We start from the raw sequence: 144,179 nt of genomic DNA on the forward strand, positions 1-144,179 counted from the left end.
GTTTGTGCGTAAGCAGTACCTAATCCGTTATAGCACTGTTATGGAGCCTTGTTTCCAAACTCACTTCGTGCACTGATTATTGGTCTTGCTGGATCTGAAAAAATACAATTACTTTCAATATGATTTTAAGATGGTTAAAGTGGGGTCAGTTGTATGTGATTGCACCGTTGGCTGATGATCATCCATGTTATGAACTTCTGATGTTTTAAAAGATTTTCAAAAAGCGTTGAAGATCATTCAGAAGAGAAGCTTCTACCGTCGATATTTTTACAACTGTGGACGAAGCACCGATAATGGATGATTTAGATGCAAACAAAAAACAACCTGGTAATGTACGACGAAGTGATGCTTGATCACTAAATCAATCCCGCGTAAATATTTTCACAAAGTCGACACGAAAACACCGACGTGATCTATTTGACACAATGATACGCACATGTGCCTAAAGTGATTCGTGACAACTGTAACATGTTGATGATATTTCGTGGCATTGGTACGCATCTTCTTGAACTGGACTTTGTGTTCCGCCAACAATTCGTGAGGTGAATTTTGTGGCATGTCTGCGTGGATCACTAAGGATTCGTATAGTTTTTTCATCTTTGATTTGACCAGAACTTTCAGTCACGGGATTAAATATCGTGCGGATCTGGACACGAACATGTCTCACAATACAATTTAACAATAATAACAATTATATAAAATATCTGCCATTGATGTCGAAGAAGAGTATGAAAGCGACGCGGTAAAACAGCCCGTGAACTCCAGAAATTAATTCGCAATGTTATTGCAGGTCGTAAACATGTCAAAGATATGTAACAGTAGCGACATACTGCACCAGAAGATCTCACAGCGGGGTTAGTACAAACATTTGTACCGATGATCAAACCAACAAAGAAAATTGTGGCAAGTGCTGAGGATAGTAAACTAGCAACAGACGCAACTATACAGCAAGTGTCAGCGCTAAGGAGTACAGAAGAAAAATCGGATTCAATTGACAAAATGGCTAACGCACCAAGGATGTTGACAAAGCAAAAAGAACAACTGCAGAAACTAGTACATGCTTGCTTGCGACGATTGCTGAAGTTAGAGAAGACTTTTGAATACTTGATGAAGACCTTACAGACGCAGTTGCCAAGATAAAAGACATACCACCCACGTAAAAATCACAGTTGCCAAAGCAACCTCAATACTTTAAGGAAAAGCTTGTGGGGCGATTTTCGATAATCCAATACTTGTCGCTCTTAACATACCCGGCATGTGGAAAAAAAAACTCATGATAAGATTACCATCAAGACACATGATAAAGCCATGGACGTTGAAGGGAATAAAATGGTATTCATATAGTTTACTGGAAAGAAACAATGTATCGGTGGTCAGTGGGCTCATTGTATAAAAACGTTTAATGAATTTATGGTCGGAAGAACTGTAGACGGTGACACTTTATAGGGTGAACTTATAAAACTGCACTTAACTCATTAAAACTGTCTCAGAAACCTTGACAACCCGTCCTTGAAAATATTACAAGGGAAGAACTGCAACAGCAACAACGTGAATATGAAAAACAACAACGTGAATATGAGAAACAGCAAAGACGTACAGCCCGTGCATCGCCTACGAAAACACCAGAAGAAGAGCAACGTGAATATGAAAACAACAACAACTACTACTACTACTATTAGAAGATTTTAAAAGTAATCTAAAATTCTTGGCCACGTCAATTTTGTCAGTGATTGATCACGAATGGCATCATGGATAGAAAAACAGAATGCGTGTTGATGCGTGAACTTACTGAAGACATCAATGACATACATTACGACACCGATGATGACGTCTGAAATGATTGCGACGCTGCTTGTGCTACGCGAAATCTATGCTGCATTGCAACTGGTTGTTGTAAATACAACCCAAAGCGTTGCCTCTGTGATCACAATCTCATCAATGAAACCAGAACTGGGTATGAATTTTGCTTGGGCCACCTCACTTTCATGGACTAATAATGCTAATTCACGGGTTGCACAAAGTCTATGGCTTGCTTGCTACAGTGGGAAAACGTCAAAGGGGATAGAGGTTGTTATGTATATAGAAATAAAAATGCAAAACTGCTGTAATTACTATCAAGAAGTAAATGAAATAATTAGAAAGACTTAAAAGAAAGTAAAAAAATATATATACACATATGTTGAATTCTGAACAAAATTTGTCATGTATGTACAAAAAATGGAACAAAAATGAAGAAAGAAAAAAAAAGGAAAAAAATAAGAAATACATAAAAAAATTGAATTAAAAAGGGTAATAGAAAGAAAGCGTCATGGTGTGTTTCCTGGTAGCTATGAATAAATTAACAAAAAAGTTGTATTCCATTACTTTATCCATATGTAACAGAATGCTAGCATTAAGTACTTAGAATCAGATGCATTAAAGAGAACTCCTCCGTCCATGTGCAGCGAAAGGTAATCAGAATAAAAACATTTTTGGGATCTCGAATTTAAAAATTTTGGTATTTAAGATTAAATCCAATGGTTTCTGCTCATTTTGATAAAATATTTTGACTATATAATAACCTTGTTTTGTTTTTTTTTCGAAGAGAGGTTGGGACGATTAGTCGCTCCCGGGTGCATAGAAACACTGGAAAGCACCGAAACACTGGAACGCAATGAAAATACCGAAACGCACTTCATTTATACCATAGTGTATTATTGGTTGTATATATATAATTCATATGTGTGACATTTAATATTAACTACATAATAAATTAATATGTACTTTCTTTACTGCAAGTGATCAAATTAACAAGAAGCTAAACTGCGCATGTTGGCGACAGTTTTGAAAATAAATAAATTCAATATTAACTGCGTGTATTGCAAGGTTGACATTGCCGGGGTGGGAATGGGAGACAAGCGCCCAAGTATCCAGAAATGTCCCATACGGTTTGCGTCTCTGATCGCCTCTTTCAACTAAAATCCAGATCCTGGCCTTCGCGAGTGGCTTAGCTTTTAAGTTAGGCGGACCATGCTTGCACTGACTGGGGAAGGGGTGAAAGCGGGCCACAGGTGCCTTAAAACCAGTCACTTCAAGTATATGTGACTCATAAACGTTGGATGGTAGCTCATCTAGGAGAAGGAAAGCTCCGATTCCAAACTTCCCCTGACTTGTGAATATACCCACTCACGGGAAAGGCTAAGGAAGTAAACCCCGACAGGAAATCAGGAGACGTGGTCCCTAAGGCGGTCTGACATTGTCTTCAACGTCATTCCGGCAACTTCTGCGACGCTGTTAGTGCCAAGCTGTTTTGACATTCGTCGTTCCCTTGGGTTCACAAGCTGTGTGGAGAGGGGAGATCTGCTGAATGGGCAACATTTGATTCTCCATACCATCCTGTCCAGGCTTCGTAGCTCCAATGGAGAGGACACTGTAGCGTAGTCGTACGATGTCGGCACAACACGGGAAATAGCAGTTTACCGGTTCTTAGTCAAAGATCGATTGGTGTAGAGGTCTGCGCCAGGGGTTGCTTCCGACGGTGTGAGAGATCACCTTGTCTCGCTGGTCAGCTACCGCTCGCCTCAAGCTGACACTTCCCAGTCAGTAAGGTGCTACCCGCCATGGCCTGCCCGCTTCACTGGGTGCGTGGAGCTTAACCATCTCGACAAGTGGGCTACAAACTCCGCACCAGGCAAGACACAAAGACGAAATAAGAAGACTCCAGCTCTTCGTTTCGCGAGCTTGAACATCAGGACCATGTGTCCTGTATTCACCGCTGACCTCCAGCAGATCGACGACGCACGAAGACTGCTGTCATTGACAGAAAACTCTCCCGACTGAACGTCGAAATTGCCTGCCTCCAGGACCCCGACTGGCCGACAGCGACACCATCAGAGAAGCCAACTAGACATTCTTTGGCAAGGAAAGCCCTCAGTTGAACCTAGGCAGCACGGTGTCGGCTTCGATATAAAGAACACGACAGTAGCCTTCATTGAACCTGCGTCATCAGGTACTGAGAAAATACTTGCTGTCACCATCCTCAGGCCCAAACAACATCTTCAGCATGTACACCCTGACCCTCTGCTCAAAGGAGAAAGATAAGTTCTATGAGGCTCTGGATCAGGCAATACCCAGTATCCCCAACACTGAAGGCTTGGTCCACCTGTCTCGGCTCTCACGGAAGGGGAATGATCAACGAGAACGGGCAGCGACTGCTGAAGATGTGCTGCTTCCACAGCCTATGTGTCACCAACACCTTCTTCAAATGCAAGAATATCCACCATGTGTCATGGAGACACATACGTTCCCGCCACTGGCGCCAGCTAGACCTCGTCATTACCAGACTTGCGGGACTGTCCAGTTTCCCTCCTCACCCGCGTCTACCACAGTGACACGGACCATTATCTCCGCACCACTATACAAACAATTGCCAACACCAGGTATGCAAGAGGCATGTACGAGGGTAACAAGAAGGCGACAGCCCCCCAACCTCCAAGACCGCCCCCCCCCCCAAGTTCAAGTCGGGCGAAGTCATCACAATCCAGGGAAAACAGCGGCAGCACTATCTCGAGCTTTATGCAACCAAAAATGTCGTCTCGGACACCACCCTGGACACCATCCCAGACATGCCAGTCATAGGGGAACTAGACATACCGCCCACCCACCCTAAAAGATCTCGGAAAAGCCATCGACTGCCTCGCCTAGGGGAAGGCTCTTGGAACCGACGACATTCCTTCCGCCTGAAGTCCTCAAGAGCGGGAAATCAGCATTGCTACAGCCCCTGCACGTACTCCTCTGTCTCTGCTGAGAACAGGGACACATCACTCAGGACATACGTGACGCGAACATCGTCACTTTGTTCAAGAACAAAGGAGACCGTATCTGCTGAAACAACTACCGGGTCATCCCCCTCCTCAGCATCGTCGGAAAGGCTTTCGCCCGTCTCGCTTTGGCGCGCTTTTAGACCCTAGCCTCCCGCGTCTACCCAGAGTCTCAGGGTGGCTTCGGAGCCAGCCGGTCAACTGTAGACATGATCTTGTCACCACGCAAGTTACCGGAGAAATGTCGCGAGCAGTAGATGCTCCTCTACATTGCCTTCATAGACCTAAAAAGGCGTTTGACCTAGGCAGTCAGAGAGGATTCTTTAGGCTCGTGCAGAAGATCGGCTGCCTCCCCCCCCCCCCCCGACTGCTTGCTGTCGTCACGTCGTTCCACGAGAACATGCGCAGCACATTGTGCTTCAATTGCTCGACATCGGAGGCCTTCCCAGTTATCAGCAGGGTGAAGCAAGGATGAGTCCTTGCGCCGACGCTCTTTGCTATCTTCTTCTCCATGCTTCTCCAACACAGCTTCAGGGACTTCAGCAAGGGAGTGTACATCCATACCAGGGTTGATGGCAAGCTGTTCAACATCGCCCGTTCCATGCTAAGACTAAAGTCACATAGGTCCTTATCCGTGAATTGCTCTTCGCCGACGATGCAGCCATGACATCACACACGGAAGATGGACATCAGCAGCTGGTATGCCGCCTTTCCCACGCCTGTAGGGAGTTTGGACTGACCATCAGTTTGAAGAAAACGAACGTCATGGCGCAGGACGCAGACTCCCCTCCCTCCGTCACCATCGATGAGTACGACTCGGAAGTTGTTGACAACTTCACATACCTCGGATCCACCATCTCCAGCTCACTCTCCTTTAATTCTGAGGTAAACGGCAGGATTGCCAAGGCATCAGCAGTGATGACCAAACTTAACCAGAGGGTCTGGAACGACCCCAACCTCACTGAGAAGACCAAGCTTCGCGTCTACCAGGCCTTCGTGCTTAGCACACTCCTCTACATCAGCGACACATGGACCACCAATGCGAGACAAGAGAGGAAACTCAAAAGCTTCCACCTGAGATGCCTGCGGCGCATTCTGCGCATCCAGTGGCAGTACAAAGTACCCACACAGAGGTTCTGGAACGCGCCAACATGAACAACATATTCTCCATTCTCAGCGAGGGGCGCCTTCGCTGTTTTGGCCACGTCAAGAGAATGTACCCAGGCCACATTCCCAATAATCTGCTCTGCGGGGAGCTAGCAGAAGGCACACGCTGACTGGACGGCCACGTGTGCGTTACAGAGATGTCTGCAAGAAGGACATGAAGACGGCCAACATCAACGTCAACGACTGGGAGAGCTGTGCTATCGACCGCTCCATCGCTCCACCTGGCGCCTAGCTGTCAGACAGAGCGTTCAAAAAGCCGAGGAAGACAGGAAGACAGGAACATAAAACACGCTGTAAAAGAGAGCCAGGAAGAAGGCGAAACAACAACTTACTTTGACGCTACACCGTCGTCTCCAGTAGACGTACGGATGACAAGACTCTAGGGTATACATGAGTTTATTGCTTCAGCTATTAATAATAAACACACATTAATAATGATTTGCTAAGTTGATTATTATATTGTGGTTTACTAATAATTACATTTTTTTTATATCTTAAGTTCCGGCTTGTGTAAGATTTGCGCAAACCAGCAAGTGAAACAGCTTTATCGTTTAAGTGTAACTATGATGAATTAGGCGCGATAATGGTCCAAAATGCAAAGAAACGTGCGAAATGGCGTGTCAAATCATTTCCGTACTTATATCAGTATGTATCTCACAGCAAAAGTTGTGTCCGCACGATTCAGAGTGGTTACATTTTCCATATTGATTACCGTTACTAGTATATACAGCAAATGTATTAGCTAGGAGTACATAGTTTGTACACCACTGGTTGGCTAAGCTATGCTTTCGAGCATATCGTCAGTCTCGTTAACCGTATTTTAAACCTGTTCTGCTGTTGGAGGAAGAGTGAGTATAGTTGCAGAAATGGGTTCAATACACAAAGACAATTTTTGGAACATATTTCAAAATGTATTTGTTTCATGTTGCACGTAAATATTTAAAAATTATTATGCAAATAAGGCAAGTCTAACTCGGAGTGAGAATAAGATTAAATATAGCAACAACAGGAATTAACGCATCCCAAGTTATATCAATTAAATCATCAGACTGGCCTCAGAATACAAACTCATCTACATTTATATATATATATATATATATATATATATATATATATATATATATATATATATATATATATATATATATATATATCGTTCCTTAAAATATACTAAGTTATTAACACGTTGCTTTTCTATATATTCCAAAGGACCATTTTCCATTACAGGGTGGTCCTATTGCAGTCACAATGTGGTCCGCGGAAATCTTTTGTGTGGCTCGCGATCGTGCAAAATTAGTTCTATAATTATAATGTGAATCAGCATGCGTGACCCACGAAGTTTACATTTTTGGTTCAGGTGGCCCACGGGGATGAAGAAAATGGACCAACCTATTCTAGTGTATACATGTTTATACCCACTGCATCAAATAATCAATAATAAAACTATGATATAATATTTTTTAACATGAATTTTGAACATGATCATGCCCAGTCACATTATCCTGACACCACGTCAACCAGTCCTAAACTAACCTCTTAATGCTGAGCGCCAAGCGAAGCAGCTTTTAGTACCATTTTTATAAGTCTTTGGTATGACTCGGCCGGTGAAAGACCCTACGACCTCCCGCATCCGAGACGCACGCTCTAACCACTAGGCCACCGGATCGGTCTGTAAGAATGCAGCTTTTGAATTTTTTGTACAGCTTTTGTCTTAGTTAGGTAGTTTGTGCCACCTATACCGTCTCTGAAATTCGAAATTTGACTGTTTCAGCTAATCGGTATTCGCCCGTCCCTTTAAGGCACTTCTCAAGTCCTTAAACTGTTCGTCCACCATGTCATTCATATAACTCCTGTCAGATTCTTCGATTTCCACTCTACAATCTGCTTTAACGCGTGGTTAACGGACTCGCAAGTGTTGTTAGTCCATTCGCCGTCTATTAAATCCAGTCGTGTTGGTCCGTTTACAGTTTGAAAAAAAACTTCCCGACAGAAAGATTCCAAGTTATCGCATTTCTCTTCAAAACAAATTGTGTCATCAGCGTCCAAAATTCCTTCAAATCCAAATATTTTGTCCAAAAAAGATTTTGATCCTTTTTGTCAACAGAATCGTCTTTAAGTCTGTTCGTAGTGTTTTCGCGAAGGTGTTGCTGCATAAGACGTTAGTCGAATCTGGAAATGCGGTCGTTATGACTTTGACCATTGCTGTTTTGTCTTCGGTCCCAATCACAAGTTTAGTCAATTCTGTGTCGACTAACTTCAACTTCTTAGGACCCACAGTGAAAAGAAGTTCGATTGCTTTCATGTCATTTTCTTACAGAAGTTCAATTGCACCATACATTTCTGTAACAGTTGTCAATACAATATGACAGTAAACTGAAATCAACGAATTTGGCCGGCTGTATATGTAGTATCAAATCAAAATCTTTGAACTTTGCGTCACACGTACAGTTCCATAACTGGACTTGTATTTAAGCCCGAATTTAATAGTTGTATGTGATTGTTTTCTTTTTTAAATGTCCACTAAAATCGTCTGTTCTTATGAGACTTATGAGACTTTCTGAAAGCTACATGTGTAATCACGTGTTTGGAACATTGTGTTTCAACATTGTGTTTCAACATTGTGTTTCAACATTGTTTTCTACATTGTGTTTCAACATTGTGTTTCAACATTGTGTTTCAACATTGTGTTTCAACACTGTGTTTCAACATTGTGTTTCAACATTGTGTTTCAACATTGTTTTCTACATAGCTTTTTCATGTCTTGTGATCTACACTAGGAAAACAGAAATGAAAATTATGAATAAATGTGTGCTGTTATTCTAAGAATGCATCATAAATTGTAAAGTTAACTTTGACAGCCATTTTATGCAATTTTGTTGTTACATAAGGTTATTTGCTAAAAAGTGAATATTTATGTATGCATGTTCTTATAGTATGCATGTTTTTAAAGTTCGGTGTTTATCTGTTGCTGCTATTTTAGGATTGCATCCAATATCGTACTATAAACGATGACATCATTTGTGTGTAATTTTGTTGTGGTGTAACGTTCCTTATTGAAAAGTGAAGATATATTTATGCATGTTTGTATAGTTCAGTGTGTATTTGCGGCTGTTTTCTAGAATTGCATTCTTTATTGTACTGTTAACTTTATTTTACAGTCATGATGTGCAATATTGTTGTAGCGTAAAGTATATGTGTAGAATTTTATATTAGAATTTAATCACAAATTGTTGTTATTATTAATAGATTTATAAATCTGGAATTGCGTTAGCGTTTTTTCCATTTTGTTGCTATGCTGGTTAGACATTTTACCTATTCTTCTTGTCTGTCTATACCACTGAAACAATTTTGTTTTTAAATAACCTCTTGCTATTCTTCCAGTTTTGACTTGACTTTAATTGCAACTACAATTCAATAACTACAATACACACAATAGAGCACACGTCTATTTAAAGCTTAAATTATATCAACAGATTTAAACTACGCATACACATGTATTAACGATATTATGAAACAGGAAAATAGTCAATAGTCTTCGGTAATGAAAATAGTTATCCATCATTAATGGAATCGTCGTTACTTAATTAAGGCATTACATGAAAAAGTTGGCATGCACAATTAACAAGTGGGTTACACTAACTCGTGTTCGATCTTTATATGTTATAACAAAGATATTACTGATTCGCTTAGCAGCAGGGACGGCGAACAGACCAATGGTCGAAAAACGTCCAAATGTCAAAAAATAAGCCTTCCTACAAATGATCGAAAAATAAAAAGCGTCGACAAAATTTAAAAAAGCGTCGACACTTTACTGTGAGAATCTTTTTGGAATTTCTAATTAATATTACTTTATTGTCGTTGGTGATTTTTTCTAGTTTATTATGCACGCGCTTTACGCAATTACGTCAACTTGAGGTCGCGCCCTCCCTGCTGCTATTAATTAAAAAAATTATTGTTATAATAAAATGGTTCACTCTGAATCTCATACTGCAAGAATAGCACGAAAACGATTAGAAGCAATTAAGAAATTTCTTCCTGTTAGAGACTTATTTAGAGAAAACTTATGAGCGCAGCAGGAAGCACAAGTTGAGTGCGAGGAAGACACTAAAAAGTTATTTAAACCCGTCACTGCAGCTACTGAGAAAGTTACAACTGTCATCAAAGAAGATCTTCTTCCGGTATCAAAACAAACAGCAGAACAAACTGAAAAAAAAAAATAGCAAGAAGAACTAAACAGACAAAAAAAGATTCTACGAGATCTTCCAACTGATATAGCTGCGGCTCAACCTCCACCCGTCGATGAAGAAATAAATACTTGAAGATATTGGAAAACTTCGTACTGAAGTCGCCGACGTGAAAAAAAAAAAAAAAAAAAAAAAAAAAAAACTTGCACCTAAACCCAAACCAGTAAAAGAAAACTAAAAGTGAAGAACTACCTGAAAAAATATTAATTAGTATATTAAATAAATCTGATATTTTAAAACCCCGTCATGAAAAAGTAAGTGATGATAATCTTATTAAGTGGATATATCGCGTATATAGAAACAAAAAACAAGCCAGAGATCTAAAATACAAAAATCTTGATAAAGAAGTAAAAAGACTTTATAGAGAGAAAATAAAACAACAACAACTCTCCCAGCAAGAACCTTCATATCAGCTTCCTCGACCTCTGCAACAAATAGAACAACAACAATCTTTTTCACCGCAGCATAAGTTGATGTCGGAAATTAAAGGGTCTGAATAGCTACTTAAAAAAACAAAAGAAGAAAGATCACCCCCTTAAGACTATTTAAGAAAACAACAGAAGAAGGAGCAGCGGGGAGTGGTCTGGGAAATAATTTTGTTTGTCCCGATAATATTCTAAATGATGTATCACGGTTAGAAGTTCTTATTGGAGGAAAACGCGCCGGAAATAATTCACCAGAAATAATCAATGAAGCAGCTGATATTTACCAGCGATTATTTTGCGGCGGCATCATGGATATCGGCGTTTACCGGGAACTTATTGATGAGCTTGTTGATGATTAATCACCGCGATTAGATAAACGATAAATAAGATAAGATGATCATACATAATAATTATCGTAGACCTGTACCGGTCAGAGTAGTAAACTCACGACTACCAGTCTACGGAGCAATTTACGGAGAAGGACTTGGTGATGTTATTCAGGGATTATTTAGAAGATTGGCCCCAAAAATAGCGCCTGTTGCAAAACAATTATCGATCAAAGCTATCGATGTTGTTCGTGAAAAAGATTCTGATGCAATTATCAATGTTGCTGGTAAGGCGTTCTCGGCGATCAAAGATAGACTAGCACAATTAATAAGACGAAAACGACAACCAGTAAAATTACCGAGTACTGAAGTGATGCCCGCAGATGTCAGTAAAATAATAAATCAAGCTGCAAATAAAAAAACTAGCAGAACTAGCAGATCAGGGATTAGGTGAACCAGAGAATAATATCTCAAGTTTAATATCCCGAAGTGGAATTTCCCGAAGTGGAATTTCCCGAACGCCACCGTGTTAGACGAAAATTATTACAATAATATGTTCAAGTGCATGTCCGACACAGCATTTGACATGGAAGCACCTGTCCTTAAAGATGAGTCTGTACGCGATTATCAGTTTTATTCTTATGACGCACGATTACCAGATCAACGTGGAAGAATTGAACTACAAGTTCATGATACAAGTAGATACTTTTTACCCGCTGCGGCTTTTATTGAGGTAGAAGGTACAATTGTAAAAACGGATGATACTGATTACGAAGATGTAGTAAAAGTTGGTTTTGTCAACAATGGTATTATAGCACTGTTTGATAGCGCCACTTATATGATTGATGGAAAAAATATCGAATCCATTCAGAAGGATGTCGACGTTGCTACAACAATACTAGGATTAGCAAGATATTCTGATGATTATACAAGATCAGTAGGTCCCACGATGATGTTTGTAAAAGATAATTCTAATTACTCTGAAAGCGATCCGTATAATATAAGACGACCAAGAAACAATGCCGATAACGCTGATGCTGATGTGTGGCCAGTGGTTCATGGTGCTAATCCAAATTTCAACTTGGGATTTGCAGCGCGTAAAAATATGTTGCTAGGAGTCAAGAGAAGTTTTTCATGTACAATTCCACTATCGCATATTTTGGGATTTTGTAGGAATGTTAGAAAAGTTATTTTTGGAGCTAGACGCACGGTTGTTTTTGTAAGAAAGGGTGATGATAACGATGCTCTGTGGAGACCTGCTAGTGATGCTGGTAAACTAGTATTAACTAAATTTTCCTTGTGGATACCGGTGATGACTCCAACGATCGCAGAAGAACAAAAATTGCTTTCTTTCATGGACACAGGTGGTAAATCCCTGTTGTCATGGTTAATAACAAGCACGGATAGTATACAAAGTAACGCTAACGGTCAGTTTACATGGGATATAGCATCACAACAAGGTGTTTCTGCACCACGGCATATTTTTACTGCGTTTCAGGAATATGGTCGATTAAACTCACAAACTCGCTCTCATATGATATTTGACCAACTAGGTATCATAGATATTTCTTTACGGATAAATGGACAACAAGAACCAACGGAGAATATACAACTTAATTATGGACAAAATCATATAGGACGTGTATATCATCGTTTGATGTCATTCATGGGATTTGATCAAAATGTAGATACTGGGTTGCAAATATCACAACATGATTTCAGAACTTTGTATCCTATCTATTATTTTTCGCTGGAGCATCTTGATCTATCAAAACAATCTGTCGCTGATATACATCTTAAAGCAACATTAACTACAGGTGGTGTTAATTATAGAGCAATCGCGGTCATACTCAGTGATACAGCCATGTTACTTGAAGGTGGTAGCGGTCGAATGAGAGTCATTGATGTACCAGTGGAAAATCTTTAATCGTGTTATTTAGAAAAAGATATTTATATAAAAAATGTCATACAATCACGTTAATGTCACTCTGACTCTCGGTCAGGTGAAAAAATTACAATAAAAAAAACGCCAAGAAATGCGGAACAAAAATATCACTAAAGCGAGATCAGATTTCTAGTGGCGGTCCAAGCAAATTATCGTTGACCAATAATCAGATTAAACATCTCAATAAAGCCCTAGAATCAAAAACCGGAGTTCAATTTCATCTTTCTCCGAGTGCCATCAAGGACATGGTTAAAACAGGTGGTATTTTTCCACTTCTCGCGGCCATTCCGGCATTAATAGCTGCTGCTGCTCCAGCCGTAGCAAAAGCGGCTGCGTTAGGTGCTGTTGGAACCGCTGATGGAATGGTGCTGAAGAAAGCAACAGGAAAGGGATACAAAAAAGGGACGCGGCCTAAGATTACCAGGATCTCGTTGGGGAAAAGGTCTGAGGCTTCCAGGATCACTTCGTTAGACGCTCCAGCTTCAAATTTTGATTTACTTAATGCTGCTAAACAACTAAAAATATCTGCCTTTAGAGGTGTTTTTTATGCGAGATCAATTACCGAAACAACCGAATGAACTTGAAACGGGTATTATTAATCTTGACTCAAATTCAGAACCTGGTACTCACTGGGTATCATACGCAATTGATCCACGTGGAATCGTTTATTTTGATTCGTACGGCTTAGCTCCACCTGTTGAATTTATCAAGTATGTCGAGCCACTTCATAAAAACGTTTTGGTATTCAATGCTACCAACACAAACAATGACAGATCCCCCAATATGCGGCCCTGAAGCAATTAATGTATTTAATGCCATATCAAAATCATCCAAACCGCCACATGAAGTTGTGCATGATTATACAAGTAACCGCTTCGCTGCAAGGTGTTTTAAACAGATCAAGGATCTTATATAATGGTTGATATTTACGGAAGATCTTCCTCTACAAGTAAGAAAAAGTCCGATGACATTGATCTGTCAAAGTACGCGACTAAAGATGAACTTGCCGATATTATGAACCTAGCTGGAGTTGACCGAGATGAAGTTGTTGTTTTTCAGGTCCGATATGGTGTTTTAAAAACGACTAACATCAAATGGAATGACATAGTTCGACGAGTACTCGGTGCGGTCACGGATAACATCCCTGTGTTTACTGACAGCGGAAAAATCAGAGACTCAAAGATATCATTTACAACCATCAGAGATGAAATTGCATGAAGCGTTGCTAATCGCGTGAAAAATACCGGTGACACAATGACGGGAGAACTCAGCATGAATGGGAATAAGATAGTAGTGTTGAGGGATCCAACATCCGACGAAGACGCAGCAACGAAAAAATACGTCGACGTCAACTATAACACCGTAGATGGTAAATTATCCACGTTGCGGGCCGAGTATGATGTTTTTGGCACTCCGCCCACCGCTGATATAAAACTCTCTGATATCAAAACTAACATCGACACTCGAAGACATCGTAGCGGGGATTCCTGAATCGTTAACAAAATTAGTTTGCTTAAAATTCCACCTGGAATAACTCCCGGGCATATTACCAACATCGTATACACGGTATCATTGGGATTTGCAACATAGTCAACGCAGAATAAAACTATTAAATATACCGCAATAGTCCCTGGCGTGTACAGGCTATCTGTGTTCAGTGCTGCAAAATTCGAGATCTTTACAACGTATCCATGGCGTCATCCAGCTGATAAGTTTTCTGGAGTTGTCATTATCATATTAAACAAGGGAACCGAAGAAATATTTATTCTGGAAGCAGCTGATAAGAAATTATCTGCAACATCTTACTGATGGTGTTTGGAATTTGTAGCTGAAACACCTCAGTTGGTTACTGCATAAAATATAATGAGTACCTCAATCGACGATGCATCTCAATACAGGTACAATCAAGCGCGTGAATGACAAGTAAAATTAAAAGATATCATCGAACAATATATGGTAAAAGTAAAACAATATCGTCGACGACTAGTTATCGTAGACGTGATTGTTTATTCACTATCATCGTAGACGTGATTGTTTATTCAGTATCCGCTGTTGCATTATATTGTCAACAATGACGATGATGGCACCAGTAGCCGTAACAATCTGTATTTCAGCCACAACAAGTGCAGGTGTTCTTAATATCGTATCAAAAAAAATATGCACCTGCATGAATGAAAAATTATCCGATTACATAATAAAATTACACACAGCGACGGTAGCATACTCGAAGTTATCTTCGTTGTTATCAGCGAGTCTCAGTGATGGAATTATCTCTGATTTTGAGTTTTCAGAAATGATTAAAATATATAACAGTGCTGTTAACGGTACGAGTATTAATAATGACATCACAGGAGCTACTCCAGCAGATCGTGACAAACACAACCCCGCACAAGACCACGATGATCTCGGTGAGCTCGAGTAATCCCGAATTTAGTGTTAATTTTCCAACTGCGATTCGTGCAAATGAAATCGCGTTAGCACAATTACGAGTATATTACAGCTGGCCCAATATCAGATCAAAATCATTTAATGGAACACCAGCAAATAATTCGCTTGTATTTGCCAACAAGAACAAACCAGATGGAACACCTGATTGGGTCGTTGTTGGAATACCAACTGGCAGTTATGAGATTGAAGAGATCAATGAAGAATTTCAACGTAGAATAAAATCAATAACCGGAAAAGAATAAAAAATATCAATTAACTTTCATGAGCCAACTTTATCAGCAACGATTGAAATACATTCACCTGATTACGCCGTTGATATTTATCAATCATCGATAAGATCCGTACGAGGTTGGCCTGAAATTCCTCCACCTGAAAAACCGATACCACCAGAACCGAAAAAGTCATTATGTCACGGATAGGCAATCTTATCATGAAATTACCCCATCATACAAGGACCATCTAGTTGATATAAAAAAATGCAGCGTTGGGTGATAATTTTGAAGTCCGTGGTAATAACGATATTTTTTGGTCATTTATATCTGAAATAAACCCTGGATATAAATTAGTTCCTGGTATTCGCGCATCTGACCTTAATAAATATTTTGAAGAAATTAATCAATATCATGAACAACAACGAATGCAGGTACGGCAGTCCTTCCAAGAATATCTTCTTGATGTAATAATTTCACGTCGTAGGATCATTACACGTGTAGAAATATTAAATAAATTTGTATCGGACATGGAATATTATAATCAACGATTAATTCAGGCAGTAATCAGTGCTAAATCAGATTATGCCGATAAACAAAAATTTTAAAATAAATATTCGATAAAAGAAGCTGATCTACCGAATTATAAATTCCCCGGATATAACGTGGATGAACGAAAAAAATCTCTCAATGATCTTATCAATGAGAACTTTCCTAAAATACTCGATGCGTGGAAAAAAAATAGCTCCACCCGAGCCTATCCTTAGATATAATAACGACCCACAAGGAGGCGGTAGACATGTTTCACCAGGAATCGTTAATATAACATCAACGATCCCAGTCAATCTTGTTTGTGACGTAATCGATGGTAGCTATCAAATAGATCTTGGAAAGTCAAATCAGGCTTAGCAAGGATACATTTTATACACGTTCACACCACAAGTATCTCCTGGGAGTTTGATTGTGCAAGAGCCAACCAATCCTGTTTATCTACATACACATAATCAGTATTTGTCACGAATCAATTTCAAACTCACCGACCACATAGGACGATTAACTGACCTGCGTGGGAAGAAATTAATAGTGAACCTACATGTAAAGTCTTAAAGACTTTTATGGTAATGATTTCTGTCTTAAAGACTTGTATCGTAATGATTTTTGATCATAGATCTTTGATCAGAAAAAAATTATCTTATCAGAAATATTTTATTTTTTCTGAAATATTTTATTTTATCAGAAATATTTTATTTTATCAGAAATTTTTTTTTTAAATTGATGGGGTAGTTGGTACTCAGAATCATGCAAACCAATCAATTTCGTAATTTTGGTGGGGTAGTTGGTACTCAAAATTATGTAAAATGATCAATTTCGTAATTTTAATGGGGTAGTTGATACTCAGAATTAAGTAAAATGATCAAATTTTATGATAAAAAATATTTCAAAAAAATATTTCTGATAATATAAATATTTCTGATAAAAATAAAATAAAATATTTCAGAAAAAATATTTCTGATAAAATAAAAAATTTATTTCTGAATAATATAAAATATTTGAGAAAAAATATTTCTGATAAAATAAAATAACGTTTCTGAAAAATATATTTCTGATAAAATAAAATATTACACGTGCTCGGTCGTTTCATGATCTGACATAATAATTCTTATTTGTCTTATACGAGTACTAATTTTTTTTTGTCTCGTATTCGTGGGAAAACTCCGATCTAATTTTTTCTACTGCAGCAGAAAGAGGAAAGAATTCCTTCACTTGATTATCTTCTATAGCAGCTAGCGACTGAAACATCGCCGCCTGAATTCGTTTTATGAACCTGTATTCGGATGATAGTGTGTGTATTCCTTGGTTCTTACGTTCTTGTAAAATTTCAAAATCAGAAATTATTTTTTCAGGATTTAGTTCATCAGATATATTAATACCATCTTTTTCCAATTTTATAATAGCAGAAATAATATCATTAATATTTTCGTAGTTCATTATTATAAGTATATATATTTAAATCAAAAAAAATATATCCCCATGTGAAACCCTAATCGAGTGTTTTAGCGAGTTCAGGAGGATGTTTCAAGGACAGCACAATCCCCATAAACTCCTAGTAAATTTAGAGGACACACGAAACACAATCCCCTATGAGAACCCCTAACCCGTCAAACAACGGTCATGAGGCTCAAGAGGGTGTGTTTGGTGAAGACAGCACAACATATAATCCCCATAAACTCCTAGCTTACCACCGTATTCTAGCAAGTTTAGAGGATACACGAAACACAACACGTAGTAATATTTACATATTTACAAGGACAGCACAATCCCCATAAACTCCTAGCTTACCACCGTATTCTAGCAAGTTTAGAGGACACACATAAGGACAACACAACTTATAAATCTTAATTAAGGACAGCACAACATATAAATCTTAATTAAGGACAGCACAATATATAGATCTTAATTAATGACAGCACAACATATAAATCTTAATTAAGGACAGCACAATCCCCATAAACTCCAAGCTAACCACCGTATTCTAGCAAGTTTAATTAAGGACGGCACAACACGTAGTATTTATAATATTTACATATTTACAAGGACAACACAACACGTAGTATTTATAATATTTACATATTTACAAGGACAGCACAAGATGTAGTATTTATAATATTTGCATATTTACAAGGACAACACAACACGTAGTAATATTTACATATTTACAAGGACGGCACAACATGTACGGGGCCATTCTCTACGCTCAACAGAAAATCCCCCACCCCAATAATCAGCCCGTGGGTGATACAAAACATGTATCCACCACCAGTGACGTGGTGGGAGGGGTTCTGTTGAGTTTTGAGGGCTGGCGGTGCCCAATTTAATTATAAAAATCGCTAATAAGCGTAACCACCGACAGTTGTCAGTCATGGGTTCGATCCTGGGACCTCAAGTATCACGGTCCGATACGTTATCAACTCAGCTATCGAATCATCTAAAAATTATACGTTTCGAAAATTATTATATAGCTACGGTTTTTCAGTAGATTGTAAGTTATACATATTTCTGCACTAAAACAGCGGTTTCTGAATAGATTGTAAATATTTCTGTATTAAAACAGTGGTTTCTGAATAGATTGTAAATATATAAATGTAACAACGTGTTATGCCTCGATTTCTCATAACAGATTCTAAATATCTGCACTAACAGCGTGTTCTTCCTTCATAAAATCGAGTCTGAAAAATATATGTACATCTCCTACCGCTGCACAATCAAACGTTTTATTACCTACAGATCGGTTTAAATATTTCTGTATTATAACAGCGGTTTCTGAACAGATTGTAACTATCTGCACTAACAGCGTGTTCTGCCTTGATTTCTTGTAATAGATTTAAAAATAACTCGCTATATTGTACGATGTAAAATGCGTTCATTCTTCTTCTTTTTTGTAAGCTAAAAACCATAAATATCTTTCTACGAGTATAATTATTGATATTAATTACGACGTAGATGGTTAATTGACTAATTACGACCATAAAAATCAGAAATCTACGGAGAAATATATATTTACAGAATTATCTCCCTTTCGCTCAAGTCGAAAAAGTAAGTAGTATAAGAGTGAGGATTTCTGACAAAAAGATAAATAATTAAATAAATAGTTAATAAATATAATTCTACGTAATTACTTGATAGTGATGATAATTTATCTCATTAACAACATTGGAAGGTGATTTTCTTTTTATATTTTTTTGAGGAAGTGGATTTGGTTATATTTTCTGCGACTTTTCGTACTGAAGACCGGCAGATGCCAAAATATTTTGCAGCTGAATTCATTGATTGAAATATTATTTCCTCGCCAGTTTCTATATTTGTGGATACTCTGGCACTCTTATCATTACAGCCTGTGTTTCCAAATCTGCAATTCTGACTTTGTGACAACTCTCAGATTGGATAAGGAATTGTTCTGAGGGTTTGAGTCAATATGATCGATCACAAGACCATCTTTGATCAACCCCTTGTGACACTCATATACGAAGCGGTGACAGAAATAATGTTTCTTCCCAACAGCAAACACGAGATAGCCAATATTATTAACAGCACCGACTGGTCTTTTCAACCTACAATTTCTGATCACACCATCAAGATTTGATTCGTAGTTTGTTATTATATGCTTCACAAATTCTTGGCTCATTTATATAATAATATCTTTTGTTTAAATCATAATTTGTCAAAATTTGTCTGAAAACTTAGTTAAATAAACCTCCAACAATTTATAGATCTGTCACTGACATTATTTTTTTTATCATAATATCTCTAAAGTTCGCGATATTTTTTACCAAAGCAATTTGCACATAATTCTGTTTTACCTCGTACTCCAACACCACATCGCAAACATGGTATTGGTCCTAAACAACCTCAACGAACGGACTGCAAGTGAATCCCGCAGAATTCCTTCCTGCAGGGTTTATTGCAGGGAGTTAATGATCCGATCATCAACCATTTGCACTTGTTCTGCTGAGACATTGTATATATGATATTTTTTATTTAAATACTTGTCTGAAATATAATATGGATTAGTTTGAGAGATTATCCAGAATCAAGCCTTGGAAAACAAGTAAATTCAACCTCGACAGCTTATCTTCTGATTTACCAATAAAACATCTAGTTGATAAGAAAAATAAAAGTTTGATGAATAAAATTCACGACGCCAAGAAAGAATTTCATGCAGATGGTGCATCTCATGTCTGGTCAACGTTCAAGATTATACGCGACAAAGATATCATTGACGCTACGATGAATGACAAACGAGCGGCAGCTATTATTGAGCAGCTCGATGATAGAAGTTATCTTTTCAGAATAAAATTTGTCGTGTTAACAGAAACAGATAATTGGATTATCCGTGACAAATATGATCCTGTCATTGGTAATAAAAAAAATCGTTATATTAAGTAAAAATTCCAAACCAGGAGTGCTGACTAGTATTGACAAACCGTATTATGAGCGAGCGTATCCTGTAACAGCAGTTATTTATGGAATCTATGTGATAAATGAAAAACCCAGTATTAATAAACTGGTGCCGATGAAATTTTCAAAAATAAACTGTGTGACTGAACGAGTAACGGAACATTTTACCATTTTACGGTCTAACGGATAAAAGACGTAAAATAATAAACGAGTGGGGAGAAATGGTTAAAGATACCGGAGCGTCTATCAAAGATGTCGCTGAGTTAGGAAAAAAAAAATTCCCAATAACCGTAAAAACAATAACGGGGAGATTTTGTATGAATCAAAATATAAATCAAAAGGAGCTTCAATGGAAGTTATTGATCATAACGCGCACGCATGGACTAGTGCAGTAACAATTTCCACGAGATCGGATTGTTAAATTTATCAAGAAAATATTTTTGATTTTATTAACGAAATAAGTAAAAACGATCCTGTGTCAGTATGGCTGTTTCAGAGTTTTGAAAACGACGATCTGATTATTAGATCAGATGGAAGTATTTGTACCTAAGAAAAAATTAAGTTCGATCAGTTTGTACGACCAAATGGTGTTATTTATCGTACAGATCTTCTCCACGAAAAAATGAAAAAACTTGCGCTGCAATATACTGATGACACTGACGAACTATTGAGCAACTGTTTCGCTGCTCCGTCAGTTGCGTCTCATTTTGCTAGAAAGAAAAATTCGTGGAAACCAACTAGATTTGATTTTCTTGATGATATAATACTGAGTTGTGTCGAATACGGACACGGTGGATTGTGGACTACTAAATACGATCATAAAGATGTTATTTCAGTTGATATGGTCGCGTGTTATCCTGGAAGTTTTCTTGGATACGGAGATTGTTCTGTGTGCTTTGAGCGATTCGGTCATCCGACGCACGAGATGACACGAGTATCGATAAATGGACCATTACCGGATTTTGACCTGACTGGATTTGCTTGTATCGAGTTATTAGAAATGTCTAAAGATCTCCATGCGATTTGTTATACCTGGTTTGGAAAACATTTTTCAGAAAAAATATTGGCACCAATAGTACTCTTACAGTATATGCTCGATTGTGCGATATTAACACTATTGATTGTAAGTGAAGCAATTATATCATACCGGAAACAAACCGAAGTTTGGTTACCACAACAAAAGAAATATTCTGATGATGAAAACCCCGATATAACCGATTACGAGAATACAATTACTAAAGATCTCGGCAGAAAAATAATCAGTAAGTTCACTCAAGGAGGGGTATATGATCACAGACGACATTGTACAAGATGGATCATGGACAATGCCGAGTTAGATTTTATAATCGCTGATACAACGAATAGAAATACGTTTATAAGTCGAGAAATAGCTTTCTTGTCAAATGGAACTAAATTAGGTACAATTGTAAATTATATGGACGGTGAGTCACCGCAGTATACTCATTTAAGATCATCGATGCTCGCGTACGTTTCGATAAATCTATTATTGATGATAAATAAAGTTTCTACACTCGCTGTCAGAGTCGCTACGGATTCGTTTTATATCAATAAAAAATATTCAGGATTACTAGAACAACTACATATCGGTACTTGTGCATCATGGGGTTCGTGGAGAATAAAAAAGGAAAATATACTTGATTATTCCGAATCAGCCGATGTTGCGGTTAAAGATATTTATTGTGAAAAACATCAAAAACTACAATTATCATCTGCACCATCGGTGTACGATCCAATAACTAGAAATAAAACGGTTTATTTAAACGGACCTGGAAGTTCTGGTAAAACTCGAGCGATCGAACTGTTTCAGAACTCAGATATGATCGTGCTGACACCCACACACAGACTCGCGCGAGAGATGAAACAACGAGGAGTACAATCATGTACTTATCATAGCTTTTTAGATACAGCGGCGATGCATGGACATCTTTAAGGATGGGCGAGAAATACATTCCAAGGATCCTCATTTGGGATGCAATATGCACGGTGCCGTTAGAAACATTAAAAACATTTCTAGATTGGTTGTTAACAAGAAATACTGCTGTGATAATGTGCGGCGATCATGGTCAACCACCACCGCTTGTTGGACCATCTCCACATGATTGGTTGAAAAATTTCGTTGATTACTATGAAGAAATAACTGATGATCATAGAGCGCTTGATGCAGAATTAAAACAGTTTAAAAAATATTAATCAGACTACAGCCGAATAAAATTCAATGTGAAGCAATGCGTGGGATAATTTCAGAAACCTCTATGAACAACTTTCTGCAGACTTGGAAACCGAATGATCTGATAGTTGCAAGTAGAAAAATAGTTCGTGATACACTTCAACGGGAATTGTTTCAGTTACATAAAGAAAAATTTCCAACATTACCAGTTTCGTTATGTTATCGACCAGCTGATACACGGCGGCAGAATATTGATGTTGATATACCAGGACAGACCGAGAAACAGAATTTAGTATTAAATGATATTGTCACACTTGATGTTGATGTTGTTGAAGATGCATTATCGTTGAACAAATCTCCGTGGACACTAGGATATGCAATGACGATTCACTCATCTCAGGGATTAACTATTTCTGATACAGTTGTTTGGATTATAGATGATCGTACTGAGTGGTCAAGCTTAGTTTATCTCGCAGTGTCTCGAGTCAGAAGAATATCTCAGCTGCGGAGAATTGTCTTGGAAGAGTCAGTGATTAGTGATGATATTGACAATGATATAATAAGAAAAAAATTAGCTGGTTATAAACAAAGCGATAAAAAAAATAATCGAGAATTTGATCTCGACGTTGAATTTATCAGCACGTTGAAACAACAGCAGAATAATCATTGTACAAGTTGTAATTGTGTGATGTTATGGAGATATTCAAATAATAATCCAAGACAATTTACCGTAGATAGAAAAGATAACAGTCGCGGTCATACACGAGAAAATGTAATGTTGACCTGTCTTGAGTGTAATCGACGTAGGGATGCTAGTTAAGTGATCTGGGTGGTTTTTGCGTATCCTCAGGAATTACTTGTAATTGTTCACGTGTAAATCCACGTTGAGGAGCAGTTGAATCCAGTCTGTAGATTGCAGGTCTACCTGAGGATCTTGTTATGTTAGATATCGTATGTGTGGTAACACTCCAAATAGGATCAGTCGCTCTTTTTTTACCACCTTTGAGTTCACCGGGTTCATATAAATACCTTACAGTAACATTACCTAATACTGGTTGCGTTGAAAAATCACGTTGTTGTATTGGTATATTTTTTTTGTAATTGCATTAATAGGTTTCATGTTGGTCGTTCGAGTTACTTCATTATTTAACGCGGCTATCACACTTGGTAATCTTGCAACCCATTCACGAGATCTCTTGTCCTGAATAAATTCCTTCGCGTATTGATATCCAAATAACCATTCAGCAAGTCTTCACGTTCAACGATTGCCTGATCACGATGAATTGCAGTGTGTCCTCGTCGTATTTTGACATTATATCGCTCCATCAACGATGATACTGGACCAAGAAATTTCTTGCCAGGATCAACCTGTAGCAGCTGTGGCCATTGCAAGGGTCCACGTTGATAAATTCGTTTAAACGCAGAAGCTACTTCAGCAGCTGTCTTTGTCAATAATGGTTCTGCTTCTTTATATATAATTGCAACATCAACAACGGTTAGCGCGTATTTGGACGTTTTTCTACGTACAGTATCATGTGGTAAAAATAGAATATGAGCTTGATGAACTTCATTAGGGACGCTAACATCGAAATACGCGCACTGAATTTGTTTCGGTGGTGGTAGGTAAATTTGCCATATTGTCTGTTTAGATAACCATTTTTTAGCAGTAACACGTGTAACTTTTGCTGCCTCGACGAGTTTACTAATTGCTGCGTTACCTTTCCAGTATCCTCTTGGGGAATAATAAATCGATTCCATTTATACATTACCAGCACCTAGCGCTAATTTACCTTTCATCGCGGATCTTATTAACCAATTAGCTAGTGATTCTCTTATATTTTTATTTTTTATAGAATTTAACGCATGAATTAATTTCACACCTGCATTATGTCTGTCTTGTAGATTTTTTACTTTTATACGCTACATCATGAACATGACACGCTTTATCAGTAGCATTTATTGGTTCCTCGCCTGGGTTTGGTTGATCCTGATTGTCAAGTCTGATATCAAGTCGAGTACCAGGACCGCAATAATTATATCCTGGTAGATGTTTTTCTCCTTGGTATTTAGCCCACGGAGTTCCTGGGAACTTTGACAATAATTTAGCAATATCACCAGCATCTTTTATAGGTAAAAAAGAAAACTTTTTTCTGTTACATACTGCACATCATCCTCCATATGCTATTCTCGCATTTTTTGTTGTAACCGTGGATAGATCATTAGCTGGGGTTTTAGTTCTACAGCGTAAACAATATAGATTCATATGTTTATATAATATGGATATAATTGATTTCTCAGCGACTCGAAAACAAGAGCCAGTTAAACACCATCCTGCGTTGCCAAATTCGATCAGAATGATAATAATAGGACCAACTGGATCGGGCAAGAAACAATTGTTACTTAATTTAATAATTAGATGGTTGAAATGGGAGAAGTTATATTTGGTGGCGCCATCAGTTGATGATCAGAGATGCTACGATGTACTTAAAGATTTTAATGAAAACGCGCGATTACTGGATGACGATGTCATTAAATTTATAGCCGATATTGATGAAGCACCATCTGTAGATGATCTAGATGGATTTATTAATAATTTAGTTGTATACGATGATGTGATGCTGGACAAACAATCAAATCCAGCTAGAATATTTTCTCGAGGAAGACATAAAAACACTGATGTGATATATGTTACTCAGCGATACGTACAGATTCCGAAAGTAATCAGTGATAACTGTAATGTTTTAGATGTTTAATGGCGTAGACACACATACGTTACGCAATATTCATCAAACTTGGTGTAGCGGAGATATGGATATAAATAAGTTTAGAAATTTCTTTTCACGAGCGCAGGCTACTCCACACGGATTTATAACGATACATTTACATGATCCTAGAACAAGATATCGTTTGGGTCTCGATAAAATATTTGGATGAATAGCAGCACGGAGGGCGCGACCTCAAGTTGACGTAATTGCGTAAAGCGCGTGCATAATAAACTAGAAAAAATCACCAACGACAATAAAGTAATATTAATTAGAAATTCCATAGAGACTCTCTCAGTAAAGTGTCGACGCTTTTTAAAATTTTGTCGACGCTTTTTATTATTCGATCATTTGTAGGAAGGCTTATTTTCGAAATTTGGACGTTTTTCGACCATTGGTCTGTTCGCCCTCCCTGCTACTCGCTTTGCTTTGAATGTTTTCTTTCACAAGTAGTATTTGCCTCAATTTGAACTTTCTCACATTCAGTAACTTGGATTATTTTCTTCTTTGTTAATTTTACATAGAAAGAGTAGTAGGGTGCCGCAAATAATTTCACGATCACTCAAGTACGATTGTGATAGACTGTTACTTAACTGCACAGTGTTTATATATATTTCACAATAAACATAAGGATTTTATAGTTATGTAATAGTTACTTTTATCATACATAATATTAGTAATTAGTAATTGATACAAACATGGGCTTTTTGGGGTCAGGCCTTTTTTGACTGGGCCTTTTCCACACTAGTCCATTTTGGCCATGTACTCTTTTGGTACTGGTCCGTTTTTACCCTGATCCATACATACGATATGGACAAAAACACATTTAATTTTACTATATGTTCTCTACCTTTGTTTCTCAGTACTGACCTTTCCACTGTGTGACCATCAATCCCAATCATATGTTAATCTAAAATACCTTCAAAGATGACTTCACGGTGAAGTTCTTGTCAAAGGTTGACCTACTCTTTTTTGAGATGCTGGACTGTCAACATAGCAGCATGTAAACAGAACACAGATTTCACTTCCGGATCATCACCAAGGCCTTATTACTCACTGTGCTCTGTCGCCAAAATACACACAAACAACAACACCCTGAGCTCATATTATCAAGAATAAACAGTTATCTTTAAATCCCTACCAAAAATTCGTAAATAAAACTCTTCCATCACCACCAAAATGAGAGAGGAAAAAATGTTCTGAAAATAGACTAGAACTACATTCGTGGGTACTGAACTGGAAGTATTAATTGTGACGTGATTCCATATTGCGTTTCGTTGTTTTCAATGCGTTCCGGTGTTTCGGTGTGTTTCGATGTTTCTATGCACTTGTCGCTCCCAGTTGTCGGCATTAGTCGCTTCAAGTTTTCTGCGTTTGTACGCAAAATATACGCACCGGACGGGGAAAAAATATTCTCAAAAATTACAACCGAGAAACTCGAAGCTCAAAGGCCTACATAATGACAAATATTAGTCAGGTACCTATGTACTGTGACAAATTGTTTTTCGTTTACTCGCATACTTCGTTATACCATCCTGTCATTATTGTCAGAGATTTCCATCGAAACACAACGGCTTGCATTGTTGCTTACGTTTAAAATTTTTAGCTATCGTACATACAGTATAAAATAATACAACTGTATATGTATGACAGACATATTCTTTGTAAGGAAGTATACGAGCCCTTGTGCATCGACACCCAAACCTTTAAAACACCCCTAATCCTACGCACAGGTGCTCGACGCGAGCTTGACGTTGAGAAAGAAAGAAAATAAAAAAAACAATAATCTGAAGGAAAAAAAATGATACAGAGTGAAAAAAATACTTTAGATTACCCCCATGACCCGTTCTGGCATAGGATCCTGTCAATCATAATATATAAGAGAGAAGGTACGTAACTTCCAAATACTTCGTTCCACCCATGACCCTCGATTTCCTTCTGCTATTTCCATCTTTAAAGGCACACGTCCATACTATATGGCTTGTTTTACTCCTGATGTATTTTTCTATTCATCAAACCATATTGACTTTCCTATGTTGTACCAAACTGAAGTTATGAGCTCCGAAACAAGCGATTTTCGCGAATTTTGTCTTTTGGGACGAGTGTGTGAAAATGTGAAAAACAGTGAAAAGCGCTACATGTACATGTACCATGTTTGCGAAACTACGATGCATCCCTTCGTGAATTACAGAACATAGGTAGATGCAAAAGTAAGTTTTTACTGACCATTAACTCGATTCAACTTTAGGAATCCTGTTCCATGCAAGAATTAGACATTGCGGCTCACATGTCGGTGCCAAAATATGATTGGCTCAAAAGGTTATACATATTATCACATGAGCTCGGACTTGTCTCTGTAGTAAAAATTCTAGAAAATCTCACGTTTCGGAGCCGGTAACTTCAGAATGGTACAATCAAAAAAGTTAATGATGGCTTGATGAATAGAAAAATAGTCTCTTGGTATGATGAATACTCATCACTCTTCAATTGAAATAAAGTCTTAAATGTGTAGTTTATAAGGTAAATGACTTTTATAAATGGATATTATTTCAAACCAAGTACATTTCATAGAAACCAACACACATCAGGTAATGCATACAAGGTTTTCATCCTGGGCATACATTCATCGGCATTATTAAATTCCAAGTACTGAGGTTTGGACAATTGATAATAACTATCAGGACTTTTCAGGACCTACTCCTCATTTGTATGTCTTCAGCCCATGTATAATGTGAATGCAGTTGCTGATACATGTAATGTTCCTGAACTCAAATGTTGCTTACCTAGCATGACGAATCACAAATATTTGTCTACAGTGTGAAACACTGGTATCCAAGTACTACAATTCTGATTTTATTGAGAAAAATAAAAATTTAAGTTATGGTAATAAAAACTGCATTTTATACAAATTCATAGAAAAGTTCACTGGTAACATATCTATGGTGATGCACAAAATGTTAAATATGTAATTGTTCAGACTACAATAAACAATATGTGGGTGAAACCAAATGAAACATAAGCAGCAGACAGGATTAAAGGACATTTATCTGATATACATTTAAAAACAAAACTAAAATGTTTATCAAAACATTTGTCTGCATCATTTAGAAAGGACCAAGGGGAAATACTGGATAGATAATTTAAGAGCATAAATTATGAAGTTTTACCTATATTGTCACCTCTTTCATGGTCTTGTATAATGTTCATGTTCATGATGATGATGATGATGAAATTTTGATGATTATGATGATTAAAGTCAGTGAGAATTTATGTGTATATATTTTTTTACTACATGTTGTGCAGGATAATTTTAGATATATCAATTTCATTTGCACGTATGAATCAATCTATGCATTATTTGCCCATTTAGATATTTATGGAGCGGTATAGTTGTTTCTCTTCTTCTTTCCTGATCTGTTTTTAGCTGTTTACCTAATTAATCCAATACATTCATATTCATCATTGCCATCGGTCCATCACTCTTATTTTTTCAGCTAGCCTGTTCACATACTAGTCTACACACATACTTCCCTCCTTTGGTGTCTGTCTCAAGGAATATTTACCCCTCTGTTTTTCAGTGTAGGGACTACACAGTTGAATGGTGGGGTTTGGTGACATTGCAATTAAGTAATTACTACAATAACATCATTATGCACATGTCCTCTTATTTAAATTAGTTTACTATTGCTACCTTTTGTAAAATCAATTAGAAATTTTTATATTATTTTCTCTTTGCTCATTGATGTGTTGCTTGCAAATGTTCTTTCCATTTCTTGAGTCCATGAAACAATAGAAGATATCTGAGCTGTAATCAGATTTTGATTTGGCCATGGCTGGCGGACTCCATCTGGTCACTCTTGTTAAGCCATACATTGAACAGTTATTTGCAACACAGGTGTTAGAGATTACTAATTAAAGGTATGTCCTTTTGGTCATAAGAGTTGTTAGTTTGAGGATTATAGCTTAACATTTCAACCCGATGTTAATACCTTTGAGTTTGACAGGGTTTCTGATTTTCAGTGTACCAACTCATGATATGACCATTATGGGGACTTCTACAGCTGTTAATACATACTGTATATTGCATCTCACTGATTCTTAAATGGAAGCACACACAAAAAGGAAATAATGCTTTCACTTTCTGCATGCATGAAAAACTAGTCACTCTAGAAGGGTTTTCCTTAATGTAATTATTTCTGTCCAGATATAGTGATTTTTGGTTAAGAAATAAAATTAAGATTTAGGACTTTGTTATCTCCACCGACAATTAGAATAAAGTTTTATATTTTTTTCTCAATTGTTGTGATTTCTTTTGAAAATAGAAAATTTATAGTTGATAAATGCATCTATTAAACCAAAATGCATATATTGACATCAAATTTCTCTCCAACAGTTGGCATCCAGTTTGCGAGAAACTTTCCAAACAGGAAGGACAATCAGCTTACAATGGCGGAGTGGACAGTTGAAAATGTTACTTAAGCTGCTAGATGAGAATAGAGACCAACTTTGCACTGCACTCAAACAGGATCTTAACAAGGTTTGGCATTGCTTCATGAAAAATCAATTTTTAAACTTGCTGATGATAGTCGACACTGGAAAAATCTTTTCTGCTTCCATAATCTGAATATTTTAATGTCATATCGATTACACCTTCGTAATCCAAAGATTTTGATGTCATTTAGATTGTATCTTTGTAATCTGAATGTTTTCATGTCATTTAGATTGTATCTTTGTAATCTGGATATTTTCATGTCATTTAGATTGTACCTTTGTAATCTGGATATTTTCATGTCATTTAGGTAATCTGGATATTTTCATGTCATTTAGATTGTACCTTTTTAATTTGGATATTTTAATTTGGATATTTTCATGTCATTTAGATTGTACCTTTGTAATCTAGATAATTTCATGTCATTTGGATTGTACCTTTTTAATCTGGATATTTTCATGTCATTTCGATTGTACCATTTTAATTTGGATATTTTTTATTTGGATATTTTCATGTCAATTAGAGTGTACCTTTTTAATCTGAATATTTTCGTGTCATTTAAATTGTCACTTCATAATCCAGAGATTTTCATGTCATTTAGATTGTACCTTCATAACCTCTATACAGTTGTTTAGACAAAGTATACAAAATCATATTGGTCTAGCAGAATTTACAATTTATCCCAGGCTGGCAAAGGTTGTTGAGTGAAATTTAACTTGGACAGAAAATTAACTTCTATGAAGTTTTTTTCATACTATTATTTTAAGTGGTAAAAATGACACTGATTGCCAGTTGCACTGTAATAGAATCAAACAGATGATTGTCAACTGCATGAAAGATTTAAAGAGTGATTTTTGTTTAAATTGACCCAACTATTGCACTTTATTATAATAATATTTAATGTAAAGTAGACAATTACCATTTGTGCTTATTTGTAAGATAACTCCAAATACTAACTGTACAGACCCATTGGTGCTGTCACATAATGTACTGGCAGATTTGGGTCCATGCAGATTGTTTGTAGTGATCAGTAGAACAAACAACATAGATCCTGATCTGTCGGCATATTATGCAATGGTAAACCAGTGTCTTTGTTGATTGCAGTTGCATTTGACTTATAAGTGAATACATACAGTAGATAAATTTGACTGTAGGTATCCACCATAATTATGATACATTATCTGTGAAAGAGACAGTGGAATGGAAGTCTACATTATATCAGTGCCAGGTAAGTGAATGGAATCCAATCCTCTCATTGATCAAGAGAATGCAACAGTTTCATTAGTTACTTTTGTTATATCAGGCTCCCATGGTTTAGGTGAAGCAGACTATAGTGCTCAGTTTTTTTTGTCGTGTTACATGTGGTTTAGGTGAAGCAGACTATAGTGCTCAGTTTCTTTTGTTGTGTTACGTGTGGTTTAGGTGAAGCAGACTATAGTGGTCGTTTTTTTTTTTGTCGTGTTACATGTGGTTTAGGTGAAGCAGACCATAGTGGTCAGTTTTTTTTGTCGTGTTACATGTGGTTTAGGTGAAGCAGACTATAGTGGTCGTTTTTTTTTTGTCGTGTTACATGTGGTTTAGGTGAAGCAGACCATAGTGGTCAGTTTTTTTTGTCGTGTTACATGTGGTTTAGGTGAAGCAGACTATAGTGGTCAGTTTTGTTTGTCATGTTACATGTGGTTTAGGTGAAGCAGACTATAGTGGTCAGTTTTTTTGTCGTGTTACATTTGGTTTAGGTGAAGCAGACTATAGTGGTCAGTTTTGTTTGTCGTGTTACATGTGGTTTAGGTGAAGCAGACTATAGTGGTCAGTTTTGTTTGTCGTGTTACATGTGGTTTAGGTGAAGCAGACTATAGTGGTCAGTTTTTTTTGTCGTGTTACATTTGGTTTAGGTGAAGCAGACTATAGTGGTCAGTTTTTTTTGTCGTGTTACATGTGGTTTAGGTGAAGCAGACTATAGTGGTCAGTTTCTTTTGTCGTGTTACATGGGGTTTAGGTGAAGCAAACCATAGTGGTCAGTTTCTTTTGTCATGTTACATGTGGTTTAGGTGAAGCAGACGATAGTGGTCAGTTTCTTTTTTCGTGTTACATGTGATTGATATAAAGCAAACTACAGTGTTAAATTCAGTTTGTAAAAGTAATATACATTGAACTAAATGCCTTCTTAAAACATCAAATACCTAATTTTTGTATCATTAAACTTGTTTTACATGTATATTGATCAATTAGCAAATTTTTTAATTACTCCACCAGTACTACTTTTTATCTCTGAATTAACATTTAACAGCTATGTATGAATGATTTAAGACTCTAAAGGTAACTGAAATGTTCTGTATGTAATTGATTATAAGACTGCAAGTTGCACAAACCCAGATCTGCCATTGCATAATGCACTGGGAGATCTGGTTCTGTGCAGTTTGTTAGGAGTTATCAGTAGAACAAACAGCATAGACCCTGATCTGCTGGCACATTATGCTACTGCAGATCAGGATCTTTATTCTTTGCAGTTTGACTCAACTTATACATCTCTGTTGATGTCAGCTCTGGATACAGTTCAGATTAGTGCTCACTTGAAATTTGTGAAATAATTTTGAGAATTTCATTATTTTGGTGTGACTTGTCAAGCATCATGAGTGAGAGTCTAGGTGTCTTATGATTAAATGCACAAATGTTTTATTCATTTAACTGCCAAAATTGTTCATTGTTTCGACTTGAGTTTTGCACATTATGCTATATCTTGAGTACACCTTGTTTGATGTAAAGTTTTGATATATAACTTGGTGTGTAATGTTCAGAATGTTAGATTTAGACAATGTCACACTTGTGAAATTAATATTTCATACCATATATTACTTTCATGAAATAATGTCCAGCTGTTTGACTGGTAAATCCTTTATTTACTGTCCAAAACTGAGAACCAATTCAAACCTAGATTTAAGGAGGCTTTTAGTAAGAATTCTGATGTAGATCACAGAGTTTTGTGTTAAAATAAGTTTCAAGGAAACGAAAAAGCATATTCTTTGACCAAATATTGTTTTCTTTCAACAGCATAAATTTGAGGCTTGTGTTCTGGAAGTAGACTACTGCCGAAATGATTTAGTTCATTGCCTGAATAACCTGTCAGAGTGGGCTGCACCTGAAAAGGTATTGATAAGTTACAAACATTGGTCTCTGTCTGACACTTATTTTATATGGTATTCTAAATCCATCTAATGGGCTACCAATTGTTATTTTGGGTGAAATAGATCCATCTAATGGGCTACCTGTTGTTATTTTGGGTGAAATAAATCCATCTAATGGGCTGCCTGGTGTTATTTTGGGTGAAATAAATCCATCTAAGGGGCTACCTAGTGTTATTTTGGGTGAAATAAATGCATCAAATGGCTACCCAGTGTTATTTTGGACAAAATGAATCCACCAAATGGGCTACCCATGTTATTGTCCAAAATGTGTTTTATTTTGTGTGGCTGCACATGTACCATTAGTTTTCTCAGAAATTGTGACTGCTTAACCCTTTACATCATGCAAGCGCCTTTGGAAACCTCTACTCCATTCTCATGGAAGCGCCTTTTGATGTCTCTACTCAATTTGCATAGAAGCACCTTTTGACATCTGCTGTAAACATCAGCCATTTTAAGCCTGTTTTCGTAGCGCCACCTTCGGGGAAAGCCCCCTATTAAATACTACATTCATTTCTGCAAATGACAATCACGTCAGATCACGTGGTCACTGTTTATGCTTTTGTCAATATCTGCTATTTAAAGTAACTGGTTCATAATCTCCACTCTCCAGAATGGAGGTCGCGGATTTCCTTCAGTACTTACGAAGTTTTCACGATTAGAATCACAACTATGAAATATTCAATAACTTAGGTAAAGGCTCTGATATTGATGTAGGCAGCAATTAGTTTTTATAAATGATCAAATTCAGATGATTTAGTGATGCAGACACGGACAAAAAACTTGTAAATTTCGAGTATGAGAAATGGCAGCTACGGTTGGTCACATGGTCTCACTGACTTGATGGTGAACAAGTTCTTTCAAGATTTTAAAGCACACAAAAAATTCTTCCGTGAAAAATAATTAGACTTTAATTTTTCCACACATAATAGATGTGTACCAAAAATGTAAAATGGTTAAAATTGCTGTTAAATGTAGCATACACTACATTGCTTAACAGTTAACAGGCAGGCCTATGCGTATGGATTCGAATAGGTAACAGGTGTTCTATTTGTAGCACACAGCACTTTGTAACTATGCTCTATGAATTAAAGGGTTAACTGTCACATGATATTAAAATTATAGCAGTTTAATGTTGTACATGTAAATGTAATGCCTTCTCTTTATCTTCTGGCTCAGAAACCTTTGCTTTTACAAATTTTAACATTGTACTCATCTGCTTTTACAACACTGTTATATTGTTTGCTATATTGTTGCACCGATTTAGCTTTGTACTACTTAAAAAAATAATGACAAAGCTGAATGTAAAATGCTAAATCACTATAATTTACTGAATGTACTCGCTTATAAGATTATTCCAACCACAAACTGCACAGACTCACATCTGCCTTCGCATATTGCGCCAACAGATCTGGGTCTGTGAAGATTATATGAGTAATCAGTAGAACAAACAATATAGACCCTAATCTGCAGGCACATTATGCTATGGCAGAATAGGATTTTTGTTGTTTGCAATTTGACATAACTTATAAGCAAGTATATATGATACTATATGTAATCCAGTTTTCACATAATTTTCTAAGTATGCTTAAACTTTCTTTGCTACCTATGAATCCAGTCTTCCAAGAAGGGTGTAAAAAATGTCTCTCTACCTATATAGAGAGATGCCCGATAATTTTTTGCAATCTTGAATAATTGTAGCAAGGTTCCAAATAACAAACTGTCATTGTCATCTACATCTACTAAGGCATTTACCTTGTTAATAATATTTATGGAAGGTGGAGGATAGCATTTCAACTGAGACAAAATCCTATAGACTTTCTCTATTGCGATTGTGAACAAAATTTCATCCATTCCATTATCGGATCAACATGTTCTGGCATTTCCTTTTCATCACTTTCATCAACAGTAAATGATGATGAGGTAGCATCAGAATGCATCATCATTTTGCTCATTTGGATATGCTATTGTTGCATGTCGATCCTCCATGACCATAAGTCAGTTATTTACACTTCTTGCACTTGGTTGTCATCTTTGTAATCAAGAAGTGGAACAAATATATATAAATGCAATAAACTGACAACGAACAGTGCGAAACTAGTTTCTAGCTAGCCTGAACACTTTTGACTCTTTAATGAGACTTTTCAAAGGCAAAACAAAGCATAGACAAGACAAACAAATAAAACAGAAAAATGGTTATGTTTGCGAAACTTTACATGGCTGTTTTTGCAGAAATTTAACCTTTTAACTATATTATGTGTCAACTAGTTATTTCAGCTTGTTGCTGATACTGGAAAATATTTGTATTGACCTAGAAATTGAAAGGCCATAATGACATCTGTTACTTTATGTAAATTTATGTAAGCGCAGATTATATCCCGGATATTTCATTGTTATAGTAGTCATAGACTATTAAGCAAATTTAGAGAATTATTTAAAAGAAAATGTGTCGGCTGCAAAAGATAATTTTATTTGTGCATGGTTGTCTTTTTCTGGTCTTCTTGGTTTAAATCGCTTGGTTTCAATCTTCTAAGGCGGTGTATCCAGTAAGATTCCTTTTCTTTCCTGGTCTGTGGACTCCAGTTGGGGTTGTGAGCAATATAACACTTATTGATGATTAGATTACTGTGTTACTGATGTCACTTTATGTCACATAATAAAATTCATGTCACATAATAAAATTCATGTCACATCATACAATTCATGTCACTTAATAAAATTCATGTCACATAAAAAAATTCATGTCACATAATAAAATTTGTCACTTCATAAAATTCATGTCACATAATAAATTCATGTCACATCATACAATTCAGCATTAAGTATTACACCCTTAATATCCATCATAACTTAAGTATTAAGTATTACACCCTTAATATCCATCATAACTTAAGCATTAAGTATTACACCCTTAATATCCATTATAACTTAAGTATTAATTATTACACACTTAATATCCATCATAACTTAAGTATTAATTATTACACACTTAATATCCATCATAACTTAAGTATTAAGTATTACAAACTTAATATCCATCATAACTTAAGTATTAAGTATTACAAACTTAATATCCATCATAACTTACCTGACAGCATCATTTTAAGCGATGTTATGGTAATGTTTTATTAATCTAGGAATTATTCAACACCCACTTTGTAAACATAACATATTCAAACATCCCAGACTGTTTTGTGTCAGCTGTGAATGTTAATACAGCTTCAGCAGCAGAACTGTAAACAGTTCAGATCATTTAATTAAAGAGGGCAAAGGCAATCATAGACTTGAGAGGAAAAGTTGGTGGCCTTTTCAAATCAGAAGATGTCAAATGCATGGCCTATATTCCTTCTGGTTTATGGGACCATCTACTTGAAGACAGATACATCACATGTGACATCCTTTTAGTTTTAATCCTATCAGTTAGTCTCAAAACTTGCCTTCAGAGTTTGAATTCCAATAGAAGCTGCTTCAGGAGCAGATGGAAAAAACAAAAGTAATTAGGTAAATAACAGCTGTAAAATGAAGTGCAAAGACGGTTTGAAAAATGTTTGAGTACACAGACATTACTTTGAGAACGAGATCAGATACAGAAATAAATAGGTTGATTACTGTATTTACCGTATATCTTGGGACATGTTAAAATAAAATAAAAAAATTCCTATCCCAGAACTTATGGTGTAACTTTTTTTCACCTAGGTCATATGTCCAAAGACGAAATGAATTTGTGCTGAATTTTTGTGTGCCCCCCCCCCACTGAATTTTGCAATAAAATAGAAACAAACTCAACTTATTTGATAATAAAATGAAAGAAACTATCCTTGCATTGTTATCATTTATTTCTTTATCATGAGCAATATTTCTTAAAGACAAAAATATGTCCATGAACTCCGTATTATGTAGCATATGAATCCATACTGTAGCGTGTCTCTTATGTTAGATAACACATGACATGTTATTCATTGACGTGAATATAGAAACTAATCATGTTTGGTTGTGCTCAAAGGTTTGAATATGTTATCAGACTGAAAACTGGATCCAGCAAAATTACAAACCAGAGAGATCAAGGAGCAGAGCAATAGCAATCAATTACTTGAATCTTGGACACTGTGTAAAGTGCAAAATAACCAAGTATCTATTATGTCCATGTTAACTCTATGGCAGTATCATGCAAATAAAAATCATTATTTGAAAATAATTTAATTGAGAGTGCAAATGACAAATCATTTTGCTTGCATGGGTTACAAATAGGAAAGGTAAAGGAACAATATTATTTTTCCTACTCCAGTAAAAAAAAATTGTTTAAAAATCCCAGCTAACAAATATGTATTGTCATTTACAATATTTACTCACTGACATATTCTTGAAATTTTAGTAATTGTCAAGAGATTTTGCTTTTAACTTGCAAAGACAGTGAGCCTGGTTCTCCTCATTCCCATCACTGTTGGTCTGGGAAATATTGTAAAATTAATTGGTGATTTACATTAATAGTATGGGTAAGAGGCATTCCATTTGCAGACAGACCAGGTCTCTAACCTGGAACCTCTTACTCTAAATGGGAACTCACTCACTATTTGAGCCAATGCACCAACTTATTCCTCCAACTTGTATCCATTCCCCCCCCCCACTTTTTGAAGACATATCCTCGTGTCTCCATTATTTTTGATCATGCTGACTGACTTACATGGAGAGAAAGTACAGTGCTTTACAAGTATGGCATGATGGCATGTCTGATATTGTGTGATCCTACCACAGCCACCAAATGTTGTAGGAAACAAATGCAGCCAGATCAGGGATCAAACCCAGAACCACCCTTACTTAAGTTGAGCACACAACCACTTGAACGTCTGAGTTGATGAAAATGTGACCTCTTCCTGTCATATACTGTTTGTGACATGTATGCACAACAAAGATTAGCACCTGTATATAATAAGAGTTAAATGAAGAATTCTTGCAGATCAATAAATTTGCATCTCTTAAACTCAGTCTGTTTTAACTTCTTTGATAAGGTTGCCAAGGGGTTGTTGAATGTGATGGATCGCTGCTACATTAGGAGGGAGCCATTTGGAGTTGTTCTCATTATTGGTGCCTGGAACTATCCTGTACAGCTGACCATCCTGCCCCTAATAGGAGCTATTGCTGCAGGTAGGTAATTGCCACTGTCTTTTGAAGAGGGCCATTTCTGCAGGTCATTGCTATTCTACCTTTAATAGGACTGGTGGTAGATTTTTGTCTACAAAGAATCGTTTAGTTTTGTGGTTAACATCTTTGTCATAAAGATCATGCTGCAGCCAGTACCGTATACATAACAGTGGCTGTCACATTACATATGTGGTTCCTAATTGTTTTTGGCTGCAACCCTAACAAATATTTTTTCGGAGCCTCACAACCCTATTTCCACATTTTATAAATTTTGCCCCCTCCCCCAAAATCCTGGCAACCCTCTGTGACCCTCCAGAACATCCTTGAAACCCTGATTAGGGTTGCAACTCAGGGGTTGGGAACCATTGCATACAACCAATTCTGGTGCATTTAGCTCCAAAGTGACTTTAAAAGCCAAAACAAATCCCTTTCTCCATGGCATGAAATAGTCTTGGCCTGCACGGATGGTAGCTGTATAGAGAATATGCATTTTTCATTCATGGGGAAATACACCACTCCCTCAATAATTTGTGCCTGGATAATCAAAAACCTGTTTATAGCACAAGGTCAGACATGGATCCAATTTTTTTTATATACTTGAAAATACCAATTAAATTGGCTCCAGTGTGTTTAATGTGAAAAAAATCATGATAAAAATTGGTACATGAAACCTTGATATAGCACTTATTTTATCATCAGAAACTGGTTAGTACCCACAAATTAGAATCAATCTCATAAAAATTATGCTTTAATAAGAAGTCATTTTGTTAAATTTTCTTTCCAAACCAACATTCTCACTGCAAAGTTAATAACAATATTGGACAAATTTTTGATCAGTGAAAATTTCTCTAATGCCTACTAGTGGTAATACCTTAAGAAATAAATACCAGTGAAAAAAAGATTTGTCAAGTGAAATTTGAGTTTAGTTCTGTCTTTTATATTGCTTTCAGTGTAATAATCATAAATGCAGTATGATATCTTGTATTCCAACATGAAATAAGTAAATCTCCATCACAGCTATGTCCATGAGTGTTTCTGATTAAGTGCCGATCGTGTTTTGATCTCCGACTTAACATAGTATTTTTGTTTTATCGTTACACTCAGTTATAAACAGTCCGTTTTTCTACTGTCATGTTCATTATGCCTTTTGTATCAAATAAAGATGGTGGATAAAAGTATGGTGTAAAGGAATGCAAATCATACCTGTGTAAGACATCATAGTAATCGGCATGTGCCAGATCAATTTATTTTATTTCATTTGGTCAGTTGAACACTGTTATAAATATTATTATGTAATATAATTAAAACTACCTTATATTAGCCTACTCATTCACAAATGTGATGAAAGATAGCAAGGCAACCAGATGAAATTAGTACTTGATGAATAGAAATCTTTGTTACACAATTAAGATTGATTATGATGAAGCTAGTTCCATAGTTGTAGTGAACTTAATATTCCTGAATTTGTCCCTAAGAGATTTCCTAAAGGATGAGAAGAAGCTTCATTGTTACTTGCAGTGAAATCACAGCATCACTCAGTTGCTAATGGAAAAAATTTTTAACATTGATGGTTTGTTTCAAGAAATAAATGTTCGTAGCATTTTGTTTTGTTGTGGATCATCATCCATAAAAAGCAGAAATGTAATACACAGTGTTTTTGTGGACATGTGATTCCTGCTGGAAAAATGTTGTTAACAATCTTTCAAACATTGGGCATATTGAAAATAAAGGTAACTTTTAGAAAATATTGAACAGATTGATTAGAAAAGTTTGTTTTGACAATTATTCCCAGCATGAATATAAAATGAATATTCAGCTGCTAAACAGCATTGATAGCCCCACCCTGTGTTTTCTTGATTTTGTTTTTGAGGTCCGTCTGTGACTCGCAGCCTCACTTATAGTTTGGTCTATGTTTTTGGACCCTGTTATATGCAAGTTATCAATGGAGAGGTGTGTGCTGAAAACTGCTAAACTAAGCAGATACAGTTTTATCCCACCCCTTCACTACATAGTGACATAATGTATATCACATCAGATCAATATCCAACTAAGTTTCATACAAATTTCTCCCTGCCTGACATAAATTTTACATTCATTTACTTTAATCATGTGAATTGGCACTATATCTTTTCATTTGATTATTTAACTTGATCGTTGTCAAGGCTCACGACTTAGTCTGGTGCCACAAATTTTGGTGTGCCTGGTTTTCCTTTCATTTTGCTTCTCCCACAGGCCTTGGTTTGGCTTTCCATTTTCATAGCAATGGAAGCCGAAGCCCACTGGATGGCCCAGGCTAGGCATGAAAGTTAAGTAAAGAATTACACCTTTTTGATGGGAGTCAAATGGGAGTTAGTCAGTCACAGTTTTATCCCTCACAAATGCTGGTATTGATAGAGATGGCAACTGGAGCAGTCATGGTTAAATGCCATAATGGTGTGAATTAAAATGGTGAATGTTATTGCATTGATGGGATGCCAGTCGGTCAATTTCAACCCCAACTAAAGCTGGCAGTTATTCTTGGCAGAGTCAGCTACAGAAGTCCTGGTCAAGTACGTTAATTAAGAGCAATAAGTACACTCATTAAGGGAAATAAGTACACTCATTAAGGGCAATAAGTTCACTAATTAAGGGCAATAAATACATTAAGGGCAATAAGTACACTCATTAAGGGAAATAAGTACACTCATTAAGGGCAATAAGTACGTTAATTAAGGGCAATAAGTACGTTAATTAAGGGCAATAGTACATTAAGAGAAATAAGTACATTAATTAATGGCAATAAGTACACCAAGGGCAATAAGTACATTAATTAAGGGCAATAAGTACATTAATTAATGGTAATAGTACATTAAAGGCAATAAGTACATTAAGGGCAATAAGTACATTAATTAATGGTAATAGTACATTAAAGGCAATAAGTACATTAAGGGCAATAACTACAAACAGTAGTAGTGATTATGACAAAAAGTTGTACCCAGTCTATGTAAGAGATTTTGACAATGAAAAGGGCAAAGTCAGAGTGCACTTCTTTCATTACCAGAATTAACAGTAGATTCTACTGGGGAAAACATTTTTTTTTTGCTTGATAATGCTTTGAATAAACATAAGTTGGCAGAACTGTATTGGGTTTTCAGATGATACTGGATCAGTGATTGGAATTCATAAAGGAGTTGCATTCTATATTTTGAAAAATGTCTCCATCATTGTACATATCAGGTTATCTCTGTCATATGATGCACCATGCTGCAGGAAAGGCTGCTGATAAATTAGGAGAACTCCTGAAGTATCAAGTTGGCACTCCACTCTACCTGACAATGTACTTCATATGGATAGAGTTGATTTTTTCATCTTTTTACCAAGCTAAAAGACCCAATAACTAAGATATAAATTTCCTCTTCTTTGTCAGGTTGTGAAAGGAATATTGGTTCTTTACCATTCTAATGCTGACTGTGAGAGATTCTTCAGTATCGTTAACAAAAAAAACTGAATTCAGATCCAGGCTCTGTAACCCAGCACTTAGTGCTCTACTGGTGTGCAAAACATTCAAAGTCTCAGCTGGTACAAAGTGTTTTGAAGTGCAGTATGAGAGTCTGTTGCTTTTTAAAGCTCAAAGCATTATATATGAAAACTTGAAGCAGTAATTGATGTTAAAAAGTCCAGAGGGATAAATAAATCATTTTGTACATATGAGTGAAATTGTCAGAGGTTGAAGAGAAATGATCTAAACTATGTCACAGGTCAGATTCAGATTTGGTTTTCAGGGAAAAGTCATCAGCAATTAGGAGATCACAAACAGGCTGAGAATGATTTAGATTACTCACCATTGTCCTTGACATTAACAAGCTGTACCATGATGATGAATTTCTTTGGGCAACCAAATTTCGCAATGATCTTCCAAAGACCTTCTTACTTCACAGCTGACTGAAGACACTATGATTTTCCTTATTAGCAGATATAAAATAATTTGGTTGGCATATATACAACTTGTAAGACATCACAAGTCTTTGAACTTGGTTGTTGTTGTTGTTGTTGTAGGGTTTAATGCCATTTTTCAGCACACAATAGGCTATACATGGCAGCCAGTATTAATGGTAGAGGAAGAACCCGGGAAATCCCCGGAAAGAATCACCGACCCTTGAGAAGCAACTGGCAAGCTTTCTCACATACCCACATTGTCTTTGAACTTGTCTGACCTGTCAATAATTGGTTAGCCACTTTATATATTTTGCCTAGATCAATCAGACATCTTAAGGCGGCTGGCTCCAGCTGCAAGTATACAAGAAATGGAGATGCCTCCTTTACAAAATTAATGGCATAATTGTTCTGAATGAAAAATTGAAAGAGGGAAACTTTGATAAATGCTGCAAAATGAATTTTTCACCAGCATTTTTTCTATGATAAATAAACCGTATAAGTAAGGAACTGTAGAAAACTTTAATTTAAAGACAGGGGTTTATACATGAAAACATATCATTTATTTGCAGGCAAGCATTTGATGCAACCTATATTACATTTGCAATATTAACTGACATTGAACTTGATGAGTGCATCAGTACACAAAATAGATATTAGCTTTCCAGATGATTTTTTTGGGGAAAAAGCCATTTTCATTAGCATGCAATTATCCAGACAGAGATAGGTGTAATTTTTTATATCCAAAATTTGGTAGAAATGATGGTAGTACCACTTAATGATCCATTAAAATGTAATTAGCAGTTTTTTTTACTCATTCATTTTAGACATTACAGTAAAACAATTTTGAATCACAAAATTTCCTCTAGATTAAATATTGAAAATATGTATTAGTTTTAATTTGATCTTCTTTTCTTTCTGTAGGAAACTGTGTCATAGTCAAACCATCTGAGCTTTCTGCTCATACTGCCAAGCTTTTGGAGGAACTTCTTCCCAGATACTTAGATCAGGTATGTTACATTTCGATTTGGAACAACTACTCCCCAGTGCTTAGATCAGATATGTTACCATATTTCTTGTAATCTTTTTGTACACAAAAAAAAATTATTAATTTCATTGTACGAAAAATTATATGTAAATAAATAATTATCATTTTGCGGTTCTGACTGTGTATGAAAACTAAAGGGATCATAATGAACAAATAATACAGAATGCACGCTACTCGAAAACCTAATGGTACAAATGTACAAAGTGAATGTATATTTTCGGTCTCATTCTGCTCTCAACTCAAGAATCTAATTACAATAAAAATAAAATCACTCAAAAAGATTTTGTTGTTATTAATGAACGAGAGCGAGAGGATTATGTCTCGTCTGCATTTAAAGCTTATGTAGCTGTTATGTTTTGTAATGTTGGCAAAATGATCGTCCTACATGTAAGACGTATCAAATGTTATTATGTTTTAGTGCGCACAAAAGTCAAAGCATAAATTTCAGCGTCAAGGTCTTACGTGTAGGACTAGCAAAATGATTAAGATGGTCTGAACATGTATTAATTACGGGTATTATTTATTGGTAAATTGTACACGACAATACGAGTCCACATTGTCAAGAAATTTAGTGCAACTTGTACATTATCAAATTGCAATAAAAAATAAAGAACTTGAAATCATGTGTGTGTGTGTGCGCGCATGCAAGAGAGAGAGGGATGAAAAGAAACTGTCCGTGTACATGACCATATTTATTCAGGGCGGTTTTTATTTGTAGCTTTTGCAAAGTGAAAAAAAGACTATTTTGAGTTACCTGACGATTGTGATAATCCTCATGTATTATGACCCTACTATATTCCATTATCAATAAATACCGCTAAATCAACAGTTCATTCTTGTTTTAATTACAATGTACATTGTCATAACAACCACATAGCTATGCAGTGTTATTTACACAGTAATTAAACATGCTTGGCACTTTGGTTATTCCAGTTGAAACCAGATTGAGTGCAAGAATTGACAGAATATTTCAAATCAGCAAGGCTGCCAGTAGGGAAATAAGGCTCTCTTTAGGGAAATGAATGTGCTATTGAAGCCCTTGTCCCTACAGAATTTGTTATAAGGGCAAGCGATCATACGTATTGTTATTCGAACTCGCCAATAAAGATAATAGAGGGGTATATTGTTGAATAGATTTGCAATAAAATGTTGATTATATCCAAGTCTGAACAGAAAAAACGCTTAAAAGATAGTATATCTATATATACAAATCAATTTAGCAGAGTCCGTGACTTTTAAATTTACGTTAGAAAATGACAAGGCTTTTATATTTTACATTTGTATGACTATAATGAAAAACAGTAAGACTAGTTTACCAGGGGTTTTTGGTCTTCACTTTAGCATGTACTGAGTTGTAATTTTGTTGTATAAGAAAACATAAAAGGGCTTCCAAACTCATTTTTAAATGCACGTGGTGTTTTGTTATGGTGACGGAGTTTATAAGGAGAACTAATTAATGATAAGAGAGCTGATGCATCAATCATCTTATTTTCTCACCAACAATTAATTATTAATTTTTGTAAAAACAAAATGGCAAAACGGTATTAATGATCTTTTTTGCAAATGTAAATCTTCATAGTAGAAATTTTATGTCCGATAATTTAATGGATTTTTTGTAAAATACAAAATGATATGTACGAAAAATTATGATGCATTTAAATAATTATTATTTTGATAACTTGATTATGTGCGAAAAATTAAAGGGTATGAAAAAATACATGGAATGCAGTACATTTTGGTTTGGAACAACTACTCCCCAGCGCTTAGATCAGGTATGTTATGACTTGGCTTGGAATCAAATTTAACATGTTTTCTTATGGCCTTTTGTATACATTTGCAGTTTGCAGATTCGAAGAAGACAAAAAAACAGTTGTAGACATGTATTTAGTTGAAACAAATATATGTTTGAATCGGAGTACTTTTTGGGGGAAATATTTAATAGAAAATCATTATCTGAATGTATGTGTTCCAAGCAACATCTAAAACCAGACACAGCAGTCACCTGCGCTGACCATGCATAAATGTTGTAATGTTAATGTAGTTTACAAGGGCTTTGAACCTGATAAATCACCTGAAATTCAAACACCCACTCTCATAATCAGAAGGTTAAATTTATGAATAGTCACATGGCATAATAGATCGGCAATACCTGTTCACTGTCAGTCATGCACTGTTGAAAATAAATGTAGCATAACAACATTGAAAAGAACATTGTATTGACCAGGGGTCATGTCAGGGTCGATAAAGTCTTTGTTTTATTCAAAGTATCCAAATTTGCTGTGTGTACTCGCTTATAAGTTGAGTCAAACTGCAAACAACAAAGATCCTATTGTGCTGTACCATAATGTGCCTGCAGATCAGGGTCTGTTTTGTTTGTTCTACTAATTGCTCTTAACAAACTGCACAGATCCAGATCTGCAAGCGCATTATGCAATGGCAGATCTGGGTTGGTGCAATTTGCAATTGGACTAATTGTATCAGTGAGTATATACAATAATTCTGGTATTTTCAGTACATGATGCTTTTGAAATGTACAAAACCAGTTGAGTTATCGATTTTGTACATGAATTGTCTAAACAAAATGTGCCCACTGATCAAGGTACATTGAAAGTTGATTTTTGTAATTTTCATTTCCGAACAATTCACATCCTGAAGAATGTTTTTGAGATAGCCCTTGCTTTTAACTGAACAATGTAATTGAGAGTAACAGACCTTCTATGCCTATTGTCTGTCTTCAGCATGAAACAAAGTCGTATTAAGTTTGAAGATAAACAGAGAATAACACCTACATTCATTTGACAATTAACCTCAGTCCAAACATAGTTTACTCAGGATTCCTATAATATCACATAATTAGATTTAGATGGCTGTTCACTGCATTTACAATACAACTTCTGTGCATGTGTGAAGAGGGTGTAAGTAAATATTAAAATAGACCCAAAATATATTGGATCTGAAAGCTTTAACATGGATGAACATTTTGAATTCCATCCAAATACATTCATCCAATTTTTGAATAGGAATTTTTAGTGTACAATTCAGCTCTAGACTTGTACATTGATAGCATATATATTTGTGTATAAATCAGGTTCATTTGCAATCAGTGCAGCTGATTTGTTTTAATGATTATTGAAAGAAAACTGCATAGACCAAGATCTGCTGGTGCATTATGCATTGACAGATATAGGTCTGTGCAGTTTGCATTTGGACCCGACTTAATATGCAAGTATATACAGCAGTATGCGATTGGACCCGACTTAATATGCAAGTATATACAGCAGTTTGCATTTGGACCGACTTAATATGCAAGTATATAAAGCAGTATGCATTTGGACCTGACTTAATATGCAAGTATATACAGCAGTATGCATTTGGACCGACTTAATATGCAAGTATATAAAGCAGTATGCATTTGGACCCGACTTAATATGCAAGTATATACAGCAGTATGCATTTGGACCGACTTAATATGCAACTATATATAGCAGTTTCAGTTCAGAATGTATAAATCCTGGCTCTTAAATGTTAAAGACATAAATGTTTTTGATGATGTTTCAAGGTGTCTGTGAAAATTGGACTAGTGGTTCAGATGTATCGTTTGTGAGTACCTAGAATTGACATCAGCTAGTGTTACATGTTGTCTCTAGATCATTCTTTTTGTGAAAAGCTTGCTCTATATCTAACCATTTTCATATAAGTTTGTTTCTTTTATTGAACATTATTTATTTTATTTTTAAATTATGTGGGTTATAAATATTTTCAAATCTTTTTTCTCTCTTTCTCTGTCTCACATTAGTTTCCTCTGAATCATTCATTTCTATTTTTAGATTTCATGTAATATTTATGTGATATTCCTTTAAAATTTCTAAATGAGAATTCATATAAAATTACCAACATTAATATTTCATTATTAAAATAGCATGTATCATGCTAGATTCTGATTTCTGTAGACCTGTAATTAGGCGTTTATCTTTTGACCAGGATTGTGTAAAGTGCATCAATGGAGGTATACCTGAAACAACAGCTCTACTCGCAGAAAAGTGGGACTATATCTTTTACACTGGGAACAGTACAGTTGGCAAGACTGTAATGCAGGCTGCTGCAAAGTACCTTACCCCTGTGACACTGGAACTTGGTGGAAAAAGGTTGATTTGGAGATTCATTTCATTTTATTCTAAATGAAAAGTTGTAAAAAGTGATCATAATATCAGCCAGATTTATCCAAGCACCTATTAATACTGATTGCTTTTTTTATAGTTAGCATTAATGGATATCATTGCAATCTGCAAATGTAATTAAGTGTGCAATTTATAATGTTTCAAAGGAATCAAATAGTGAATCAATTGCAGTCAATATGCCTGTAAATGTCTGTTGTTTCACAAGATTTGAGGAAACTAATTCCTCATGTGAAAAGGGTAAAAATAAATTACATTTATATCATTCATGATTTATCTTGATTCCAGTAAATAAGAAAAAAAGACCTCCTTGCTTTGAAATGTTACAGAGCTAAAAGTATGTTAATTAAACTTTATAACTTCATCAAACTTCCTAATATGTTACATTAAGTATAGTTTCAATTTTCTTTTCTTTGCACAGCAGGCTCTATTAAGGTACTGTACACTAATAAAATTTTCTTGTCAAGTTAATTACAGATATTTTTTGGGAAATAAAAATGCACAAAATTAAAACCTTTGATTGCATCATAGACTAGAAGACAAAAATAGCATTATGAATCTGCCCATCTTTCTCATCTAAAAATCATTTTTATTTTTAAGACAACAAAGTCATAGTAATGCTCTGATGGCTAGCATAGAGCTGCCTGTGAGACAGAAGAACACTAAGAAAACCACAAATTGATGAGAAACCACTATATCATGCAAATTTAGCAAGAAGAATTTTATCTGTGACCTGCCAAATACTAACTGAAATGACATGATTACTCTGTATAGTCAGTGCTGTGACCTGCCAAGGGTTAATTGAAATGACATGATTACTCTGTATAGCCAGTGCTGTGACCTGCCAAGGGCTAATTGAAATGACATGATTACTCTGTATAGCCAGTGCTGTGACCTGCCAAGGGCTAATTGAAATGACATGATTACTCTGTACAGTCAGTGCTGTGACCTGCCAAGGGCTAATTGAAATGACATGATTACTCTGTATAGCCAGTGCTGTGACCTGCCAAGGGCTAATTGAAATGACATGATTACTCTGTATAGTCAGTGATGTGACCTGCCAAGGGCTAATTGAAATGACATGATTACTCTGTATAGTAACGTTTTTAAGTTGGTAGATTTTTTATGAGAAGAAATAATTCTAAATTGAAAATTTTGTCCGTTTTACAAATTCTTTAATTTACATACTTAATTCGTATTGAACACTACTGTATGGTCCTTAACATGCTTCAGTGGTAATTTTCTTTATACCTAACATTCATATTTTCTTTGCTTCCATCAGCCCAGTATTTGTAGACAAGGATTGTGATCTGGGTATTGTGGCCAACAGAATTCTCTGGGGAAAGTGTACTAATGCTGGACAGACTTGTGTGGCCCCAGACTACATTATGTGTACCAAGGAGACACAAGTAAGTTAATTAACCTGTCTAAAATTTAAACTTTGATTAATTTACATAATAGTAAATCAGATATTAAAAAAATATATAGCCAGATATTCAAGTACATGTAATTCCAATTTTTGTTTTGCTCACCCCTTTTTACCTACCTCCAAAAGTTCAGAGAATACAGCTGCCGCTAGTTCACCTGGTTACATGAAAGGTTGATGCTGCAGAGAAACACCCGTGTTCAGTTTGAGTTATTATCCCTTCTCTGAGGTATATCAAGTTATTTTGGAAGGGCTCCAGATCTTGTTCATCCAGTACACACCTCATTTGTCATCACCCATCGTGACAGAAATCCAGTGATCTCACAAAAGGTACGAAGTTTACATAAGCATGCAGTGGAGTTAGACTGAAACTGGACTCTGTGGATTTTACTACAGACTGTTTCTGGCCAGGAAAGTCATCAGGAGTTTGAGACTAGTCACAGACTTTGAGCTGACTGAGTCAGTTTGGTTATTGCTGGTGTGAAATTCAAATTTAGAGATGACAAGGTACCATTTCAATCAGTGTATTGCTGGTGTTAAATTCAAAATTAGAGGTGACAAGGTACCATTTCAATCAGTGTATTACTGCCCAAAAATTCAAAAACTTTAGACAGCAAGGTTTGTTTGGCTGTTAATGTGGCATGACAAATAAGCAAACAATCTTTATTTCCATATACCTATTTGCATGGTATCCTACAGGTTCCTTCACTTCAGTTATTGTAGGCAGACTAATTTCAGGCCCTTTCATTTGGCTTCAAATCTAATCCCTTGTACCTTCACCAATACACCATATCTCACTTCACTGCATCCTCCTCGACATTGACGGAAGCATATCTGGATGATATTGTGCAAAAACACCATAATTTCAGTTTTAGTCCAGGATATGAATAACCTTTCAGTTTAGGGTGGATATTTAGTCAGACCTTGTCCCTCCTCAGCATTTTGATCACTTACTGTGTTATTTCTAACTCATCTTGAGTTTGTCTTCCTTTCAAACACACATCCACTGTATCATACTTGCATCAGAGATGCTGTATGCCCAGGAGTTTCTTAAACTTCTTGGCCTGCTGAATGTGACAGTAGACTTTCTCTGACTCTGCCAACTTCATGGACACCCGCTACAGATTTCCCTCCAGATGTCCCTACATTTCCTGCTTCATTTGCATGTGAGGGAGGGGCCAGTGGCAGTAGTACATTTGGAAGCCCCCTAACTAGAAGACAGTCCATACAGATGCCAGTTTGTCAGGTGGTGGTGGTGGTGGGGAGAACAAACTTGCAACCTTGCTTTTGGATCATCAGTAGTAACTGGATGGTGCAAGAGAAGACTTCTCAAATCAGTCTCTCCATGCCTTCTGCGCTTGGAGGGAGCACATCCAAGGAAAGACTTTGATAATGTTGAACAACTCAGTCATGATGAACTACCTCTGGTATGGTATGCATGTTCTCTGTTGGTGTGTCAAATTCCATATAATTATGCATTAAAGTTGGACACATCCAGAGCAGGCTTCATGTCCTGGCTAATTCATTATTGATGATAGGACAGCTACTGCATGCAGAATGGTTTCACTATCTTTCTTTGCATTTGCCAACTAAGAGGCAGACCGATGCAAGACATATTTGCAACAGTATGGAAAAGCAAAATGACCACCTTTGTTTCTCCATTTCCTGACCCAGAGGAATGGGTCATTGACACACTGTCATTCTGCTGGGAGGAGATGTAGGTCTGTACCTTAGTGATTTTAATACTAAACCAAACCAGAAAATGAGGCTTGCAAAATAGATCTGATTACTGCACTCTGTTGGAATAGGTCCTTGGTCAACAATCTAGTCAATCTCAAGACAGACATACCCAGTAAAATCATAGTGACACCCATGCTGCTGAAGCTGTTGAAATCGGTATTTCATGCGTGTCTGGAGAAACTCCTTCACTTCTGGAATTTATGAGTGATGCCTTGCATGTAAAGGAGTTCTGCACTTCAGTTGTTGACAAGATCTTGACAGCTAGAGGCCCTCCATTCTGAAAGCTTATGAGAGGAGTGAGTGGCATGTTTTTACAAAAAGTTGTCATGTTAACAACATTACACCACTCTTGGCCTCCATCCACTTGTTGGCTAGCCTCTTCTTTTCCTATTTAAGGACAGAAATCTAATCCTTATCACAATCAAGGGATACTATTTTATGTTTTAAGACACTGTTAGGCATCATTGAAGGGATGATAGTGGTTGCTGTAAGAGTCTTTCTAACTTATTGTCAAATTTTGATATATCCATGCCTCACTTACTCACCTTGTCCAAAATGGAGCCTCTTCTGGGTCTTGATATGGCTCAACATGCTGAAATTTAAGCTTCCATCTTCAGATTTTGTTGATGCTGTTATCACAGGTTTCTCTCTGCAAGGGTTGTCAGCTGCATGCACTGTCTATGGATACTAATGATGCAGTCTCAAATAATAGGTTACCATCTTCAGGCAATAAAAAGAACTATTTTATCACTCCTAAGTCAACCCAAAGTGAGAGTCAGACCTGCTGGATCTGGTCAACACTCAAACGTGAAAACATCCACAGAGTGCGTCAGACATTCTTTCTACTGATTTAGACAAGAAAGCAACACATAACCACCACAATTGCTCACCTCTTCGCCAAAGTGGGTTATTAAAAATGGCTTCTCTGAACTCTCAAAGGATCAGGTATGACTCGTGAAGATATCAGCTCATGCACTTGGCCTTCGATCGTAATGTCTCAATTCCATACATATTGGAGTCAGATGGCTGGAATACCTAGCCTGCTTTCTCCATGTTCACTTTGTTGGGACATGGCCATGCAGAGGACAGATAGCTGATCAGTCAGTTACCAATTCCCATTCATGACAGCAGAACTTCTGTTCAGGGCATGGTCTCATAGCCTTCACTGAATTTGCTTAGGAAACGTTTGTGGGTTAAGCAATAGTCAGGTCCAGGACCCCTGATGAATCTCCTTTGTATTAGTTAAATGCAAAATCTTAAGTTGTTTCATGTTATGAGAAGCTGATCCTTTCAGAAGAGCAGTTCTCATTCTCCTGTTGGGTGGCTTGGATAGAGGTTGATCTTCATTTATTACTGCTTCCTCATACTTATTTTCCTGATCGTAATGTGATCTGGTAAATTTATTTGACAGATAGAGGAAATTAGGTTTCTCCAAGAATACTTACGAAGCATATTACTATCAATCGCTTCCACTGCAAAACATGAGCATCATTTTGTTGTTATGCACGAGCTTAAACCAGTAAACATCTGGGATACCGTTGGCTACAAAGTGGGTGCAAAGTGATGGATAATTTGTAGAAGTTATTACTTAAACTTTGCCCATTAGTTCCATAATGGGTATGTGTGTCATTTTAACATACTTTTAGTTTTTATGAAAGGTTTTCTGCTGTTGTTAGAAATTTTTGTTAAACAATTTATTTGGTAATCGGTCATGTATGACTTTTTCCGTTCAGATTGTTACTGGAGCATTCAGGAAAGACTGAAACAAGGGTAAACCCAAAGTCCAATTTACTAGTGCATTTGGGAAGGACTTTGGAACCAAGGGTAAACCCGAAGTCTTTCAAATGTTTGCACACAGCAAACCTTATATTATCATGCTACATAACATCAGTATTATATCAATTACCTGTAGAAAAGGAGCTCTTAAAAACCCTCTGCCCAAGCAGCATGTGAAAGTACATGTTTAGTGTTTGAGTGCAGCTGACTTCAAAGAAAGTGTTTTCATCAAAACAAGCAAGAACTTTCCTAATCATGTAAGAATTAATATGTGAATTTACCAAACTATTATTCAGAGTTGGCCAATGGGGGTATGTCAGAAAGCTTGCCATTAGCTTCTCAAGGGTCGGTGGTTCTTTCTGGGGATTTCCTGGGTTCTTCCTCCACCATTAATACTGGCTGCCGTGTATAGCCTATCATGTGCTGAAAAATGGCGTTAAACCCTACAACAACAACAACCAAACTATTATTTGATTCCAACAGATCTCCAATGATTAAGTTATTGAGTCAACCTAATAAATAAAGTATAATGATAATGATAAATAATAATAATAACAATAATAATAATATTTGTTAGAATTTTTTTGTTAATGGTCAACAGGTACTTACTATATATTTTTTCAGGATGCTTTGGTTGAAAAATTAAAGAACACTCTCAGAGAATTTTATGGCAATAATGTGAAGACATCAAATGACTATGCTAGAATAGTCAATGACAGACATTTTCAGTAAGTATTGTATCTCTTTAGTTACTGAATTGCCGTGTGGTTTCCTTAGGCATTATTACAATGTCAAGAGATATAATATGTTATTAGATAATAGCTTTGTTCTTTATATTGTTACAAGTCTTTGCTCATAAAATAAGTAACAGAAAAGAGTGAAGACAACAAGCTTTGTAAAATTTAACAAATTATTTATTTTCCATTGACAACAAAGTTGAAAAAATAAGAAAAAAGAACTTTCGGTATTGCAAATTAAATGCAAATTGTAATCCAAGAATTAAAAAATACAAGTCCTATCAATAAAAAGTTCTAAGTGAATCACACTTCAAATCCCGATGAAAATCCAAGATGGAAGGTGATGACATATGCAGTAGTCAGTGTTGTACTGATATGTCAACAGTCTCGTGTTGAATCACAGAAAATATTATTCCTGTTTTTGAATTCCATAAAAATTCCAGTAAATATCTTTGTCCAAGAATTATCAGAGCACTTAAGTATTTCCAGGGAAAACAATCACTTGAAATTCAACAATTTGAAGAAAGTGACAATTCAGCCCCAAACTGGTCACAATGTAAAACAACTTGACATCTCAAGTGTTAAGGCACAACTGATAGAATTCTTATCATAACATCAATTATAAGACTAACTAAAATGCAAAACAGGTTCCAGGATGGGTGTCAAGAGTTCATTCTTCTGGAAAAAAATAGAAGTTTGTTTATGAATTAACATGTGCCTCATGTCACATAGTCCAGGTGTGACTTTGACTCAATGATTCCTATTCTGAGAAAGAATTTTAAAAAATATAAAAAGTTGTTTACCAAAACTGTCACTGAATTTAAGGTAAGGAACTAGATACAATGTTTGTATTATTAGGTATTTACATCAATGAAATAAATTAAAAAAATCAATAAAGTCAAACAGAACTGAACTTAATTCTGAAAAAAATCAAGTCCAGTAAACAAAATAAAATTACAATAACACGTAATGGAAAAAAAAATATTTTAAAACTGAGAGACACAATTAATTTAAATATACATAATAATATTCTGAATTTTTTTTGAAGTTTATAGGCATCAAATTTGTCAAACTTGCATTGGTGTCCAAGTGCATATTCATTCCTGCATCAATACATCCCCAAGAAAATGTAAAGACTAAAGTTTTTCTTTCTAATGAAATAAAATGCATGCTAGACCAAACAAAGAATGTGTTACTTTTGGTTTTGCATGAAAGAAAATAATGTTTGTTTATACTTAAAATTTTGGGTATACTGTTGACAGAATTAACATTTATGGCAAATATGCATTTTGTATTGGGTATGTAAACTCATAGTTTGTAGTACAGTGAAACCCTGCTATAATGTGATAATTGGGGTCCAAAAAATTGGATTGCGTTAATAGAGGGCTCGTGTTAATGTGGGGTTTTACAGTATTTTATTTTTTTCAAAGAACAACACATTGGCACATATACATTTATTCATGTCTAATGTATATCATAAATAGGATATCAACACCATTTACTATCGTGCTGTCGTGGCATGCAATTCATCCATAATTTATGAAATTCCATTGAAAAATTGCACACAGATTTTAAATATTCAATAATTTTGTCACAGATCATTGTCTGAATTCAACATTGAACAGAGTATTAACACCATTTACTTAACGTCTGATATTGTACCATAGTGGCATGCAATTTATCCATAATACATGTAATTCCATTGCAAAAATTGCATACATATTTAAACTATTCAGTAATTTTGTCACAGATCATCATGTGTCTAAATTCAATGGGAAAAATTAACATCAAAATTAGGTTAAGAAAGAAGAAGCACTTGTACAGTTCATTACGTTCCAGGGTCTATGAACAATGCCTGTACAAATTTCATACTGCTAAAATTTTCTCCTATGTATTTCTGTGTACCTTTATCCATTGTAAATTCTCAATAATTAACACTTGTACGCCTATTCATTTGAATGATTACAGCAAGAATAATTAACAAACAACACATGCTTCCAGTGTGCATATAACTTACTTCAATTTTGTGAATATCGAAAGAAACATGTGAAAATACTTTATAAAGATTTTTAATCTGAACGCATGTACAATTTCATACCCTTTCAATCTCCAGCTAATAAAGTGGACATTATTTACTGGTCAACTGATTGCATCTAATAACACCACTAAGCCAAGCAAACATGTCGGCAGCTTTCGTTTTTTGATGTTTATTAAATTGTGAGAATCTTTTATCAACCACCAAATTGTCTGCTTCTTGGTTGTGTATGCAGTTAAAGAAGAAACACATGTTGGCTATTGTTTGAGCAACGATTGTATACAGAATTAATTGAAGACTATCACAAAGATGATTTACTGGCTTTATTCATGGATCAGTAATAAGTAACATTTCCGATAATGTTTATTTTGGCATAACACTTAAAGAACCTGGTGAAATTGTTATATTTCAGAAGCCACGCCATGATCATATTATATTCAAACTCTTCCCCCAAATGATAATAAACATTTTACACACTATTTTTCATACTTTAAAAAAAAAATTCCAGGTACAAGAAAAATACATGTACATGTATTTAAAATTTCAGGAACCACACCACGATCATATTATATTTGAATTCATATACGATCTCTTTCCCAAAATGATAATAAATTTTTGTTACACTATTTCACATACTTTAAAAAAAAAAACTTTTAGGTACCAGAAAAATACACGTGCATGTATTTAAAATTTCAGGAACCATGCCATGACTGTATTATATTCAGATTCATACACGATCTCTTCCCCAAAATGATCATACAGTTTTTATACACTATTTCACATACTTTGAAGAAGAAAATAATAATGTGCAAATGAATATATGAAATTTCGGGAGCCACGCCACAACCACATTATATCCGAGTTTGCGTTATCGCGGGGCACGTTATAGCAGGGTTGCACTGTATTACACAAAATCCATCAAAATTGGTACAGACCCAGAAAGAGGTAATTTTACTAGTTAAACAAAAACAAAATGCAGATCAAATGCAGAATGAGGGTGAATTAAATGCAGAAGTAGTGCGAATGAAATGATGAATGAATGCAGATGAAATGATGAATGAATGCAAATGAAATGCTGAATGAATGCAAATGAAATGCTGAATCCACTTCAGCTCTCATACTGTTCAGTAACACTGTTCAGAATAGGAAATGCAACTTGAGTAAATTATTTATATTTTGTTCAAAACAAAAAATGAAAAAACAACTGTTTGGATTCAAATGATAAACATAACATCTGATTGCATTTCTGAGAGCAGAAGTGATATAATGAGATAATACATGAATTTTAGACATGTATGGAATGCAAACAAAACATACAAGATTGCAAGCAAGTACCAGATTTGGTAAAATTACCCATATCAGGGTTTGTATTGCACAAATTGAAGTAAATTCATAGCAGCAAGAGAGATTAACATCTTGTCATTTACTTGCATTCCCTTGCTGACAAAGTTGAGAGGTGATATAGCATTTCACCTGTTTCATATAGCCATTGAAGTTGAGAGGGGAAATAGCATTTCACCATTTGATAAAGCCAGAGAAGTTGAGAGGGGAAATAGCATTTCACCATTTGATAAAGCCAGTGAAGTTGAGAGGTGATATAGCATTTCACCTGTTTCATATAGCCAGTGAAGTTGACTGGGGAAATAGCATTTTATCTGTTTAATATAGTCAGCAAAGTTGCAAGGAGAAGTTTGGTATAGCCATTGAAGTTGGGATATAAGATTTTACCTGTTTGTTCACATGTTTGATCATTCATATGTATATTCATTGGTTTTTCATCCCTTATGCCTCATCGTGCTTGTTCATTAATTATGCCCTCAGTATGTCTTGTCTATACACTTATGAAGGATGGTATACACATGCATCTGAGGGAGAGTAACTTGTCCACACCATCGGGGTGTTTAATGCTGGAATACTTGTTTTATAATTACTTTCAGAATAAATGTCAATAATACATGTTTTATGACAAAGTTGTTTGTTATTCTGTATAAATTACATTTATTTTCAAGATGCCCAACATCCTAAAAATATTAACATTACTCCAACTGGTTTAAAAAAACTTTCATGTGTACGCGAAAACATTTGTGTATTTCACTGCTTTTTGCTGTTGTTGATTAGTCTAATTCCCTGCGTCATATCTTATACCTGAACGTGAAGCAAGGAGTACATGAAGCAAGGAACCAGACTAACTGTTTATAGACCACCAAACAATATTCTTTTTTTTCAGAAAATAGCAACATTATTTTGTGAAACTATCATCTAAATTGAAACTTAATTTGTCCATTGCTCAGTTATTAAAAAGTAAAATATTGTTGCCATTTTTTCATTGCAAGTAGTAGTAAAACTTCATTGAGGATAACTCAAGGTGCCAGTTCAGTAATTCTCTGCAAGTTAGATATCAAAATACAGTCGGTACTTAATTAGATTCTCAGAGAAATGCTCATGGACATAGCCTGTTACAGTAGATTAACACATTTTATGTTTGAATACAAGAGGGCACAATGCATATATGATAATTACACTTAAACTGAACTAAAAGATAGAATTAAAACACAAATTTTACTTGATAAAAAACTTTTTAAATTGGTATTTATTTATTAAAGTACTGCCTCCAGAAGTGAAATTTCATTGATCAAAATGTTATTGAATATCATTATTTATTCTGTACTAAGAATGTTGTTTGGAAAGAAATTGTAATAAAATATATTACTTATTAAAAGCTGATAATTTTATAATGTTGGTTAAAATTACTAGAGCCTTTCTACTGTTTTCAATGATAAAATGAGCAATATATAAAAGTTTCAGTTTTACCAATTTTGATAGTGAGTTTCTTCAAGTTCAGCAAGTTGGTGTCAGTGTTTGGTAATTTATAATAATACAAAATGGGATCCATGCCTGACCCTGCATTATAAGCAGGTTCATGAGTTATCAAGTTGCAAGTTATTGAGGCATTGGTTTATGTTGCAGTAATAAATAGTTCCTTCCTCCATATTGTGGCTTTGACATATCCTTACTCCACACTGTGGCTTAGACATTAGCTTCAACTTTCAACCAGTGGGTACCATTTTCAAATTCTATCCAGACCGACCTGAATTAGCTGCCACGTCATATCTCTTTGCAGGGCTCTTTATTCCCATTGCCTTAACATTAGGACTACTCTGTATATAGTCAGCTTATGATGTGCTCCTTTTAGAAAATGATTCATGTATTTTAAGTTAACACCATGTATTGAACTTCAAATTTAAAAATGTATCCAGATTTCTTTTGTGGCTCTAAAATCAACATTATCAAACATTACTACATACAGCTAGCATAATGTGCCTGCAGATCAGTGTCTGTGTTGTTTGTTCTACTGATTATTCCTGACAAACTGCATAGACCCAGATCTGCCAGTGCATTATGCAATGATAGATCTGGGTCTGTGTTATTTGCAGTTGAACTCGACTTATAAACTAGTACATATGATATTTATATGATATTATAAAATAGTTTACTGTGAAATAATACAATTTAAAAAGACTTTTTTTACAATTCATTTATTAGGTCAAATTATATCAGTCAAACATGATCTTTATTTTTGCAGGAGGATAAAAGGATTATTGAGTGCCTGTAAAGAGATTGTTGTTGGTGGTGACCTTGATGAATCCCAGCAATATATTGCCCCTACTGTGGTAGCAAATGTCAAATTTACAGATCAAGTGATGCAGGAAGAGGTAAGTCAAAGAGGACATCGGGAAATAAATTGTTTTTACAAAATGTACCCATTGTAGTAAAATCTGTGCAGTTAGGTGGCACATGGGGATCACTTTGTGGGCACCATAGCATCAGCACCACCCTAAAATACTAACCCATATCATGAGTGGCTCAGTGTTTAGCATGCTAGATTCACAACTGAAGAGATCCAGGTTAAAATCCTACCATCAAATCATCCTGTGTCAGGTGTGTTCCTTGGGCAAGGCACTTCCAACTGCATCAGCATGAAATAACTTTCATATATTGCTTTGTCATAAAGTAAGAAATGGCTCTCCAGTTGCCTTGGTAACCATCTTGTATTGTAAAAAGCAGAAAAGTATAACATGCACCAAACCACATGGTTCGATCCCCGGCCGAGTCATACCAAAGACTTACAAAAATGGTACTAACAGCTGCCTCACTTGGTGCTCAGCATTAAGAGTTTAGTATTAGGACTGGTCGGCCTGGTGTCAGGATAATGTGACTGGGCGGGACATCATGCTACATGTCTGCGGCATGATGCCCCAGTGCTAGACATCACTATAAACTGTCACACTGCGGACATCATAGCGATATGACTGAAAAATTGTTAAAGCTATGTTAAAAATCCAAATCACACACACACACACACCAAACTACAGACCTCATACAGGCAGGCCCCAGTTTCACAAACTTTCTTCTCACATTGAGATTTAACATTATCCTGGTTATGATATGAAGACAATATCAACATTTTTGTTGTTGGTAGAGATACTGGAAAGGATGCAAAATCACAATGTAGTTTTGAAATGTAACATATCGGAAACACCATTCTTCTTAGAAACTGTGAGAATAACCTCAGAGATTTGAGTAAATCCTGAAAAAAATTTAAGATAAAAGACTCCATTAAGAAATATTTTAGATTTTATGACTGTATTTTAATTCCTGATCCATGCTAAATATTCTATGAAAATATTCATTGTTACCAGCCAAGCAATAACAATTAAAAAATATGAATTTGAGGAAGAAATTTTGCAGTCTATAGTGAAACTGGAGTTATATCTGCTATTGCATGATCAATGCATTCCTTGAAAGCTGGGAGCAGGGCAAATTTCCCATCTGACTCACAGTCTGTTTTAACTACTTCTGGAATAATTACAATAAATTACGTAGTTGTCATCTTAAAAAAAAACATTTAGTAAATTATGGTTCAATATTGCAGCCATCATCAACAAAAAACGGTGGTTTTATGTATTCAGGCATCTACATAGGTTTATCGATGTTTATAATTGTCATCTGATAATCTCAGTTAGTTAGATGCTTTAATAGCTACACAAGTGTTACCTCCCTTTAGACTACATCTGTGGTGAGTTCATGCAGTGTAAGACTATTGAACAACCTATGCGAGTTAAGAGACCTGAATTGAGAACTTAAGAGATTAAGATAAGATCTTGATGCAAACAAAGGAAAACTTACTTTGTTAGACAGTCTGATTCAGAAACAACTAGATGAATTTATGCATTAATGAGACCTATAAAGATGTGGGTGTGGAGAGGGTGTGTGCCTAATCCATGCACCCCTCCCTCAGGCTACTTTAGCCAGTTCTTCTTCTTCTTCCGTACATATGGGATGCCAACAGATCAGATTCTATGCTGTTTGCTTGAAACTAAAAGCTTTATGAACAAAGTAGACCCTAACCTACTGTCACAAACTTTCTTCTATCAAAAAAGAAACTAAAATATTTATACTCCTGTTGAAACAGTCGCCTATTACCTGGGCCAGAAATTGTTCTTATAGTACATGATTTGCCAAGCTTTGTCATTTCTTTTGCATAATGAAACTAGTGTTGGGAATAGGATGGAACAAGATTGTTTGCAAGAGATAATATGACAGTGGAATGTTAGGACATTAAGATCAGCAGGGAAGCTTGAAGAGCTAACCCATGAGATGGGAAGATACCAATAGCACATTCTTGGATTCTGGGAGATGCGCTGGAAGAATTTCAAAGAGAGAACAGCATATGAAGGACACGTGATTTACTTCAGTGGACATGAGGACAAACATGAGCATGGAGTTTGATTTATGGTACATAAGGACATTGTGAGTGCAGTCATGGGTTGTCGACCAGTGTCTAACAGGATGATTACCATCCACTTGAGGGCATCTCCCTTCAGCATCATCATTATAGAGGTTTATGCCCCAGCATCTAACCATGTTGATGAGAAGTGGATGCATTCTACAACCAGCTCAAACTCTTATTGACCAGAGACACAAAAAGGATACTCTGGTTATTGAAGGAGACTGGAATACCAAGGTAGGAGAAGATGCAAAGGCAGACTGCTGAAAAGTCTGTGTTCCATACTGTGATAAACAGACCATTGAGAATGGTCTCAAGTTCATGGACTTCACCACCTACAATAACCTAATGCTAATGAACACCCTTGATCCCCACAAACTATGTAGAAGATGGACTTGGCACGATCCAGAAGAAAGTCATCACAACCAGACTGACTACATCTTGGTGAGGAACTGCTTCTGGTCTAGCATTAATATTGCCAGAACACATTGCTTCCCAGTAGCTGACATAGGAAGCAGCCGTGACTTGCCTTTGACTATCAAACTTCGTCTGAGGAAGACCAAGAATCCAAGACAGGTAAGGATCAGGTTTGAACTTGAAAAATTTAAAGATCCAAGTGAGGCACAAGATTCTGAGGTATCAATAGGTGGCAAATTTACGCTATTTACAGTTATGGGTGCTGAAGAAATAAACCTCAACTCCTTGATCATCACCTTTGACATGGCAGTGATAGGCACAGCCAGCAAGATCCAATGCAAGCATCATAGGATAAAGAAGTCCTGGGTCACAGCAGATATCCTTAACCTTTTTGATGTGAGGAGAAAACTGAGGGGGAAGTGAGAAGACCATAAAGGAGCAGAAAAGTACAATAGGATTAACAACAGGATTAAGAAGAGCTTAAAGAGAGCAAAGGAAAGCTGGTTAGGGAACCATTGTAAATAAGCTGAGAAAATTCTGAATAACAGTAAAAAGGCATATCAGTTGGTGAAAGACCTTTCAACAGGGAAATGGGGGAGATCTTCTGCAATCCAGGACAAGGCTGGCAAGAGTCTTACAGAAGACCAAGAGATTCTTAAGAGATGGACAGAATACTGTTCAGAGCTTTATAACCAGAAGACTTCTGGAGACCAGTCTGTACTAAACTTCCCACTGACCACAACAGAGGTTGACCACCCGATCGTCAGGGAAGAAGTTGGGGCTGCAGTAAAGGCACAAAAGAAAGGGAAGTCAGGTGGGGTAGACAATATACTAGCGGAACTTGTTAAGGTTGGAGAAACATTAAATGCCCTTACAATCAGAACAAATCTTGCAAACAGAAGAATGATCCTACCATGGATGCTGTCTCTGATCATCACTCCTCCAAAGAAAGGGAATCTGCAGCTGTGCCAGAAATACCAAACAGTCAGCCTAAGCAGTCACCCATGCAAGGGTATGATTACAATTATCCTCAACAGACTGAAAACCCACATAGAGCACATCATTGCTGAAGAACAGGCAGGTTTCAGAGCAGGACATTACACTATAGAACAGATCTTCAATATTAGAGTCCTCTGTGAACAATATGTACAGCATCAACAGGATCTCTATCATGTCTTCATTAACTTCAGGAAGGCTTTGGACAAGGTGTGGCATGCAGCCAAGTCGGCCATCATGCGGATATCAACATAAACACAAAACTAATCACCACTATACAAAACCTGGCAGTTCTTATCAATAGCATCATAGGAGATTGGTTTAGAACCACAGTCAGAGTCAGACAGGTGTGCCCTCTCTCACATACTCTCTTCAGCATCTACCTGTAAAGGATGATGTCTGATGCCTTGGAAGACCTTGAGGGCAGTGTCAGTGTTGGAATCAAGACAATCACCAACCTCTGCTTTGCTGATGATATCGATGGCTTAGCATGAGATGAACAAGATCTGAAAACTTTAGTGAACCGTCTCAGCCAACATCACTAAGGTAAGGGATGGAGATCAGTGCTGAAAAAGACCAAGCTAATGAGGAACAACCTGTGTGGTATCCAAAAATGAAATAAGAGTGAATGGACAGAAGTTGGGCACAGTCAGAAGCTTCAAGTACCAGGGTGTTATCACATCTGATGAAGGTTCTTTCCAGGATTGCACAAACAACTGCACTGGCTAGGCTGAATCCTCTTTGGAAGGACAGCAGTGTCACACTTGGGTCCACAATCAAGCTTGTGCACTCCATCATGTCCATATTCCTGTATGCATGTAAGACATGGACCCTGACAGTAGAACTAGAGAGAAGAATCCATGCTTTATAGATGAGATGTTATCAAAGGATCCAGAAAATCTCATACTTAAATGACGTCTCTGAGGAGGTGCACATTAGATTCTGAGGTGCATTCGGACCATATGAAGAGCTGCTCTCCACATTAAAGAAACAAACTAAAATGGAATGGTTTCATCTCACACTTACCTTGCCTGTCAAAGACAATCCTACAGGACACAGTGAGGGAAAAAAGAAAACAAGGCAGGCAGCAGAAGATATGGGAAGATAACATGAAAGAGTGGACAGGCATGGACTTTGCTAAATCCCAAAGAGTGGACAGGTATGGACTTTGCAAAGTCCCAAAAAGCAATGGAGAACAATATAAAATGGAGAAATTGTTGCAATGTCATAAGTGGCAACACTACGACCAGCCTGGTTAAAGGAGAATTGAATGAATGAATGAATTAGTCAATCAATCAATCAATCAGTCAGTCAGTGAATGATTGTTGGCAGTTCATATTCAAGGTTGAGATTCCTTCATATTACTTCCAGTAGTAAGATTGTCAATGCATATAAGACTGAGTCTTCATTGTCAGTGTTTTGTACAGGGAGACATTTTGCCTGGTGTCCCCATGTATTAATTGGTCACCTGCTTTCCACAGTAAATGGTTAGGTGTTTCCTAACCAAACAGTTTGTTATTACCTTGAGTGCTCACCTGAGCACATTGACCATGATCACTCTGATTGTGAAAATGAAGTGTTTGTCATCTTTTTTCACATTGTTGGTACACTTTATATACAGTGTTTGCAGTTACTAAGTGACTACGAGGGGAATTCCCCATGCCCTCCTTCTGGAACCATTTTATTTTACTATTACTGTTAACAATATAGCAGTCTTTCCACTCTGTTGCTGAATGGACATTAGGAAAAAAAACAGGTGACTATCACAAAAACACAGTATTGGTATATTAGAATATTACCCATTTATCATTCATGAATTCTCTCAATGCCAGACTAAAACTTGAGTACAAGTAATGTTCATACAGTTAAACCAAAAGTGTGGGGCTACTAATAAATTCCTTCATGCTGTACAACATAAGATACACTGAATCAATGCAGAAAAACACCCAGCAACCTAGTGTAATAGAGACAGACACTTTCAGTCTGTATTTGGTCTAGGGCTTTTATGTCCAAGAAAACTGATTCCAGCTGCAATATACAGGCAGCTAAGATAGCTGCCTCCTTACCATACATATAAGTAAAATTGTACTTCGTGAAAACTAGACTGAGGGAAATCTTGAAGAAATCTATAAATAATACCCTTTTTAAGAAGAATAGCTTTTCTTGGTGATAAATTTATATGGTGAATTCTTTGAGTAGGAAAGGTTGCCAGTTACCAGAGAAAAATCAGAGAAATGGAATTTTGTACTGAAAATTTTAAGAAGATGGTTGAAGATTTATTTTAGAAAAAAATTATTAATGTAAGTAAACAACAAAAACAATAACATCAGTAATAATAATAATAATATTAATAATAGTAGCAATAATAAATGCCAAAAATAATATTTGGTAAACAGTATTTTGTTGTAAATCCAAATTTGATAGTTGAACCTCTGTACAGAGGTCACCTGAGTTAAGGGGCCAGTTTTGGCTGTTTTCTCCTAGGTGGCTATTTAAGACAGGTTTGACTGTATTTACTATTTTATTCCATTATCATTATCTGTAAAACTTGTTTTCTCCAAACTGTATAATTTTTCAGATATTTGGACCAATATTGCCAATTGTTCCTGTGAAAGATGAAGATGAAGCCATTCAGCAGATTGTAAAAGGGTATGCCTTTATTATTTACATTTATTACATGCCCATTTAATCTTGGCTTCACCTGGTGTTCAGCCATTGTCGCACACCCAGACTAGAACTATTTAGATGTTGTCACTGATGTTTGCTCATCGACAAACTTCAGTACAACAGATTGAACTTTTATAAATTCCAGTTTGCTTTTAATTGCATTCACACTATATCTGAAGATATTTAGAAACCATAAAAGTCGGGGTATGCAATAAATACAAATCCACATTTGTATTTAGTTCTGGGAAAAGGATAAATATGAACCTTATGGCCATGACATATCCCAGTGCTGTATCAAAACTTGCTCTTTCCATTGACTTGCAACAAAACATGTATAAAGTTCAGTGTTTGTGTCTCTGCCCATTTTAAATAAAGTTGAAAATAGTTCCATGATTTATTTACCCTTTTTTTGGGAGGCATGATGGTTCAGTGGCTAATTGTCTGGACTTGTAACAAGTGTGCAGGAGGTGTATTGTAACGAGTGTGCTGCAGGTGTAAATCTTAATCTGACCAGCCCAAGTCAGCTGCCGTGGTGTGTCATTGTGTATGGCAAATTTCTCCCATAGCCTCAGGGTTAAATAGCCTTTTATTTGCTAATGTGCTTTGCTTAATCACCTATTCTTTTGTCATTGCTCATATTGTATTGTACAGTTATATGTTACTAGTGCCTCACCTATAGATTTAGAAGAATGCTTTGGAAACTTGACATATTGAAATCCACACTTTAGTCACATAGTGTGTGAACATCAGTCTGTCATTCTCAAAACCCTATAGTGATTAGTTGAAACATCTTGTGCTATGCATTATGTATTACTTCTTTTCTTCATTGGTACTTCCCAAACTTATTATGTTGGTAGTGCTGGGAATAAGGTCTGTAAGTACATGTTCTGTAGATGGTAATGTTTTAAATTTTAATATGAAATTTGTACATGGTTTGTTTGTGATACTTAATTTTATAACTATAACCAGTGATCACATCAGTATTCCTTGGAACTATTGTTTTTACCTTGCACTTGTTACTTGCAAGAGGAGATAATCACGATGTTTTTTGTGTTCCATCTAGTGAAATCAAGAGACTGTACATTGATTTACCACGGAATACATAAACTTTGAAGTACTCTCATGAGGGTGCCATGAGTCAAAGCGCAAGTTAAAAGTGTGTGTGTGCGCGTGTGTGTGTCTGTCTGTCTGTATGTCTTTTTGTCACCATTATAACAAATTTGTACATTTTTTATTGTTTCATCCCTGCACAAATGGAAGAATAATGTAAAAGGTAAAAGAGAGTAGATGATTCAGAATTTTTACTTTTTAATGTCAGAAACACTCAATTTCTTGTATTTGTTTCTTCTTTCATGATACTATTGCATTTTTCATTCCTTTATATATTACAGGAATAAACCACTGGCATTGTATATATTCAGCAACAGCAAATCCTTGGTACAGAAGTTCATCACCTCCACCAGTAGTGGGGGTGTCTGTGTTAATGACACCTTACTTCAAGGGAGCCGTAAGTCTCGTCTACATTTTTGAAGCATTTATGTGAAATAGCTTCCCCTATTTTTAATGTACATGTCATAAAACTCCACAATAAACTGAATTAAAAGAATTATGTAACATTACTGCTGTAGGTCAAAATTTGAAGAGCAGCATGTACATTTTTATTTGAATTGCCCCCATTAATGATTTTATGAATTACAACTTTCAGGGTAGGTAACTCCCACTATTTCATCTTGTAGCATGAAGGAGCCAACACATGACTATCAGAAGTTTAGTTAATGCTGTATATTTTGTGACACCAAAAATCACGGAAATGTAAAATTTCAAATGAATAAAAACATATCCGTGGAGAACAAGGCAACATTATTTCATGAAAATGTGGGAGTTACTTTATCAAGTTATACACATAGAAATGTGTATTTATTTTAAATAGATGCGCACCTTGTTGTGTGTAATATAATGCATGTTTTAAATAGATGCTTACTTTTGATGTGTAATGTAACGCATCTGTTTTAAATAAGGAAAGAATGAAAACAAAGAATTTGCCTTTCACGTGGATTTAACAAGCAGTTTAATTTCTATGTTCATGTGTACAAATGGATATAATTCCAAACTCTTTAGTAATTTACGGAATTATCCGGCATTTACAGAATAGGATGAACTACATCATTATGTTGTCTGGTGAAAATAAAGTAGCCAATAGTGTACACAATATGGTGCCATATTAGTATGGAAAGTCCGTTGAGCATGAAAGGTGCAGGGGTGCCAGTATTAGTGCCATTCTGGTCACAGTCAGGTTATAAATCAATGATTCAGTTGACTTGGTTCTTTGCACTTTTTATCACATTAAACGTTTTCGTTATTGAAATTGGTAGGGGTGTACAAACAAATGGGGATGTTTAGTCAGACTATAGTCAAGTTTTCCTGGTTTCTTTCTTTTGATGACCCATTCAGTTTCAATGCTGCCCCAATAACAAACAAGCGTTTGTTTGGCCATCCAAAGTTGCCCTTGGTGGTGACTTCAATAACACGTGCACTCTTCATCAAAGCAAGCCAGCTACACCCTTCATGAAAGGAAGTCAGCACCATAACTATTTTCAGCACGTTTTTTGTTTTCTAATTTCATGGTGTTTGTTTTTCGTAATCATATCATCATATATGTTTTTAGGTGTTATCTAATGTTGTAAAGCGCTTGGAGCTTCTAAAGATTAGGCACTATACAAAGTCCTCAATATTATTATTATTATTATTATTATAATCACAAATAAAATTGCTATTGGTCGTTAGATTCGGATGTTGTCAGTTTTCCTGGTTTCTTTCTTTTGATGAATCATTCAATTTGATTGGACAAGTTCATCAGCTTTAGCCAATCAAAATGTTCATTACACTAATTCATGATTTTTTTTTAAACAAAACTATTCAGCCAGTTGAATTTTAGTTACATTGAACAAGCACTCACTATGTAGAAAGTGCACAAAAGTAACACACGCTTGAGGATTCAAAATTTGTTCAGTTGATTTACGTCTTCAGTTTTGTTTCACCTCATATTTAAAAATGCCAGGTCTTTGCTCTTTCAACAATATCTGGCTTGAACAAGAGAAATACAAGGAATGGCTGAAAAAGGATAAAACATGTAAATGAAAAGTGTTTTGTACGTTGTGTAAAAAGACGATCATTTTGGCTGCGATGGGAGAAGGAGCCTTACAAGTCATGCCAAAGGTAAAATGCAAATTAGTACACAGTAACTACACACTGTTATGAATTATGTGTGAGGCAGGAAGAGAAGTAAAGTCCCAGTGTGATTTAATATTGACTCAGTATGTAAAATTAGTGGATGAAATTATCCAATTAAACAATCATCCCTTGAAATGCTTCAATAGAACATATGACAATCTTCATGAAATGTTTTATTCCATCCTTTCTAAAAGAAAAGAATATGTTGAACTTTGGAATGTTCTACAGAAAATGTTGTTGTCACATGGGCAGGCAACAGTGGAGAGAGGATTTTCTGTGAACAAACAGCTATCTGTGAGAACCACAGCAGAGAAAGCCTCAGAGCTCAAAGGCTAATCATTGACACAATGAGAAAAGCAGGTGGACCTTTGGAAATCATCATTAGCAATGAAATGATGACATATGCCTCCTCTGCAAGACATAAGTACCATGCCTATCTGGATAAGAAGAAAGCAGAGGAGTATGAGAATCAGAAAAGGAAAGAAACGGGAGTTAACCTCGGATGAAGTGGAAGAACTTAAGCCAGATCGCCAAAAAGATGCATCTTGAAGCTGACATTGCCAGCCTGCATGCTTCTTCTGTTCAGAAGGCAGAAGCCGAGTTAAAAGGACTCCTTGACTCCAGAGTCCAGACTCCTTGACTACAGAGTCCAGACTCCTTGACTCCAGAGTCAATGAATTAGGAGAAGAGTAGAGGAAAAGATGACAGTGGTGGCTTCTCTTTCCAAATTGATTGAAGAGAAAAAAAACAGCAACTATAATAATGCATTTAAAGCAGTGCTGATGTCTGTTAAGAGAACAATTTATTTTGTATTAAATCTGATGTATAAGTTACATATTTCTGAAATAACAATGAATGTTAACCTATCTTCCAGATCATTATAAAGCAATTTTAGGAAATTAATTATATTTTGAATTTCATCATTAAACAATATTGTAGTATTTTGCATTTGTTGTTTTCTCATATAACCTGTATACAAAATGTTAGCGAAAATAGTTCATGGAAATCTATGTTTGTGGTCTTTGAAAGTTTGGGAAAAGTCTTTGAATTTATCATTCAGAGTTCAGTATGAACCCTGTGTTATGCAATTTTAAAAGTACACCTTTTGGTGTGTAATGTAATGCATCCATTTTAAACAGGTGCACACTTTTTAGTGTGTAATGTTATGCATTGATTTTAAATAGATGCACACCTTTTGATGTTTAATGTAATGAATCTGTTTTAAATAGATGCACACCTTTTGGTGTTTAATGTTGTATATATTTATTTCAAAAGAACAGAGACAACAGGTTTCTAATCAGACCAAATTTATCATGAATTTTTTAGGTTGTTTTTTTTTTTTGTTGTTGAAAGAAATGAGTCACATGAGTCTTTATTTCAGTACAATAGCTGTGATTGATAAAATATAATGGAATAGCTGATACTTTTAATTTCACCTTCAAATGCATGCCCCAGTTAGGGATATAAGTATGCTACTTCCCAAATTCAGCCATACTAAAAAATTCTTTTTTTAAAAATCATCTTTTCAGTCTCTCTCATAAAGACAAAGGGCAATAACTCTTGCACGTTACCTTGCCTTGCCACCACCAAATGTTGCTAGTTTTTTAGCTTCGTTTCCATACTGTCAACTTCATCTGTGATGCCTGCCAAATATCCAATTTTTTGTGTTAAAATTAACTATCTACTCAGAAATTTTGACTTTTTTTTGTTGTTGTTGAGTTTAATTATAGTGGTGTGCGCTGTCATTCCTCTACAGGTTGAATACGTTATTATTTAGACGGTTCCTGTGGCCCAGTGGTTAGATTGTCTGCCTCAGAAGCGGTAGGTCGTATGTTCGATCCCCAGCCAGTCTTACCAAAGACTTACAAAAATGATACTAACAGCTGCCTCGCTAGGCACTCAGCATTAAGAGGTTAATGTTAGGACTGGTCGGCCAGGTGTCAGGATAATGTGACTGGGTGGGACATCATGTTACATGTCTGCGGCATGATGCCGCAGTGCTGGACATCACAATAAACTGCCACACTGCAGACATTTTAGCGATATGACTAAAAAATTGTTAAAGCTACATTAAAAATCCTAATCACACACATTATTGTTTAAATGGTTTCCAGTTTTTAGGTAATTTGTCACTTTTCTTGTGCTTAATCTATTTAGACCACATATACAACACACAATGAACACATTTCATTATTCATGGTTTAGTGCAACTGCCTATTTTTGCTTACTTAGTAACGGGTGTCGCAGTAGCATCTTCTTGACAGGCTGAACTGCTTTTTTATCTCTTGTGTCTTTTCACTAAGACATATTGACTGAGTCTAGTTTTAGTACGTACCAAATGTACTTCGTCTCTTCCCTGCAGTGCGTAGGCTGTGGGTTTGCAAGAAATCTGGATGGCAGTCTTACAGAAAGTAACCAAGAGAAAGATGAAAGAAACAAATCTCAGAAAGATAATGTTAATTTTTTAAGCGTGCATCCTGAATCAGCATCTCTTGCAAGCCTTCTGTTTGATTGACCACCATACCAACTATACAGACTTCTGACAAGACGCATTTGTCTTGTATGCCATCAGGTAGCGAGTATAATGAGACTTCTACATGACAGCCTTACTTTGGTCCAACCATAAAATCGTCTGAGTTAAGGTTCAAGGCTGCATTCGAAGTAATATACTGTCAGCTTCATAATGCCCTCCACCCCTACCACCGTGCAAGACAAGTCCACAAGATCAAAAAGCCATGACGCATAAAGTACAATCTTTCCAGTGTCAGTGGCACAACCCAGGTTGTCTTGCACACAGGGATTCCTCTGGAGAAGCCCCAAGCAGAAATGACAGCATGTACAGATGCCAGTATGTATGGTTGGGGTGCCTACCTGTTGTTGAACTTTGTTACTGTCAGTGGCACATAGGAGACAGGCAATCTGCCTTGCCACATTCTTGAAATTAAGGATGTCCACATTGCCTTTCAGTTCTGAAAGGATTGACTCTCAGGAAAAAAAAGAGTCCTAATTATGTGAGGCCTACCTCTTCAAACTGGAAGTACTATATCACCAGACTTGTTCATTCTGATTTGGAGGTTTCTATGTTAGAGCAACCAACTCCACATCATCGTTCAAATCAAGCACATTCCTGGTAGACTCAAAGTCCAGGCCAACATTTTATTTAGAAAGGGTCAAATCAAACAGAATGGTTGATCAATCAGTCTTTCTTCATATTTGTGCACTTTGAGCATGTCCATTATTAAATCTTTTTGCAGCAAGATATTCCATCTTGTTGCAGAAAGATCAGTCATTGGACAAGTGGCCAAACATTGTCTTGCCGGTTTCAGAATCAGAAGCTTGGGTTGTGGAGACACTGTCAATAAGAATGAGACACTGTCAATAAGAATGAGACACTGTCAATAAGACACTGTCAATAAGAATGAGACACTGTCAATAAGAATGAAATGGTTGTGGGTCTTCTCCTACTCATCCACAGTCTTGGTACTGAGAAAATCAAGAATTTGCAGGGTCAGAACTGCATGGTGATTCTATAGCTCCTCTCAGATGGAACAAGTTGATTCTGATAGCCCATCTCACATGGAACAAGTTGATTCTGATAGCCCATCTCACATGGAACAAGTTGATTCTGATAGCCCATCTCACATGGAACAAGTTGATTCTGATAGCCCATCTCACATGGAACAAGTTGATTCTGATAGCCCATCTCACATGGAACAAGTAATGGGTCATGGGTCTAGTCAGTCTAGCAAAAGATCTACTCAGGAAGGTTCTGGCTAACCTGAATCTTCTCAAACAATCACTCCTGCTTGGATCTTCTGTATTTGGCCCTTTTCTGAACAGCCATGCAAAAGAAAGAATTTAAACCTTTGATTGTGCAAAGAATCTAATGAGCAAGGCCCACTACTCTGAACACTAATGAGGGAAAGTGGCATGTTATCAGGAACTGGTGCAGAGTCAATAAAACCATCTCTTTCAGTGCCTCAATCCACTGACTGTTTTCACTGGCTCTGTGAGGAGAAACAGTTTGGCCCCAAATACCATCATCCAAACTCCGTAACCCTGTTTCCAAAATGGAATATGTCCTGGGTTTTAACCTGGCTCAATTCAGATAAATTTGAGCCTTTAACCAACACTTTGCTGATGCCGCTATCTTACAAACTGATAGCATTAACATGCTGGGTAAGCATATGTGGCCTTTCTGTTGACTCAAACTATCTTCAGTTAAGATTGGATGGTGTGGTGGTCCTCTTGATGCTAACAGTCAAAAATAGGTTACTCTCAGTTGACTATCAGAGAATCATCATATACTTCCTCTCTTCCATAGACATGTCAAGAGCAGTGGCCATTCAAGACCTTATTCATGCTCTCAAGTGCTACTTGAAGCAAATGGAGGCACATGCAGGTGATTCTTTCTCTTAGTGAAAACTACGATACATAAGATCATCCCTTAAGCCATAACTTCATGGCTGAAGTGGCCTATATGCTTGATGTACTCTGAGGTCTCAAAAACTCAAGAGCTGCCTTATGAAGATTTCAGCCCATGGTTGTTCCATTTAAGCAGGGAACTGCCTAGGGAAGGCCATTTTAAAATTTAAAAAATGCATGCAAGGATATTCTGATACTCAAAGACTTCATATAAAAATGATAAAAATTAAATATTGCACATATAGGTGACTACTTCACATTGAAAGTGCCTTCCCTGGGTCTCGGGTATAATTTACAGGAAGAGCCCTCATGAAATTAGAGCAATCTTTGTGTGCCTCACATTTGAATGTAACATTTTGATTTAAGGTGTGACCTGTTGGTTGGCATGCAGTCAGCTTTCTCCCATTTTTATCTCAAAGATTTAGTTTCACAGAGACAAGCTGAATCTGTTAGGTCCATTGGCAGCGGCCCATATGACCACCTGACCCTCTTAAATGTCAGTACGTCCTATTAGCATCACTGGATTCACCAGTTAGATTTTGTTAGTAAGGAAGATTTCAGTAATCATCTTCTTAATTGGATATAGGGGTCACAGATCATGTGTCCCTTGGCTGTGTCACTTATCAGATTATTAAATTGGGTTATAATTCACATGAGGAATCCTGACATTATTCCCTTGGAGGATACCTGAGTTCAGACATTCAGCATTCCCTCTCCTATTAACTATATTCCTACTGTTAATATGATTGGGGAATGTATTTGAAGGAGAAAGGAAATTTTGAAGTAAATGATGTTTCTCTGTGAATACTTACCCAATCACATTACTCAAAACCCTTCCCATCCACACCGCCATGCACACATTCTCATTGTCTTATTGCTTTAAATGACCACTCCTATCAACAGTCTTTTAACCATGTACAATCTGCATATTGCCCTTGCCACAGTACTGAAACTACTCTTCTAAAAGTAGTTAATGACATTCTCTCGGCGTTGGATAGCAGAAAGATTAGAGTCCTCACCCTTGATTTGTCTGCAGCATTTGACACAATAGACCATGATATATTACTTCACCGTCTCCAACGTGTATTTGGCATTCATGATACAGCCTTAATGTGGTTCAAGTCCTACTTGGTCAACAGGAAACAAATTGTGTCTGCAAATGGAATACACTCCAGCCCAGTTAATCTATGTTGTGGTGTTCACAGGGGTCTGTTCTTGGACCTGTTCTCTTCATTCTGTACACTCAGCCACTCTCAAGTGTCATTGATCATCATCCAGTGTCTCACCAATTGTATGCTGATGACACCCAAATATACAAGTCTAGCCACCCAACTGAAGTTGATGCTACCATGCAAGGTGTAGAGAGGTGCATTTCTGATTTGAAATCATGGATGACATAACAAGCTGCAGATGAATGATGATAAAACTGAGGCCATTCTGATCACAACACAAAAATACTTTCTCAGTCACATCCTTTACCTCAAACAATAAATATCAGCAACACCAACATTAAATTCACACAGTCAGTACTAAACCTAGGTGTCACTCTGGACAGTACTCTCACATTGTACCAACATGTCATGAACATATGCAAGGCTGCATATCTTGAGCTGAAACATATCAGCTCCATTCGCAAATATCTTTTAGTTGATGCCACTAAAACACTTGTGTGTTCATCAGTACTTTCAAGACTGGACTATTGTAACTCAGTTCTGTCTGGTTCATCTCATTATCTACTTCAGAAACTTCAGAAAGTTCAAAACACAGCTGCTCGGATCATACTTAGAGCACCACGATCAGAGCACACCTCCCTGCTGCTCTGTACCCTACACTGGCAAACATTCGATCCAGAATCAAACACAAAATTTGTTCTCTGTGCTTTGTTTTACTGACAGACTCTAGTCCAACATAGCTATCCGACCTCACCCATGTGTACACACCAGCAAGATACTTATGCTCTTCTTCTGACAATCGTATACTCATTATTCCCACTACAAAAATGAAGTCATATGGACAATGTTCTTTTGCATACCAGGGCCCAGTAATGTGGAATGAATTGCCCACTGAACTTAGACACAAAGACAAAGTGATCCCATTCAACAGTGCTCTTAAAACTCACTTATTTCGACTGCAAGAACAAACTTAAAGACCTAATAATGTTTCATACCTTAAATATTTTCAGCATGTTTTTTGTTTTCTTATTTCTTGGTGTTTTTTTCTGTAATAATATCATTATATATGTTTTTTTATGTTATAGGTGTTGTCTAATGTTGTAAAGTGCTTAGAGCTTCTAAAGATTAGGCACTATACAAAGTCCTCATTATTATTATTATTATTATTATTATTGCCTTTTATATGAAATAGAAAAGACAAAATTTTGTCTTTTTAATAGAGCTGGATTTGGGAAGTGGCAGGTCTATATCCCCAGCATTAATATGATTGGGTTTGAATTCTAAAAGAAACATAATTAAGTTAAAAGTTTGCTTTATTATCTTTTCTTCACATTTTCCAGTTCCCTCTCTGCCATTTGGAGGTGTTGGAAATAGTGGCATGGGTGGATACCATGGGAAATTCACATTTGATACTTTTTCTCACAAAAGGGCCGTGATGGAAAGGGACCTAGCTATGGAGTCAGTAAATGGGTAAGCTTAAAAAATCAACTGCTGTAGTTACCCTTTCTTTTGAGACCTCTTTCCAGAGAGGTCACGCTGTGATCAGAAACAATTTCATCTCTGCCAAAGTAGTGCATAGGTACTGGTAACACATATGAATGTGGTAGTGTAGATTACATACAGTAACACATGAATATGGCAGTGTAGATTACATACAGTAACACATGAATGTGGCAGTGTACATTACATACAGTAACACAAGAATGTGGCAGTGCACATTACATACAGTAACACATGAATGTGGTAGTGTAGATTACATACAGTAACACAAGAATGGCAGTGCACATTACATACAGTAACACAAGAATATGGCAGTGCACATTACATACAGTAACACGAGAATGTGGCAGTGCACATTACATACAGTAACATGAATGTGGCAGTGTACATTACATACAATAACACATAAGAATATGACAGTGTACATTACATACAATAACACATAAGAATATGGCAGTGTACATAACATGCAGTAACACATGAATGTGGTCATGTACATTACATACAGTAACACATGAATGTTGCAGTGTACATTACATACAATAACATAAGAATGTGGCAGTGTACATAACATGCAGTAACACATGAATGTGGTAGTGTACATTACATACAGCAACACATGAATGTGGCAGTGTACATTACATACAGCAACACATGAATGTGGCAGTGTACATTACATACAGTAACACAAGAATATGGCAGTGTACATTGCATACAGTAACACATGAATGTGGCAGTGTACATTAGACACAGTAACACAAGAATGTGGCAGTGCATGTTACAGACAGTAACACATAAGAATGTGGCAGAGCATGTTACAGACAGTAACACATAATAATGTGGCAGTGTACATTAGATAACAGTAACACTTGAATGTGGCAGTGTATATTACATACAGTAACACATGAATGTGGCAGTGTACATTACATACAGTAACACATAAGAATATGACAGTGTACATTATATACAGTAACACAAACACCTGCTGATTTCACTCCATATATATAACACAAAGCATGATTATTTTGGTTCCTGGAATAGTGTTCAAATGTGATTCATTTTTGAAAGTGCAAGAAAAGTCCAGCAAAATTAAATTTCAGAACTCCAGAAGTTTTGCTATGAGAAGCACAGTTGCTAGGGGGAGCATTTAATTAATTGCACATACTGCAAAAAAACTATAAATTGACACAAGTGATTCAGGAGTGTGTGATATCCATTGAAATAGCACCACTGCCTGTATGAAACATACTCAACACACTGAATTGAATATGCAGAGTAGTTCTCTTTATTTTTATTTTGTTATCTTAACATTGTTAAAATACTATTAATTGACCCATACTTTTCAGATGATTTTAGCCATTAAGTAGATAAATTGAAAGACAATAATAGGCACATGCCCATGTTTGCAAATTGATTTATATTGATAAAGCATTATCACCTGTGCTGGACAGAGGCATTTATTACTGCTGTATTACCTGTAAAGCCCTCAACCCTGACCACGTTAATGTTATAGTAGTCAAGAATAACTCAGTTCTGACTAGGATTCACTCCAAGAATCCAGCAGGGAAGTTTGAACAAGAGTACCGTCCAGTCTCTATTGTGTGCAAAGATGAACGCTAATGCCACTTGCATTACCTTCAAACCCCCCACCCCACCCCGAACAATTTCTCAGCACGCTATAGGCTATACGTTGTGGCCAGTAGTACTGGTGGAGGATGAACCTGGAAAGACCCTAGTAATAACCACCAACCCAATAGAAGCAACTGGCAAAATGTGATTACAATGTTTTAGCTGTTAGTTGTTGGATAATTGTGATTCATTTTTTTAAGGTAATTCAGTATGCAATGAGTTTCACTCTTTTGGGATCTCACGACAAACTTTTTAGAGTCTCCCTTCCCCTCTATCCACTCATACAATATCTGGGAATATGGCAGGTATGCACAAACCTAAGTAGCAGTGTTCTTTACAGACAATAACACAAACTAAAGTGGCAGCGTACATTACATACAATAACTATTTGACCACAGTACGCTTCGTTTATCACAGTTTAATTTTATACTGATACAGTCAACTCTGCTTATGCATAGCCTTGGGACCAGACCCAAGCTATGCATGTAAACGGAGTATGCATTTAAGTGGAATTCATGTACAATGAAAAACAGGACCATACTTTCACTATGCAGTTAAGCAATCTATGCATTTAAGTGGAGCCGACTGAATATCATTCTTCCTGGATATCAAAAAACCAACTTGTAATAGTGTAATTTTTGGATCCCTTAATGTTTCTCCTTCAAATACATTCCCCAATCACATTATGTTAGGAATATTAGCCTGCTACCTCATGAATCCAGCCGTACTAAAAGGATGAAAATCATCTTTCCGTGTCTAGTTCAGTAGACTAAGGGCAATAACTTTTGAACATTACCTCCCCATGACACCGCTAGGTGTCGCCAGTTCTTAACTTCACTGCTGTACAGAACACACATCATAGAGCTCATCCTCTGACAATCCAGCTGTTTTTGTCTTCCTTTGGGCCCATCCAATGTTCCATTTGGGTTTATTGTGCAGATTTATCAATTTATGTTCAAAGCAGAATAAATCAAGGAAGACAACCTTCGATTCATTGTTGGTGATTTATTTGGGAATATTCCCAATTTTAGACAGCCCAGTGGGTATAAAGTCCCCTGCATGTCCAAGCATAGCCTTCAGGCCTGCAAGTCAGGATACATGGGGTTCACACTGGATCCGTTGGATGCAACTCTTAATGCTTATGCATTGTTACTGCCCATCCAGCCATCCCAACATCACCAGATGTCCATCTGACACTGGCAGTCCAGCCGACACCAGCGGTCCGGCGGTACCATCATGGGGACCTTTACTTTGAAATGGTCCAGCCAGATAGTTCATACGGGGATGTTAGTGATAGATCATTCTGTCTAGCCGCGCCATAGGCATCTTATCACTTCTGTACCAGAGATTTCAATGAAAAAGCTGTCTATTCAGCCAGGCCTTCATAGCGGCCAGTAATGGTGACTGCCAGACAGTCTTATATACCACCAGCATCCAGGCCAATCACACACCTTTCACACAAGCTGGCAGTGCTGGTTATGTTGGACTTTTGATTACTTACTGCCTCCCCTCACAAGAGAGCTAGTGACATTGCCAAATACTACCAGCCAGTCATCGATGCCACCCAGCAGGACTTGTGCAGAGCTACAAGCTGACCCAGACAAGGATCCAGTGCACCATGAGTATGATGAGACATCGGCAAAACCCATCTTATTAAGGTCTGATCAGCTTTCAAACCATCATCGAGGAAATCTATCAGTTGTTGGCCATTTTGGAATGCATTCCACCCCTTACCACTAACTAGGGTTACAAAGTCAAGGCATTGATGATTTTGGGGAGGAAGAAGAGATGTCATCTTTTCAGCTCCTTCCCCATTCAGCAAGATTAAAGACCCTAATGATCAGCTTTTTGGTCAGATTGGTGACCTGGGCAACTCTAAGGTGTTCTTCTCAGAAAGCCAGGTTCCAGCAACCTCCTCCTCTCGCTCATATCAGACACACTCGACTGCCTTCAGTATGGACTTTCCGGCTCTCACCAAGAATTTTTGCAGCCGTCCATATGTTGGCTTCATTGTACTACATAGTTCATAAGAGTATGTTCCATGCCATGTCATAGCTGGTTCAGAACATCATGGTGACATCCTTTATATTACATTTGGCCTCATTGGCAATCTTCCAGCTCGCTGAATAATCCATAATAGCCACACCTGTGACATGATGACCAGGATTGCTCAGGTCCTTAAACAAACAGCTCACCATGCAGTTACTAATGTCTTGACAGCTTTGGCATGTCTGTGGTCAGTGTTGCTTAAATTGCACAATACTCTTGCTTTATGAATGACCCAGTTTGGATCTCCATTGCTTTTTTGGAGGACTAATCAAAGAGGTTCAGAGGCAGGCAGCTCAGGAACTGCCCCTCCAACTCACTACTCCCCCTGCACAAGCTTTAGGACTTTTTCAGCCCCCACCAGTGCAAAGGGGTGCTTTGTGGCCCTGAGACGGGAGATTTCTTCAGATGTACACCAGCACCAATCCCAACCCAATGCCAGGAGACCACAGCCTAACCAACATAGGCGGCAATCAGACAGAGATGGGAAGAAACAGACTTGCTCCGCCTTTAAGCCTCCAAACCATAAGCTTTGATGTATCCTCCCCACCGTCTGCAGGCAGCCTACCCATGGGTGGCTGACTCATACATTTTCAGGCTCACTAGATCTCCTCCTCCTTCCCTCAAACTCTGTGGTTGATCCAGGCTTTTTTGGTGGGGCTTCAGATTTTGTTCATCTAACCCCCTTCCCTCTCTTTCATTCCCCTCATCACAGATGCACCATTAGATCAGAAGAAGGATGTCTTTCTACAACAGGAGGTACATCAAAAACAAAAACAAAACAGGCAAAGACTACAATACCAGGGGTTTCATTCAAGGCAGTTTCCTTTTCAGAAAGAAAACAGTAGGTTGAGACCTGTCATCAGCTGGTGCTGCCTCAACCAATTCAAGATGGAGGTGTTGAGTTCAATCCACATTTCTCTTCAATGGGACAAGTATGCCATCAGTCTCAATTTGACCTACATATATTTTAACATCCCTATCCACCCAGTGCCAGGAACATTTTCTCCATTTTGCTTACTGCGATATCATTTTATCAGTTCAAAGTTCTCCCTTTGGCCTCAACATAAGCCCTTAGGCTTTTACCAAGATTATGGATTACATTGTAACTCTCTTTTGATCAGTGTCATCTAAAATGATGGCAGCATACATGGACTACCTCCTCCAGAAACACATGGTAAGTTCTATTCTACCCCAATTCAGAAATGATCTCGCTCATTTAGATCATCCAGGCTTTTTAGTGCAATGGGAAAGTCAGACCTTCATCCATCCCAGAATTTTGTCCATCTGGAAATGAAATTTTCACCAGCTGCAATCTGGTGCAATTTCCTTGTGTTCACATAATCAGAATCATCATGTTTGTAGAGTCCATTTCCAACAGGACTTGGATTTCATCAAGAGAGTTTTTTTAACTCCATGGTTTATTCAGTGCAGCAGCGGACTTGATCTAACTCGGCCATCTTTTTATACAGACATTGTGAGCACAATAGTGCCCCTTTTCAAGTCCCTTTGAAGAAACAGCCATGACCATGCCCAAGATTGAATCATTCCTGTGTTATTGGTGCAGCCCAGGTCAGCTGACCATGGGAATCCCATTGGTGAAGCTCCAGGCAGAAATAACGTTAGGTGCCAAATCCAGTGCGCACAGTAGAGGTGCCTACCTGTTGCCAACCTTCACTACTGTTGGTGATACATGGGAGTCAGGGGAACAACCTCTACCAATTGACATCCTAGAAATGAAGCCTGTCATCAATGCCTTTCACTTCAAAACATTGACTCTGAGGCAAAAACAGTCCTCATTAGGTACGACTTCTCTGGTGGTGATCTATCTCCTCAAACAGGGAGACATCAAATCACCCGAACTGTGTGTTCTGATTTGGCAGTTTCTACATTGGTCTGACAATCTCCATAACAACTTACCAATCAGACACATTCCCGGCAGACTTCACTTTTGGCTGACACTCTATCCAGAAGAGGTCTAGTTCTTTACATCGAATGGTCTCAACATTAATTGGTCTTCACTTAGATTTGCATACTTTGTGGGCATCCGATGATCGACCTTTATTTGATGAGGTGGAATCACAAGCTACCCACCTATGTTTTTCCAGTTCCAGTCCCAAAAGCTGGGGGCATGATTGCCCTGTCAATTATTTGTGAGAGGTTGTGGTCATTTTCCAGAAGTTACGTTGTTAGAATGGCAATATGTTTCTGATAGCCACTTATAGATGGGACAGATCCTGGGTCACCGAGCTACTCATTTTAGCAATAGGTATGCCCAGGAATATACTGGCCAACCAGACTCTTCTCCAGCATCCACAGTCACAGGTGGTCCTTCCCTGCTCAGACTGTCCTCTTCTTAATGCTCAACTCTTATCAAGACAGCCTTGTGAGATGTACATTTCAAACCTTTGATTATGGAGAGAACCTCGAAAGTAGAAGGCTGTCCTTTCTGAAGGTTTACAAGGGAAAGTTGGATGTTTTTTAGAGACTGGTGCTGTATCAATTACATCATGTCTCTGCTGGCCTCAATCCCTCAACTGGCCAACTGTTTTCTTTGGCTCTTTGAGGAGAAACAGTTGGCCCAAATCTCTGTCAAAGGCTACTGTCCCATGATATTTTACACATTAAGCTATCATGGCAGACATGATTTGTGCAGAATAGACCTATCGGATCTTGTTTACATTTTTTATCTCAGTTGACCAAACTCCCTCATTCTGTCTCCAAATAGGAGCAATCATGGGCTTTATCATGGCTGAATTTGATTCCATTCAAACCTCTAGCCTTCACTTTGTTAATCTACAGGTCATGTTTGCTGATAGCGATCTGCATGGCCTTCATGTTGATCCAAACTCTCTACAGTTCAGACCAGAGGGTTCAGTTGTTCTCTTGACACAACCAGGCTTTGTAGCGCAAAGTAGATTACCATCTGTTGGAAACCAAAGAGTCATTACTTGCTCGATCTCTTTTATATACAGGTCAAGAACAGCAGCCATGCAAGATCCTGTTCGCGAATTACACAGAGACAAGTCATGGCATGCGCAAATGCCCCTTCCATCTGGTATGACTGGAACACAGGATATCACTCTTCAAGCCCTTTCTTCATGGCTGAAGCTGGATGTATGCTTGGTGTACTCCTGACACCTCACCAGATTTGAGTCACCTCATGAAGATTAATGAGTTTTGAGCCATGACTGTGAGCCTCGTTTTCAAACTCAGTGTTTCTGTTCAAGATATAATAGAAGCTGTTGGCTGGCAGGCAGTGTCAACCTTCTTAAGCCTTCATCTCATAGATTTAGCATAGCAGAGACAAACCTTAAATCTGGTAGGTCCAACAGCACAGGCAGCCACCAGACCCATCTAGATCAGTTAACACAGCCTTTTAGCTTTGCTGGATTTGCTGGTTAAATTTTGTAGGTAAGAAGATTTCAGTATTCATCTCAACTGTATGTTAGGGTTACAGGTCAAGTGACCCCAGGCTGTGTTGCTAATGTAATTAGGAGAACGGGTTATCAGTCACATGGGGGAATTCAGCTATTCTACATGAGGTAGAGGTCTGATGCTCAGCATCCCCTCCTCCTACTACTTAATCTCCTAATATAATGTGATTGGGGAACCTATTCAAAAGAGAAAGCAAATTTTTAAGTAAATTATGTTTCACTAAGATTACTTAAGCAATTACATTATTTAAAAACCCTCCCAAGCACCCTGTTATGCAAGCATCCTCGTTAGAATCTCACTCAGCTAAAATATAGCAATACCTGGATCAGAATGGGCAAGAGTTATTGCTCTTTGTCTATTGAAATAGATAGGGAAAGATGATTTTCATCTTTTAGTAAGTCTTGATTTTTTAGATAGCAGGCTGACGTTCCTAATGAAGTTTAATTGGCAAAGTATTATCGGAGAAATATAATTTGCCTTAAAAATTTGCTTTGTTTTCTTCATTGAATGTCTCCACACTGAAAGGGGTTGGAGATATGTCATTTATCCCTCTAAGGCACAATTGCCAGTGACTTTATATTTAAGGGAATGGTGTTCCAACTCAAATGATCCGCATATACATCAATTTATGATGTTAAACAAAACTTGAAATATCACCTGGTATCTTGTATACAAGAACATTTTACAGATGCAAATGATGTATTACTATCATCAGTTTAATGTCTTGACAAATACTTCACACAGAGAGAGAGAGAAATTGATAGATTTTCATTTGAAGATGAGTTACTATAGATGCATATGCTTCCAGAGTGAGGTATCCACCCTTTACAGATGGCAAGACCAAATTTGCTCATTGGATTATGAAGAAAAAACTGAAGAGGACTGGTATTCTGGCCCTCATACCACATCTGTTCCTGGGAATACTCATTGCAGCTCTCTTCAAGGTATACGATCCATCAAGCTATTTCATTTTAGTCTTATCTCAGTTATACAGTTTTGCATCTGAATCACATTTATATGCAACTTACAAAGTTTACTGCAGCCGGATTTGGGTTTGAACTAAAGAACTCTCTAATAACACTAGTCTCTACCTACTGAACAATCTGAACTTCTGATCATCTCCCCCCACCACCCCCCGCAACCTTTTCTGGAGATGTAGTCCCATGTTGGCCTTAATTCTTAGCCTGTTACTTCATAGAGTGTATGGCTTTGTAGGCAATTGATATATATGTACCCGATTCACACAGTGCAGTGTGATATAAATAGAACACCTGTAACCTATTTGACTACATGTTCATAGGCCTGCCTGTTAACTGTTACAGCAGTGTAGTACATGTTACGTTGATCATCAGTTTTAACCATATCACATTTTTGGTACACATTATTTATAGAACAGTCTGAGAGTAAAATCTGATCTTTATAGCTGTATAATTTTTTTCACGGAAAAATATTTAATGTACTTTAAAATCTTGAGAGAACTCGTTCAATGTCAATGTGACTAACCATATTTGCCATTTCCCAATCTTGAAATCTTCCAGTTCTTTTTTCCATGCATATATCACTGAAACATCTGAATTTGATAAAAACCCAGTGTTGCCTAAATCAACATCAGAACCTTTACCCAGCTTATTGATGACTTCATAATCGTGATTCTAATCAATGACATCCAAACTCCAGAAAGTACTTAACAAGATACACAGCCTATCGAGAGAGGAGAATCTGACTCAGTTACTTTAAATAGCAGGTTATGACTAGCTCTTAAATAGCAACCACAAGAGATATAAAAATTCTGGGAAATTTCTACCAAGTCCCCATCATTCCTAACAAACGGGTACCCAATGAAATAGAAATTTTATTAAATGTGAACCTGAACTTCTTTGTTGTAGCTTCATGCATGCCAACCCTCACAAGAGGTATAAGTTTAATTTATTTCTAATGTAAGTGGGAAAAAGCATAAGCTGAGCATAAAAAGAGTAATCTATATATTACATGCCATAATTACAGAAAACTGTATGAAAAATGTACATATTTATTTTATTTAATGTACATATTTTTGGCTACTTATTTGGATCTGCAGTTAAAAATTTTGTTACAAATTAGCTAAATCCATGTCTATTAGTAGTTAATACAAGAGTATAGACACAAAAGAAGTGGATAATTTATTTATGCATAACAGTCACTTAAATTAGTCTACATGTCTATAGTAACTTTTGCAAATAGTCGTAAAGTCAACAAATGATGACTGTTGTAATGTCCTTGACATACCATGATTTGTCCCCTTATGATGGTCTGGTGCAACTTGTTTTTGAATTTAACAAAATCCCTCTCCTCTAACATTCATTTAAATAACATCCAATAGTGACATCAATACAGCTCGTTTTTTTATATATCTGGTGCCATTTATTTTCAGTTTAGACTGGTCTGCTAGATATGTAGTATAAAAATATAATGAATCTGTGACAGGTGGTTTCACATTCAAGAATCCTGCCTGTTTTCTTGGAACTGTTTCATGTTAAATTAATGCAAAATTACCATATTTACACATGTCAGTTTTTATTATATTTTTTTCAGTGTTATTAAATAACAAAGATTTTCCTTATAATTGAATATTTTCATGAAAAATTTCATTCTGTATAGTTCATTAATTTTTTCCTAACATGGTCTACAAAATGCATGTTATGGTAACCAAGATTTTGTGTTGCCTTTGTCATGACAAAAATATCTCTTGGGTTTCCGCTAATAAAAATAACGTGTCCAGTAAACAAACATGAACAGCAGCCCTAACTTGAACAGCTAATACTTGCTTCAGGGCCACAAACTTGAGGCAGAATAGCATTAGTTCAACTGGACATTTATATTGTGCTTTCTTTTATTTGAATTATAGTACATAATTAAATTTTCTTTCAGCAAATATTTCTTAATCAGTACTTAGGATTTCAAAACAAGTGCATTTAAGTAGCAAAAGAATGGCACATGAACCATGGACAGGCATGAAGTTAGGACAATCTAGCTTTACACATCAGCGCTGATTCTTCAATAGTTTGCACAAGAAATGAGAGAAGTGTCCTCTCTTGTACACCTTCCCTCAGTTGTTCTGATGCTGAGAATAACCTAGAAAATAAGAAGCCAGACCTGCATACAAGCCATTTTCTCTGGTTCTTCAAAGAGCGGAAGTTAACACCTGTCAGATATCTACAACTTCATGATTTTCAACACATTCAGACATGATAGATGTTATATAGGTTATGACAGGGACCTATTAGACTTGATGGCCAGTGTTGACTTGAATTGGCCCCATTCACTTGTTCCACAAGTGGCATCTACCGCAAATGCATGGCAAATAGTCTTGGACCCTTTAAGATCACTTTCTTGTAGTAAATGCAGAAAAACATGGCATAACCATTCTGGCTTGGCTGGGTGATATGCTATGTGTACTCTGAAGTCTTACAGATTTGCCTCATGAAGATTTTTGCACATGAGATTTGAGCAGTCCCTGAGCCTCAAGTTCAAACATAATTATTACAGCTGCTGGTTAGCATGTGCAGTTAGCCTACTTGAGATATCTTGGAGATCTCGCATCACATAGAAGAGAATGTGACCCAGGCGACTGCAGAGCCCCATAATCTACACACAGCCTCCTCACCAGTGTGGGTTTGTAGGTTTTGCTGGATTTTCCCTGAATTTTTCCTGGTAAAAAATACTGTTAATTTCTCATGACCATTGTATTGATGTCACGTGTCATGTGATTGTTGGTTGTGCTGCCCCACATAAGGGAAACAGTTTGTTCTTCATACCAGGACTTCAGCCATTTTTTCCACAGGGGGTACCATGGTAAATAGAGGTGAATTTTTGTTCATTTTCTCATTTTACTACCTATTCTCTAATGTTAACATGACCATATAATATATTTGATAGAGAAAAGAAATTTTATTGTAAATTATGTTTATTTTTAGAATATGTTACCTATCACATTATTATAAAGTAATCCCATGCCTTTTGAAAAATGCAAGCATCTTCATTTATGTTTCACTAAGGTGGCGCTCTACAGTTTCGTATTTTGCATAGGGTTAGGATTTTAAAGAAAAAGAATTTTCCCGGCTTTCCTCACTGGTTATACTGGCTATTTAAAAAATACTTTGCATATCTTCGGTATAATTCAAATAATCTTTAATTCCCTTTATTTTGGTATTTTGATTGATGGATGTAATATGGGTTATAGAGTATACAGTTTGGCCTTACTCCAGATGTGTACCTTTCAAAAAAGTGCTAGTTCCACTTGGTCATTTTCACTTCCTGAACTTCAGAGGTAAATTGTATAAAAAAGAGCCGATAACTTTTTTTACATTTTATATATTTGGTAATTCATTCATTACACTTTCAGAAGCTGGTATTGTCTAGTCTGGCAAATTTCACTTTCCCTATTTTAACAGCTGCTATGGATAGTGTACTTTAGACTAATTCAGGCTCATTTTTTAGCACAAGGGAGCATTCATTTTAGTTAGCAGTGTGTTTAAATCATGTACAATTTCCAAAAGTACAATATCCAAAGAAATATCATCCACATTACATTAATATAGCATAGAGGTATGCCACCATTCTCTCCATTGTGCATGCTTTAAATGCAAAGAACTTTACCTTACATACGTCACTCTCTCAAAAGTACATAATAACTGGTGAGCGCCCCCTTAGGTTTAAACTAGAAACTATTGAATGGTAGCCACATAGTGTTGGAATGGGAGGTAATTTGGAAGAGTTGCTTCCTTTTTCTGAAAGATGCATAGTTGGAAAAGACTTTGTTTCTTTGTCTTTACAGGTGAGCTGGATTTAAGAGATGCTGGAGTTTTTTTCTAATGCTAATATGATCGGGTAATGTATTCTTGGAGAAACATGGTATACTTTAAAATATCCTGTCCAAATAATATCTTAGATGATTTTATTACACGGCAATTAAAAAAGGCAAAAACAAGGTAACAAATAGACTTCTTGTGAATTGCTACAAATTCTTCTCAGCCAGTAGTGTGTCAGTCCCGTTAAGGAACTGTCATTAATATTTGACTGTAGATCAGGCTGATATTTGGATTCAACCTTCTGCATTTTGGAATCATGGTTCATTTAGTTTGGCACTGAAACATAATTTTATTTAATTTGCTTTATGCAAATTGGAAAGTTAAAGGGATATAATTGTATAATTGTATAAGTTGAAAATTTGTGAAGATTTCTTTATGATTTTAGATTTTTAATAATCTTGCATATTATCTGTCTTAAAATGTACCTTTGCTGCAAGATCTAGGAAAGCTTTATCATCAGTGTATATTCTTGAAACTTGAATTAGTTGAAGTTGTAGCACTGCCTTAGTTGTACTTTAAAATTAAGGATTCATTTGAGCATGGATACATTAAGGATACATTTGAGCATGGATACATTAAGGATACATTTGAGCATGGATACATTAAGGATACATTTGAGCAGGGATACATTAAGGGTACATTTGAGCATGATGCTTTAATATTTTCAGAACATTAAATTGAATCTACACTATAATATGTATATAAAATCTCTGATTAACCATGTACATATCCTACCATTGTTTGGTTCAAATGACTCCTTTATTTTTCTTCTTTTTACCTTACGACAGGTCATGTACAGTGGTGGATATCTTTCTGGATTCTTCAAATGATGCAGGACTTCCACCATGTTCTGTCCCTGGAAAAGAAATGCTTAAATAATTAAAACAGTCTTTATATCCAAAGAATTATAAACTATATCATTTTTCTCATGAAAGTGGTTTGAAGATGATGTTCCTCATGTGCATTTTCTTTTGTAAATGCTGTTGATTTGTTTTCAGCTGCAAATCAAAGTTGCTTTATTTGTCAAACTGTTTCGATGTACAGCACAACTAGTGTTGCACCTTAAGCAAGCTTACAGGACAGCTTCATCATTTGAGTCTTGGTCTAGTTCTGATACTGGCACCGATGACAAGTCATTGGTCTAGTTCTGATACTGGCACCAATGACAAGTCATTGGATGAGGACTCATCATCAAAAGCAGCAAGAGATTCTGATGTCCATCTTCTAAATGAATTATGTATGGATCTGGATCAGCTGGACAGTGAGCATCATTGTCCTGGTCATCTGAATCAGCTGGACAGTGAGCATCATTGTCCTGGTCATCTGGATCAGCTGGACAGTGAGCATCATTGTCCTGGTCATTTGAATCAACTGGACAGTGAGCATCATTGTCCTGGTCAGAAAACAGTGCCATGTTAAGCAGAATGTAATAAATGTGATTTATATGCCTCATTTTGTTTTTCCATGTTTCATTATCATCATGCTAAATGCTGATATACATGTCCATCTGAATTTACCATCGAGTCATTGACTGCATTCTGTCTTCTTGTATGATGAAATCTCTGACCAGTTAGTTATGGACCAGTGACATTTCCATTTGGGAAAATCATGAGACAAGACTGTTTCATGGCAAATTCATAAACAAGTCAACTTGGACAATGTTTACTAAATTTTGTTTTAAAAATAAACTTCACAATAATAAATTAGTTTTTAGAAATGGTCAGATTGCCAAAAAAATTATTTTGCCATATTTATTTATCTTTTACACACACCTGTCCAAACCACCCATACATTTTTACCATGATTTTGTTTAAGAAAGCAAATTAAGCATTATCTCCTTATAGCAGATACATTTGGTGTCAGTTACACAATTATCAATGTGTGAACAATTACACAATTATCATTGTGTGAAGTAGCTTGTGGGAGGTATCGTACATCTGGTCAAAATATCAGATTTAAAACGATAAAGTTATGAAAGGTTTAAATTGTACATGATGCATAGTAAATATCTGCCTAGATGCATTGCTTGAATTGGGCAAACTCTTGGCCAGTTACTTGCTTATGTCAGGGTCCACACCTAAGAACTGACCAGTCACATCTTAGCAGTGTTTTCTGATCAGATATAATTGACTGCACTTTAGACATTTTAAACAACTGACCATGTATTGGTTGAGCTGTAAAATATGTTTGCACATCAGTTTATTATGCCATCAACATTTTAAGAAATGTACAAATGAAGGGGCTAAAAGGAGATACAGGTGGTAGGGTCATTGCACATATAAGGCAATATTATGGACAGAGTTAACAGTTATTTGCTTGTGGATGAAATTTTTTTTCACATCTAATATGTAAAGATTATAGATACAAAAGTAATAATCATGTAAAGTTAATGGAAATAATAATGAAAGTCGTGTGGAATATTACGCAGAACAAATTCATATCATATAACAGTTAATTCAATTATTCATGAATTTACAGATGATTAGAATTTTTTTTAATGTGGATACGTCTTCACATAAGGGTCTATGCTTTCATTTGATATTAACAATAGAATCAAGCAACAACCAAGCTCTGGCAGTACATTTTGCTTGAGCAGGTCAGGGTCTTTGCTTTTCATTTGACAGTAACAGCTGAATAAAATACTAGCATGTGCCTTGCTTGGCACTCAGCATTAAGAGGTTAGTGTTAGGACTGATAGGCCTGGTGTCAGGAAAATGTGACTGGGTGGGACATCATACTACATGTCTGCGGTATGATGCCCCAGTGCTAGACATCACTATAAACTGCCACACTGCATACATCATAGCAGTATGACTGCAAAATTGTTAAAGCTACATGGTACATGCTGTGAAATGTCTGCGGTATGATGCCCCAGTGCTAGACATCACTATAAACTGCCACAATGCAGGCATCATAGCGATGTGACTCAGATTGTTAAAGCTAAGTTAAACATCCAAAAACCACATTGCATTCATATTCATTTTTGTCTTATTTATTTCACCAAAAATGTTATTGCAAATCAAATATTTGATTAATCTTGCAGTAGATTTTCTTTGGTTGAAACAAATTGTAATTTTTTCTTGTATCTTTGCTTTTGTGTTTGTATTGACATTGTTATTTTATTTTTAAGCAGTTTGTACAGTTAATTCTGCTTGGGAAATGATGTATTTTTGTGGCCTTGTTAACATGTATTTTCAAATTATTATATCTCATTAAAATGTTGTAAATAAATATATCACTTTTATGCCTTTTATGTTAGCATAATGTGCAAAGCATAGAGATACAATAATACATTTTTATGTCTTGTGTGCAAAGCTTCACCACACACATTTTGAATACAAACCTAGTTTGTTTTTATTCACAATGATGAGATTTATATTCTGATGTTTTTTTGAGACAAAAAGTTGCATTAACACTTTGTTCTTACAATAATTCGTAGTTTATACCCCTCCGTCTACTTAACGCATTGTCTAATTCAGTTGATGCTTCAGGCTGGGATTTAATTACATGGCTTTAGGTAAATAGCTTTTGGTGATGACAGGATGTCTCACAAAGACTGTTCTAGTCTAGAATTATATTATAACACTCAAGTTTAATCACTCAAAGTATTTTGTTTTTATCTTTCTCAGACTTGGTAAATTTTCAGTAATAAAATCTAAAGGTCTGGAAAATTTTGTTACTTTTTATTAGTTAACAAAGATTTTCTAAAGCAAATTTGGGAATGGAACTTAAACTAAAACTTGGCTATGAATTTGGGAATTAAACTGGATACTATTTTAGAGAGAACATATGGGAACACCATGTCCTTATAATAATTAGTAACACTGATCAATACCATAGTTATTGTAATAGAAGTCCCCTTTTAATAAATGCCCCCCCCCCTTTTTTCCACATAAAAAGAAATTCCTACCTTATATATCTCTATGTCTCCAGTTAAGTATATCCAGATAATTAAAACAGTACATGAGTAATCCAATGACTGTTAGAAAAATCAAAATAATTTACGAACATTCGCAGTGAAACAGTGAAATGCGGTATTTAAAGTAACCACTTTTGGAAATTGCACTGCCTCCAGGTATCCATTCGAATAAGCGAATTATGTTTTTATCACATTTTAAAGAGACGCTTCTAAAGACACTGTGTCTGCATAATAACTATCTACAGGAATATATTTACCCTATTTTAGAATAAAAGAACATGTTGTACTCACACAAATATGAGTGTTAAAAAAATTGGAATATTAGTGCACTGTACATCAACGTTCTTTATTAGTGAACAGTATGTCAGTGCATCACCTTGAAAAATTCCCATTGTACATGCTGAGTCTGATTGTCCAGTTGTTAAATGTCCTATGGAATTCATTTTTTTTGTAAGCTGTTTATATATTGGAAAACTTCACTTCCAACCATATGGCATCTTTCAAATCATCCATCCTTCACCAAAAAACTTCTACAGCTGTGTGAAAGATAATGTAAAGTTCTATGATATTAAGCATTTATCCAGTAAAGAGCAAATTTGGTATATTCTTAAGACAAATACATTACCATACAGTCACGTCAACACTACCATAAATTAAGCAACATATTGGTACTATGGTACATATCAACTGATAATTCTAACAACTGATTTCATTTGTTTCCTGGATCTCTAATGGTTATCTTTTCATCTTTGAGTAACTGCTTTGCATGTTTAGTCATGTTGTAGGCATAAGCTGAAGAGATGATAACGATGTAATCAAACATGCTTATATTTATTTTTCTATCAGATTTAGTGCAGTGTTTTCCGACAGTCACTCCAGAGAAATTGTGTCATGAGAGTAAATAAAGATTTTCCATTGTTGTCTGTGACAAGTCTTCACTCCTGCACACTCCATTAACCATAGGCTAAAGCTGTGCTGTTTATTTCTGCATAAAATAATTGATTTGTATTTTGTAAGGATCAATATTTTCCCATCCATTGATGTGAGATTATATATCATTTGTACCATATCTAGTTAAAGACCATGCAATTTATCAGCATGTGTTCTTCTCATATCAAGTCAGATACAAATCAGATACCATATCTAGTTAAAGACCACTACCATGCAATTTATCAGCATGTGTTCTTCTCATATCAAGTCAGATACAAATCAGATACCATATCTAGTTAAAGACCACTACCATGCAATTTATCAGCATGTGTTCTTCTCATATCAAGTCAGATACAAATCAGATACCATATCTAGTTAAAGACCACTACCATGCAATTTATCAGCATGTGTTCTTCTCATATCAAGTCAGATACAAATCAGATACCATATCTAGTTAAAGACCACTACCATGCAATTTATCAGCATGTGTTCTTCTCATATCAAGTCAGATACAAATCAGATACCAAGCAATGTCGGCAACAACAAAAAATGTTACAACTTGTGTTACTAACTTTTTCACAGCTCGTGTAAATTTTTTTCCAGTTGAAAACCATCTTTGGTAAACATGTTTTGCTCACCAAGATTTTTTTTTTTCTGCTGCTGAGTTGCAGAACCTTTCAGGGTCACTTTCTCAACTCTTTTAACACAGTGTTAAAACTCCCTTTAACTTAATCCAGGAGAATTAAGAGTGAGGTTAAATAAAGATGTATTTTGTCAATAATCCTAATTGTTACCACTAAAGGTCTTAAACTAAGTAACAGAAATAGTTGTTGTTGTTATGGGGTTTAATGCCATTTTTCAGCACACTATAGGCTATATATGGCGGCCAGTATTAATGGTGGAGGAAGAACCCGGGAAAACCCCGGAAAGAATTACCAACCCACGAGAAGCTACTGGCATGCTTTCTCACATATCTACATTGGCTGAATCTGAGACTCGAACCGGCGCAGACAGAGGTGAGATGGCAGTGATTCGTAATGGCGAATGCTTTAGACCACTCGGCCACTCGGGGCCCCCGATACTTGGCTGAGACGGTTCACTAAAGTTTTCAGGTCTTGTTCGTCTCATGCTAAGCCATCGATATCATCAGCAAAGTAACAGAAATAAGTGAATCCAATAAGTTTAGTAAAATTGACAAATAATTTATTTTTCTAAGTTAAAAGGTGAAAATTTAAGAACACTGGCAGTATTGTGAATTTAATGCCAAATAATCTTAAGTGGCCTATCTTAAGTCCAAAAGCATGGACTGTTCCAAATTATTCCAGTAGTCATGAATGTCTTTAGCTACCAAAATGATACAATAATGAATGTCTTGAATGAGTTCTCAATAATCCCAAAACAGTGTTTTGGTGCCCAAAAGCTTGATGAGCACTTTTTAATTCAGTGAATAATTTAAAGAAATAATTATTTTCAAATTATATATCTAAACAACTATAAAATGATTCCATAGACTGGTCTTAAAACAGGAATGAATAATCGATTACTAAACATCTATTGATCCATATTTCATTTAACATACATTGCAATATAATGTTCTTTAAACTAAAACTTATAATTTTTATAGAAAACTCCACTAACACTTGAACTCTAATCTTAGTCAACATCTTGTTTACCACTTATAATCATGACAGAACTCAGGCATGCATAGACTCTATCCACAACCTTCAATCACAGACAAAAGCCAAGCACAGAACTCAGGCATGCATAGACTCTATCCACAACCTTCAATCAGACAAAAGCCAAGCACGCAATATAAATTAAATATGCATGACTCATCCCCTCATAAAGAAGAATGATATATACAATAAAGCTTTCTTTCACATATTAGTCAAATATACTGTAATTAAGAAGATGTCTTATGAAAGATACAAAACATACACAAAATAAAGAAATATAGTACTTCTATACATGTCAGGGTACATATGCAATCACATTATCTTTTCCTCTGATGTGTCCATGTCAATATTGCATTCCAGCAGCATCAACTCTATCTCAACAATCTCTGAATTTTGTTTTTGTTAATGAAAGTAAGTGGGTTGTCGCCATCATTACTGAATACAATAATTAGAAAAGGGGCTAAATTAACATGCTGGTCAAAATGTTGATAAGCAAGTATAACAGCCAAACATTCCTTCTAGATTGTAGAATAATTTTTCTGGAATATAGTTTTTTATAGAAAAATTGCACACTGGATGATCTGCAACATTTTTATCTTCTTGAATCAATACTTCACCCTTACATCACTTGCATCAAGAGATATTTTAATTAATTGACTGAAATTTGGAACTGAAAGAACAGGTGCACTTTAAAGTATGGCCTTTAATTTATCAAAACATTCCTAACACTTTTTAGACAATATAGGGGCCCCGAGTGGCTAAGTGGTCTAAAGTGCTCACCATTCTGGATCACTGCCATCTCACCTCTGTCTGCGTGGGTTCAAGTCCAAGGCTTGGCTAGCGTGGGACCGTGGGAATGCCTGCCAGTAGTTTCTCATGGGTCGGTGGTTTTTCCCTGGTTTTCCAGGTTCTTCCTCCACCAGTTATACTGGCTGCCATGTATAGCCTATCTTGTGCAGAAAAATGGCGTTAAACCCTAGAACAACAACAATAAAGACTAATGAATTCCTAAAACTTTTTAGACCAATGAAACTTGTATTTTTTACTCAACAAATTTGTCAGATGATTAGCAAATATGGAGAAATTTCAACAGAACTTCCCATATATACATTGATACCCAAAACTCACATCAGTTACTTTTATCTAACAGGTACACCGAATTCAGAGATGGTGTTGAGCTTTAACTTCTACAGTTTAACTTGACTGTGTCCCACAATATGCCCTAAAAATGGGACACAAGCATGGCAAAACTGACTTTTACCTAAATTAACCAACAGATTTGCATTACTGAGACAAACTAAGAATTTCCAAATGGTTTTCAAGTAATCTCTCAGGTATTTTAGATGATGACCAGATGCTATCATGTTTGCTAAATGCTGGAATGTTGATGGAGAATTTTTCCTACCAAATGGCATCATTTTATACTAATAAAGTCCATCTGGTGTTGCAAATGCTGACATTTCTATTGTCCTTTCCATGAGTGGAATTTGCCAGAATCTTTTCATACTGTCAAACTTGGTGATGTATTTTGTATTTCCAATTTTGTCAATGCAGTCATCAATTCTACAAATTGGGAATGAATCTGTTTCAGTGACACTGTTGACTTTTCTATAATCAATATAGATACTTTACATCATTTGTTTTATCTGGCTTAAGCATTATTGTCTGGTTAAAGATGACTCAAGTTCAAATCCAAGATGGTGCAATTTATTTATTGTTTCTTATTCTGCTATTTTACTTTGAAACAGGAAGGAAAATTATGTTATTGTTTCTATTTTCTGCACGAATAATCACAAAACACAGTAGAACATTAGTGGTAAACCGATGACATCAAGTGGAATCCAGTATGAAATCTGCTATTTCAATCTGTTACTCAATACATCTTGCTTGCCAATTTGTTTGAGCATAGCATAAAAGGAAATTTCCTTTGCTTCAAGTGAATAACATATATTTCATCTTGTGGCTGAAAATACTTGTATCCTATCTGTTACACATTTTTCAAGCAATATCTTCTATAACATATTTATATGACAAAGGTGTTTCTGTTTCCGCCTCCCAGGAGTGTTAATGTTACAATGTAAATCATTTACTTTCTTTTTGATTGTACAAGGGTCATGAAATTTGCCCCAAAGATGAGCAAGAGAGCCAGAACTCTATCACCAGTTTGAAAAGTCCTTTCCCATGTACTTTAATTTCATTTTTGACTGAGATGATTAGTTCTTGTTACTTCACAAGCCTTTGACAACTTATATTTGACAACATAGTCAAGAAGATTAATCTTGGAGTCTTCATCCAATTTAATTCTTAAACTGATTCCTTAGCAGCAAATAAAAGTAAATGAACACCTCATCCCAATCCTTTCATGTATCAAAGCAATATGACTGAATCATGTTCTTCAAAGTTGTATGAGATCTTTCCAAGGCCCTTTGACTTTCTAACTGATAAGCAGAAGATTTAAACTGTTGGAAGCCTAATTCATGCATAACTTGTTCAGGAAAATGCCAAACATAAAATTTTACCCAGTGGACAGATTTCAGAAGCCCAAAAAGTGGAAAGAACTTTATCAAAGTGCACACATTATGGTCAACAAAAACTAGTTGCCTAACTTAAGTAAGAGACTGACACAGTCTGCCTTTATTATGCAAAATGGTTCATTAAAAGCATGAGACATTAAACTTAAAAATATTGTCATTTTGGTATCATATTGTTACAAGCATTCTGTACAAACTTCTTAATCCATTGTTGGCATCTTCTTTCATCTTAATATAAAAAAAGCACAAGAAACCTACCAAATGCAATTAGTATAACTGGAGTTAACTTTGTTGTAAATGTGTTGACTGTGACTGATCCTAATACTTACATCTATAATATATAACTTTATTTCATTAAAATAATTGCCGAATCATGTTTTCATGCACATTAATTGCATTTTAATGTCCTCTGTCTTTTTGATTACATGTATCTCTGTTAACTCATTAATGTTCTGTAACTCTGATGGTATATTGATGTTAGTGGTTATGGTGTTAATCATGGTATTGATGTTAGTGGTTATGGTGTTGATCATGGTATTGATGTTAGTGGTTATGGTGTTGATCATGGTATATTGATGTTAGTGGTTATGGTGTTGATCATGGTATATTGATGTTAGTGGTTATGGTGTTGATCATGGTATTGATGTTAGTGGTTATGGTGTTGATCATGGTATTGATGTTAGTGGTTATGGTGTTGATCATGGTATTGATGTTATTGGTTATGGTGTTGATCATGGTATTGATGTTAGTGGTTATGATGTTGATCATGGTATTGATGTTATTGGTTATGATGTTGATCATGGTATATTGATGTTATTGGTTATGATGTTGATCGTATAAATCATTAATGTTCTGTAACTCTGATGGTATATTGATGTTAGTGGTTATGATGTTGATCATGGTATTGATGTCATTGGTTATGGTGTTGATCATGGTATTGATGTTATTGGTTATGGTGTTGATCATGGTATATTGATGTTATTGGTTATGATGTTGATCGTATAAATCATTAATGTTCTGTAACTCTGATGGTATATTGATGTTAGTGGTTATGATGTTGATCATGGTATTGATGTTAGTGGTTATGGTGTTGATCATGGTATTGATGTTAGGGGTTATGGTGTTAATTATGGTATTGATGTTATTAGTTATGGTGTTGATCATGGTATATTGATGTTATTGGTTATGATGTTGATCGTATAAATCATTAATGTTCTGTAACTCTGATGGTATATTGATGTTAGTGGTTATGATGTTGATCATGGTATTGATGTTAGTGGTTATGGTGTTGATCATGGTATTGATGTTAGTGGTTATGATGCTGATCGTATAAATCATTAATGTTCTGTAACTCTGATGGTATATTGATGTTAGTGGTTATGATGTTGATCATGGTATTGATGTTAGGGGTTATGGTGTTAATTATGGTATTGATGTTAGTGGTTATGGTGTTGATCATGGTATTGATGTTAGGGGTTATGGTGTTGATCATGGTATATTGATGTTAGTGGTTATGATGTTGATCATGGTATTGATGTTAGTGGTTATGATGTTAATCATGGTATTGATGTTAGTGGTTATGGTGTTGATCATGGTATTGATGTTAGGGGTTATGGTGTTAATTATGGTATTGATGTTATTGGTTATGGTGTTGATCATGGTATTGATGTTAGTGGTTATGATGTTGATCGTATAAATCATTAATGTTCTGTAACTCTGATGGTATATTGATGTTAGTGGTTATGATGTTGATCATGGTATTGATGTTAGTGGTTATGATGTTGATCATGGTATTGATGTTATTGGTTATGGTGTTGATCATGGTATATTGATGTTATTGGTTATGATGTTGATCGTATAAATCATTAATGTTCTGTAACTGTGATGGTATATTGATGTTAGTGGTTATGATGTTGATCATGGTATTGATGTTAGTGGTTATGGTGTTGATCATGGTATTGATGTTAGGGGTTATGGTGTTAATTATGGTATTGATGTTATTGGTTATGGTGTTGATCATGGTATTGATGTTAGTGGTTATGATGTTGATCGTATAAATCATTAATGTTCTGTAACTCTGATGGTATATTGATGTTAGTGGTTATGATGTTGATCATGGTATTGATGTTAGTGGTTATGGTGTTGATCATGGTATATTGATGTTAGTGGTTATGATGTTGATCATGGTATTGATGTTAGTGGTTATGATGTTGATCATGGTATTGATGTTAGGGGTTATGGTGTTGATCATGGTATATTGATGTTAGTGGTTATGGTGTTAATCATGGTATTGATGTTAGTGGTTATGATGTTGATCATGGTATTGATGTTAGTGGTTATGATGTTGATCATGGTATTGATGTTATTGGTTATGGTGTTGATCATGGTATTGATGTTATTGGTTATGGCATTGATCATGGTATTGATGTTAGTGGTTATGATGTTGATCATGGTATTGATGTTATTGGTTATGGTGTTGATCATGGTATATTGATGTTAGTGGTTATTGATTGATGTTAGTGGTTGATCATGGTATTGATGTTAGTGGTTATGATGTTGATCATGGTATTGATGTTAGGGGTTATGGTGTTGATCATGGTATATTGATGTTAGTGGTTATGGTGTTAATCATGGTATTGATGTTAGTGGTTATGATGTTGATCATGGTATTGATGTTAGTGGTTATGATGTTGATCATGGTATTGATGTTATTGGTTATGGTGTTGATCATGGTATTGATGTTATTGGTTATGGCGTTGATCATGGTATTGATGTTAGTGGTTATGATGTTGATCATGGTATTGATGTTATTGGTTATGGTGTTGATCATGGTATATTGATGTTAGTGGTTATGGTGTTGATCATGGTATTGATGTTAGTGGTTATGATGTTGGTCATGGTATTGATGTTATTGGTTATGGTGTTAATCATGGTATTGATGTTAGTGGTTATGGTGTTAATCATGGTATTGATGTTATTGGTTATGATGTTGATCATGGTATTGATGTTATTGGTTATGGTGTTGATCATGGTATTGATGTTAGTGGTTATGATGTTGATCATGGTATTGATGTTATTGGTTATGGTGTTGATCATGGTATTGATGTTATTGGTTATGGCATTGATCATGGTATTGATGTTATTGGTTATGGCATTGATCATGGTATTGATGTTAGTGGTTATGGTGTTGATCAACTCTGATGGTATATTGATGTTATTGGTTATCATATAAATCATTTTTTGTCAAATCATTCACTAACTTTTTCAGTGGATTACATTATTCACACCTTTATGTAATTGTTGAGATTGTAAAGTATTCTAGTACTGTAGAGAAATATTCATCTTTTTCATTTCACACTCCAAGTCATGTATGTTTTACCAAGTGTAGAATTTGTTTACTGGACCTGCAAGATTGGTAGTGCCATCATTAGTGAAGTAAAGCAGACTAAAATATATACCGTCAGTTGTTTTACCAAGTGTAAAATTTGTTTAATGTGTTTCTGTCTCAATATTAAAAAGAAATATAAAAATGTCACTACCACCTCTAAGAGACATTTCTTCAATTTGTCTATACCTGATGTGCACCATTAACTTTACAAGGAAAATATTGTTACAGGCATAATGTGCAAATCTATAAATTTGGGATGGTCATATTTAAAATGTAATTGGGTAAATAAAAGAAAGGATTACAAAGGTATGTTCTAATTCTGAAGAAGAGAAAGAAACTTATTTTGTTCTTCAAATACAAAACACATGCTTGCTGTAAACCACTTCCAAGGATGGCCATATTTTACAAAATCTGAAGGTAAATGCTGATGATTTAGACATAAATCACATTATTCCTGTTCTCCTTTTGAATTGTCTGATCCTGAACAGCAAAGAAACTATTTCTAGTAGACAAGGACCTCATATGTGATAACCAGTAAAACAGGTCAAAAATGCAACAATGCTCTTCAGCAAGGAGCTAGACAATCACAAACACAAAGTTCGAGTCACAGCTATGTAATATATTTTCCATGTTAGACTTCATTACATAATAGAAAGAGACTATTGTAATGATATCATTACGTAATAGAAAGAGACTATTGTAATGATATCATTACATAATAGAGACTATTGTAATGATATCATTACATAATAGAAAGAGACTATTGTAATGTTATCATTACATAATAGAAAGAGACTATTGTAATGTTATCATTACATAATAGAAAGAGACTATTAGACTATTATGATGATATCATTACATAATAGAAAGAGACTATTGTAATGATATCTATTGTACCATAATGTTAAAAGCACAAAACCATCATTAAAAAATCAACTGCTATGCATTTGTCAGGTTTTGTTTCTTAACATTTTTCCTCTCATTATTCTAAGTTGTGTTATTTAATCTCTGTGTTTGAAAATTAAACTAGCAATCTGAGTTAATATATCTGTCAATGATTTTGGAAATGTGAGAAGCCCTGATATTTACCAAAATTGCATAGATCTTCCTCACTTCTTTTTCATCCATATGTTTAGTCATGTTTTCCCACATTCTATCAACAGTAGGTCAGTCCAGTTCCAGTATGTAATCTTCCAGTTCTGGAGAAATGGGTCTATTCACCTTTTTTGATGCTTAACATATTTGATATAAAAAAGATTAAATCATTTTCAATATGTGATTTGTCCATTTCTTTGTTATTTTTTTTTAAAAATTGCTGAGGAGTGCAGATTTTTAAATGAAACAATTTGATACTCCTTCTTGTGAAGATAATGGTGTGGTAGATATGCAGTAATAAAAGTTGACAATATTGTAAATCATGCTACAGGTTTGCAGGACAGGGTCTAGCTCGTCTTCAAGATGGTGCTTAAAATGAAGGTAGTAGTTATTCATGCCAAATTCCAGAGGACATAAAGGGAGGCCTTGTTATGAATGAATTACAGTGTAGCTTGGAGAAAAAAAAAACAAAAAACAACAGTATACCAAAATTCCCACCCCTTTTGAAAGATTACATGGACAGTTCAAATTTCGAACAAGGCAACATCAAACTTTTGTTAACACCAGGCACTGTAGCAAGCAGATTGGGGAAGGAACATGTTAATCAAACTGTTTTGTACAAATAACACTGAAATATTTTGGTACTCCCTGGTAATGCTATGAATCGAGGCCCATGGTCACAGATTACACAACCCAATGAAAATAGCAACTTGAACCTTCTCTTGTACAGAGGCAACACATTCACAGCCATGAGGAAAAGATACATCAATGAGGCATTCCATTGAAAAGTAAGAGAGGCAGATCCTATAATTAATGATTATGTTAAGTTCAAGAATATATTGTTTTTTACAGAGAATAAAAAGTAATCTAATACTCAGCTATTGATAAATTTTTTACAATTCATTTTCCTTCATCCTCTTTTTACTAATGCTTCACAATCTGGGGATATGCAGCTGATAGTAAAATTCAAATAATCCACAATTTAGACCCTATTTTTTCCTGCTGATTCAAACTTTTAAAAAGAAATTAAAAAAGGGATGTAACAAAGATACAAGTCAAATTTATAAGACATGAATAACATACTTCCTAGTGTATGCTTAGCAAAAAGATGCTTCATAAGTAGCACTACATTATTGTCCTGAGAATAGGTCACTGTGGCTTAGTTTTGAAGCTTGATTAACTGGAATGCATTTTAGACAATACATCATTAAGAATGTGTCCATACTACAATCATGAAGTTGTAATTACTGATGCATTTCAATGTGTTGTACATGCCAGAATCAAAATGTCAGTATACTTGATGCTTGGAGGACCCTTTGACTACTGGTCATTTTAAACCCATATGATTGACATTGCATGTACAAGACTGATTCCACCATCCAAAATGATTGTAACCTGTACAAATAATTGACCCTATCTACTGGCATGTTTGCTTGCCCAACTGGAATATGTCAAAACAGTACCATCGATACTTACTTATAAGGGTACCATCGATACCCACTTATAAGGGTACCATGGATACTCACTTATAAGGGTACCATCGATACTCACTTTTAAGGGTACCATCCATACTCACTTATAAGGGTACCATCGATAATCACTTATAAGGGTACCATGGATACTCACTTATAAGGGTACCATCGATACTCCCTTATAAGGGTACCTTCGATACCCACTTATAAGGGTACCATGGATACTCACTTATAAGGGTACCATCGATACTCACTTATAAGGGTACCATCCATACTCCCTTATAAGGGTACCATCGATACTCACTCATAAGTCAGGTCCACCTGCAATCTGTGTAGCTGTATATACTCACTTATGTCATAGTAGGTATGGTGTTTCTATAGTATGTACAGTTTCATATTTTTGATATTTCCACATATTGAAATATCACTTTATGTAATTCTGATTGGTCAAGAAAAGACCATGAAATAATTGCGCAGTATTCACTTTATTAATTGGCTGTGATTGTGGGAAAACATTTTAACCCTACCTTCTGGAATTTTTTGTTTCCAATGAACATTTTTGGCTGCCATTTTTCGAATCAACTTTCAAAAAGGAATTGGGGGAAAAATGGTCTCATCTGCTTCAGTGTGTCTAATTTAGCCCCATGGGGGTTTGTCATGTAATGTATAACATATCATAACGTAAAAAATGGCTAAAAGTGCAAGACAAAAACAATAACAAGTAAAACTATGGGTATTGCTTGTGTGGGGTGGGGGTTGAGGGAGGTGGTACATCTGTAGCATGGAATCAACCCTATATACAAGTGTGGTTTAAATATTAACTTGCAGAAGTAAATAAACTCACCTCCATGCACAGAAAAATGTGGATATAAACTTTTCTCCAAATTGACAAAAGTTTATCCAACCACTGCATATTTACACGGTAAATATGTGATGTATTTCTGTGTCAAAATGAAATTTGTTTGCATATTCTGTAGTCTACTGTTCCAAATCAAACACTGCAAATACCTGGTCACAAAACATTACAGTAAATATGAGAATTTCTGCATCCAGTAAACCTTTCACATGAATATCGCATTATCAATGTAATGTTTTGTTGTGACACTTTAGTAAACATGGATTGTCAGCTGTACAGGTAGTGCATCAAGCAATGCAACATCACACACATTGGACATTCTGTGTTGAAAAATGATGTTGTCTATGTTTAATGTTCTGTTTATTTGGAAGGACACTTGTTCTTTGATGTATAGTTTGCAAGGAAAGTATAATCCACTTTTAAACGTCAATACTAGTTCAACATTAGTACAATTTTTTATGCACAACAAATGAAAGATGCAGCATCTGTCAGAATGAACGAAATTATTCATTCTTCTTTCTGTCTAAATAATTTCCACTGAAATAAAAACTACGTGATAAAAAGAATCTCAAATGGATAATGATTTAATATTAAATTTATGAAACTTGTTGAATAATGTCCAGTATTTTCTTGCCAAAGCTCACAAAATCTGGACATTACTCAACTCATTTCATAAATTCAATATTAAATCGTTACAAATTTTAGATCCTCTATTTATAGGATGAGTCCAACTACAAATTGCACTGACCCAGAACTACTGCTGTCAAATAATGAGCCAGAAGACCTGGATTTGTACAGTTTGTTCAAAGTAGCCAGAAGACCTGGATTTGTACAGTTTGTTCGAAGTAGCCAGAAGACCTGGATTTGTACAGTTTGTTCGAAGTAGCCAGTAGAACAAACAGTATTGATCCTGATCTTCTGGTGCATTATGTGACAGCAGTTCTGGGTTGATGTTGTTTGCAGTTGGACCAAACATACAAGCAAGTATATATGGTATACTTTGGTAAGGGTATTCATGTTTCAAAAGCACCATGCTTATCTTCAGACACTTTTTGATTATTTATAAACTTTTCTCTCATATATGAAGCTTGATGTCATATGACACCATTTTAGTCAACTTGCCAGTGATTATTGATTTATTTGTTTTGTCATTTACATAAATAGAAGATATAATACTTTCTCATTAATTTATGGGTAACATGAAAAAAGTGATTTCTTTAGCCCTTTCTGTGTTTGCTTAACTACAATGGGTATTGTAATGAAACTTTAGCAAGACATAAATTTGGCTCCAGACTGTGTTTTTGTCTTATATTTAGGTCAAGGTTGTTACATCAAAGTCAGATGCATATATTTTCCAGCATGGCATATGGTGTCTGTGACAGAGTTTTAGATAAGGTGCAGACTTATCATGTACCAAATATGGTGTCTGTGACAGAGTTTTACATAAGGTGCAGACTCATCATGTACCAAATATGGTGTCTGTGACAGAGTTTTACATAAGGTGCAGACTCATCATGTACCAAATATGGTCTCTGTGACAGAGTTTTACATAAGGTGCAGACTCATCATGTACCAAGTATGGTCTCTGTGACAGAGTTTTACATAAGGTGCAGACTCATCATGTACCAAATATGGTGTCTGTGACAGAGTTTTACATAAGGTGCAGACTCATCATGTACCAAATATGGTGTCTGTGACAGAGTTTTACATAAGGTGCAGACTCATCATGTACCAAATATGGTGTCTGTGACAGAGTTTTACATAAGGTGCAGACTCATCATGTACCAAATATGGTCTCTGTGACAGAGTTTTACATAAGGTGCAGACTCATCATGTACCAAATATGGTGTCTGTGACAGAGTTTTAAATAAGGTGCAGACTTATCATGTACCAAATATGGTGTCTGTGACTGAGTTTTACATAAGGTGCAGACTCATTATGTACTAAATATGGTGCTTGTGACAATTAGAGTTTTTCATAAGTGAGATACTGTATAGAGAGTAAGATACAAGATGGATATCTCATTTTTATTTTTTCTTGCATCATTGCAAGGGTTACATGTTGCAAGAAAAAACTTGTGACCTGTACTTAGTATAGGATTCAGATAGAAACTTGAAGACTCTAGGCTTTAGCCTTTGTGTGGCAATGCATATTTCTACACTGCAAAATTAGTAGTCTCTCATTCATAATGAATGGTTTGTTTGTGGAATAATTAATGATCACAATTTACCAATGATATGATAAGCTTATCCCATACTTTTATTTTCATTTTGCATCAAGGGAGAGTGGCATCCATTATATAGAACAAATCACAGAAATGACATGGTCATATCTGTCATATTCCCAGACAGTGGTGGTGGTGTGTGGGAGTGAGACTAAAAAAGTATGTTTTGAAGCCCCAATGGGAGGTCAGTGAACGTGACCAAACAAAATAATGTTGGCCAATTCGTAAACTATCTTTTCATATAAGTCTTAATGAAATTCAGATCTGAATCAAAGAAATTATCTTCTGTGTTTTTTTTAATAGACTTACTAAGAAAAAAAAGTTGGTAGGGTTAGGATTGAAAAATATTATCACAATACGCATGATGTGCAAGCACCCACAAAATCACAACCACACTGACATTAAATAAAAACATGGGCCAGGCTTCTGTTTTTAAAATCCATTGGATGGCAAACTATAGGCTTAATTAGATTTAGTCTTGCAGCTGTCAATAGTTCATTAGTTGGAAAGTAATTAATGCAAGTATCATTTGTGTTCATATTTGTGACTGGATGGTATTGTTATTCAAATTTCCCTGCTGGATTCTCTGAGCAAAGCCTGGTCTAAACTGAGCTTCTCTTGATGACCATAATGTTAGCCTTGTCAGAACTGTATCAGATGCTGTTTATGCTTGTATCTATAGAATAAAACAATGATGACCATAATGTTAACATTGCCAGAACTGTATCAGATGCTGTTTATGCTTGTATCTATAGAACAATGATGACCATAATGTTAGCATTGCCAGAACTGTATCTGATACTGTTTATGCTTGTATCTATAGAACAATGATGACCATAATGTTAGCCTTGTCAGAACTGTATCGGATGCTGTTTATGCTTGTATCTATAGAATAGAACAATGATGATCATAATGTTAGCATTGCCAGAACTGTATCAGATGCTGTTTATGCTTGTATCTATAGAACAATGATGACCATAATGTTAGCATTGCCAGAACTGTATCGGATGCTGTTTATGCTTGTATCTATAGAATAAAACAATGATGACCATAATGTTAGCATTGCCAGAACTGTATCTGATACTGTTTATGCTTGTATCTATAGAACAATGATGACCATAATGTTAGCATTGCCAGAACTGTATCTGATACTGTTTATGCTTGTATCTATAGAACAATGATGACCATAATGTTAGCATTGCCAGAACTGTATCGGATGCTGTTTATTCTTGTATCTATAGAACAATGATGACTATAATGTTAGCATTGCCAGAACTGTATCGGATGCTGTTTATGCTTGTATCTATAGAACAATGATGACCATAATGTTAGCCTTGTCAGAACTGTATCGGATGCTGTTTATGCTTGTATCTATAGAACAATGATGACCATAATATTAGCATTGCCAGAACTGTATTGGATGCTGTTTATGCTTGTATCCATAGAACAATGATGACCATAATGTTAGCATTGCCAGAACTGTATCGGATGCTGTTTATGCTTGTATCTATAGAACAATAATGACCATAATGTTAGCCTTGTCAGAACTGTATCGGATGCTGTTTACGCTTGTATCTATAGAATAGAACAATGATGACCATAATGTTAGCCTTGTCAGAACTGTATCGGATGCTGTTTATGCTTGTATCTATAGAACAATGATGACCATAATGTTAGCATTGCCAGAACTGTATCGGATGCTGTTTATGCTTGTATCTATAGAACAATGATGACCATAATGTTAGCATTGTCAGAACTGTATCTATGCTGTTTATGCTTGTATCTATAGAACAATGATGACCATAATGTTAGCCTTGCCAGAACTGTATCGGATGCTGTTTATGCTTGTATCCTTAGAAAAAACGAATATGCATCAGATCTGGGACTTAAAATTTTATTAGGGGAAGGGTGGGGGAGGAGGGAAACATAATATTTTCAAGTTTCATGGGGGCTTTAATACAGTTGCTACAGTAGTAATAAATGCTTCTGTCCAATATGGGTGTAACACCTAACACATATTGATAATCGATTGTGCAAACATGAGCATGTGCTTGTTATTGTTTTTCAGTCAATTAATTTCTGGGTTAAAATCATCCTGGAAAAGATGTGTCAATTAATAGTTAGTATTTTAACAAGATTAAGATAATGAAAAATGATAAAGAGAAATAATCTGACTTTAATGTGTGTTGAATATGTTATGTACAGGTGTTGTTCCTATTTTGATCGATGTCAAATAATCCAGTATGACTTATGTTGATATGTTGTATGCAATATGTGCAGAGAATTAAATATTCCCCCTTGCTGCTGTGCTTCACAAAGTAAAGCTCCATCTACCAGGAGTTCTAATATTTATTTTGTCTGGGCTTTTCTTGTTTGACCGATAGTTTATTGCTTCCTGAGTCACCTTCAAAATGACTGAAATAATCAATCATATTTTGCATGCTTGTGAATGTAAAAAAATCTGACTTTGACAAAATGTTGCTGCTGATAATCTTTAAATCTGATGGCCACTGCAATAAAATATGCCCACTTCTATAACATATGGCCACTGCTACATGTCCACTGCTATAAAATATGGCCACTGCTATGACATATGGCCACTGCTAAAAATATGGCCACTGCTAAAAAAAATGGCCACTGCTATATGTCCACTGCTATAAAATATGGCCACTGCTATAACATATGGCCACTGCTAAAAATATGGCCACTGCTAAAAAATATGGCCACTGCTATATGTCCACTGCTATAAAATATGGCCACTGCTCTAACATATGGCCACTTCTATAAAATATGGCCACTGCTAAAAAATATGGCCACTGCTATAACATATGGCCACTGCTATAAAATTCAGTCACTGTTATAACATATTGCCACTGCTATAAAATATGGCTGCCATTATGAACAATAATAAAAATGAAGCAACCTCAGAACTTCTCAATAGAATCTACCAAATGTGATGAAATCATCTGGGAATGAACTAAGACTGTCAACATTTTTCAGGAGATGCCACTGCCTTGCAATGTGCTACCATTACCAGATTACTAAAACTAAAAACATTTAAACAAATTCTTAAATAAAACTGCTTAACAGAATTTGACCAGTTTTAAAGACAGCATTCTAACATGAACCTCTTTCAAATTTATTAAAATGATGTTGATTCACTATCAAATATGGCCAGCATTGCTAAATATAGAAATACCATAAATGACCTCTTGTCCAAAACTGCTTAAAGAAATTTAACCAAATTTGATGGAAAACATCCTGGTACAAAGTTCTATAAAACATGTTGTAAATAATATTGATCCACTATTAAATTTTGCCTAGGTTGCTAAAAGAAGTTTTAAAAACTTTAAACAACTTCTAAAAAAAAACACTTAGCAGAATTTGATCAAATTTGACTGAAAGCATCTTGGCATATACAACTTTTGTATGTGCAAAATTTGGTCATTCTTTCATACAATATGGCCATTAATAATAAAAATATAGAAAGCCTAAACCTTCTTCTCAAAAACCTTTCAACAGAATTTGACCAAATTTGATAGAAGTAATTTGGCATGAACATCTGGTAAATCTGTTCAAATTTTGATGATTTCATCAAATATGACAATCTATACTAAAACTAGAAAAACCTTAAAATGACTTCTTGTGGAAAACCACTCAGCAGAATTTGATCATATTTGACATTCCTGAATGAAGGTTTTTCCAATTTATACAAATTATACTGATTTGCCATTAAATACAGAGTGATTATGATTGCAAAGAAGGGAAAATCTTTTGAATGACTTCAAAATTCACTCAACAGAATTTGTCCAATATGCCACAAAACATCTTGGAATGAAGTGTTTTTAAATTTGTCCAAATGTGAGCCAAGCTTCAATAAAATATCTGTGCTGGTACTAAAACCAGAACAGCTTTTAATAACCATGTCTAAAAATAATTTGATCAAATTTGAATGAAAGCATTTTAACTTAAAGGTTTTTCACAGTCATAGAAATTCAAAATAGTGGTTATTACTAAAATAGAAAAACATTTATACAACTTTATTTTAATACAAAATACTTTAGAATTTTACCAATTCTGAGAGAAAAAAAACTAGCATAGTGGCCTTTTTGTCTTTGACAAAAAAAAAAATTGATATGCCATCAGATATGGAAGGTCTATAAAATGGGAGAAACTATGAAACAATTGTTTTTCAGAAAGAATGCAATTAACAGTAATTGGATGAAATTTGTGCAGAAAGCTTATCAGATTGTGTGCCCAATTTCTCTTGCATTTGGCTGCTGGATAGATGTCAGCAATCCATAGCCCACTTGGGGGTCTTATTTACCTTAATCATGAATTTTATTTACCTATTATAGAACTGTAACATAATTGTCATGTTGGACTATATGTTTACAATTAGGAAATTTGTATCATCCTAAAGTGTATTTTGCAGTTTTGTTGAGCCAGTTGTTTATGGATACCATAGACAATTACATTTTTCTTGTTATTTTGCAACAAAATTTTGAAAGTGCATTAGAATATGAACATACCATATATACTCACTTATAAGTCAGGTCTAAATGCAAACTGCACAGACCCAGATCTGCCATTGCATAATTTGCCAGCAGATCTGGGTCTGTGCAGTTTAATAGGAGTAATCAGAAGAACAAACAACAAAGACACTGATCTGTAGGCACATTATGCTATGGTAGAGCAGGATTTTTGTTGTTTGCATTTGAGTGAATTTATAAGTGAGTATAGATGGGTATGTTGTCATTGACATATATCAGTAATTATAGTATAAAATGTTGTGTTATAAAGGAATCACAATAATAAAACCAGCAATATACAGTATCAAATCTTGAACCATATAACAGAAGAGTTATTCCATAATTTGGATCAAATTCTACCTTTTATTTGTATCAGTTCCAGTAGAAATAATTCAAACAGATCACAGCTTCTGAAAAAATTATTTTTTGTTTTCAAACTGTCTGCAGATAATTCCTAAGAACATTTATGGATTAGTTTTACGTGAGCTATTTGATATGCTCACTCTTTAAGTTCACTTCACTTACCTTGAAATTATATATTGCTGATTGATGACGTTTATGCAAAATCAACTCTAGTGGAGAAGAAATTCTATCTTAGTTTCTAATTAGCACTCCGATTCATGAAAACCTAAGTAAAGACTATATTTAATAATTTATGAGTAAATAAATAAATAAAATTTTAGTGAAATTTTATCTTCTAATTGGAAGATCTTTGTGTCTTTTATTGATTACCATATTTCTTCAGTGATAAGCCCATGGTTGCTGAAAAACCCACTCCAGCTACCTCCACTCACTTTTACAAAATTAAGGCAAATATGTAATTATTAATATCTTGGATAATAAATCCACCCACTACTTTTTCACAGGCTTTTTAAACTGGCCCTCTGGTTTTATTATGAGAGACATACTGTATATTGTACATGAATAATGATGATCTACTTCAGCAACATGTGTTGAAGATCAGGGTGTACCCTGCTTTCCTGATCTCATGATTAGCAAGTTGATTGGTTCATTTTTAATCGCGATTTCAAACATTATTGGCTGTATCATGTTGAGGAGATGGAAGCTAAGTGCCTGTCCAAATGACACACTGATGCATCTGACCCAGGCTGGCCTGTGCAGGTATCAAATTCATGACCCTGGGATTGAGAACCCATTGCTTTGCAAACTGAGATACTATGGGTCAAAAGCACTACTGGCACATTGTGCAATGGTGGTTCTGGTTCTTTTTGCAGTTAGGTGTTCTTTAAATGCAGGTAAATATGGTAACTGAGTTTGTGCAATGGCAGATCTGAGCCTTTTTACAGTTTGATGTCACTTTTACACAGGTAAATATGATATTTACTGAAGTCATGTGTTTTGTAGCTAACACAGCATAATCACATAAATGAATGCACATCATTCAGCCTTCCACACCAAGACAGTAAGGTAGCAGCAAATGATTGGTCAGGTAAAACAGACTTTTTTAAATCAGTATGATATATGTTACAATGTAATTGTATTTTCTGGATTTTTGTGTGTGTGTGTATATAATATAATGTTATTCTAAGCATCACTGAATTTTAATTTTCTGCCTAAGTTGAGTTTACAGGTGTCAGTTTATCTATCACTGGACAAAGTTTGTAGAGCATTATCTCAAATTCTGAGAAAGTTTTAAAGGTAATATAAAGATAGTGCACATTTATAACAATTAAAGTCTGAGTATCTTTTCATAGAAGTTAGAGACAGGATTATGCCTACAGAATAATTGTATTTTCTGGCCTTGTATATATCTATATATAAAATTTTGTATTTTTTCACATAGATACTACAGCTGGAGTCTTTAAATTAACATAGAGCCAAGTCAACCATGATATTTGGGAAAATCCATTTGCTTCTACTGTCAGTATTGTCAGTGAGAGTTGTTGGTTGGCAAATCAATTACTATCAAACCCGTTACCCAGAATGGGATCCAGGTCCTTGTAAGTACAAAATGTTGTCACTTTATTTTGCACTGTGTGAATGACATTGCTGTAGTGTAAACTCAGATCTACCACTGTTGTGAAATTTGCCACCAGCATTCTAAACTGGTCCAATTTCACAAAATCTCTCAATTTTTTTTTTTAGCTGAGAGAAATGTCTTGCCAACTGCTAGATCAATAACAATGGCTCACATGTGGAATATTAAGCATGTATCAGGGATTATGATACAGTCATACTGTTTTTAATTCTCATGATGTTAATCTTTTAGAGGAATTCATCAACACTTTCTATTTTTAAAATATAAAGGTTTAAAACTAACAAGTGATATTGCATCTTTTACAGTTTATGCTTTAATTGTGCCCAAAATAATGTTATTGTCTGAAATACTGTATTGTGAACATGATATGGTAATGTAAAATCTCAATTTGAGAAGAAATTTAATGGAACTCTGATCTGTTTTCTTGAAATTATTCATAGAACAGACAACTAGAACACTGGTCTGATGGAAAATTATGTTACTGCAGATCTGGGTTTGAACTGCTCATAATGGGGCATGTGTTTTAATTTTATCCAATAACACTGGTCAACAGTGAAATCATTACTGACTTGAAAAGGCCCTAATCTGTAGTATTTTGGTGTGCCGAACACGAATATAACCGTGAAAAATTTGTATTGGCTCTCGTTTTGAAGATATTCATATACCTCATTTTCTATGTTTCACTGTGTAAATTTCTCCAGTAGGACTGCAGCAACATCCGGAATAATGATGTAACATTGCATAATACCATCATGCTCACATCATCCACAGTTGATTGCATCATTTTCTGATGCAATGCAATACTAATGCCATGCGGCTGCTGAAGTAAGTTGACGTCAGCAGTGTACTATACATGTGTAGGCCTATTATACTAATGCCAGGCGGCTGCTGAAGCTGACGTAAGCAGTGTACTATATAAAGCCCAATCAGATAGGTTCAGCATTTAAAATATTTTAGACGTTGTGCGAGACAGTTCAAGCTACTGTTACATAAAACTTATTATTTTATCCATTTACGTACAATAAAGAACAGTAATGCCTCGAAAGTGTGTTAATACCGCGGACAATTTTTGCTATATTTGTGGGGAAGTGACATTTGCCAACCAGAAGAAAAGTATCAATTCTCAAGTGAAGAAGGCATATCATCTTTACTTCGGATGCAAGGTTGGTGACCAAGACAAGCCTTGGGCTCCGCATATATGCTGTGCTACATGTACAACACAGCTTTCACAGTGGTTGAATTGCAAAAGGTCATCAATGCCGTTTGCAGTCCCAATGGTGTGGAGAGAGCCAAGCAACCACCTAAATGACTGTTACTTCTGCTTGGTTCCTCCTCTTTCCGGCGGAATAACGAAGCGAAAGAAGTCGAGAATAGTCTACCCAAACATTCCGTCTGCATTGAGACCAGTTCCACATGGTGAGGGACTTCCTATTCCAGAACCTCCAGCAGAATATTCTCTTGATTCATCTGACGAAGACAAAGGTGAGTCGACCTGTTCTTCTCCTGGTCCATCAGCATGCAGTGATCCAGATTTTCACTGTGGTGCATCATCAACCCCACACAGAATAACACAGGAAGAACTAAATGACCTGATTCGTGATTTGGACTTATCAAAGAACAAGGCAGAATTGCTAGGATCAAGACTCCAACAATGGAATCTTCTAGAAGAAGATGTCACAATTACTGCATATCGAAAGCGCCACCAGCAATTGGAGCCTTTCTTCAGAAAGGAAAGTAATCTGATATTCTGTTCCGATATTGAGGGCCTCATGAATGCTTTAAAAATCACTCATGACCCACAAGAATGGAGACTATTTGTGGACTCTTCGAAACTGAGTCTCAAGGCTGTGCTTTTGCACAATGGAAACATTCTTCCATCTATTCCAGTAGCGTATGCTGTCCACATGAAAGAGACATACGATAACTTAAGGCAGCTACTGAATTCCATTGAGTATAACAAGTACAGCTGGCACCTCTGTGGTGATTTGAAGCTAGTTGCCCTTTTAATGGGACTGCAGCAAGGATATACAAAATACATGTGTTTCTTATGCGAGTGGGATAGCCGAGCAAGGGAAATGCACTACATGAGGAAGGAATGGACTCACAGGCAGAATGTAGCCATTGGAGAGAAGAATATCCAACACCCAGCTCTGGTTGAGGCTCAGAAAATCTTGCTACCACCCCTTCACATCAAACTAGGTTTGATGAAGAACTTCGTGAAAGCCATTGACCGGACTTTGCCAGCATTCCGATACCTGCATGAAAAATTCCCTCGACTCAGCGAAGCAAAGATTAAAGAGGGAGTTTTTGTGGGTCCTCAGATTCGAGAGCTTTTCAAAGATGACCGGTTCAACAACTTGCTGGAAGGTGACGCGAAACAAGCATGGAATGCTTTTTGCCTAGTTTCTACAAACTTCCTCGGAAATGTTAGGGCAGAAAACTATAAGGAACTAGTAGAAGACATGTTGATGAAGTATAAGAAACTTGGCTGCAATATGTCTCTAAAGATTCACTTCCTTCATTCCCATTTGGATTTCTTTCCTAGCAACTGTGGTATTGTTAGTGATGAACACGGCGAACGTTTTCATCAAGATATCGCAACAATGGAACAAAGATACCAGGGAAAATGGTCCACTACAATGCTGGCTGACTACTGCTGGACACTCCTCAGAGATGCTCCCGAACAGCTGTACAAGAGACAGGCGAAGAAATCTAAGATGTAGTCAATGACTTGATTTTTTATAGGTAGGCTATTACAGTTGACCTTTTACTATTGGAATGCATTTCGTTATGTAAACATTAATTTCTTGCAGATTACAAAAAAACTAGAGCCAATTTTGCAATTTGACTGTCATATTCGTGTTCAGCACATAAAAATTGATAAGAATTGACTAATTTTATTTCAGTAACATGACTTTTGTAAAAATTTGTTGTCCAGTGTAACAAGTCCCCACCCACTCCAAATTTTACAAAGTTTTGGCAGATCATGTATTTACTAAGAGACATATTTTTTCATCATAAATCAGTCCCCCAGGTTTTGATAAATTTATTAGACTATATGCTGCTGTTCATCCGTTGAGTTCAAAGATGACCATGACATCACTAACTTGTTTGGTTTCTGTGAATATTTGAATCATGCCAATATATGCTCGAGACTGTCTGTGGCACACTTGACGGGAGATGCAACTTGGATTTGCTTGATCAACATGCTGCAGTTATTGCTGTTGCTTGTGCTTCTTCACTGCCTCTACAATTCTCTTTTGTTCATGGTCTGTAGCTCCAGTATGGATGAGACTGCCAGGTGGAGCGATCCTTTGCAAGATCTTCCAGTGTTGTCAAAATTGACATATTAGACTACAGGAGAAATACCGTATATTCAAGCAAATACGTTGCACACATAAGTAGTCTTATATTCCTTATTGTAACAGGAAATATACAGATATTAAATAATAAAAATGATTGTATACAAGATGATACTAAAATAATATTATGTATCTACATTTGAAGCCTCATAAAGAGTGATACATTTAGCAGAAAAGTTTGTTCTGTCCTTTTTAAAATTCTTTAAATCAATATTTTAGTATCAGAAATTTTTTGAAAATGAATCAAGTTTGTCCATTAATAAAAAAACAAAATAGAAATTCTGCACATTACTGGTCTTTGTTATATAGATATTTTATGTAGCTTCATTTACTTTTGAGTGAAGAATATTGGATCAAATTTATTGACTACATAAATTTGCTAGAGAACTTGTACTCATAATAGTTTTCTTTTTGTTATTTTCCTGGATATTAATTTTTCAGAGGAATGAACAAATATTTAACTTCTGTATTAAATTAATTTGCTGCAGGATCAAATTTTTATGTGCTAATTTGAAAATATTCACCATGGGTTCACCTCATGTACTGCAGTTTTGGTAACAATGGTAATTAATAAAATATAGAAATATGTCCAGGTTCCTAATGTCCCATCCTCCCAACCAGCTGCCTCCTACCCCATGACAATTATCAGAGAATGATGTCACAAATAATTATGTGCAGAACTTATGAAGTACTGTCTGATCCATATAAACTCAAATCAGAATGGATAAAATCTGTCCAATTTCTTTGTGCTTAGTTATTGCATTATGTATTTCTTGCATGGTGATATTTTCTACAGGCCTTGTGGCATTTAGTTCCAAACCATGATTTTTTTAAAATTTTTATTACAAACTGGATTGCTGTTATTTATTAAAAAACATTTTGAAGAAATGCTATTAGTATTTCATGAATACAGACTGTTGATGTCATTCTGTGATATGGACTGTGATATGGACTATGATATGGACTATGATATGGACTGTGATATGGGCTATGATATGGACTGATATGGACTGTGATATGGACTATGATATGGACTGATATGGACTGTGATATGGACTATGATATGGACTGTGATATGGACTATGATATGGACTGATATGGACTGTGATATGGACTATGATATGGACTGTGATATGGGCTATGATATGGACTGATATGGACTGTGATATGGACTATGATATGGACTGTGATATGGGCTATGATATGGACTGATATGGACTGTGATATGGACTATGATATGGACTGATATGGACTGTGATATGGACTATGATATGGACTGTGATATGGACTATGATATGGACTGATATGGACTGTGATATGGACTATGATATGGACTGATATGGACTGTGATATGGACTATGATATGGACTGATATGGACTGTGATATGGACTATGATATGGACTATGATATGGACTGATATGGACTGTGATATGGACTGTGATATGGACTATGATATGGACTGATATGGACTGTGATATGAACTATGATATGGACTATGATATGGACTGATATGGACTGTGATATGGACTATGATATGGACTATGATATGGACTGATATGGACTGTGATATGGACTATGATATGGACTATGATATGGACTGATATGGACTGTGATATGGACTATGATATGGACTATGATATGGACTATGATATGGACTGTGATATGGACTATGATATGGACTGTGATATGGACTATGATATGGACTATGATATGGACTATGATATGGACTATGATATGGACTGTGATATGGACTATGATATGGACTGTGATATGGACTGTGATATGGACTATGATATGGACTATGATATGGACTATGATATGGACTGATATGGACTGTGATATGGACTATGATATGGACTATGATATGGACTGATATGGACTGTGATATGGACTATGATATGGACTATGATATGGACTGATATGGACTGTGATATGGACTATGATATGGACTATGATATGGACTGATATGGACTGTGATATGGACTATGATATGGACTATGATATGGACTGTGATATGGACTGTGATATGGACTATGATATGGACTGTGATATGGGCTATGATATGGACTGATATGGACTGTGATATGGACTATGATATGGACTGATATGGACTGTGATATGGACTGTGATATGGACTATGATATGGACTAAATGTTGTTATGTGCAAGTCTTCTGTAATATCACTTTTTGAGCTTACTGGTATCAATATTTTTAATTAAATCAGCCTTTCTATTTTCTGGCCGTCTTGTTTTTATTCTAATAATGTATGATTTTCAAAATTTGCCTAGTTTTGTGGCAGAAAAACAACCATTAGCAGTTAATTAGAAGTGACCAACTGTAAAACTAGGTCAATTTCATTTATGTAGAAATTATTATCACATCTAAGAGCATTGCTGCAAACAACAGAATGGTCAGTAATAGAAGTATACTGGAAAGTTGTAAAAACAACACTCCTATTGTCACCACACATTCCATTGAATACATTAAGAATATTATTTCTACATATGTGTGTTATTTCCCCAGTGGTATTCATTTCTTGATCAAATGTTGTTAGTTTCTTAGGCAATTTATACTCATTGAGAAATTTCACTGTATTTTTTAAAAACTTAAAGTAATCAGCACCAGTCAAACTGTTTAAGAAGAAACTCATCTTTTTCCATATAATCCTTATTAAGATTCTCCCATTAAAAGCACATACATTTATTCGAAGTACACAGGACAGAAATTTAGTATACAATTGTATTAATTTCATTATAAGTTATACAACCTTGAATCTTATAGTGGAACATAGATGAATCAAAAATAAACATCATCAGTTTTAGAGCCAGTTTAATCAACTTTAGACTAAAGTATGTAATCTAAGGAAGATTGAATGATAAAGGAGAGATATAATTACTTCAGTGACATTGCAGTCTTCAGATATGAATTAATCTTTATGATCTTCTTTCAACCAGGACCCCCCTCCCACATGCCAGGACCCCCCTCCCACATGACCATATCCAGTGATGTCACAGTGATGATTGCTAATGATATATTGAAATTCCATGTTTTTGTTCATATCCTTTCAGAAGCGATTTCATTTTCATATATCTGTTGTTTGATTTTGTTCACATAACTTTGATGTCAGATTCATTCATCATTAATTTCATTAAAGTAATCATGTTAAGCATTTTTGTTAAATCCAATCCCACTTTGTTTCATCTTGTTACACTGGGGTATTTTTTTTGTGGATATCGCTGATGTGTTCTTTAATTCTCATTTGAAATACCATTTTGGCTTTGCCTATACATTGTTTGCTGTAAATGTGACAGTTAGGTAAGTAAATAAATGAAGTTACATGTAGTACAATGACCTCTTATCTGGAAAGAATATTTTGAAGTTTGTATAAGTGCTTTAAAATTTTGGATGCATCCATTTCCATGCAAAAGATGAAATTACCAGTATTCAGATGCAGAATTTTATTTGCAAATGAGGCATCTACAAAAATAGGTCAATTACTCTGAAAAGCTAACTGTCTTTATAAATTAGCTTAATTTTAAGCCTCTAATCTATGTACAGAAATTGGTGGATTTTTGGAAAGTGTCTGGCAAAGTATGACTGGCAAAAGTCCATTGTGAGACCGGTTTGCACATTGAAGAAAACGTCCTTCAAAATAAAGCTCACATGAGGCCAAAGGGACTGGTTTGCACACTGGAGAAAGTGTTTGTTTTGGTCAAATGTGACAATAGCTTGTATCTTGATCCTTCTAAATAGGATTGAGTATTGATAATTTAGATATTCATTCTACCACAGGTCTGATACCTGGTTCCGGCAGGGGAAAAGATTGGTTTACTCAGGTCTTATGTTTCATCTTGCCTTACAAGTTTCTAATGTCATCATTATAGAATTGCTCAAAATGAATGTTTGAAAATCTTGGAAATACTTTTCATAAATATTTAGTTTTAAAACAAGATTATCAGGATTTTCTTCACTATTAAAGACATTGGTCTAAAAGGATAAAAACTGTCACCTATTCAAGTAAGTCATATATCAGTCTTTGATTGGTTGATTGCCAGGGATGATGTCATGTATCAGTCTTTGATTGGTTGATTGCCTGGGATGATGTCATATATCAGGCTTTGATTGGTTGATTGCCAGGGATGATGTCATGTATCAGCCTTTGATTGGTTGATTGCCTGGGATGATGTCATGTATCAGTCTTTGATTGGTTGATTGCCAGGGATGATGTCATGTTGAAATTATCAATATCAAATCAGCTTCTATATCTTGTTTGAGTTCAAGCACTTACCAGAATTTAAATGGCTTGGCTCTGTTCTCATAACACTGAATACGGTTAAATGCATTTCTGAAAATCCAAATCTTTTTTTTACAGATATATTTAATATATAACAATTGACTATATGGACCAGTCTTCTTGCAGTGAAAGGGGTTGATAGGAATCATAGAATAAATAACAATGTTTATCTGTAGGTGTACAGTGTAGATCTAATATTTTATTGTTTTTGTGTAATACTGCTTTATCAAGAAATGTCATATTGTTCTATAGAGCATCCACTGTAAACCCAACGTCTTGTAATAACTGTTATAGTACTGATGGAAACCCAATGTTTTGCAATAACTGTTATAGTACTGATGGAAACCCAATGTCTTGCAATAACTGTTATAGTACTGATGGAAACCCAATGTCTTGCAATAACTGTTATAGTACTGATGTAAACCCAATGTCTTGCAATAACTGTTATAGTACTGATGGAAACCCAGTGTCTTGCAATAACTGTTATAGTACTGATGGAAACCCAATGTCTTGCAATAACTGTTATAGTAGTGATGGAATCTGTTTAATTCCAGTTCAGTTCCAGTCCAGATATAAAAAAATATCTTCTATAAACTTTAAAAAATGAATGATTTATAGAGTGCTGGATTTAAAGGTTTCTGTTCAAGATTGCTGATAAATATATTGGCATGACATGGGAAAATTTGGTTTGACATGGTTGTGCCACCAATATGTAGGTAATTGGAGTCATCAGAGATAAATACACCTCTCCCTTGATAACTAGTGCACATCATGGTCCAGAAACTAAGACTGCACTATAAGCGAGGGTGCAAGTTACTGACTGACCTCAAAAAGAACCTGCTAGACCCAGAAAACCGTGTGGTTGGGGACATGGAACTGGGTTGTTTAATGGCTGAATCTTCATTTTATAATCATTGGGTAGAGAAAAATTGTCAATAAAGTGCTTTTTGTGATGAAGTTGTTCGTTATTCTCTATAAATTACATTTATTTTCAAAATGCCCAACATCTTAAAGATCAATAACATGATTCCAACTGGGTTCAACAACCAAACAAGGTACGTGAAAAAAATTGTGTATTACATCACAACTTTTGTTTTGTTGATTAGTCTGGTTCCCATAGTGAAGAATAATAGTATTTTGTGAAACCAGGAGTCTTCAAAGCAGGGGACCAGACTAACTGTCGATACACTACCAAACAAGATTCTTTTTTATCAAACACACACAAGATCTATTTTGTGAAACAATCATCTATATCAAAACTCAATTTTTGTAGTTTTCAATTAGTAAAATATTAGTGTCATTATTTCATTGCACACAATAGTGAAACTTCCTATCATCCTTGAGGTTGTTTTTATGTGTGAATTCAGGAATTATCTGAAACTCGTTTTTCCCACAATGGTCCATATCTGTGAAACAAAACTCTTTACTTTACAAAGAACTCATTTTACTTAGTTGCCTTTCTTTCTTTAATCACAGTTATTGTTGAGTAGGTTAATTTAAGTAGTTTAATTATATTATATACACAATAAAATTTATAACGGTGTTCAATTGATCAACTGAAATGAGTTACCTGACATACAACTGAGGCCGCTGGTTCTTAGGCATGTAGGATTTGTATGCCTTTTAACTTTTTTTTATTCCACCTCCTTTATTTGATTCAAAAAAAGTATTAACGTGATAATAGAAAAGGAATACCGCTTTTTATTTAGTGCAACAATATAAGAAAGTCCGTTATCAAAATACGGTGGGCACTTAATTAGGTTCTCAGAAAAACACTTGCCAACAATTTAGTTGTTTTACTGTAGATTGACACATTTTACATTTAACTACATTTCATTTATGATGATTACACTTGAAAGGAATTAAAAGATAGAACTAGAACACAGATTTCAATTTACAAAAAAATTATTTAATTGACATTTATTTATTAAAAGTACTGCCTCCACTAGGCATAAGTGACATTTTCAGCGATCGAAATGTCCTTGAATATCATTAATTGCAGTGTACTAAGAATGGCATTTGAAAAGAAATTGTAACAAATTGTATGACTTATTGAAAGTGGATATTTGATAATGTTGATTAAAATGTCCAGGACCTATCTACCATTTTTGACAATAAAATGAATAATATATCAGAGTTTTTGTTACTAATTTTGATCACGATTTTTGTCAAGTTCAACAAATAGGGATAAATTGTTTGGTATTTTCTAGTTTTAAAAATGGGATCCATGCCTGACTGCGTGTTATAAATAGGTTCACTAGTTATCAGGGCACAAGTTATTGAGGGAGTGGTGTATATTGCAGTGAAATACGAGTCTTAAATTGGCTCGGCTGCTTTGATTAGAGACCCACTATTGGTTTGTGACTAGCCATCATGGTTCTGGCTACTGCCATTAGCCCTTAATGACTGGGTATATTAATACTGTATACTGGGATGTGATGTCCAATGTGACAAAATGAACTCATCAGATATATTGGGAATAGTTTGGATTTTATCAGTAAAACCCATCATATTTTTTACATATGAGGGGATGGCTCTGACAAATGGTTTGACATTGGTCACCTACCAAAGAACTGGTCCTTTTTTCAGTAGGTGATAGGCCTCTTAGAAATCTTCAGGAAATAGACTTTTGTAACTGGAAGGAAGTAGGTGTGTGGACTTTGTCAGTGATAGGTTATAAAAACTTGACATTTATCATGTTTCAGCCTTATATGATCAAACAAGTTCTGTTTGAACTTGACAAATTTTAATTTCCATACTTGAGGATTTAAACAATATCCCTTATTTAAGACAATAATGTAATAGGACAGTTTAAAGGAAAACTAGTGAAATTTACAACATCTGAAACATACAGATTATTATCTTCATCAGAAAAATTATTGTTATTATTATCGACTGGCATACAATCTCAGTGTTCCAAACATTTCTGTCTGGGTGTTGTTCTTGCTTGCATATCCCCTGCAGTCTCAGTTTTGGTTTCTGGATGCATCTGGTTTGTTGCATTTTGGTCCAGATCTTCTATCTTACCTTTTCACATGATTATTTTTATCAGAAGAGAGCATTATATCATATTTTGATTGATCAAACTTGGTGAGTCTCTCAAAAGTATGTTTAAATGCAGCTTTTTGTATCTTAGATTTACTGGGCAGTTATCTATTAGAGTTATTGCCCTTTAATGGCAGCTTCATATTCATCTACTTTGTAAAGTGTGGATAAGAGCCAGCCTGTTTATTTTCTTTTGATGTGTCACAGAAAATGGTGACTGCATGAAGGTCATTACCAATAAAAACCAGAAAAAAAATTTAAGATGGAGGGGGTAATGGAAGTGGTGGCTAAATGACTCTCACAATAAAAAGGAAATAAAAATGAACTATTGTCCATTGAAATAAAAATGAGTCTTGTTTAAACATTTTTCATCTGAGATGTTAATGACCAATACAATTCCTGCTTTCTGTTCTTTCAATGACCCCGTCTTTAATAAATTGTATAATTTGCAAAATATGGCACTGTGCTTACCTTTTGTCTGTAACTTTTTCAGGGGCTACAGTTTACTGCTTTTGGGAGAATGGTGATTATGGATGGCCCTATTGGGTGGATCAAGTCTGTGGAGGATGCGAATGCAATCTTCATTTGCAAATTGTGGAGAAATGCATAGGCCCAAAGGTGTAAGTAATTTTACGGATCATGAGTTATAAAACATTCAAGAGTACCATACAGACTAGGTGATGGCATGTACCGTATATACTCACTTATAAGTCGAGGCAAACTGCAAAGATCCTGATCTGTTATAGCATAGGGTGCCTGCAGATCAGGGTCTAAGTTGTTCATTCTTCTGATTACTCCTAACAAGCTGCACAGACCCAGATTTTCTGGCACATTATGCAATGGCAGATCTGGGTCTATGCAGTTTGCAGTTGGACTCCACTTAAAAGTGACTATATATTGTAGCTGAGGAAATAATGTGCATTTTATAAACACCAATATCAGATATACTTAGCTATTTATATTAATCAGTTAGGGTAAAAATATGCTTTTTGGTTTAGTTTTTTCAAATTCAATGCAAACAAAACATTTGTATTTACATATAATAAATGGTTTCAGGCATTTTTTTCCAATTAATGTTTCAATAAATTATTCTGAAGTTTCATACACTTTTACTCAAGGTTATATTTAATGGAGAGATTGCCATGAATTCTTTGACTACAGGCTATATTTAATGGAGACATTGCCATGAATTCTTTGACTAAAGGCTATATTTAATGGAGAGATTGCCATGAATTCTTTGACTAAAGGCTATATTTAATGGAGATATTGCCATGAATTCTTTGACTAAAGGCTATATTTAATGGAGATATTGCCATGAATTCTTTGACGAAAGGCTATATTTAATGGAGAGATTGCCATGAATTCTTAGACTGAAGGCTATATTTAATGGAGACATTGCCATGAATTCTTTGACTAAAAGCTATATTTAATGGAGAGATTGCCATGAATTCTTTGACTAAAGGCTATATTTAATGGAATTGTTGTCATGAATTCTTTGACTAAAGGCTATATTTAATGGAATTGTTGTCATGAATTCTTTGACTAAAGGCTATATTTAACGGAATTGTTGTCATGAATTCTTTGACTAAAGGCTATATTTAATGGAGACATTGCCATGAATTCTTTGACTAAAGGTTATATTTAATGGAGACTTTGCCATGATCAATTGCCCAATGATGAATTTTAATCCTACTGACAAAAATGTCTAAATTTCAAATTAAAAGGGATACAGAAAGTTAGACAGTTCTGAAGAATGCACATGCTTTGCCTAACGGGGCTTTGGTATGATTCTTCTCCACATTCAGTATAGACTCCATGGTGAAAATTCTTTTGGATGAAATTTCAAACGCTGAGGTTCGGTTTACTAGTCTTGCATGTGTAGTGGTAGCTGGTTGTCTGTTTAAATACAGTGGCTTACATTAGGCTATCTTACTAAATTTTCTGCTGCACAAGATAACTGTAGTCTAATGTGACAAAATCTTACTGTTTATGTGCATGTTGTATTGGATGTTAGAGTTTCTGGTATAATGGACATTAAACAAAACAGATTCAAACTTAAATTAATTTGAACTTCAGATTGGCTTTAGTCTAATTCAACCTGACCTAACCCACGGTTCCATATGATCTCCACCAAATGAGGGTCTAGGGAAAAAATGGAGTTTTTCTTGTGATGCCAGAATGAGGCTTTTAAAATATTTGTAAAAGTTATTTTAATTAGAATTTATTCAGGTCTTTTTCAACTTTGCTTGAAAACCCTCAAGCACCAAAACCAAGAATAAAGCAATTAAAAAAAGCTTTAAATACTCTGGTACAATTCTGTGGAACAAGCTTCCACTGCATGTAAAATCTGCTGAAAATATTACAGTATTTAAGACGAGATATCTTAAGCATTTATGTGTTTCTAATAGATTATAATGGAATTTAGTATAATGCACATTGTTATATTCTTCTTAATATTACCTCAAGGGAGAAATGTCCTTGACTAAATGAGACACCCTCTATAACTAAAGTATTATTGTTATTATCATTATTATTATTAGTAGTAGTAGTAGTATTTTATTATTATTATTATTATTATTATTATTATTGACTGAGAAGCTGAGATGGTCATTTTGATGATGATGTGATGTTTGATGTAAACATTCATAATTTCATTGGTTGATTGAGACATGTCTCTTGCACCTGACTGTCTGTTTAAAAAATAATGTTGAATGATGTAATTTAATATTAACATTTTGACTTCAGTCCACACAGAAAGTATATTTACATAAGTTTTCAGTTAGTGATAAATGCCAAAGTTCAAATGAAGCAATTTCTGTTGGTAAGAGTGAATATTTTTACCAGACCCTCATATGGCAGAGAGTTCACAGAGCCATGTGAGTGTCAAGTTGAATGAGACAGGTTGAATGAGACAGGACAGGTTGAATGAGACAGGAGTATCCATGTAAGAATCTTGGCACAGATCATTTTATACATTAACTTATTTTCCATGGAGAATTTTTTGTAAAAATTAATGTTTTCCCTTTAGTATTGGTACAGTTTTCATTTAAACTTAGTTGGTTAGTTATTGAGTTACCTTAGTAAGTGTCCACAGTTCCTCTTTTTCTTTCTGGTGCTACTTTAATGGCATTTGTATTATCTTCTACTAAAGTTCATTCCAATTTCTGACTCTTCTTTTCTAATCATCATCATCATCATCATCATCATCATCATCATCTCCTATTTTTCACATCAAAGGGATGGAACATTAAATTTGACCTGTCTGTCCATCTGTCCATCCTTCCATCTGTCCTTCATCTGTTCCACCATCCCACTTTCATTTCTGCATAATATCTCCCCTGATTTTTATCCAAAACATTTATTATGCAGTTAAATATTGAGACATTGGTTTTGTTTCATTTAATCAGTGTTCTTTGTTTAGTAGAGTTATAGTTCCTGATTTTTGGACCACCCAGCTGAGTTTACTGCACAGAAACACCCTTATTTATCACTGGATTTAAACTAAATTTGGTATACCTCAAGTTATTGTTAAGATCTTTAATTAATTTCAGTTGTCAGCTTTCTATGTCTTTCTTTATCATAGTTATTACCCTTGATTTTTGACCAACCCTCTTTCATTTTGGCATATTAACTTTATTATTAGATTTCAAGCATATCTGACTTTGGTGAGAGTGATCTTGGCTGGGTTAGATTGTCATCATTCTTTAGCAGAGTTATTGCCCCTGATTGTGAGACCCACCCATGTTTGTTTCTGAACAGTAAGTCATTTAATTTTTATATGATTTCTGTCAAATATGGCATGCAGTTCAATACTGACAAAACTTAGGATGAGTTCAGTTGTGAGCCTCTGTATCATCAATTAGCAAAATTATAGCCACTGATGGTCAGACCAACCCACTTCCTTTCCTTCACAATAAATTCCTGGATTATTATTTTATTTCAACCAAATTTGGTAACCTGCTTGATATTAATAAGATTTCAACACTCTTGATTATTATCAAATTTCAACCAAATTTGGTTGGCAGTTTAATTTTCAGGAGACAATGGCTGAATTTTTATAGATAGCATTCTGCATTGTTTAGGAGAGGTACCCGATATATCCTTTGACTGTCATGTCCTCCCACATTTGTTTCTATATAACTTCATTAATTATTATTGGTTTTCAACTACATTTTATTGTCAACCTTATCTTGAGGATGCCAGCAAAAAGCAAATAATTTACTTTTGTTAGAACTCATATACTACTACTACTACTACTACAACTTATCATCGTTATTATTATTATTATTATTGAAGTCATTGTTATCATCACTGCCATCATTGTCATTGTCATCATCATCAGTATTACTGTTATTTGCAAGCAAATGTTGTATGAACATCTCATTTACAGGGGACTGAATCTCAATCCAGTTACAACCTTGAAGCGAGGGATCTTCAAAGAAAGTGTAATAAGCTTGTAAGTAGTAACTGAATACACAGTACAGTGATCACTCAGTAATGCTAATCAAGTACCGTCTGACAGATAAGGCTGCTTTATAATGGATTAATGAAAAAGCAGAATATAACCAGGATAAAGTGATATATCCCAATACTGTTATATCAGGAACCATGTTATATCATGGACTGTGTTATATCAGGGACTATGTTATATCAGGTATGTGTAATACCGAGGAACTTCATAGAAAGTATATTGTAAATAACTGTTTATATCACTTCTAGATTTGTGCTTGCAAAACATGAATGCCTCCATTACAGATCAAACCAGTATAAGTTGGATATGTTCAAAAGTTATTAAATATGAAAACCTGCTATAAAATGTAACCAGATCATTTGCAAAATGATACAAATACACTTGCAAAGTTTCATTTATCTACATGAAATAGTTTTGTGTAATCATGATAAAAAGTTGTTCGTTACAAAAACCAAAGTCCAAGAATAATTATATGTATGAAAAATGAAAAATATAATGACATGAAACTTTTATCAGGCCATCTACAAATGCATAAAACATGCCCACTATTCTGTAGTCTAATAATAACCTTTCTATATTTCCTTAATATGCATACAATTATCACGTCTTTAATAATGCCTCGTCAAACAATGTACTATTCAATAAACTATATTTAAATTCAGTAAAAGTTTTAAATATACAGCATATTGAAGTTATATGTAATAAAATATTCTATCTATATTTCAATGCTTTCACTTTATATTTAATAACTTTCTATATTTTGTATTCAATAAATTCATAAAAACCAATTTAAAAAATGAAAACTAAAATGATTAAATATCAATAAATTTACTAGACATGCAGAAAAAGAACTGAATATAAGTAAAATATGTTTCTCCTCAGTATGACTGTTTTTCTGAATCTTTTAGTGTTGCCAACTTGATTCCAAATCTGAAAGTGATAGATAAGGACACATTCATGAACACAACAAAGCTTGAGGCACTGTAAGTAGATTTTGCTCCTTCTGCTTAAAGGACAAATATGTTTGTGAGATGATTTTTTTTTTCTTTAGTCCAGAATCTGGCATCATGCATCTGTCTGTCATTACCCTTTATATAATTATTTTCTAGTTTCTAGCTTCATAGTTTGGTTTATATACATTTATAAAAATTTTAGCATATTTACCATTTTCTTTTATATGGATGTTTATTTGGGAGCATTTGTCTTCCTAAATATTGTTTGTAATTTTTATCTCTACATTTTCGAATCTTAACTTTTAAATGGCATTATGTGGCTAGTATAGTGTTGACATGCTGTTACACACACACACACACACACACACACACAGACAGACACACACGCACACACACACGCACACACACACACACACACACACACACACACACACTGTTCGTACCTGCATGAAAACAACTAACAAATAAAAAAAGGATTTTACTCCCACTTGGTGACCTTTGGATCAGCTTAATAATCAGCATTGTGCGGCCTTGGGCCCAAGGTCAAGGACCATGACATTTTTCTTGAACTATCTACCTTTATAAAGGCTTCCTCAAACTATAACTTGAAAAAATAAGAATAAATTTTACTCAAGCTTGATAGTTTGTACCATCTATACTCACTTATAAGATGAATCCAACTGCAAACTGCACAGATCCAGATCTGCCATTGCATAATGTGCTGACAGATCTGGGTCTTTGCAGTTTGTTAGGAGTATTCAGTGCGAAAAAAAGGCATAGATCTGAAGGTGAATTATGCTACTGCAGATCACAATCTTTTTTGTTTGCAGTTTGTCTCAACTTATAAGCGAGTATATTTGGTATGATTTCAGAACTAGCTAGAAAAGCATGGTAATCATCCATCTTTATGGCATTCTTAAGCTATATTACATACACGTGTTGTTGTTGTTGTTGTTGTAGGGTTTAATGCCAATTTTTCAGCACACGATAGGCTATACATGGCGGCCAGTATTAATGGTAGAGGAAGAACCCGGGAAATCCCTGGAAAGAACCACCGACCCTCGAGAAGCCACTGGCAAGCTTTCTCCCATACCCACATTGGCCGAATCTGCTCAGACTCAAACCTACGCAGACAGAGGTGAGATGGTAGTGATCTGTAATGGAGAGCACTTTAGACCACTTGGCCACTCGGGGCCCCTGCATACACGTGAATATGATGACTAAGACAAACGACAGGATCTTGATGAATCTTGGTATGCATGATCATGATTACTACATTGCAGCAGTATCTGCAATTCTTTTATACACTATAATTTTCCATTCACCATCAATCCATCAAACTTATTTTAAAAAATTGTTTTTAATATTATTACAGAAAACTTCTTCCCTATTAAAAGTTTGAAAAAGTTTAGATTCCTTTGAAAATGTGAATTAATTTTGTTATTGCTACTCATCTTAAACAACCTGCAGGATTGCCATGAAACTTTACACACATTTCCTCCCCTGAAGGTCTAGTTGGGCCTAAATGGTAAGGGTCGGACCACTCATACATTCAGTACAGACTTTGAAGATATTGTTGTTGCTACAGTAACTCCTCCTGAGTAAATGAACATATCAACATGTGGTTTTCACTGAAAGACTTCCTTTAATGTCTAGTTGGTTCTATAGAAAACTAGTCCCAATCTGATCTATCACAGCATCCATCTTGAAAATCATTTTACCACTATACCTCCTGAAGGGTTAGTAATATCAACAGATGGTTCCCACCAGAAGACTTCTTTTGATATCTAGTTTGTCTTAAATGAAAATGATTCTCCTTCAGTTTCCACTATGGTCACCACAGTGGCTGTCTTGTAAATCATGTTTTATTGCTACTCCTCCTGAATGGATGGTCATATAAAAATGGGACTTTCACTGGAAGACATCTTATTAAGTCTAGTTGATCCTAAATGAAAATGATTCAATATGACTGCTGCAATTAGAAATTTGAAAAGTGTATCACTTAAGAATATTAGAGATGTTTTCAACATTGAGCAGTTAAGAAGAAGAAATGGTCTTATCCTGAATTCATGAAAAAATTATTTCAGACTGTAGGATGTCAATGCTTGACGGGACTCTTATTTTTAATTATATCCTTACTTTAAGAGCACATAGGATGAACCTGTTCCAACATATTTGCATACATTAAAGGTTCATTTGTTTGACCATCCATCCCCCCTTCTTGCCCAGATTGTAATGTTTCTTTCAAGATATCTATAGTGTATGGAACGAAACCAAGAGTTTAAGTGAGTGCATGTTAGGATGAAAAGTGTACTTTTCAGTGTCCAGATTGCTTCAAACAAAACCATAGTTATTACAGTGTACTTTTCAGTGCTTCAAGATTATATCCAGCTTCTAATTCCAATACCTGTCCACCTATCTCCACTATAACTGCTGTAGGTTCATTTTTGAATGAATGTATGTTGCACACCAAAACTGGAACAGGGTGACCCACTTTCCAGCATTTCTAATAATATTCAATTTTATGAAGGAATGAACAATAAGAACAATAAGCTTTGAATTTGAACTAAAAAATTAAAGAATTCAGGTCTTGATTATATCAGTTGATTTCTGTCATCTGTTTCAGAATATTATACACCAGCCAGTTAACAGAAATCCCTGACCTTTCCAAAACAAAGCTGATATGGCTGTAAGTTTGTTTTTCATTTATACAATCAAATTCATTTGCATACATCATCTTGACTACTACACAATTCTGCGTAAGGTGACCTCTCCATTTAACATGACAATATTATAAGGTGGATTAACCATTTAGCATGACAATAGTATAAGGTGGATTAACCATTTAGCATGACAATAGTATAAGGTGGATTAACCATTTAGCATGACAATAGTATAAGGTGGATTAACCATTTAGCATGACAACAGTATAAGGTGGATTAACCATATAGCATGACAATAGTATAAGGTGGATTAACCATTTAGCATGACAATAGTATAAGGTGGATTAACCATTTAACATGACAACAGTATAAGGTGGATTAACCATATAGCATGACAATAGTATAAGTTTGATTAACCATACAGCATGACAGTAGTATAAGTTTGATTGACCATTTAGCATGACAACAGTATAAGGTGGATTAACCATTTAGTATGACAATAGTACACTGTGGCCTCACCTATAGCATGACAATACTGTAAGGTGGCTTCAGCTATAGTAGTACAATATTATATGGTGATTTAAACATTTAACATGACAGTAGCATAAGGCAACCTCACCTATGTCATGACAATAAGGTGGCCTCACCATTTAACATGATAATAGTATAAGGTGGCCTCACCATTTAGCATGACAATAGTATAAGGCAGCCTCATCTATATCATGACAATAGTATAAGGTGACCTCACCATTTAACATGACAATAGTATAAGGTGGCTTCACATATAACATGATACTTGTATTAGGTGGCCTCACCGTTTAACATGACACACTATTATGGCTATTGTGAATAATGCTGTTTAAGGAGAGATAGATTTTTATTAAGAAGGCATGCATTTTAGAAATTTTAAATTTTCTAAAGTTAAGCAGTGTAAATTAGTCCAGAACCAAGATTTTTTTATCACTTTCTCATGCATGCAAAGCTCCCATTGTTAGTTTGTATATGGATGAATATGCAAAGCCAGTATTACCATTATGTACCTTTGTATCTGAATCTGGTACCCAGCCTTCCTTAGTACATTATGAATGTAGTGAAGAAGGTAGGGGTACCAGATTATAAATTTATAATAATGTTATATGGTGGATGGCAGTGCTAATACATGTAGTCAGAGAAAACAATATATGGATCTGTACAGTACCAAAACACTGACTTATCTAGGCCTCATTAATGCCAGTATGAAAACAGTGACATATCCAGGCCTCATTAATGCCAGTACCAAAACACTGACATATCCAGGCTTCATTAATGCCAGCACCAAAACAGTGTCATATCCAGCCTCATTAATGCTGGCACCAAAACAGTGTCATATCCAGGCCTCATTAATGCCAGTACCAAAACAGTGTCATATCCAGGCCTCATTAATGCCAGTACCAAAACAGTGTCATATCCAGGCCTCATTAATGCCAGCACCAAAACAGTGTCATATCCAGGCCTCATTAATGCCAGTACCAAAACAGTGTCATATCCAGCCCTCATTAATGCCTGTACCAAAACAGTGACATATCCAGGCCTCATTAATGCCAATACCAAAACAGTAACATACCCAGGCTTCATTAATGCCAGTACGCAAACAGTGACATATTCAGGCTTCATTTATACCAGTCTGTACAAAAACTGTGTCATATCCAGGCTTCATTAATGCCAATTAATACCAAAAATGATAATGAATGCAACAAATTTAAAAAATGGTTGTTCATGCTTTGATGAATAGCACAGAGATTTTGTCGGGTACATTATGTTATCACAATTTGAATTTTAAATGGTTCAAACAAAAGTGGAAGCATAGAGTTCTTTATAAAGGCTAGTATGCTGTTTAATGTTGGATTAAATACACAAAAGCATCATCTATGTTTACCCAGTACTTTTCTTGCATTTTAAAGTTTGCCAATATGATTGTAAAATACTAATCATTATAATCTGTTTAGATAATCTTACTGATGAGGGTATGACACCATCTTGGTACAGTTCATATGGAAGTTTTAACAATGGGGGTATGGGTACATCGTAGTACAGTTATGGAAGTCTTAACAATGGGTGTATGAGTACATCATGGCACAGTTCATATGGAAGTGTTAACAATGGGGCATGATTACATCAGGCACAGTTCATATGGAAGCTCTAACAATGGAGGCATGTGTACCTCCTGGCGCAGTTAATATGGAAGTCTTAAAAATGGGGGCATGAGTGCATCATCATGGCACAGTTCACATGAAGTCTTAACAATGAGGGGTATGAGCACATCCTGGCACAGTTCATATGGATGTCCCAACAACAGAGGGGTATGAGTACATCATGGAACAGTTCATATGGAAATCTTAACATTAGGTGTATGAGTACGTCATGTAACAGTTCATATGGAAATCTTAACATTAGGTGTATGAGTACGTCATGGAACAGTTCATATGGAAATCTTAACATTAGGTGTATGAGTACATCATGGAACAGTTCATATGGAAATCTTAACATTAGGTGTATGAGTACATCATGGAACAGTTCATATGGAAGTCTTAATAGGAGCATGACTACATCGTGGCACAGTTCAAATGGAAATCTTAATAGGATCATGACTACATCATGGCACAGTTCAAATGGAAGTCTTAATAGGAGCATGACTACATCGTGGCACAGTTCAAATGGAAGTCTTAATAGGAGCATGACTACATCATGGCACAGTTCAAATGGAAATCTTAACAATAGAGGCATAGCACATTGCTTATGGAAGTCTTAACAGTGGTTAAGAGTTCAATATGGAACAGTTCATATGGAATTCATGATACCCTGACACAGGACCATTTGCTTTCTGTCTCTCTTTTTAGTCTCTTTTTTCTTCTCTTATAGTGTCCTTGTGCGAGCACCTATCAGAATGAATACAACTAATTATAATGGTTGGAAACTGCCCCTATCAACAGTCGTTGTGTAAGTATATCCCTTTTTCATGTCCTTGTATGAGACACTAATTGAAGTGAAGAGGCAGGCATTCATTGTGTATGTCTCATTTCCATAATCATATATGTTGTAGCTGTATGCAGTGTAAGACAGAAAATTATGAAAATAACTAGTCCTGCAATTTTAATGGATCATGTTATCATGATCATCTGAAGATGTATCTATCGACAAGTCACAATTCTCATGTTATTTTTGCTAGAGTTATTGCCCTTTTGTCTTGCAGCTGAATGCAACTTATACTTGCAGTTTTTGTATGGATTGCGAGGGAATTTGGTAAATATTGTGGTAGTCATTTAAAGATGTACATATTGAACAATTTGTGTGCTCCCAATGCATGACTTTTGTACAGTGATTTGGATTTTTTTAACTTACAGCTGAATGCAACAGATGACATAATTTGTGCTGTTTTTAAAGGACTACTGTGAAACTTAATACAATGTTATGGTCATATTTATAAGAATACATGCATGTGACCAATCAGAAATGTTTTGCCCTTTTTCTAGCTCACATCTTGATGAGCACTATGCATATGTCACAAAAGTAGGTAACTGATCATTATTTTATGCTTCACTGGCTTGGATTCAGTATTGTGCACTGTTCCTTCCAGAATTATAAAACTTGGTGACTGTATGCATTCCTATTAGTATCACAGCCATACAAAATTGAAGGTCATTGTAAGTTTTTTTAATGTAGCTTATGACCATGTTCGTGTTTTATCTATAATACTGTTATACCTGAAATCATGAAACTTATTGAGATAAAACATTTTAGTGAGTACTTTACCCTCATCATAAAAGTAGGACACTGTGACCCATATTTCACATTTCACTTTTGTTGATTTTGACATTTTGGCTGTTCAGACTTTAATCATTAAACTGGATGATTTGAAACCTCTCAATTAATACTACACCCATACAAAAATGTCAGTGTGACCTATATTTCACACTTTTCTGGAATAGGTTAAGTTTTTACATTTAGCTGATGACTACGTAGGTTTCTGGAATGCTATGTACATACTATCATGTATAGAATCATGATATTTGGGGAGGCATCATTTCTGTAATAGGTCATTATCTCCCATATTTATGATTCACTGACTTCCTGTACAGAAAAATCTCACCAGTTCACATGAGCTGCTCATGTGTGCAGTTTGTTAGATCTTGTGAGCCAAGGAAAAACTAACCTGATTCTCACGTGAGCAGATTTTGCTCACGTGAGAATCAAAATTTTCACATGAGAAAGTAGAACAGTAGTAAAGGGGGGCACATTACGTACAATGGGAATTAGCATTACAGGGACCCCTGGGTCAGATTACGTACAATGGAAATTTAACATGGCGAAAAATCATGGGTCAGATTACGCACAAGGGGATTTAACATGGGAATAAATCGTGGGTCAATATACGTACAAGGGGAATTTAACATTACGGAAACCCCTGGGGGATATAGCCTCAAGAGAATTTAACATATGGAAATTGAACATGGTGGGTCTGTATAGCGTCAAGGGGAATTGAACATGGTGGGATTGTCTAGGGACAATGATGGTAGAGGGTCAAACACAACAGAGAAAGAAACATACATACACTAGTACAAGCGTGGGATTTATATATAAAGCATTACCAAGACCTGAAATCTTGCTGGGGTGTTCAAAAATTTGCATAATTGTAATGATGCTATAAATAGCTATAATCAAGGAAATGCTCAACGACAAAATGGATGTGACTAAAAGTAACGTTAAAATGACGAAATTGTCCCAGAATTTAAAGGAAAATAAACATATCCCCGAAAATTAAGTTACAATGGTTTAGACTAAAATGGATAAAATTAGTAACTACTTACAAAATCAACTTCTGTGACGATCATGGATAAATACCTATGTATCTATAATCAGCTGAAATTCCTATGAAATCCCACTATCTATTTATAGCTCCAACTTGTGGGTTTTTCCTTTGGAAAATCCCACTATCTTTTTATAGCCTCAGCTTGAGTGACGTTCCTGTTTATGAATTCTAGTATATATGTATAGCTACAAAATGTGGAAATCCCCAAGTCGATATTTATAGTCTCAAAATTTCCAGCGTCAGTGACGTCACTGTACTGAACACTAGGGGATAAATGGCAACAGTGTTGCAAGTGGCTGACCTGAATACGCGCTACTGTAGGTAGGTAGGTAGAGTGTATCTGATGGGGATAAAGTGAGTTTTATAGGGACAAACAGAGACCAATAGACACACACACAAACACACACACACACACACAACGTACGCGCGCAGACACACACACACACAAACACACACACACACACAACGTACGCGCGCAGACACAAACACACAAACACACACACACACACACACAACGTACGCGCGCCGACATACTCACACACACACACACACAGAAACACACAACGTACGCGCGCAGACATACTCACACACACACATAAACACACACACACTATAAAATAGATAAAATTAGTAACTACTTACAAAATCAACTTCTGTGACGATCGTGGATAAATACCTATGTATCTATAATCAGCTGAAATTCCTATGAAATCCCACTATCTATTTATAGCTCCAACTTGTGGGTTTTTCCTGTGGAAAATCCCACTATCTTTTTATAGCCTCAGCTTGAGTGACGTTCCTGTTTATGAATTCTAGTATATATGTATAGCTACAAAATGTGGAAATCCCCAAGTCGATAGTTATAGTCTCAAAATTTCCAGCGTCAGTGACGTCACTGTACTGAACACTAGGGGATAAATGGCAACAGTGTTGCAAGTGGCTGACCTGAATACGCGCTACTGTAGGTAGGTAGGTAGAGTGTATCTGATAGGGATAAAGTGAGTTTTATAGGGACAAACAGAGACCAATACACACACACACACACACACACACACACACACACACACAACATACGCGCGCAGACACACTCACACACACACAGAGGGAAGAGGAAAAAGCAAACCCCAAATATACTATCAACACAGAGTGAAGAAGAAAAAGTTTTTTGAAAGCACCTAAGCCCTCACCTGCAATGACCAACTCTGCCAAACACCTACACCCCACCCCACCCCCACTCCCAACACTACAAAACCCATTTAACCCGTTATTTTATGGCATCAGTGTGTGCTTTAGGAAACATCAAGACACAAAATGATGGATGAATAGACTGACTATTGTTTACGGACCTGCATGTCTAAAGAGCGTGCGTGAAGGAAAACATCCTTCCATTTCAATTCTAACTAAAACATGATCCAGAGGGATAGAGAGAGGTGAAAGAGCACAATTTCATAAAGTGTGAGTAAAAACAAAACACGCCATCCTTATTATACAATGTCAAGACCAAGAGACACTTACGTTTTCTTTCTGGTTTATTCTCTTTTAGAAGGTAGTATGAAATTTCACATCAGGGCCAACGCATCGGCTCGCATTGTCAATTTTTCCATTTCCTTGTCTTTACTGGCGCAAGTTCTTCATCATCTTCAATTTCTTCTTCTTCTGAATCCCTCTTCTCTGTTTCGTCTTGTTTCTGTTTCTTCTCTTTTCTCGTAGGGCACTCTGAATTCCAGTGTCCTTTCTGCTGACAACGATATTAGGTATCTTGACTTTTGTCTCTCTTTCTTAGACGAAGCAGGTATTTTGGAGACAAATACCCATTTACCTTTGCAGATATAGCAAACTTCATTAGCACACACTTTCGTATGACTCTCATCAAATCAACGACCAAAAGAGTAAGTTTTGTTGCCACTTTCGCCTGTGAATTATGCTTTCGTATGACTTTTAGCAAATATTTGACCTGCAGGTCGATCTGTGCTGACTCTTCCATCTTCTTGATCGTTTGAGAGTGGGATGAATACTCTGACGCTAAGACACTCTCCTTATATACAGGGACCTGCTGCGTATGAAACCTAGTCAAATGTAATTTTGCAATAAGATGAAACGATTTCATTGAGGAAGTAAAAGGCAATGATGTACCGTATCGCCTCACACAAAACCTGAAGTGTTAGCTCAGATCCGTGTCAGCGATTTCGAAGACGACATAACTGAGCTTTCATCAATGCTCTCCATTTATGCAACAAAACCATGAGTCCTGATTCACGCCAAAAGAAATTTCGTTCGGTCCATAAAAAATAGTATCACATCTGAGAAACGCAAAAACGAACTTCCAGAAAACTGAGAACGACGGCTTTCACCTACAATGTGAAATGTATGAGTTCAAGTAGTGCGTAAAACTTAGTCAAATTAAATTTTTATAGTCAAGACGAAACGATCTCTTTTCGAAGAAGAAAGCAGACACCAAGCGACAATGGCGATCTGTGTCACACAACACTTTTCAAAATGTATATGATCAGAGGTTTGTTCTAGCGATCTGCACGGTTAAATTAAATGTTGATGTATTTTGTAATAAGACGGACACAATTTCCATGGGATCGCCCATGGAACAATTGTTCGTGCATTAGTTTAATTTTTTAAAATATTTTTTTTAATATAAATCGCCTATAGGATAGACCCAGTAAAGCATGGCCATTCTCGTCACTGTCTGAATAGCTACTCAAGTCAATTCGAAGTGAACGCGGTAAGAAAATAAGTATAGCCAATGAAATGGCTTACAACGGGTGATGCATTGTTTTGTTCTAGGACTGTGGCATAATAATCCCTATGTTCTTGCGTTGTTACCATTACAGTGCAGACAGACTGAAATGTGAACTTACAAGCCCTCTTTGTGTGTGTTGTACCATTTCTTCTTACCACATCAAAATACTGAGCGTCACAGTATTGGTTCGCGTTTTCAAGCTGACCATTTTTTTATATCTCACTTAAACATTTTAACATAAACACTCACACTCACATCGGTAGAGTCAGAACAGACGTGTTACAGTACTGAGGGGCATGTTATCTTTTTTTTGTTTGTTTGTTTGTTTTTGTTTTTTTTTAAACTAATAAATTTGGGGTTTGTATGAAGTAAAGAACCGAAAGTACAGTGAAACTCAAGGATGATGACCCAATCTGTCTGTCTATTGATGCGTGTATTTACTTAAGAAGAAATATGACCTCTAAAACACAAAGAGATACGGCAAGCATGATTAGAATGAACACAACGATGTTTTCCTTCACGCCCGTGTAATTTAGAGCTTCAATCCTCTTTGAAGACAAACTTGGTCTCCTTTTGTAGGGCTTGAAATAATAAAAAACCTGAAAAAATCTTAAGCACTTTGCTATAGATAATTTCATCAACAGACTAACAACATAAATACCGTTACAACACTAGAAAGCCTTAAATCTTCTATCAAAAAGAAATGCATGAAAAAATTAAAGATTAACGATAACTAACCAATGAAACCGAATTTAACAAAGGCAATGACATGTGAAGAAATGGCTCTCACTTTGGAAAGGTAGGCGAATGTACTCTGTCATGCACCATCAACTTGAAAAAAAATTATAAACAGAGAGAAACCTGAATTCAAAATTCAGTTGTTTTTTTTTTCAAAATTATTTCGTTTCTTTTTTTCTTTTTTTTTTGGAACAAATCTAAGCACTAATATAGAGTGGAAAAGGGAAAATGCACATACAAGCTTTGATATTTCTGAAAAAATGAGGGGATATTCCTAACGTTCATAACCACCTATGGACTTGGACTTTTCTGTGACTTATCCACAAAACAAGATGTACATATTTCTGGTCCAGCTGCAAGTGTGTGCGTGTTTTTGAAAATGGTAAAAATTGGATATACAATTTTCTCGTGACACATAAAGTGCAGAGTCTGTGCAAGTGTCAAAAGCCAAAGTCATATAAGTTTTGTATTTTGTACGGCTTGTAAAGATTTCCACTTTAGAAAATGTGAAGTATCACAAGTTATTATCACAAACAGAAGTGGAACATAGGGGCTTGCAAGAAAGAAAATAACCCAGACAGTTGGTGTCATCAAGAGTGCTAGAGACGGTACCCGAACTTGCTTGCTTGCTTACTTGAATTAAAGTGATTTTCGCTCTAATGGAGCATATATCACTGGTTTAATAACGTACCGCGTGATTTTTAATTACTCCTGGGGAAGGAAAGAGAGCCTCATCCCCCAGGCTTTCATGTACTCACAGACTACTTTTAAATTTAGCCACTCAGGTGTAGGACTAACTAGTCCTTAACAACCTGACTGAAACGCTTTAAACATGAGTGGGAATAGTCTCACCACACACTCATTTTTCTGTCCGAGCGTGGTAAAGGAGGAAAAAGGTGCTCAAAAAGACAGCCATGGGTGTTAAGTACTCAACAAAACGCTAGCCCGTACTTATTTCAGATCAAGTCGTGTCACCAAAAAAAACGACGTGTACGACATCAAAGGCATTGTCAAACGCAGAAACCGTAAAGTGGGCAAACGACGTGTCAAAGAAGTCAAAGTACGTTGGAAAGGATATCCACCCAGTTTTGATTCTTGCATCGACGCTTCGCACTATAAAAAGAAGTGACCATCATGCCCTTTCACACAGATTCAGCTACTGCGATCACTCCTTCGCCCAATTCTTCTCTGCAAGATTTACAAACACAATCCTTGTGGGTGTGGTATGGAAAACGTGTGCCTAAAACGCAAATCGTCTTTTTCTGCCAAACCTTCGTGGTGTATTGTGTCATCGGTGCATCCATTGCCAATTTGAGTTTGCAACAAGGAGACAAACACGTGTGAACCATTGTATTGAGCAGTTACATCGGTTACCTGCTTCCTAATCCCTCCCTGAAATTCTCCTCGAACGGGAACCACGGGAACCTAGTGTCCAGTGCCAGTGCCAGTCACCAGTCGAACAACAACAACCACAACAACAACAACAACCCCATTTTGGGCGGAGACACTCCTCTAACTTCCAGTATCGCCTCGGACAGCCACAAAACTCTGGAATTATGAGCAATAACAACCAATTTTACTTAACCTTACCCAGTGACAGTTCCATGGAGGTGTTTCCCAACAACACGTTGTGCTGTTACACGGTCAAATTACCTCAGGCCATCCAGTTAGATCACGAAGCCCATTGGGAAGTGGCTTTAGTGGAAATCATTCACCCAACACAAATCAAAAACATCACCGAAAAGCAAAACACTTTCGAGGTGGAAATCCTGAATGCCCAATTGGAGGAAGAAATCAACAAAATCGGGTTTTTAGGGGACACAAGACCAGCCAGCAATCCAGCCTTCATTATCTACACCTTGAAAATTCCTTCAGGTTATTATTTTAGTGGTGAACATTTGGTGGACACTATTGCGGACAGGTTCAACTTAGCCTTTGGCAAAGCACTGAACAGAGCCAAAAAAAGTGTGAAGATTGAGTACCATAAAGTGGCTCATCGTCTCGTGATCAAATTTCAAGATACGGACACATTGTCCCTCAGGTTCAATGGTAGTTTGTTTGAAATTTTGGGTGGACATGCAGAAATGGTCGCAAACAATATGAGCCCCAAGATCAAAAGTAATATGGATTTTTACAGAGCTTTTGGAAACCCGGTAGAACTGAACCAAGGACTTAATTTGATCTTTGTGTATTCCGATGTGGTGGAGTACAACGTGGTGGGACACACCTCTGTTCCGTTACTGCGTGTCATTCCTTTCAAAGTGGATAGTACCACAAACAATGACCAGGAAGGTGCAAACACCTATCACGTACACCGTGAATTTGTACATCCTCACTATATGCCCGTCAGTAAGTCGTATTTAGACACTGTCAACATTGCTATAAAAGGAGATCTGGGACAAAATATTCCATTCTCCAAAGGGAAAGTTACAGTGAAACTCCATTTTCGAAAACGGTTCTCTAACGAATTGTAAGTCAAGACAGCGAGGAGGGACATTTTCACCCTATAAAATCCGGCCAGATGCGTGTGGAATTTCAGTTTGCAGAAAATCTACGCGCAGATAATACGGTGAACGTCATCCTGTATGCTGAATTGGACAATACGATATAAACCAACAGTTTGAGAGAAGTCATTCTAGACTATTAGAAGTCATGGAAGACTTTTATCAATGTTTGTATAGTAGGGATTCTTTGGACATGGAATGTGAAGATCCTGAGGAAGGAGAACCCCAAGACAAAGACGAAGAAGTCATCATGATGAAGTCTAGATGGCCAGAACAAGAATCACATTTAGTTTCCTGTTATGCTATAGTCTTGACAGAAAAAACATAAGGAATTGATCAAGAAAGATTGCTATGGATGTCATAACGATCATCCCAGTGAAATTCAACACGATAAATGCCTGATGCTGAGTCAAGAAGAAAAAATTGGACGAATATCTGGACGAAACTTGGAGTCTCATCTCGGAAGAAGACGTGTTACAACAGTGGTATAAAGGCTTGCGTGAACATTATTGTCCTCCATTAACAACTCAAGAGATCCATCGCATCGAAGCTCTGTTGGATCAGAGTTGGGAGACAAGGCGAAGAAACGGTTACTTGTCAGACATTTTCAAGCAAAAAAGTCAGGATCGAATTGATCACTTATCATTACCTGTGAAGAAGAAAAAAAACAAAAAATGGATACCTGAGAACTTTATTACCTTTTGAACCACAGTTTGTACACTGCTTCTTGGAATCCTGTCGTCTGTGCTAAAGATGAACTCCCTCATCGCAAACCTAAAGACCATCAAGCTTACGTGATCAACACGGACGACAGTCATCTCCCGGGAACCCACTGGGTAACCGTCTACTTTCTTAAAGAAGGATGTGTGGAATATTTTGATTCCTATGGACTGCCCCCTTTGGAAGACGATATATTGACTTTATGGGAAGAAATGCTCAGACCAAACGATTCAATAATGTGAAATAACAAGGCACATATTCCTTGGTGTGTGGACAATATTGTGTGTATTTTCTGCATCATCGCAGCCAGGGTTATTCCTTAGAACATTTTGTGACTCATTTTGATCCTCGTTCTTCTTCGAGAAACGATGTGAAAGTAGATCGATGGTTTTGTGACCATTATGCTTATCTTTTGTCTCAAGCTAGGAAACGTAGTGTCCATCAATGGCCTAATGATTTCCAACAGTGGAAATCACAATTTCATTCACAACGTTGTCAGCCCTGTTTAAAGTAGAGTGTGAATTGAAAAAAATGTTTGGTATTTGAAAAAAATGTTTGATGTTATAGTGTTGGATTATTGTTAAAAAAATGTTAGAGTTGTTTGTTAGTATGAATAAAAAATGTTGTGTTTTGAAGAAAAAAATGCCTTTGTGGTTTGTTTGGCTATAGGAATGTTGATTCATGCTCTTTGACTTCTCTCTATCCCTCCCATAACACTATTTGAACGTTCCGGCTAGAAAACCGTGTAGTAATGTTTTCCTTCACGTCCGCGCTTTGACTTTAAGAACCGGGGGAAGTTTCCAGTCTGCCCATCCATTGTTAACTCATCCTCCTACGAAGATGTGCTCCAAACTAGCTAAGCTAAACGAAGCCTACGTGAATTTGCATAGGGTCAGACACAGTCTGATACCGAAGCCAGAAGAGATAGAAAATGTGAGAATGCTAAAAGTCACTGAAGACCTGAAGGAAGAGCTCTTCAAGGAGGAATTCAAGAAGGAGAAAGAAGAGTGGATGGAGAAGTACCGACTTCATAAACAGCAGAGAGAGCAGCAACAGCAGCAGCATGAACCTGACAGAGGCTTTGTCAACAGTTGTATCGACACCAAAGAGTTCTTCTTCTCTTTTCCGAAGAAGCAGACCTTATCCTGTGAGAAAGCCTGTCGTCAGAGGAGGTCGCCATCTTATAACCTAAGCGACCGCCATAGCTTCAAGTTCCAAAAAAAAAAAATTCAGGGCTACCCCATACTCTCGAAAAGAAATAACATTCCATTGCCTATGATATGTTAGTCAGTTAGAAGAAAAAATACAGAAGAGTCTATCAGCACATGATTTCTTTATCTTGGTTAGAAAGTGTGACTCTAAGTCCTTGGTTTCCGTCGCTTACCAAAATTTTAAAAATAGTAATGTTCTGTAAAAAAGTGAGTGAGTGTTTCTTTTAGGTTTGTGCGTTTTTTTTTTTGTTGGTGATAATATGGATAATGTAAGTTCGGGTACAACGAAATTAAAAGAATTAGGCCCAGAACTCGGTGTGGAGGGAAGAAATATACGCAACAGTAGCGGGAGCAAGAAATGCAGACCTAGCTAGTTAGCACTCCACCCACCTCGAGAACACAAATAACATCCAGTCAACATCCGACTATACCTAACAAACAACATGCCCCGGAAAGAGTGGTGGCAAAAACAAAGGGCCAATTATGTTAGACAAACGGTAACGCAAACTCAGATGTAATTATCGGAGGCACTACGTTCTTTTCTGGGGCCCCGAGTGGCCAAGTGGTCTAAAGCGCTCTCTGTCATCTCACCTTTGTCTGCGTGGGTTTGAGTCTCGGATTCGGCTAACGTGGGTATGTGAGAAAGCTTGCCAGTAGCTTCTCGTGGGTCGGTGGTTCTTTCCAGGTTTTTCCCGGGTTCTTCCTCCACCATTAAT

The 144,179-nt window shown here is 35.9% G+C and overlaps 1 protein-coding gene across 2 annotated transcripts; it reads left to right on the forward strand.

Moving 5' to 3' along the window:
• Positions 1 to 26,789: 26,789 nt before the first annotated feature.
• On the forward strand, positions 26,790 to 90,514 carry LOC149784924 (aldehyde dehydrogenase, dimeric NADP-preferring-like). Of its 2 annotated transcripts, XM_089978544.1 has the most exons (15): positions 26,790 to 26,946; positions 29,863 to 30,006; positions 33,007 to 33,102; positions 38,144 to 38,279; positions 43,113 to 43,198; positions 47,218 to 47,381; positions 48,694 to 48,820; positions 52,978 to 53,081; positions 58,709 to 58,838; positions 64,905 to 64,975; positions 66,385 to 66,500; positions 75,162 to 75,291; positions 83,243 to 83,378; positions 87,248 to 87,300; positions 88,070 to 90,514. In XM_089978544.1, exons 1-14 carry the CDS (start codon positions 26,929 to 26,931, stop codon positions 87,260 to 87,262), a joined length of 1,473 nt encoding a protein of 490 aa, XP_089834670.1. In that variant the 5' UTR covers positions 26,790 to 26,928; the 3' UTR covers positions 87,263 to 87,300; positions 88,070 to 90,514. The 2 variants fall into 2 exon arrangements, with proteins under 2 accessions (XP_089834670.1, XP_089834669.1); XM_089978543.1 differs by lacking the exon at positions 87,248 to 87,300.
• Positions 90,515 to 144,179: the final 53,665 nt, after the last annotated feature.

This window comes from Sinohyriopsis cumingii, chromosome 13 (assembly GCF_028554795.1).
Source record: "Sinohyriopsis cumingii isolate HCF-2022 chromosome 13, ASM2855479v2, whole genome shotgun sequence".
In the NCBI taxonomy this organism is placed as follows: Eukaryota; Metazoa; Mollusca; class Bivalvia; order Unionida; family Unionidae; genus Sinohyriopsis; species Sinohyriopsis cumingii.

Coding starts and splice junctions, on each gene's coding strand:
- LOC149784924 (XM_089978543.1), top strand. Junction 48,821..52,977: donor TGTGTACCAAGGAGACACAA/GTAAGTTAATTA, acceptor ATATTTTTTCAG/GATGCTTTGGTTGAAAAATT. Junction 75,292..83,242: donor GCTATGGAGTCAGTAAATGG/GTAAGCTTAAAA, acceptor ATATGCTTCCAG/AGTGAGGTATCCACCCTTTA.